Below are 121,452 nucleotides of genomic sequence, written 5' to 3' on the forward strand. Positions count from 1 at the left end.
CTCTATTCTTTTTATAAAAGGTGGGTACATATGTATGGAAATGTTTCTTCTCATGAATAATCGATATTGGAATTTCATTTCTTCTTCAAATAATTCCAACCTATTTGAAACATAAAGAAAGCGTATTTTTCTACAGGGCACACCACGTAACATAATAAAATGATATTATTGCTTCTATGGAGAGCGATAATACAGTCTAATCGTGAAACGTTTTTAGCTCATTGCGATAAATACTACTAATTTTGGGGAGGGGATAAGATAACACGGAAACGTCACGGACAAGCACTAACACCCCGAAAGCAATTCGAACAAAACTAGAGGGAAATGACGTTGATCACCTCAAATTGCTTCCGTACGAAAATCGCCAGAAAATATGTGATAAAGAGTGAGCTAGAAACAAAGACGTTTCTGTGTACGTGAAATTTCAGATTCAGATCAGTATCCTGATTGAAGTTTTCCGTTTTATGGAATTTCCGAAGACTATGTCTCTCCGAAGAAATATCGCTTAAGAAATGTTACGAAGTTCTGAATTCGTGTCTTACTTGCGTTCATTACTTCAGAGATGCACTTGTCAGTGGACAGAGGCACTATGGTACATGAGTTCTACCAGGGGGAAAATGTTCTGATCACGGGTGGAACTGACTTCGTGGACAAAGTTCTGGTGCAGAAATTGCCCCGGTCATGCCCACATCTCAGCAGCATCTATCTGCTTGTCCGAAGAAAGAAAGGCAAAGACGTGGGAGTCAGGATGCAGGAAATTTTTGATTAGGAACGAATTGTTCAACGCTTTTAGTACCAACAAAAACACAAGTTGCTTCAGAAAGACTGGCGCCAATTCACAGGTGTGTTCTGTGCATAGAAGCAAGTTAATTTGCCTTCATTAAACGATTTGCTTCGTAACACTTTGGAGTTTTTGAGCGCGTTTGGTTGCTCTCAGCTCCAATGTCATGCATTTTCTCTTTCGATTTAATTACTAAGCTTTTATCCAGCAAGTCTCGCCTGTCTTAATTTTTGCAATTGTATGTGTAGCCATTGCGCGTGGAACTGCAACATATCAAAATATACGTCGGTATGTTTTCGCATATTTCCTTGGATGGCCACTTTGCACGTGAACACGCGTTGTTGCATCGACCGTCTCGTACGTGGCATTTTTTCCGGAAAAAAAGCGAGAGAAGGAATAACACACAAGTTATGTGCAGTGGCGGCAGTGACGTTGAACTTGAGTTCCGCTACTCGATATGATGGTGATGCTTAAGCTCGCTTCGTTGAACTGTTATGCAATTTGTTGGACGCTCAGATTAAACCTACACCTGACTATAAATCCCTTAAATCTAATCGCTTCCAAAAACACTTTGCACTTCTTTGTAAACGAGAAAAGCATCTCAGAATTATTGCAGCTGTTCAAAAAGTTGAAAGAAGAACAGCCTGACTTCAGAGAGAAAGTCCTTACTGTGGAAGGCGACTGCTCAAAGCCGGGTCTGGGTTTGAGTCCTGCCGACAGAGAGAGCATTGTGGAGCATGTGCACATTGTGTTCCGCATGGCAGCCACTGTTCGATTCGACGAGAAGCTGCAAATCGCCACAGCAATCAACGTGGTTGGCACTCGAGAGGTTCTACTGTTATGTCAAGACTGTTCGAACATCAAGGTCAGTGCAATAAGTTTTCTTTACCTAAATCACTACATCTGTCTGTCTTCGAGATTGTCTGTAAAAAGCGTTATTAGGCTTCTCTAAATGTGCATAGCAATTGTACTCGGTACCGTTTTTGATCTTCACGTTTGAATAAGTCTTAGAAAGTCTTATACAGCAGAAAAATTACTTTAGAAATATGGGGAAGGAAGAAGTGTTAAAGACGCACCTGGAAACATAAGCTACCGATGGTAAAGTGCAGAACAAATTATGCAACGAAACCTCATATATTTTTGTGAGAATATGTTGTTTCGGGATGGCTCTGTGAAGATTATTTGAAACAAATTTTCTTTCTCACATGAATTGCATTCTTCCTGTAGGTGGTGGTTCATGTATCAACCGCGTTCAGTCACTGCCAACGCACATCCATCGACAAGGAGTTCTACGACCCGCCTATCACTGGCGAGAAGATTGTTCAGTTAATCGAAATCCTCGACGACAATACTTTGACCACCATTACTCCCAAGTGAGTAAGGTGACGAGTCGTTTCTGTCCTGACTTTAGAATTTTCTCTATAAGAATTTCAAATAGGTAAATAGTGATGTGAGGCAAGTTTGTTGCAGTGGTGAAATGAACTTACTTTAATATATTTCATTTAAATTCAATTCTTTTTATTAGAGTGCTGCATCAACAGCCAGACGACCAATTACAGATACAGCACAAAGATAAGAAAGTAAATACAATAATCATATATTAATAATGATTCAATTCATTTATTTGTCTTCCAACAGCAAGGAGTCAATAACAGGCAAACACTGATAATACATACAATTATAATGAAAAATATTACACAAACAGATTAACTAAACTTATACATGTAAAGTATTAAATATAACAGTCAAGTACAGGCAAGCCCAAAATAGAATCAATATTATACACAAAGAAAAATATATGAAGAAATATACATAAAAGCAAATAATCCACCTAAGGAACACTAATATAAATGTAAAACGTTAAAGAAATTAAAAAAAACAGATAACTAAGCTAGATCATCTATCAAGACAACCTATCTAGATCATTTCCCTTATCGAGAACTTGCCCTCATGGGAGACAATGTTAATGATAAATACGCCCAAAGACTTACATATATCATTTGAAGCGATAACGCACCTGGCTAAAAAACTATGTCTTAGCGCACTCCTCACAACAAAAGTAGAAAATTCTCTTATTTGCCTCGTCGGCACACGTAAACAACAGCGTCCATAATGGAATTGCAATTTATTTTGCCCTTAAAGAAATTAACAAGAAATGACGCATCGAGATATCGTCGTCTAGAATAAAGTGTACTAAAATTTAAAGAAGATAAAATTAATTCGTATTTGCGTGGGAAATTATACTGAAGAAATCGGTAATTGCACAAACTGGCAAATTTTCTTTGAATATTTCATAATTTATGAGAATCTGTTAGTGTAAGATTATTCCATGCGATCGAGGCATACTCAAGCTTTGACCTAATTAAAGCATTATATAAAACAACAAGGCTGTCTAAAGAGGAAAAATTATAAGTAATAAAACGAATAAGCCCTATCGCCCTTAGTAACTGAGAATGAACACAATTTACATGACAGTTGAAATATAGTTTATTATCTAACAAAACACCAAGATCATTTATATAATTAGTACGCATTATTAAAAAGTCACTAACAATATCATTAAAATAGATACTGTTGGTTTTACTTGTGATGGATATAGTTTTGTTTTTCTCTATGTTAATTTGCATATTGTTATCATCACAACACTGATGTACGAATTCAGGATCTCCTTAAAGAGATTTGCATTTTCCCACAGATTTAATATAACGATATAATTTCAAGTCATCAGCAAATAAGAGAAATTTAGAATAATTAATTTTGTCAAAGGCTCTCCTAAAATAAGAACAAAGGCAGATCTAGATGATAAATAAATTTGGAACCACTTGACATAAGGAGAAGATAGTCCAAAATTATTAAGCTTTTTCAAAAGAATAGAATGCGGGACTGAATTAAAGGCCTGCCTAAGATCAAAGTACACATAGTCGCTCTGTCCCTGTGAACGAGCAGACAGCTGAGCTGAACATCATTAAGGTAGGTAACTAAATTAGTTACCGTAGGTTTTTTTAACGAAAACCATGCTGACCGAGGTGTAATTTGAATTTCAAATAAAATGAAATATGATCGTGAACAATACTTTAAAAAATTTTGGAAAAATTATTTAAAATCGAAATAGGCCTGTAGTTAGAAACTATGGCGCTGTTGCCTTTCTTAAAAATAGGCACTACAGCCGCTTGCTTCCATGATAAAGGAAAATTCCCACTAAGTAAACTAAGGTTAAATATGTGGCGTAAGAGAGGAGTTAATATCTCAGAATAACCTTATATAGTGAAAGTCGGGATTTCATCGGGTCCGACGCATTTCGACGAACGGAGACGACTAATTGCCCGCGTAACATCATCATCAGCAGGGTTACGTGGAATATCCAAAATATCAGAATATGAAAAGTCAGAACCTGTCGTAAGAGCAATTAAAAACAGAACGAACGCTATCTGCAAGGTCTCTGAGATAGACTGCTGTTCCGTGACAAATCTCTCTCTAGCTTTAATTTGTGTAATCAACTGATCTTTCTTTTTGAATTTGAAAATATATTTCCAATATTACTTTGGTTGTGTTCTCAAATTATCTTCAATTGCATTTAACCAAACCAATCTATCTGATATAATAGTAATTTTAACAAGTTTACGATAATATTAAAAACGCTATAATGATTATCAACTTAGACTTTTAGATTTCTTAGTAACGCATTTTTCTTTCTAATGTAATAGACAAGAGTTTTGGAAAAACAAAAGATAGGTATAAATTTTGTGTTTTACAAAGGGAATACCTAGGTTGATAACCTTCGACATAGTAACCGTGAGATTATTAGCAGCAGCATCAACAGTTTTCATTAAGAACGCAAGACCATTCCGAGTTTTCTAAGGTATGGTAAAGTAATAAATAGTCTCCTTTACAGTAATTGTGTCGAGGTATAATCGGAGTATATTGACAGTCAAGAATTAGTTTAACATTAAGGAAAAAGGCGAATGATAGTGGTCATGAGGGATCAGCGAGTGAGTAGAAAGAGAAACGCTGAGATCACTGATGTTTGTAAAGACAAGGTCGAGCAGAGCATTTTTAGGAACGCAGTTGTTGTGCTGATTTAGGCAAATAAAGCACGAGGTGGCGTAAAGAGAATTTCCTTCAATTTTATTACAGTAGTAAGAATTAGAATAAGGGATGCCGTTTAGGCAATCTTAAATGGGGACATTAAAATCTCCTAACATGACCACCCGATAGAGTTGCGACTTTAGATTTACTTTTAAAGAGTGTAGATAATTTTCAATTACATTTGTATCACAATCCGGAGCGAAGTAATGATTCCCGATAAGAAGACCATGGTTGTCTCTAACAGGAATTTCAACACACACACACTCTTCCATCGTTTCCAGATCATACCTTCGTTTAACGCCACGGAAAGACTTTGAGACTGCAGTCAGCACTCCGCCTCCCCGTTTTCTTTATCGGAGCTTAAGTAATCTCTATCGACACGAAACACGAAATATGATTCAGGAAAATATTATAACTTAATATAGAGTCATTAAGTGAGGTTTCCGTAATGCAGTAAATTCCTAGCAAACAGACAGGTTAATAATTAAAACAAAGCAATAGAACAATATTATTTATAGATGAAACAATGCCATCTACATTAGGATATGCTTAAGAGGAAGCGCATGGTTATTAAAGATGTAAAAATCATTGCACGGAATATTCGCATCTGATGCGCATCAAGCAGATGGACAACCTTTGCATGCTGGGCCAACAGTAAAATATCTAAAATTACCAAATGGGACACGTACACCAACAGTCTCGATTAAGGAGGGACAAAATTTATATCCGCCATATACGTTAATAAGAAACAGGGCGTCTAGGTGACTCCTCCTAGTGCCAAGAGTGTGAAAATGTAGGTGTTCTAAGGCATTGGCTTAATGATAATAGGAATGAGGAACAAGAACGATTGAAACACAAGAATAAGAACTTGCTCTGTATGCGTTCAAGCTTACAAGTGTCAGCAGAAGTTAAAGAATTCCATGCAACTGATTCATATTCAAGCTTAGATCTTATTAGGCTAAAATATAACATATAAAGACTGTCCGAGGTTGAAAAAAAAACGTTATGGCACGAATAAGACCCAATAACTTCAAAACTTGAGAAGATACAAAGTTAACATGGTGGTGAAAATGCAGTTTAGAATCAAGGATGATTCCCAAAACTTTAATAGTAACCGTACGATTAATGCGGGATCCAGAAAGCTGGTACTCAAAACAAAACGTGTTGGTGTTCCTAGTAAATGAAATAACATTAGTTTTACTAACATTACGCTTCCTGTGGTTGGATGCGCACCAGCCACATAAGGAGTCAATATCCTTTTGAGGTAAAGAACAATCGTGAGGAGACTTTAAGAGCCCGAAATTTTTTTATGTAATCCTTAAAAAGCAGGTAATTCGAAAATTTAATAACATTACACAAATCATTAATGAACACATTGAACATATCCGTATCCTCATTAATACCATACTTTATTGAGTTCGTCTTACGCGGATTGATGGCATGCGTAGCTTTAGAGGTACGTATCCACCGCGGTGCTCGAAGGTCTGCTGTACTTACACGATTGAGGACACGGAACATAATATTAACGTAGTCTGATAACGGAGATTGTTCAGTGTGTCCACAAAGTCCCTTTGGGGATTTGAAAAATTGAGGCGCGCAAACAAATTGAGCGAGCTACATGCGGTTTGGGGCAGATTACAGTGAAACTTTGGAAGTTTTTTACTGACCCCAGTAGAACTTCCAGATGATATTCGAGCTCTTGCCATATTCTGTGGAACATGTCCGCTGGAATAGCCGAGATCGCATTCTTGATAACGGTCTTCAGGTCATCAAGTCCGTTAACTGGTGTTCGGAACACATTGCTCTTGACATAATCCCACAGGAACTAATCCAGTGGTGTTAAGTCTGGTGAACGTGGACGCCAAGGCATTGGACCGCCTCTGCCGATCCATCTTCCTGGAAATGTCCTGTCTAGGTACGCGCGTACCTACAGACCCCAATGAGGTGGAACACCAACTTGTTTCAGAATGATATGTGGTTGTAAGTGCTCAATTTGCGGTACTGCGTACAGTTCCAGCATGTCCAGGAAGGTGTTCATGTTGATCGTCTGCTCTTGAAAAAAGAAGGGTCCAATAACCTGGTCATACATTACACCACACCACACGTTCTTTTTCGGACTATCGCGTATGTGCTCCCTAACAAAATGTGGATTTTCAATGCCCTATATGCGAACATTATGCCTGTGAACTTTAGTCGAGACAAGAAATGTTGCCTCGTCTGTGAACATGATTTTTTTCAAGAAGTCCACATCAAGGTCAATGCGGTCGAGCATTTCTTCTGCGAAGTGTTGACGTGCTATGCCATCACCAGGTTTCAACTATTGCACTAACTGAACCTTGTATGCATATAACCTCAACCTCTTATGTAGCACTTTGTGTACCGTTGAACGTGGGAGTAACAATTCACGCTAAGCGCGCCGTGTGGATCTTGTACGGCTTCGTACAAACGAATCACGGATTCTTTCCACACATTTATCGCTTACACCCGGTCTGCCACTTCTCTTGCGATCATGGAGGCTAACAGTTTCTAGGAAACGTCGTTGCCAGTTTCTTATTGCAGTTTCACTCTGAGGTTGCTCATTGAACTGTGTGCGGTAATTTCGTTGAGTCTGGGTGACTGATGTTGTCTCAAAAAGCCATATCACACAACGCGAGCTTTCCTGCACAATCGCCATTTCATAAACAACTGGCTGAGAATCATAAAGATTGCCGCTTATACCATCTGTTGGCGGAAAAAAAGACTTCCAGAGTTTCGCTGTAATCTGCCGCAAACCGCATGTGGCTAGCTAAATTTGTTTGGGCGCCACAATTTTTCAAAACCCCGAAGGGACTTTGTGGACACACTGTATATGAGGATAGGAGACGGGTGCTTCGCGTAGCATGACGCTTTTGTTATTAACAGTGTTGAATCTTCAGAGGTCACTATTGCAATATCAATTAATGAATCTAGATCAGTGTTCGGCAAACTACGGCCCGCCGCCTCTTTTTGTACGGCTCGCGAGCTAAGAACGGATTTTACAATCTAAATTCTTTGAAATTTCAAACTGCTTTGTGCATTTCCCATGCTGTCAAAAATTAAAAGAAATGAAATCTCCATTCCCGCACAAATGTGCAGCGGATATATTTTTTGAACTCAAACTACAGTTCCAGCAGCGTTTTTCGTATCTGATGCAAGTGAAGAAGACATTTCCATATTTCAAAATCCATTTGACTGTACAATTGAGAAGCTTCCACTTAACCTTCAATTGGAAGTGATTACTCTGCAGTGTGATCATATGTTAAAAAGCAAATTTCAAGAGAAAAATCTAATAGAATTCTGTAAATTTCTTCCAAGCGATGAATACGGTCAATTAAGATCATATGCTCGGGGAATTTTATCTGTATTTGGCAGCACCTACCTGTGTGAAAAGACATTTAAAAAGATGAAATATGTAAAATCTCAATACAGGTCACCATTTACAGTCAATTTTGATGATAGGGAGTATTGAATTTAAACCTCAGTTTGGTGAAATGTTATCTCATAACAGGCAATTCCATTCTTCTCATTAGTAGAGCTGTATTTCAAACAATCGATGTCTACTTAACATTATTACGTTACATTTTGTTCAATAAATTTGTTAAAACTTGTTTTTTCTTGTTACATAAGTAGGCTTACCTATTCAAATATCCTCGAGTTTGCCTCTTGGCCCGCAGAGCCTAAAATATCTACTATTTGGTCCTTTAGAAAAATGTTTGCCGACCCCTGATCGAGATCGTGATACAAAGAATGTTGATAGTGAACGCTGGTGAGTGTTTCTGCTGCTGTGAAACATAGAATACAGAGTGTCTCAAAAGTATGTGTACACACAAGTTTAATAATATTTCGTATTATAACGCATATACATCTTATTAGGACATTCTGTATATTGGCCTTCCGGATTATGTCAACTGGAAGGATGTGAAAGTAGTTTCTCCGGATGGCGGCAATAAGCAGTAAAAGTATCAAAGCACTAGGATGAAATAAAAGGCGTCGCTCTCGCCAGAGGTCCTAATACTTTGGTATGCACTTGGAGGGTAAGGGGGACTTTTATAAAATACATTTGTTCCGTGTACACTCTCATATCAACTTACAGTTTGTTGTCTTTCATGCTGTGAATTTCAGGTGAAAGGAAATACAGCATCCCGCCACTGGAGCCACTTAAAATAAAACAAATAAAGATTGCCGATCGAAATTTGGATGCCTCAGTACGGGATGCATCTATGTTTGGGGCAAGAAATACAAGTCTGACAAGCATAAGGTGACGTGCGATTTGTATAGGTATTCTCCGCATGGCCAGCAAGCCAACTGTTAGTGGTTTTATTTGGCGTTCTTTACCTTTTATCGAGCGAAAGGCACAGAATGGGACCTGAGAAGTGACGCCGTGTAGATGCGAAGGTAAATACCAACGATTCGAAAAAAATACTGTCTCCATCTTCAAGGCTGAAGGTGGAGGCAGAATGTTTTTCCGAAACGATTAAATCTACCTACGAGTCTACATGACGTCACAACCAATAAGAATCGTCATACTTACCGCTTGTGATAAATCCAAATCTGTCGCAACATATGATCCTTTCATAACTATCTGACGAGTCGGTTGGCTAGCCCCCATTGATTTCGCCCCCTGGGAACAATACAATCACCAGGGTGAACGAAGGAACAAAGCAATCCGACGAGCTTCCTCTCTAAAAATGTTAATGAATCCCCCCCAGATTTCGCAGCAGTGGGACACTTTTTCCTAGTCCTTTTCTCACTTCGTTTTCCACTACCCGGACTTGCCGCCGACTAAATACCAGTTGCTGTCTATATCTGTCGCGTCAGCCGAGGTCGTGTTGCAATCTGTCTGTGGTCAGAGTAACTAAAACTTTCTGCCATAACTTTACTCCAGAACAGACGAAAGGTTTCCGATAAACTTTGTAATGAAGCTCTGGTCATCAAAGGCTGGTCCAAATTCGTACCACAAAACGTCCTATAACAGATGATACAGACGTTATGGATTCTCAAATTCATGACATGGGAGGACGATGCTCAGCCACGACGCTGTTACCCATGCTCATTTAAAGTATACGTGCTACCATCTATAGATAGTCACATGAACTATTTGATATTAGTGTTTATGACATGCTCGTACTGGCATTTGATCACACTCACTCCACGGTGCAGCGTAGCCTTTGAAAAGTCTATTTTATACTCGCCCTTCAAAGAATAGCCCACGTTCTTTATGAGACGGAAAGGTTCATCATCGCGTTCATAAAAACCCTCCTTCTGACTCTGCCCTGAGCTAGCAGTACTCTCCATATTTATCTCCCTATAATCCATCTAACGTTAACTTCCCACTTACGCTTAGGTCTTCCCAGCGGTCACTTCCCAACCAATACCTTCTAAAACCCTCTCCCCTTACCCATGCATGCCGCATGTCCTGCCCAATTCATCCTTCTCCATTCTTTCACCGTAACACTATCAGGTGAGGAGTGCAGGCCGTGAAGCTCATCGTTATGCACTTTTCTACGTGATCAGTCTGCCTCCATTTTGGGTCCAAATATCTTTCTCAACACTCTGTTCTCAAACACTCTCAATCTACGAGGCTGGTCTACAAAGTAAGTTTCCCTGGGACCGTTTACAGAAACAAAACACAATTTCATGGAAATATTTATTGCAACAGATACAGAAAGTGTCCAGCTATTTTTTAACATATTCGCCACCGGAATTGAGACATTTGTCATACCGTGAAACCAACTTTTGAATACCTGTGTCGTACAAGTCTGCCGCCTGGGATTGGAACCACTGTGTGACAACCATCTCCGCCTCTCTGTCATTCTCAAAATGCTGACGCTGACCGGACAGGAATTTCTTGAGGTGTAGGAAAAGATGGAAATCACTGGGAGCGAGGTCCGGGCTGTAGGGTGGATGATTAAACACCTCCCAGCTGAACTCCTGCAGGAGACTTGCTGTCCGTCGAGCCGTGTGCGGCCTAGCGTTATCACTGACCGCACTTCACAGTCGGCGGGAGTTGGAATAAGAACCTCCATCTTCAACAGCTGCAACGATGCTACTGTGAGAACGCGGGATGTGCCGTTAGTGCATGCGCCATGCTACGTCATTGCTCTATCACGTACGCACAGTCGCTTCGCGCAATATAAGGTTTTCTAGCTGTGGGACGAGTGGGAAACTTACTTTTGGGACGCGCCTCGTATGTTCCTCTCTCAAAGTGAGAGATCAGATTTCACAACAATACAACACAACTGTCAAATTTCCACTTTTGTGTTATTTGACATTTTTCATTTTCATGTAAGACGGGAGTACAAATTATTTCTTACTGAATGATATCATGCCTTTTCTGAAATTAATATGCTTTTAATTTGGTCATGAATATTTTTCTGACTTTTGAGTGTCGTCTCCAAGTACTTAAATTTTGTCACACTTTCGAACAATTCATTATTAATCCTCACACTCTGGTTCTGTCCCGAATTCTGATACCGAAATATAATCGTATACTTGTCATTTCAGTCTCGCGCCGTAGCCGTGCTGTCTGAGGCATCATGCTTCGGACCGGCGATACGGAATGCGCGCTGGTTCGAGTCTCGGGAAAAGAAATTTCTCATGAGATTTTCGATTTGTGTATGGGACCGGTGCCAACCCAGTATCGTGAGGAAATTGGGGAGCTACAATGAGTAGCGTAATCCGGTCATGAAAAGTAGCAATGGCGGGGGGTTCGTAGTGCTCACCACACGTTACCCTGTATCTGGTTGGATGATCGTTCACCTCTGATTAGGCGTGTGAACGTGAGGCCAGCAGTCATGCTAGTCGGCTTTGGCCCTCTGGAGATGTTACGCCACGGATTTAATTTAAAATTTTACTTGTCATTTCTGAATTTATTTCTAGACCAATATTCCTACTAGACTTTAGGGATGTTTCATTGTTTGCTTTTATAGTATTTATATCATCGCTCAGTAAATTAACATCATCAGCATAAACTAAACGCAATTCCAAACAGCCCTGATTTTCTAGGACTTTACTGATAACAAATTCTAGGGTAAAATTTAAAAGCAGTGACGAAAGAGCATCTCCCTATTTCAAGTCATTCTGAACAGGAAATTCATTGGACAATTTTTTACCTACACGAATTTTGCTGTATGTTTCACGTAAACACAATTAGCCAAAATGGGTTTTTAGGTACACTGAATTCAACAGAAATGTTGTAACGAGCTTCTCTTTTAACTGAGTCATAGACTTATTTGAAGTCTATAAAGAGATTTAAAACTTTTCAACTTCTTAAAAGAGTCTCCACTGCGATAAGGCTAGGTTCTGGTAATAATGGCTTAACCGTATGTGTATCTATGTGCGTCATAATGTGAACTACGTAAACCAGTGGTCCCAACGCGGTGCCCGCGGGCGCCATGGCGCCCGCCAAGGCTTCTTTTGGGTGCCCGCTTTATTAAGGAAAGAGATTATACTGAATAATGAAGGCCGTTCAACCATGAAAATTATAAAATCAAAGCACAGATCTCGACTCCCAAATTTGAAATCTTGCCGATGAAATGCAGCGCCAAACATCACAATAACTTCCCACTTGAGTAAAAATAATTGTACTTTTAAAAGTACGTATTTTTGATTGCGTGGTTTTCTGTATCATTAAACTTCGTGTTGTTTTGTGTATTATTTGGTGTCCATATCTTATTTGTCCAGAGAAAAGAGAATTTGGCTTTGTTAATTGGTTGGTGTCCGCCACGATCTCATAAACTCTCAAATGTGCCCGTAGGTACAAAAAGGTTGGGGACCACTGACGTAAACATTTAACACCTGGTAAAAGAAATTTTTCCAACTACTCAAAAAATGTGGGAATCTGAGAGCTCATAACCCTTCTTTTATCTGATAATATTAACTCAAGTTTGAAAATATTTCTTAATTTAATTTATGCCTTTGTATAAATTTCTAATATTTTTGTTTCTCTAATTCGTTTCAAGTTCATTAAGTTTGTCTTTCAGGTATTCCCATTTCTTCTCCCTAAATGTTCTACTTGTTTCAAGCCTTAAATTTTGCAGATTAGCTCCACTGATTTCGCATGATTTTGCAATAATTGTAATTTAGCCTGCTTCAGTTTGTCTATTAGTTTTGAACAATACTAATCAAACCTTGGTTTGCTATGTTTTAGTTTATAATATCCTAGATTTTCCTTTTCTAAGGTCTTGATATTGCCCCTAATAATCTCTCACGCGCCCTTATTATCCAAACTGTCATCTGAGTTCTCTATACCAGCAAACCTATTGCAGACTTCTATCTGGTACTTTCCCTTAACTTCTACATCACTGTGTTTCTTCACATCAAATCCTTAAAAATCAATATTTGCCTTGTTTGTTTCCTTACTGCAAGTCATTTGCCACTGTCAGGTAATGGTCGGTGTCTCAGTCAGCTCCTAGTAAGTATGTGACACCAAATGCACTGGAGTATATTCTTTTGTCAATTAAAACACGATCTATATGATTGTGTGTAACACCATCACGAGAAGTCCAAGTAAGTTTATAAATATCACGGTGAGGGAATATTGTGCTTTGGACAGTTAGATTTTTTAAGTTGCAAAATTTACTACTCTGATCACATTATCATTGTAAACATCATGTACCTTTCCTTACGAATAATCGGTTTAGATTTGTTCTTCCACCCAAACTTTGCATTCAAGGTTCCGAGCAAAATTTTCGTATGATATCTAGGGAACAAGTCAAATACATCTTCTATTTCTTCTTAAAAGTCATTCATTGTCTCATCGTATTTATCCTCAGTTGGGGCCTGCTTATTCAGCATAAACATATCGCACTAATGACTTTTTAGAATTACATACGACATCCTGAACAACTCCTAATCCTTAAAGTACTGAAATAATTCTATTATGCACGGAGAATCCTGTTCCTAAATGGTGATTAATGTTCCCTTTTCCATAGACAAATTTATAATTTCTTGCTGTTTGATATCCCTCCTCTTCCCACCTAAATCCTTTTACTCGTACTAAATCTATCTTGTACTTCTCAAACTCACTTGCTGCTGGCTCGATTGAACATCATCTGTAGAGACTCCTAATATTCCACGTGCCAAATCGCATGTCTTTTTTACTTAGATCGTGCCAAAGAATCAGTTCAGGTCCGGTAGCTTTTAGACGTTTCGTAACAAAATAAGTTTTTTAAGGTGAGGGGTTGTTAGCCCTACACCAAACATCCAAACTTTATTATCACCCATTGTCGGTTGTCCGAGACTGTATATTCAACACATTTGCAGCTGTCATCCATATATGAACGCCTTCTCCTCCGTGCGCAATCTGAGGACGGGCTATACTATGATGACAAGGGACACACCTAACAAAAAATGGCATCCGATCAGGAGGCCTATTCTGTTGAAGGAAGTGAATTGTTTAATTCTCTAAAATTAATTACTGCACTTGCATCGATGAACGTGTATAAGCTCATAAATGTACCACTTCTACAAATTAAGACGATATATTTTTTTTAATATTTATTTCTTTCTTATTATAAGTTATATATTGGAGAAGACAATGTGTGGAGCAAAGAAAACCTTTGGAACTTTGTTGTATTCCAAGGAGAACAACTTTTCGATCTTAAGCTGCCTGTCTCCTGGGTTGTAACGCCGTGTAGTCTCGTAGAAGTTTACGAGTGCGTCAGGGGTCCTTGTTGCTTCCACATCACACTGAAGATGGAGGTAGCAAGGACCTCGGAAACGTTGGTAAACTACTACGAGACTACACGGCGCTACAACCCAGGAGACAGCCATCTTCGGACTCACCGCCGTTAATATCTCAAATCCCACCCTTAAACCTTTTCGGTGGAATTTGGAATTAGCAGAATGTCTACTTGAAACCAATTAGCAGGAATGCTAATTAATAATTCATTACTTATGTACTGCATTGTGTTGAGATTAAACCCTCTTGTTGTCCGGGCATAACTACATTGTATTTAAATACGAGGGAAAAATATGAGCAGATTCAGTTCTATTCAAGATCCACAGTAATTGTTATTTTGTTTTCCCTCTGTCCACAGTTTTGATTTCAACAAGAAAGAAATCGTTATCGGAGCCCAAGTGCCAAATTTAACTTGGGTTGGCAGGTATAATGTGAGTGGTAAGCTGCTGTCACTCCCGATAAGCGGCGAGGGGCCTATGAAGATTTCTTTTTGTAAGTGGTCATTCCGTAACGTAGACAAGGCAAACATAAGTATATTTATCATTATTATTATTCCATTTATTTATCACTTTATAGGGTATTTGTTTCTATGTACCCGAGACAAAGTTGCCCTAATGTACATAGTACAGCAGCTATTTCCGAAATACATTTTTTTTAATATGTGTTACATGAATTATGGGGTCCGTAGTGGCCGCGCGGTCTGAGGCGTAGGCCTTATGCCGCTTGGTCGCTGGGACCGTGGGTTCGAATCCCACTCAAGCCATGGATGTTTGTCCGCGTTTTTCTAATGTGCTGTCCTATGTAGAGTTAGAGACCTTGCGACAGGACGATCCATCGTCGAAGGAGTCCTACCGAATGTCTATAGATGAAGTCAACGAAAAGTTGGGACCCGCAGTGCTCAGGCACTTGAAGAACGGGTCGTTCACACCATCCCCCTGTACATGAATTATACAGTTTTATCGTGAGAGATAACTACATGTTTTACGACAGCGTATTTCGAATGGCGTATAAAGATACTAAAATGGTAGTTTTCTGAAGTTCCCCAATGTCGTGGTCGCCCGGGATGTTGGCCAAATATTTTCTGAGTGACTTGGAGACAGTTCTAGTTGCTCCTATAATTATTGGGATTACTTTTGCTTTCAATTTCCACATTCGCTGTATTTCAATGAGAAGGTCCTTGTATTTAAAGATCTTCTCCGCTTCCTTCTTAATCACATTCCTGTCAGTTGGTATTGCTATATCAATTAAGAGACGAGTCCCATTTTTGTTTAGGATTATAATATCTGGTTATCCTGACTTGTCTCAACTGCCTTTGGGATTTGTTCATACCAATGCTTCTTTTCTAGCTTTACGCCAGCTTTCCTGCATATTTTAAAATGCAGCTAAGTACGATCACGATCATGTCGTTGTATACATTGCTCTTTTGCCAGTACTTGGCATCCAGACACAATGCGATCTGTCGTTTCTTCAATTTGCTGACAAAATCTGCATTTGTTGTCTGTGTCTGTTTTTAATATTTTGGTTGCATAATTTATTATTACCATCATCGTCGTCGTCATCGTTCATAAGAGAGATGTAACAGGATACGAGGTCTGACAAAAAGTGTGACTCAGTCAGAAGCGCAAAGTAATTAATTAATTCGTCTATTTCAAGTTATGTTTGCACAGTTTTTGTCACAAAACAAAGATAAGTCCCCAATTAACGTGCACATACAAATTATTCTTAACTGTTCGGATAGTTATAGCATATTTAAGAACGTTGTCTTTCAGCCACACGCCGTTTCTTCGTTGAAATCTTCACATAGGTTTCATGCTTCACAAAGACTAGGTGTAAGAAAAGAAAGGGTATAGTCCGATGACTTGGCTGTCATGCTATTAGGTCTCATATGCGTGTCTCCTATGAAAAGAGCATTAAAATGCTGACGACTGGTGCAGAGAAAATGTGTAAAGCATGTTTAGCAGGATTTGTACAGAAACGAATACCGATCACACATCTGCTGGGTTCATCTCAGTTTCGGAAATATCTGAAGTCGCGTAGGACAAAATTATTTAGGCTAGGTACGGTAGATACACTCGCACTGGTATTTCTCATATTTTTAAGACGAATGCCAAGCACTAAACGGTACGATTAAACGTGAGCGAAAAACAACCGGTAGAATGTTCCAGAGAAACAAATTAGCCAAAATTATCAAAGCTAGCCAACACAGTTTTGATTCTGAACTTTCACATTCATTACTTTTGTATTTTGTTTCTTGGTCCAACTGGAAAATAGTTAGTCAAGTCAATTTTTCATTTTGTTCTCGAGGTCCGATTGGAGTAAAGGATCTGCAGATATAGAAAAGTAACTGCAAATTCACTTATTTATCAGTCGTGTAAACTGGTCCTTCAACTTAGGGGTTGGGAAGGGGTTGACAACTTGTCGTTTTAAACCAAGTTACGAAATCCCCCAGATGGCGCCGGACATGGATAATTTTCGACAAGGTGATTTCAGTAGGTTAAATATGTAGCACGCACAGGAAAGGTCAGAAGTGCAAAATGTTGGTTATAAAGCTTGAGGAGAAGAGTCAACTAGTGAGACCTTGACGTGGATGGAAAGATAGTATTAACAAAGATCTTAAAGTGGTGGCATTCATGTTGTTACAAGGACCGGTGATGTATTTCTGTGGACACGGTAATATACATTCGGTTTCCACTTAGGCAAGACACTTATTCACAAGCGAACTGAGTGTTGGCACCTCAATGTCTTTATACCTATTATTTAGAAGTAATGTTTAAATTTATAAGAACATTTTTTCTCATTAACTAGACGTAATGAAACACTCAGCCAAAAATACTTACTTCAACCATAAATCAAACTGGTTTTGTTCGAATTAATGCTTTCAGAACCATGTAGTAGATTTATCATACATGCATCAGTTCATCAGTGCAGCCACCTATTGCATAAGAACTTCAATTCGGTTGTCAGAACTCGTACATAATAAACAAGTTTGAAACAAAAGAATTTTAAAAATATTTGTACCTCAGAGATAAAAGTTAAGGAAGGTTTTCTTTCTCACTTAGAATTATTGTCAGTTTGTTATGGCATAACGGCGTAAACATAGTCTTTAACAAACGCCGATATCAGAAGAAAATCCTGGTTGCAAAATCTCATGGATACCCGAATGAATTTTAGAGATATTTGGTTACGATCCTTAGAAGTAAACATAAAAATCCAGGATAAAATTCAATGGAGTGAATTTATCCTTCATTCATTCTTTCATTCATTCATTTATTTCCACTCGAAGGACTGGATCATTGGCCCATTCCAGGACAGTTGCTCAAGGCAACTTGTCCTATTAGTCTTGAAGTGCATTTTGAGTAGTGATTAAAACGCCCACTGCCTCAGCACAATTTCTGCTCAATCCTGATTTGTCTGCGAGGGCCATCTAGTAGAGAATCTATGACATGGGACCGACGACTGTACTTCCCCTAAGAAGAAAGTTGTGCTACGGGTTCTTATCACCCGTAAAAACTCGGGAACCTTGGGTCCGGTGGCTTACACATTAACCACTAGTCCACCGAGGGCGACAGAATTCATTTTTAAAAACAAATTCTTTATGATGAGCAAAATATTTGATACGTGTTTAAGAAAATCTTATGTCACTGAGATAACATCGCAGTTGCCTTCATTTTCTTCCAGATGATTGCGATATGAAGTATACGACCAGTTACAATTTAACTAAGATCGGTAAAGAAGATGTGTACCTAGTGCTCAAGGACTTCAAGTTGTTGATGGCACCTCAGGGTTTAAAAATTCAACTAGATAACTTATTCAACGAAAACAAGATACTAGGTGAGTGAGGAAATTTTGCAGTTCTATATGTGAGCTGAGAATTTTTGTAGTTGTAAACAAAATAAAAGATTAACTCTAATGTAATTTCGAAAAAAGTAATGTTAATTGAGCTAAAAATTGTGTAGTTGGAACAAAGATCTATGGCAGCTGGAAACTTGTGGAGTTTCAAACCTATTTAAAGGTGAGCCGAGTATTTGTAAAATTCTTAACAAACTACTAAACGAGTTGAGTACTTACGCAGAGCAAAACAAATTGCCACGTAGTTTTGGAACCTTACCAATCCCAGACGAAATACTGCGTGAGCTGAAGACTTGTGCAATTTAGTTACATACTGTTTGAGCTGAGAAATGCACTTCTAAGAAACTGCTGGTAGATTTGAAAAATTCTGTAGTTCCAAACAAATTATTACATGAGTTGAGAAGTTGTGTAAAATCCTCAGAGACTAATGGTATGTCTCCCTCTTTCAGGGGATAACACGAACAAATTCATTAACGAAAACTGGAAGCTCGTCCTGACTGAAACTGGGCCGCTCATTTATGACGCCTTAGGCAAAATACTACACGCGATTTTTTCGGAAGCCGCCAAGAAGGTGCCATACAAGGATATGTTCGATGAAACTGAATAAATATCTTAAATTTTGTTAAATAAATAAATACGGTGAATGGTCGATGGACAATAACAAGACAACTAGATATTCCATCTGCTATTATCATCTCTTTCTCTGCTCCTTTCACTAATATGGTAATCCGGAATCTTCGGAATGGATGTAAGTTTTGAGATTGTGAATAAATAATTGCACGCTGTGTTTTCCAATTACTTGAATTCAACCCATTACAAGGTGTTCAATATCAATAGACCAAAGAAGCCGAAAATCAAGTATCCCAGCAAGATTCTAAATTATGATCTTAGACAGCACGCCTTAATATTTCACTGTCTCAGTTCACTTTGCAATATTAACAAAATCATTTACTCTTTAAAATGTTGTTAAATATGTACAAAGTAATAATTCTTATTTTATATTGATGTGACATTTACTTGTTTTCTCGCCCTAATGGGCAATTATGAAATGAAGGTGCTTAAACACAGAGAACACTTGCCTTTGCTAATAAGTTTATAGACAACTGTTGTGCTTGGAATTTATAATTCTCTGACTCTTTCTAGTGAAACCCCATTCCCCATACAATTTGCACAAAAAGCATGCTATTCAACAGTATATACATACATATCCACACACATAAGAATTACCATTACTTAGCATGATGTTAAACACAGATATACTGTTGTGTGTGAATAATTTCAGTAGCAGTTACCATTTGTGCTTGGTGGTGAGTCATGTAGTTCTGGTCAGGAGCTGGGATGTGACAGTTGTGTTTCATTCCAACAATAATATACTGTAGACTGGCAAGTGATAAAAAAGTTTCAAATTCTCTCGTACTTTTAAATACTCTATTTCTAGATTCAAAATGGGACACAAACGGAAAATATCAAATACTTAATTTTTGTAATTAATAGCTCATTTGAAAGTGGAAAACGTTTTACACTTGCAGTGAAATAAATTACTTGGTTCTGCTTCACAATGACATATCTTTAATTACATGACCAACAACTTGTGATGACTTGGCAGACACAATTTCTGAAAAACAAATTGTAATTTCTTATGGATTTATTACAGGACACTGCTCCCTTTGATGAAATTCTATCAGAATTAATCTATTTATCTTAATAAATATTCTATAAAAAACTGCTTGTTAAAGTTGCATACTTGGTTTGCGTGTAAACACAATAGTGCAACTGAGTAGAATTCTGGTAAACAACAAAAACTATCACACCTTACCAGGTTGATTCTTGCTCTTTGCCCACCACTCAGAGTGACACCCCTCTCCCCCACAATGGTCATGTCACCATGGGGCAACAGCAGGAAGTCTCGTTCAAGAGCACAGGCCCTCACCACTTGTTTGTACCGGTTCCTATCCATGAGCTGCCCAAACAGGATGTTCTGCCGCACAGAGGCTGTGAACATCCATGGTTCTTGCGACGCATATGATACTGATTCTCCCAGTAATATGGAACCGCTTATGAGAACAGTTCTTTCAGAATGGCATGGACCAGTGATGTCTGCAACAGCAGTAATATTTAAACAACACATGTACAGTATGGTGCATTTTGGTGTATCTCAATGACTCCCCAATGAACTACAATTTAAAGATTAATATTTTATTGGCACAATTTCACAAGCAATGTACGAAGTTTACTCTACAACACAAGACAAATATTGAAGTAATAAAATCTGATAGTAACATCAAAATATCTCTCTTTATTTTCCGAATAACGTGTCATGGAGAAGAGGAAGGAGACGCAATAATGATACATTGAGTTCGATGCAGTTGTTGGTTGATGTGTGTGTGTGCAATCCCCTGAAAGCGACCCTGAAGTCCCCTGAGCTAGCTGAGCAAACTGAGAAAAAGTTGACGGCTAAAGCATATAAAGGTTAAACTTCTCCACAAACTGTAGAATTGCTTCATAAATTACTTACTGTTGAATTAAACCACACAAAACCAAAAACACTGTTCTTACAAGACAAAGATGAATAAATATAATAGCTATTGTATGTGAGAGGTATAGGTTATCTGCAACTGGTCGAAGTCTGTTGTCCATATAATAATAAAATTAATAAAATAAATTAATGATATTCCAAGGAAACTCCAGTGTCATGAATGTGACAGACCTTCCCTGATCCTACAGGTCCAATGACAGCCACCAGTCCTCCAGGTCTTACTTCCAGACTCACATCAGTAAGCGTGTTCTCAGGCAAGTCCTCAGTCCACCTGGTCATCACATTAGTAACCTTGAGACCATTCTTGTCTGGAGTGTCACCACTATCTGTATTGTTTTCTTCTGCATATACGCTAAATTCCAGAGCACCAGTCTTTGCCATCTCCATTTTGCATTCATTTCCAAGAGGTCTGCTTTTGTCACAGATTAAGTCTGTGGTCTTCATATCATTTGCAACGCACCTAGTTTCAGTAGTCACTTCACCATAAAGAAAGAATCTCTGTGGCAATAAAATAACTTTGTTGAAATTAAAATACACATTCTTATCCATCTAATATTACATAATAATTTTAATAAAAAAACAAAAGAGTTATTTATGTTTACCTTGAAGGCAATTTTATTTACTTGTTAAAACTTTAACTCTTCTTAACATTCATTTTAATATGAATGAAACTATGAAAGTTAAGCTAATCCTGTGAAGAAGTTTCAGCCTGAGCATATGCATTACCACTTTGCTATAATGACACAGATCTCAATAAGATTGAAACATTTTCAAACGATTCATCAATCTCATTTTGCTGTACCTGCTGATGATAATGATTTTGTGGTATGATCATCCATTTCATCATTATACCTTGCTCCTGGTGCAATACAACCTCTGGAATTTAAAAAGTTGTCTGTTAAGGGAAATAAGCTTAGAACAAAACAACAAAGCATGAAAATAAAAATATTGTACCAATTCTATAAATTAAAACTAACATTTTTGTCAATGTACAACATAAAAACTATTAGTTATTTACTTCACAGAATTATGGATTTTAATTTTTACGTATATATCAAGGAGAACAAACCTGAATTCTCTTAACAGAGACATGTGCTATTGATCGAGGAAACTGACCAGTCAATGCCTTGTTTATGATATTCATAAATCCGGTTATCACAAACTTATGGGAAAAAGAAACAAAACAAATTATAAATACATTTGGTGTGACTAATTTAAACAAACAAATTATAAATAAAACTGTAGAGTTTGTTAGTACGGGATGTCATATGTAACACTCTAGAGTTGTCAGTTAAAAGAGAAGCTCTTTACAATATTTTGCTCGAATTTGGTTTACCTAAGAAGCAAGTCAGACTAATTAAAACGTGTTTAAGTGAAACCTTTAGCAAAATTCATGTGGTAACATTTGCAAATTACATTTCCTATTCAGAATGGCCTGAAATAGGTAGATGTTCTATCACCACTGCTTTTCAATTTTTCCATAGAATATGCCAACAGGAAAGTTCAAGAAAATCTGGGCAGTTTGGAACTGAATGGGACACATCAGCTGTTGGTCTATGCTGATAATATTAATCTTTTGAGTGACAATACAAATGCTATAAAAGTGAACACATAAACACTCTTAAGGGCCAGTAGGGATGTTGGTCTAGAAATAAATGCAGAAAAGACAGAGTACACGATCAAGTCTTATCATCAGCATTCAGAAGTAAACCAAACTATAAGGACAGCTAATGAGTCGGTAAAAATGTGACAAATTCAAGTAATTTGGGATGACAGTAACAAGTCAGAATGACATTCAAGAGCAGATTAAATTCAGGGAATCCTTGCTATCATTCAGTCCAAAATCTTTTATCCTCCTGTCTAATATAAAAAAATGTAATTTTGCTGCTTGTGCTTATGGGTGCAAATCTTGGTCTCTCACCTTGAAAGGGGAACATAGACTGAGGGTCTTTGACAACAGTGTTGAGGAGGATAGTTAGACCTGGAAGGGTGGAAGATGAATCATGGAGAAATTTGCATAATGATGAGCTGTGCTCCTCACCTGATATTTTTAGGGATTAAATCCAGGATGAGGTGGGTGGGATATGCGGCATGCATGGGGGAGGAGAGGAGTGTTCATAAGGTATTGGTTGGGAGGCCTGAAGGGTGGAGACTGCTGAGAAGACCTAGGTGTAGGTGGGAGGACAATGTTAAGATTATCTAAAAATTAAAAAAAAACTATATATTTTGTCAATATATATATCTAATGAAAGACTCAACCTTATCTTGATGGTTATGAAAATATAATTCATGTAGTTCAAAGACAATTTATGAGATGGCCGCACAAAACTGGAGCTGTATGAATCCAACACACATTAGAATCTGCAGCAGTAAATGGTAGCAGTGTAACTTCCATAATGTTGATGGACTAAACAGACATCTTCATAGAGGCTTGGGTCATGTTATTAAAGGGGACCATACATGTACTTATACACAATAATTTGTAGTTTCATGATTAGAATTTCCTACAAAATACACACCTTGTAATGGAATAACAAGCACAATGGTTGCAACTCCAATAACTGCAGCAAAGCCAATTTCACACCACATCAGATATGATATAACAAGTGTCTGTAATGGACCAAACCAGACGTACACAAAGAAATTGACACTATGGTCAAACCGGTTCACATCGTTGGACATAAGATTTACTGCTTGGCCTATAGTTGTTTCCCTCAGAGCTGTCTTAGTCAAACTCAATGCCTAAAATAGAGTTCAGAATTACAAAAGAGTTCAAAATGTACAAGACATGAATTTGAAAGTGCAATGTCAGAAATCCCAAACAACTGGCATAAAGAGTACAGAATTTTGAATCACCTCATAAAAGCTGTTTTTCTTAATGTCAACTATCCTGCAATTGCTCAGGCTATAACTAAGGTAACTTGATCCTAATATTTTGTAAACCCTTTGATAGCAATGGAAGATAAGTTTTCCTACATTTTAAAAATCTGCAGGCTAAATAAACAATTAAAGCAGGTTCCTTCAAAACTTCAAGTTTTAGTAATCCAGTGTCTGAAAACATACACTCAAAAGATTTTTGAAGCCTTAATAAATGTTACTTTTCAACAAACAAAGAAGTTAACAGACATTAATACTGATAAATTTAAAGTTCCTAGCTACACTGGTTATCAGCCAATACATTGGAAATATTTTGGACAGCCACCATAGTGTTCTTTCTTTTATAAAATAAGTGATTTAATAATAATTTCAACTTTATAAAAAATCCTGCATTGTACAAAACCTTACAGACCATCCTACACTGAGTGGTACTAGCAGTCTGCTTTCATAAAGTGATCTTATAACACAATACTAAAGCAGACAGACAATCTTGCTTCAGATTTGTTGCGCTGGTATGTGTGAAGAGGACTATTTCTGATGAAGCAACATTCTGCTGGTCAAGGATGTAAATATGCATGACTCCTAAACTGGGGTTCAGATTCATCCAGTTGACTACATAAAACATGAAGGAGATTATCCTAAGATGAATAAATTCAGTGCACTCTAAACACTCAGAAAAAAATAAATTATATTTGGACATGCTAGCTAATTATATTCTTCCATTCCTTGAGGTATCTGTCATCATCGTTCAGCAATACAGAACAACGCCCACTTACCACTAATATTGTGCAGCAATCACCGAATACCCAATTATGATAAATAACTGGTGGAGCAGAGAGATTGCTTTCAGCTTCATGATTCACCCAGTTGTATTTCCTTGGGGTTACATAAAGAACGAAATGCACTCCTCAAAACTTTTGTATATGCGTGGCAGTTAATATGATATTGTTATATCAGGTAGTATAATTTGTTCTTGGTTGCTAGTTGCAGCACATGAATATTAAGTCATGTAATGAACACTCTTGCCCAATTCTTTAACTCGGACTTTCACCGATGTTATCCCCTTTCGATAATTAAGTTGTTTTTCAAGAAAACGGTGACACTGTGACATTTTGACACTGGCACCCCACAAATGTACTATTCCAAAATAATTAATATGCATCAGCCAAAGTCTGGGAGTGAGGCAAGTGCCAGAGGACACATTCATAAAAACTTTAAAACATTCTAGAACTTTCTTATCAATACAGAGTACGGAGTACACATATTGTACCCGGGCTACGCCCTTGCTGGCCAATATATATAGCAGCAAGACCATTACAAAACGTGTTTTTGATCTGTAACAAGTTTAGTCTTGACGACGGTACTTCGTTCTGTCAGAGTCGGCCACTGCTAAAGCCTTAAGAAGCAACCTGTTGTACTTACTACTATTTATTAGTAATAAAGCCTTTGTATAAGTCTATTCTCAGCAGCTATTACTCCATTCAGCGACCGATAACCAATCACCAAATCCGATCGACCAACTTATCGAAACCACAGAGTACTTTGCATGGTTTTCCCATATCTGGTACACAACAAACCTGATATCACTACAAAAGTTACAAAGAAGAATATCAGCTGCTACAGCTAAGTTACCTAAGATATGTTCGTGTACACATGGCAACAGTTCAATTACAGGTTGGATGTATGCTAATATTAAAAAAAATATTCAAAAAAGTTTAATCTTATCATATTCAGAAAGCATTTAAATCTAAATATAGTCACTATTTTATAGAACTCCTGTACACTACCTAGAGATAATAGTAGTTGGTATGGATGCTGTTGCATTAGCATTATAATGCACATATAATCTGGGCCCTGATGAAATGCTACATGTTTATTTTCTATTATTCTACTTAAAATACTGGATAATATAGCGGTGTATGATTTTAGGTTTTCACAGCGGTGAGTATGAAGATTTCTGTTTTCTGGGTTGTTGCGCTGTGTAGTCTGGTGGATGTTTACCAACGTTTCAGAGGTCATACTGACTCAGCAGGGCGATGAATATGCCAATTGCCAACCAACCTAAATGCTAACTAAGGCCGGATTCCTGCGCAAGCGCAAGACATCGTCCCTTGCTAGGTACCGCCATTCCTTGGTACGAAACCCAAGGGTGGAAATGGCTTACGCAAATGGGGATCTTGTCGCGGCGGGAGCCTAGACTGTTCACATTAGGGACTGTTGCTGCTGATGGGATGTTATCCCGTCAGGCAACTTGCCTGGAGAAATCTTGTTGGTTGGTTCCCTGGGGTTTCAACCCAGAGGGGTGGGGTCACTTCGGCTGAAGGCCTCTGGTTCTTGGGGGCGAAAACTTCAGCTGAGAGCCACCGTGATTTGGGTAGTTGGCCGTGCCCCTCTAGAATTATACCTTGGCATTTGACTTACAACTGAGGAAAAGCACGGAAGAGTACAACAACTATAATGATGAACTACATCATCTGATCCTTCCTCATCCGACTGCCCAGATCAATGCTGTTTCCTCGTACAGCACATTCATTGGGTCAAAAGAACGCTGAGTCCTGGTGTCAACCTTGACGCCAGGCATACTTTGTCGGCGCACGTCAACTAGGTGGGAAAGTAGACGGCGTGACGTTTGTGTGTGCTAGGCCCGCTCCTTTATAGGAGAAGTAGCCTGTCCATCAGGAACGGTGTGCTGTGCTATATACAACTCATCAAGTTCCATGACGTATTAGGCATGAACGATCTGGAGGTCAGCTGACAGCAGCCACGTCAGGAAGGTGCAAGAGTTGCAAACCAAGTGTCTTCGCATTGCTACTAACGCACTTTGGTACGTTAGTAACAGGCAAATACACGAACATTTGGGAATACCGTTTATAGCCGACCAAATCAGAGCACTGACTGGGAGATTTGAAACAAGACTTGCTGGTGTGGGGGAACCCGTTATTCCTTCAAATCGGGAGGCACTTGTGCAGAACGAGGGCTGACAGAGGTCACCCAAGAGCAACCGAGGAGGACTGATGTTCAGCATGACAGCCGGAGCTGTCCTTGAAAAGACGGCCAAGTCGGCACAATGAGAGGTCTCTCCACTCGGCTACCCTGACTGAGGTTTAACGTGCTTCTCTTCTGTTGCAAGGCGATTGCCAGGGTATAATTTAATAGGGGCAAGGCCCGCCACCCCCGGTCACAGAGGCCTTCAGCTGAAGTGATTCCCCCAAACCGCAGAGGCCTTCAAGCGAAACGGCCCCTCTATCTCTGGGTTCAAACCCCAGAGAACCATCCACATTCTTTGGACAAGTGGCCTGACGGGATAACCTCCTATCAGCAGCAACAGACACTAGTTTGAATGGTCGAGGCACCCGCCACGACGGAACCCCGTTAGCGTAAGCAAATTCCCTGTTTACCATATCCAGGAATGCGTTTCGTACGCAGAAATGGTGTTATCTGGCAAGGGACGATGTATTGCGCTTGCGCAGGACTCCGCCCTTAGTTAGGTTTTTAGTTGGTTGCTTGGCGAAGATGGAGCATTAGATTACATTAGAAATAAATGAGGTGATTGAGTAGTTAGCGGGTGGAAAATGTGACCGAGTTTGTAGCTGCAGTGAGTGGTACATGTGTGCAGAGGTGGCTGTGCAGTCGTCCCACAGACCTACCTCCATGTCTAAGTCACCCAGAGGGGAGAAGTGCGCCAGGTTTACTGACACTACTGGCGCAAACCTGGAAGCCCACCCCGCAGCACCGATTCAGTCAAGTGGGACGCTGAAACCCATAACCAAGGACACCGGCTTCCAGCTTGGACCCGACTAATCAGCAGAAGTGAAAGAAAAACACACAAATGTAACACATGCGTAAATTTACATACAGACATACACTACTCAATTATTTTTAAGTATTTACATAAATTATATTATGCGTAATGTAATAGAGCAACCGTTCTTCTCCCGCGTCTAGGGTATGTAACGATGCTTTAGCACCTCGGACCAGGTGCCATACTTGTCGTCGTTCTTCTGCGGGTCGGTGGTTTTGTAGCTGGATGTTATCTGGTGGTGCCTCAGGTAATGGGAGAATCTCAGGGTTTATTGGTTCAGTCAGTAAGGTGGGACTCGTCTCATGGAAAGTGTCCACGGCCTGGATCAACTACAGTCGATGGTCCACCGTACAGTGATTTAAAAGAAGTTGTCACTTTTTTACGTCCTTTCAGTATGAATTTAGATAAATTCTAATCTGATGTGCCAAAATGAGCTGCTCGTAAACACAAGCTGCTTCGACGCACTAAAAGAAGGTCAGGAATCCGAATGAATCCACAGCTTGCAGATTCTTGAACGTAGATGCATTCACGATTGTAATTCTTTTCTGATTTCACTACAAAGTTACAAATTCAACCAAGGAATAAATAACAGATGTGTAGGATTTAAGGTTTTCACGTCGGTGAGTCTAAAGACAGCAAACTTCAGGTCAGGTCAGGTGTTTAATCCAAGAAAGGGCCTCTTTCCCACGCAGCAGAGTGAAGCGTTCAACACGGGGGCAACATACGAGGCGCGTCCCAAAAGTAAGTTTCCCACTCGTCCCACAGCTAGCAAACCTTATATTAAGCGAAGCGACTGTGCGTACGTGATAGAGCAATGACGTAGCATGGCGCATGCACTAACGGCACTTCCCGCGTTCTCACAGTAGCATCGTTGCAGCTGTTGAAGATGGAGGTTCTTATTCCAGCTCCCGCCGACTGTGAAGTGCGGTCAGTGATAACGCTAGGCCGCACACGGCTCGACGGACAGCAAGTCTCCAGCAGGAGTTCAGCTGGGAGGTGTTTAATCATTCACCCTACAGCCCGGACCTCGCTCCCAGTGATTTCCATCTTTTCCTACACCTCAAGAAATTCCTGTCCGGTCAGCGTCAGCGTTTTGAGAATGACAGAGAGGCGGAGATGGTTGTCACACAGTGGTTCCAATCCCAGGCGGCAGACTTGTACGACACAGGTATTCAAAAGTTGGTCCCACGGTATGACAAATGTCTCAATTCCGGTGGCGAATATGTTGAAAAATAGCTGGACATTTGCTGTATCTGTTGCAATAAATATTTCCATGAAATTGTGTTTTGTTTCTGTAAACGGCCCCAGGGAAACTTACTTTAAGGACGAGCCTCGTACCTTTGAAACAAAGCAATTGTCTCAAATCAATAAATCCAAAGCAGTTAAAACAAGGTAATTTAAAAGTACAATGGGAAGTCCGTTTGTAGCGCACGCACTAAAAAAGGTCCCAATCGCTCTAGCTTTTTCTGTTGAGACCATGCCTCTGGATTTTTACTTAGCCGAAGACAGTGGCCGCTCCGACACTGTTGGCTTCGGTTCGAATCCTACTGGAGACATGATTGAATCGCAACGGAATAAAACGATCGATCGGAGATATTCTCCACGGATATCCAAGGCTCAGAGAGACTTATAACGCCTAAAACAAGCGCACACTAACAGAAGAATAGGTTAGGTGAAGGAAACTCGATTTCTAGTGATTCTGGCACGAAGCGGCCACGGAAATAATGACGAAGGTTGCAAGAAGGAAAGCCACAGTCATGACGTATGATCTCATTAACTGGTTTTCAAAACTCTTTTCTACTAACACTGTTATAAGAATGATAAACAAGTAGAAGGAGAAGGAAGATTCTCGCTTCTCACAGATCATCCCTAACAAAAGTGCGGGGCTTCTACAGGGACTAAAGACAGCTGCAACATATTCATATCTTCTTTGCCTCTGTCTGCATGGTTAACGTAAACCCTGAAAATGGAGGAGAATTTTACTTCGAAACATTGACTTACAATGTTAGTAGATGGTTTGAAATCTACCTCCGTTAAAGTCTGGAATGTTGTGTGTATGTATCATCGTTTAATAAACATCACGAAATATAATATTGTTTAATAAAAAGAAGGCGCAGTGAAACAGTTATAGTAAACAACTTGAAATAAGACGACTCCTGTGAAAGTAATCCTGGAAATGTCTGAGAATTCGTAGTTTCAGAATTAGTTCTAAATCTGAAAAACTCAATTGACATACTTAGTCTAGCTGAAACGTTACTACACCAAATCGCTTATTTCAGAATAAGAAACTATGGTGTACAATTATCGTTAGTCAGAATTAGAATTTATCAATAAGGAGAGACCATAACCCTCTTTCATCGATATGCGTTCTCGTGCACGTGCTGCTTCGTCCGTGTATTTATTCTATTATCTGCGATGTTTTACCCCTTCATTCCACCCACAGCCGACCTGCGAAATACTATGGCGGCATCGTTCATCCATGTATTTGCTTACCATTAACGTATTAAAGTCTTTAAGGAAGCTGCAGTGTGGCGATAGATTACTCCAGTAAACTGTCACACATAATAGAACCTGTATGATTTGAGGTTTTCACTGTGGTCAATATGAAGATTTCTGTCTTCTGGGCTGTTGCGCCGCGTAGTATGGTAGATGTATACCAACGTTACAGAGGTCATACTGTCTCTGTCAAGAAGGCGATTCGCCCTGATGATGAAGGCATCAAGGACCTCTGAAACTTCGTTAAAATTCTATCAGACTACACGTCGCAACAACTCAGAAGACAGCCATCTTCAGACTTTCCGCCGTGAAGACCTCAAGTCCTTTAAATTCTAAGACTGCCTTATCTTAAGACATCCGGACTGCATAATTATTGCTAACTGAACTAATTCACAGATTTTATGAGGTATGTAAGAAAGAAAAAAAGATAATTTAATCAGTTGGTAATTAAATATAAGTCTGAGATCTTCTTTGAACACCCTTCACGATTTCGTATATTCAAACATCGTTGGCACAACTGATTTCGTTGGGTATCAGTTCACGTGTAGGTTTCCAACAACAGGCTAAAGAAGATACTATAGTGACTGAAACGAAGTCAAATTCAGGGCACTTATTGTTGCAACTAACAAATGTAAGTCGAGAGCTCCTGAAATCGTACACGTAAAGTATCACAATCTCTAGATAACGAAGTCAATGGAAACGGAAATTACTAAGAAATTTCGAAAAAAAGAAACCGGGTTACAGCAAAAATGAGGACACTACTGAAAAGTAAATTGAAGCATTTAATTGAGAAGGAGACAGCAGTGATAGAGCCGGTTATACAGAAGTACGCCCGCGTATATTTTGAAGAGGGACACCGTGAGTTTGATAGCACTAAAGTGGTAACTCATACCATAGATACAGGAAATGCAGAGCCGATAGGGAAACCTCCATACAGGGTAGCGTACGTTTTAAGAGATGTCATGAAAGAACAAATACAAGATTTGTTGAAAAAAGGCATTATTCGTGAAGGTGATAGTCCGTGGTCAAGAACCGCCATATTTGTCCGAAAAAGGAGTATGGATGGCACACGGAAATGGAGAATGCGTAATAGATTTTAGGGGCTTAAATGCACTACGTTTCAGGCATATCCATTGCCGCATGTAGAAGACACTGTGGCGTCTTTGGATGGAAGCCGTTATTTCACGTTGCTGGATTGTTTCAGTGGATTTTTGCAAGTGGAGATAGCGGAGAAAGACCAAAAAAGACTGCATTTGCGTAAGCTTTGGGCATTACGAATATAATCGGTTATATTTTGTGTTATGCAAATCACCTCCGACATTTCAGTCTCTGATTTATAAAGTATTGGGAGATTTAGTAGGCACGGAGGTCTATTGTTGCATAGATGACTTGATAATTTTCAGTTCTACTCCTGAAAAGCATACGAAAATGCTAGAACGTGTGTTAGAGAGGCTGGAGAGAGCTAATCTAAAGCTACAGCCAAATCAATGTTTTATAGCACAGCCACAAGTCGAATATTTGGGTTAAATTGTAAGTAGAGAGGGAATAAAAGCCAACTCAGTTCCAAAAACGGTATGTGAAGTTAGATCTTTTCTTGGATTGACAGGATTTTATCATCAAATTATACCAAATTATGCAGAACGAGCAAAACCATTAACCCAACTGATTAGAAAGAATGAAAATTTTGTCTGGACCCAAGATCAACAAGATGCTTTTTAGCATTTAAAAATGGCGTTAACAACAACCCCAATTTTGGCATACCCTGAATTTTCGCAGACATTCTATGTTACAACCAGTAGTGGTAGCATGTGTACTGTCTCGGTATCAAGAGGGCGAAGAAAGACCCATAGCCTGTGCTTCTAGACAATTAAACAAACACGAAGAGAGATATAGTTCTAGTGAATTGGAACTCTTAGCTCTAGTATGGGCCACAGAGCCCTTGTGAAGCTATTTCAACGGTCGTCAGTTCGTAGCCCGAATTGACCATCGAGCCATGTGTCGCATGTTGACTCGCCTTTTTGATTTGAAAGACGAAGTAAAGTGTCTCCTCTCAAAATTGAAACCCGGTTTGGTTACTTATTTTGAAGGTGAAGGCTGTTTTTGTCAATTAGCTTATTTGGCAGATATTTTCAACAAATTTAATGACCTCAATTTTCAGCTCCAAGGCTTTGACAAGAATATTTTTAAAGCGCGTGAGAAGGTGAAAGGATTTCATAAGAAGATTCTGTTTTGTATTAATTGTGTTAATAATGGGAATGTTGTAGTTTTCCCAACAAAATGAAGTTAGCGTTATTGATCGCGTTTTCGAAATAATCAAATTCGACTTGGAAAATCTCAGGATACAATTTTTGAAATACTTCCAGAAATTGAGAGAGAAGACAATATCGAAGATTGTTTACACCACTGCAATCAATTCCTCTGATCTTCCCTTAAAATTAAAAGAAAGCCTGCTGGAAATGTCCGTTGTTGGTTCACTGAAAATAAAATTCGAAAATATATCAGTCTGGGACTTTTGACTTGCTGCCCACAAAGAGTTCAAGGAGCTTAGTGACGCTGCCATTCCCATCAACGTATTTGTGTGAGCAAAGCTTTCCCGCACTGACGTCAATCAAAACGAAACGCAGGAACCGCTTGAACCCAGAACCATCTCTGATCTTCACTTTCTCGAATATTCGTCCCCTAATTGAGGTGCTGGTGTGCCAGAAACAAGTTCAATCATCTCATTAATAGGCCTGAACCACATTAATTAATAATTGTTAAAATATTTAAACATATAATTTTGCTTTGCTAAAATACCTCTGTTCCTTTATTAATTTCTATATGATAGGTAATAACATATTTTACAGATTCTCCTATTTCTTATTTCAAACTTATTATTAATGCATTTTTGTATGTAATTTATTTAATTTATTTTAAATGTAGATTATATACTATGTATAACTTGAATCATACACCAACAACTTTGGGGGTACAAAGTTGAAGAGAAATTATAACTGGGGGTATGCGAACAAAGGTTGAATACCACTGCTCTAGAGAATAAGGACAGGGCTAGCGAGGTCACATTTTCAGTACACGACCATTTAGAACATCAAATGAAAGGACTTAGAGATGCGTATGAGATCGCTCAGAAAAAGTCCATGCAATCCCATGCAAAAAAACAACAAAATTTATGACCAAAAGGCCAAAATCAGAGTTTTCGAGGAAGGCAATCTGGTTTACCTATTTTCGCCCGCTAGAAAACAAGGTGTCTCCTAGAAGTTCACAAAACGTTGGTTACCAGCCCATGAAGTTATTGGAAAAATATCTGATCTCACTTACAAGGTCAGGAGCCCTGAAGGAAGAGAATTTTTTGTAAATGTAAACAGAATGAAGTTGTGTAGCAACTCTAAAGTTTGGAATCCAAAACTGGCAATAACATCACAAATAGCACAGCAACAAATCACACCTCCACGCCCCATCGGCACCGGAGTAAGGTGGAGACCAATAGCCATAGATCCCATAGATCTTATTTGTCCACAGCCTCCACCACAGCAGAACCCTCGCCCTGAGGACGTTACCCCGCGCAGCGACAATACACCGTTGTCAGTTGGAGAGGACGTAGCAGGCGATCCGAGCTGGACCCCACCAAGAAGCAGACAAGCCGCTCGACCGACAGGGCCGCCGATGCTAACAAGGCAGCGTGCCCGAGAGCTGGAGCAGTGACTTCAGCATGAAGTAATCAGGGAAGAAGACGAAGGAGAATTGACAATAAATGCACCTGGAGACGCTAATTTATCGGAGAATAATCCTCCCACCAATTCGCGACCAACCCCTAACGTTCAACCTCCCCGCGTAGTTCCACGTCTCTTAAAAGTGATCAAAAATAATTTGTGTGTTCTTTCACTTTAGCCACACGAAAGATGTCTTTACTTAATACAAGTCTGGGGAAAGCGAGTGTAATTAAAGGATTGCAGAGAGACGCATGACTGAAGTAATGGCAAAAGCTGTACACAAACGCATCTTTCGTCTTGGGATCTCGAGAAGTTCTCACGCGCTCCACTTTTTTTGACTCAGTGAACCTCCTGAGTCCGACGAGAAACGAGCACCTTCTTGACCTTCTTGCTGGCTATAATAAATTATACTCCTCTTGTGCATGATTTATTTTTGGTGTTGTATCCACAAGTAAATATACTACACATATTCCCATAGGTACCAATACATTGCATGAATGCAGAAAGAGATAGAATATATATATATATATATTTTTTATATCTTAATTGCGTCATGTTTGTGTTTTATTGATACAATATTTTTATTTTCCGTCTATACACAAACTTAAAATAATGTTGTTTAAAATTACTTAAAATTATAACATTCTCAGTAGATACTGCATCTTGTTACATTTTTTGTATTCGACGACATGTTTCAATGTGTATTACATCATCAGGTCTGTCAATTTTAATATATTTTAAAAACTGTTGCACATTTTGCGTTGCGTTTATTGATTATTTTAATTGGTTTAATTTTAAGTTTTTTCTCATCGACCCAACCCCCTGAACAACTTTCACTCAATATATATAGCCACACGCGACACACACATCTCAGTTGCAGTTTACCGTCTCTTAACATCGGACACACAACACATCAATTACAACCCGGTATGTTTTACTACCTTTTACTACATTTTATTATGATTCATTTACATTTTATTACGATATATTACGTATTAACTCTTAAATTATTATATTTCCTATGTCAATATCCAAAATCACGACTTGAAAATTAATTTTACAGATATAAAACATCCAAGTACAACATCCAAATCAAAAAGAAGAGACAAAACTTAAAATTAAACCAATTAAAATAATCAATAAACGCAACGCAAAATGTACAACAGTTTTTAAAATATATTAAAATTGATAGACCTGATGATGATGATGTAATACACATTGAAACATGTCGTCGAATACAAAAAATGTAACAAGATGCAGTATCTACTGAGAATGTTATAATTTTAAGTAATTTTAAACAACATTATTTTAAGTTTGTGTATAGACGGAAAATAAAAATATTGTAAGAATATATTATGTAAGACTTGAGGTTCTCACAGCGGTGAGTATGAAGATATCCGTCTTCTGGGTTGTTGCGCTGTGTAGTCTGGTCGATGTTAACCAACGTTTCAGAGGTCATACTGCCTCCGTTATCAGGGCGATGAAGCAGTATGACCTCTGAAACGTTGGTTAACATCGACCAGACTACACAGCGCAACAACCCAGAAGACGGATATCTTCACAGATGTAAAATTTTACTGTGAGATAATTGTGACTCAGGGATAGTGGAACAGTAAGACCAATGCTTAAACTTTGTCACTTGAACTCCACCGATTCTTTATTAAATCAGCTGCCTTTTCGGCAATCATGTAGACAGGGGTAGTCAAGTGACCAGACGGAATTAGTGGAATGATGGAAGCATCCACAACACGGAGATTATTAATACCTCGCACTTTTAAATGTGTATCCACAACAGCATCTTGGTCAGAATCATTGCCCATTTTACAGGTTCCGCATAGGTGGTAGAAGGTAAAAGTCGTGTAGCGAATTGAACAATTCCAGTATTTATCGGAAGCGAATTCATACTCCTCGCACGGTGGAAGAGGAACTGGGTAGAGTTCTGCGGCGTACTTCTGAAAGGCTGAGGTGTTAACCAGTTGAAGCGAACTATGGATTCCACTTATAATAATATCCGCATCATATGGATCAGTCAGATAGTTGTGGTACAGCAGCGGCTTGTCCGTAGGGTCAGCACTTCTGAGAGCAACACGACCCCGACTTCTTGGGTGCATGATCATGGGAAATATCATGAAAGAATCCTTATGAGCTAACGGCTCGTAGGCAGCATATATGTCAGAATTGCCACCCCAGGCATCCCAAACAGGTTTCAGTGACGGAAGAGTGCTGGACGCAAAGAGTATTTCTATATCTGGAACACCGTCGGTGCTGTTACTGCTACTAGTATTTAGTTCCTGAAAAACAAGTGCTTCGGTGCCACCTGCTACAGCAAAGGGCCCGGTGCGACTTAGTAAGTACTCTGCAGCGTTAAACAAATTTTCAAGAACGTTGTCAAAACGAATACCAATCGACGAGTTTACAGTGAAATAAAGGGTTCCAAAACTGATATGATCCTGCAGGTTGAAACCCACTTTTGCATCCTGTAATACATTGATTCCCAAGCTCTGGAGCTCTTCGCGGGGCCCAATTCCTGATAACATTAACAGCTGAGGAGAGTTTATGGCACCCGCAGAAAGAATCACTTCCTTTCTAGCAAAAGCTTTTAGTGTAAGGCCATTGAACAATTTATACTGTACGCCGGAAGCTGTGCGACTATTTGAGTCAATAAGGATTTTGGTAACGAGGCTTTTCTTCAGGACGTGCAAGTTTGGCCTCGTCCTCGCAAACTTTAAAAACGCACGATTCCCACTGAATCTCAACCCATCCTTCATGGTGCACTGGTGAAATGAATATCCTATTTGATTTCCTGCATTATAGTCAGTTTTATTGAATCCTAGTTCTTTGGCGGCCTCGGTAAAGCTCCTCGCAGCCTCGGTGCGATATGGAGGGTAAGTAATGGCCAGCTGTCCAGACGCGTTATGGTATACCGTGTCTTCAGCCAAACGCGGAATAAGCATGCCCTCAAACCGGAGGAAATACGGTAAGACATCGTCGTATCCCCAGCCTTCACATCCTTCCTCCTCCCAGCCGTCATAATCCTTGCGATTGCCTCTCGTGCTCACCATGTAATTGAGAACACTGCTGCCACCTAAGACTTTGCCACGTGGCCACTTGCACTGGCCGCCAACCAGGCCGAGGCAGGCTGTTGATGACGGCTCTGTCTCATAACCCCAGTTTATCGACGTCAACTGTGAGAATGCTGCAAACAGAGGAATGTCCTGCAGAACGTTCTCTTCTCCGCCAGCTTCGATCAGTAACACTGACCACTCGGAAACCTCCGACAGCCGTGAAGCCAGCAAGGATCCAGCCGCACCGCCGCCCACAATGACGAAGTCGTATTCGACAAACTGAGCCGCGCATCCGCTCAGGATGAACGCAATCAGCATAAACACATACGCAGACTTCCTCGGCCAAAGGGAAATCTGAAAATACTGTCAAACATTTTTATTGCTTAACAAATATGCACATATTGCATGCCTTCCAATGCCTGGGAAGATGTTCATATCCACATTTCACATAGAGAGCTAAGTGCATCAGTCGGAGAAGTTAACTGAAACAGTGTTTTGCTTCAACGTCTGTCAATGAAATTTTAATGAAGTTCTCATCCTGTCGTATCTCCGTCCGCATTAATCCCTAAAAAACTATACTTTGGTGTCGAAAATTATTTGAATAATGTAAAATAGCATCATGGCGGCTGCTTTAGAAAAAAATTGTAACAATCCTTCACACGCCAGGACAGACCTATTACACGGTAGATCGGCAAATCAGAAGGTAACACACCACCGAAAACAATCGGCATATATAAGATCCAGATCACAGCAGGAGAACAATAAGAATGCAGTGTTTGCGTCTCAATCAGTGATATAAGGATACTCAATGCTAGGGTTCTGACCAGCCCCTCAACTGCAGCAACACAGTGAATAAGGCTACATGAAATTGTGTCTTTTGCTTCTTCTGCTTCTCCGGCCTGTTCTGTCTTCAACCAACCATCCAACCAACCTAAAAGCTAACTCAGGTCGGAGTCCTGCGCAAGCGCAAGACATCGTCCCTTCCTAGTAACATCATTCCTGCGTACGAAATGAATTGCTGGAAATGGTAAACAGAGCCTTAACATGGACACGGGAATTTTACTAAAGCTAACGGGGTTCTGTCGTGACGGGAGCCTCGACAGTTCAAACTAGGTTCTGTCGCTGCTGATGGGAGGGATGGACTGACCACTCGTTGCGCCAAATTGGCAGTATTTTGAGGACTGCTTCGGCTGGCCTGCTGACCATCAGTCCACCTCTGTTGCCCTTGGGTGACCTCTGAGAGCCCTTATTCGGCACGAGTGCCTCCCGAGTTGCCGGACTAAGGGGTTCTCCACACCAGTTAACCTAGAGTCAAATCTCTCAGTCAGTGCTCTGATGTGGTCGGCAAAGAGCGGGGTCCCCAAATCATCGTGGATTTGCCCGTTACTTACGTACCAAGGCAAGATAGTAGCAATGCGAAAACACTTGGATTGCAACACTTGCAGCTTCCTGACGTGGCTGCTGGCTCTGTCTCCAAAACTATTCTGAAGTCATATATATACAGGCAACTGGTATCACTCAGCGTAGGTACTAACGGTTTATCGCGTGGCTTCTCAACCAATAAAGATAACGTAACATTTACTGCCATGTCTCGAGCAGGATTCGAAAGTGAAAGACAAGTTTTCCTTAGCGAAGTAAAGATTATTCTGAAATTCGATATAACGGAGAAGCCTGAACAGAATTACAATGCAGATGGAAAATCATGCAGCTTATGTCTAAATAAAGAGCCCAAGCTACTACGACAAAATGGAGCCGAAACAGTGGACACTGTGGCCCGATCCACGAGCACACGGTAGTTTCATGTGGAAATGAAATGTTGACTCCATGTGCCTTGATACGTTGCTTTTACAAGTGTTTTGGTTCACCATTTTAATAGAACTACGCAGGTAATACACCCGAAAGTATACTTTTCAGACAACAATTCTCTTCTGTCGCACGTAATAAGCGACAAGTCATAATATTCTTTTAACGTAAGTAATTGAGTCCTACAGTAGATCCATACACCGAGTTTATTTGAAAGTTTTTAATATGATGAAAATTATAGAAGCCTGGCATGGCCATATTCCCTTCAAGAACAATGTCATGTTTTATAATTTTATAGCCCACAAAATTACCTCACTAGGTAATTTTCTCAACAGCATTCCGAGATCTCTTCGTGTACCACACAATCAAAAGTACTGTGACGTACATACGCCCTTTATTTGTCAACTCTGTGTAACCGCTCATCTGGAATTAGTTTGGTTTTATTAATCGATTCTGTGTGTTTCCAGTATGTCAAAACATTTCTTTAAGATTTTAGCACCACTTGCCGAGAACAATTATGGACTTCAGCCCTAAGAGCTAGAAGTCGTGTTTATACCATCTGGGCAGAAAGGAATGTTTGGGGATCTGGTTAATATCCGATCTCGACTCTGCCTACGACAGACAGAGAAGTGTTGTGCGGTCCGTGAGAGGTCTCTCTCTGTCATGATAGCGGGGGGGGGGGGGGGGGGGGGTGTGCTTTTCACCAAGCCCGGGACCCTGGCGCCGAGGAGAATTAGGTAGGGACAGTCTTGTTTTAACTCGCGATAGCGAAGGTGATAGAGACACATAGGAAGCTGTAAATTGTATACTAATAAATAATATTGACTTCAAACTTCAATCTGAATTATTATTGGCTGGTGTGATCAGGCCGTTAACACGACCTGAGTTAAGAGCTACCTACCGACTGGCTAGGCCCTAAAAATCCTACATCCTGAGATATCCACATAGCCCTCGGGAGGAGAAGCAGTCAAACACCAACCCTGATACGGCAGCTGTCACGAGGCCACGAGCAGTGGACCTTTTACACCTGGGTTATGCTACGCTTACACGGCGGGGGTTTACACAATACCGTTAGGAGTTATGGTCAGGTACATGCTTGTAAACGGTTTGGAGGGCAGGTATTTTCCTTAGTCTAAAGTCTAAGAAAATAAAAGGTTGGGAGCTACATGAGGTCAGCTGTCGACATGTAAACCATACAGCGATTGAACCCGTGACCATACTAAACTCTGAATAGTGGTGCTCCACGAAGATCAACACAGCTGAACTTTTATTCACTCTAGCGAGAGCAGAAATGGAGGACGCAAGGAGAAAGAAGTAGATGAGGACTGCCAAAGTGTGGAGTGTTCTTGAAAAATCATACAGGTTCAAGGGTTTAAAAAATAAAGTGCATCAGGGAATGGCAGCCAGGTTTCAAACGACAGTAAATGAGGTACAAAGGAAACTGTACAACCTCCGGTAAGTGTGACAAATTCCTGCGGAAGCCAATATTCATGTACTTTCACTTTTATTAATGTAATAATGGAATGTGCAGTGTAATCATGGAGTTTGCATGCGTTGCTGTAGGTGTCAGTACACCAGGGAGTTGCGTAAAGTACGGACCAGAAAGTCGGGTTAAGGTACCGTAGACACATTCAGATCGCAATGGCCGTACATCGAAAATATGAAATTTCTTGAGGGAAATATGTTAATATTTCTTCTATCTGTTGACGACATTCTAAGTAAATTTCGTAACTGGATGAAATCTTCCACCCACAACTCCCTGACAAGGCAGGGCTTTACCCAAATTGTTCTCTGTCTTCTCCTCTTCAAGAGAATTAAAATTACCGCAGCTGCCGCAACACGTTGTTGTTCATCTGCCATTCCGAACACACTGACCTATGGCGGCTCCAGTTCATTGTCAATTCCATGTAGAGTTCTGTTATGTCTCATTATAGCCACTCTCACTGCCTCATTGTGTAAACGGTACTGAGAGAAGCGCGACATGTAGAGATATGTTTCGCTCTGTTGGAAGAACCTCTCAGGCCGACAGTAGTAACATTCACTCAACGTCTAAACACCCTCCGATACCTCTCTCCATATACCTGACTTAAGACCGACTGCCGCTCTGAACTCTCGCCATATAAACGTAGCATTATGTTACGTTTATACGGCGAGAGATGAATGCGAATGATTTCTTTACAAAAAATTTCCGGCACACCTGAAACCTTCAGGCGACACACAGGTTGCGGAACGCTGGTCTAGACCTAACTACCAGTTTTATGCTGAAAGGAGAAAACAAGGCTGAAGTGTTTTGGTAACTTAAATTATCACAAACGAAACTAAATTACATTCCCAAATCAGATACATTATTTGAAAGGCATGCATTCAGATAGGCCAGTAACTAAAAAAATTGTTCTTATTTCAGATGCTAGTTTCAGAAATTAAAGTGAGAACACTGCTGGAACTTGGAAAAACTAACCTTTGATGAGATGTGGAAGAGCATCCTTGGCGCTCTTCAGTGCGCAAATATTGAATTCGCGGTCCTTAATGGAGGATTTATTTATGTAGTTAGCTGAAATGAACCAATACTATCTGTACTGTCATAAGATATATGGAGTGAATTCATCAAGCCAAAACAAAGAAAAACAAAATAACATTAAAATTGAAACCGTGCAGGATTTAGAAAGTTGTTGATGATAGATCTCCAAATTGGTAACTAATTACATATTACAAGTCTAGACACTGCCTTGTATAGAGAAAGTGCCCTCAAGGGAGCAAATGTTTTTGTTAAAATATGTTATATACAGTAACGAAATGCACAGCTGAAGCTGGAGGTAAAATGTCTACGATATTCCGTATGTGCTCACAAATAGAAACAGCGTCCATCCATAAGGATATGACTAGAAATAAAACATCGATATGTCGTCATTGACAGAAATAAGTCATTTTAATATTAAAAAATTCAAAGTCGAATCATGGATACGTAAAATATCAAACTGTGAGAGAAACGATAAATACACAAATGTGCAAACATTCGTTATTTGCTTTTTAATTAATCAGAGTGGATTAATGTATACATACAAATAGCTTCAATGCCTCATGAACCATCGCTGTCAAACTGAAGGTAAATCAAGACATCGCACGGCCACCAAGTTACTATTTTACTTTCTACGTAACAGTTACCGTAAAAGTATATTTTAATAGGTCCTAACGATGGCGTGTTATTCTAGAGATTACTAAATACTTGGGCTTTGTCCATCGTTTACTTACCTACACCACTAGGTCAGTGTCCAGTACCGAGGCTTCTGTTTCTAACGGACGCAACTGAGCAAGACCCCGTTCCTTTTCACCTGTGGACGGAAATAGATCCAGTTTCCGACACGTTGTGCTCCGTTGAATACCAGATAATAGACAAAGTCCAGGAATTTAGAAATCTCGAGTTACCGTAAAAGTTTATTTTTTATGAAGACCTATTAATTCGTTCTTTTATGATCATGGGGCTGGTATCGGTAATACCTGACAATTTAATGCGTCCGCCGTTTGGCCATTAACGAAACTAACAGCGAAATATAAGATTAGGCCATCTTAAAACCAGTTCAGGACATAAAAGGAGAACGAGAGTAAGGTAGTATCACAAGCTTCCGTTTTTCCTGAAGAAAGGAACGGAAGCTAAAACCCTTTGCAAAGTGATAAAATTTTGTTCTTAAAGAAAACCCTTTAATAATTGAGTGCCATGACTTTCATAACGATTCATGATGTTGATTAGAGTAGCGTGAACAGTATAGCTCTCTGTTCGGGATGTGCATTGTTGTTATTTTCTTTATCCTATCGTATTTAATCGCAGAAGTTTGAAACAAATTCAGAAAATATTAAGGTAAAGTAATCCATTAGTAACTAGTACCTAAATCTTACTTTCTTAAGTAATACCTAACTTAATCCCATCACAATAGATGCTTCGTGCCATCTACGTTTGAAGCAGAATCGTTAAATAACCCATGGACGAACAAAGAATTCATTGCTGTTTGCGTAAAATTTCTAAATATTTTGAGAGAATTTGGTAGTCCTCGCTCAACTGTCAAGATGGTGGATTATTTTCCCGAAGCTATATGAGTTCAGAATTATTGCGGTTTTCGTAGAGGAGTAAATGTGAATGACTTACGTAATTGTAGAGCCGTGGCGCTATGAAGTACTAGAAGCAAGATGGGAATATTCAATGCAACCGAATCCCACGTACCACTGATCTGCTATAAGTAAGTTGAGAACGGCCCCGTACGTCTTTAAATACAGAACGTGGAGTCACCTTCATCATCCGGTTTAGCCAAAACGCCACGCCATCTAGGCAGGCACGAAAATTATAAGTTGTCTCATCGCGTAGTCAGAGTAGCCATGAAAAGCAGTAATTAAATTTATATTTTTATATATTATAATCTTTGTTGTACGTGTTCATATTTATGTAAAGTCGTTGGTTCGTGAATTAGATGGTAAATTAGAGACTGAATTTAGAGAAATAGGTTATGAGAATGTGGACTGAGCGGAGTTAGGATATCAAGCATTTACGTGCTCTTATTAGCAGTGTGATTGACCTAGAATTTATGGCAAGATGAGGGATTTTTGGCGTCTTAAAAACTCAGATCAGTGGAGTTATGTTCTTATACTCTAAACGGGAGAACCGGGATAACTCAGTCAGTATAGTGACTAGCTACGGACTGGACGACTGTGATTCGATCCCCGACTGGGGCAGAGGATTTCTCCTTAAGCCTCTGCGTCCAGACCGGCCCTGGGGGTAAAGCCGGCCGGGGCGTGATGCTGACCACTCACCCCAATTTAGTGCCGAGGTGAAGAAAGAAAGGAGCTATACCTCCACTCACCCCAAACGCCTACATGGCGTGTAGTGAAACATACTTTACTTTACTTTTACTCTAAACGGAAAGATTATGAGCCGAATGGCAACAAACATTATACGGGGTTTGATATGAATCTTTCACGGTGTTTGGAGAACCATCTTCTTCCTCGTCCTCATGGACGAGGACGAAGATGGTTCTAGAAACGTTGGTGTTTTCTCCATTCAAACACCTGACACGGCAGGTAGCCCGAAAAGAATTACGAGTTCTGCCACAAGAAAACAAAGGAGACTGTGCCTGTAACTCTTTTTATTTAACAAATTCAGAAAATCAACCAAGATCGCCTTCAAAATAGTTCCCTTCTAAGTTCACACACTGCTGCATACGATGCTGCCAACGTTCAAAGCAATTCCGCAGGTCATTTTCTGTAAGGCTGTTGAGGATCTCCGCTATTTTTGTTTTCACATCTTTTAGCGATAAAAAATGGGTTCCTTTGAGCACCGACTACTAACTCTTTACAGATTTTATCGTTATTCGCAATCTTAAAAACCTGTTTCTTTGTTGTTGACAGTAGACGGGGCTAGAGATGTAACGAACTTCAATATTAAACTCGAAAAGGCGACATAAGAAAATACGTGCACGTATTCCTATACATGCATCAGACGGACCACTGATTCGAAGACGTAACTATTTAGACAGAATAAAGAAGACTGAATAATACCAACTTACAACTGTTTAAAAAATACAAACAGCCAAGCCGGTGAAGGGAAACTGCACCATAAATAATTTATGTTGTTGTCCGTGTTAGGTACGCCGTATATCCACTTCTATAAAGCTCTCAGTTGATGATTAATGTGGACTCATAATTTTTGCCACCTAATAGTTCCTGGAGTGATTGTTGTAACATGGATATTTTTGTCCGGTGCGTTCCTGTCTAGTCTTGTTTGATTTCACAAATTGAATTATATTACTGTATTTTGTGAGAGTCGAGTTCCATCGAAAATCCCACCGTAAAGATCGTCTTGGAACAAAATAAGAAGCGAAAATCACAAGAACAGATCCAGCTGAAACACAACTACCAGTCACATAGATTTATGTAACATTACAACATAGGGAGCCTAGTCGATGCATACGGACAGATAGACTATAACGAAACTAATAGGTTGTAATGAAACTTGTACCGGTCCAAATTATATCTTCTGTTGAGATAATTTAATCACAATATTTAATTTCTTATTATTTTATTAATCTGAAATTTTTTGAAGTTCATTTCCAAAAGTTTAACTTTTTGTAACTTCTATATGTCGAAAGTTAGTTTGGGCTTTATGGTTCATAGTCACTCAGCAGATGAATGTTACTGGACCATACACATTAAGGAGTGTGAGGGAGAAACTTTGGAAGAGCCAATTAGACGCAAGAGCTGTATGAAAATGAATACGTCACTGGGTTTAAATATTTCGAACCTGGGACATGACGCTTATAGCAGCGAGTAAATTTGGTATTCCACAACAAACTTTCAACACAGTCGCACGCAAGTCTACTACAATTCCAAAATTTAACTGAAATCATCTTCTTGCAGCTAGAGCCAAGTAATATCTCTATCATTCTCAAGAAAATAATTAGTGTTACTTAATCATCAATAGCGGCAGCCTCTAGTTGTCTGCAGTTACATGCCGTAAACACCGCGCAGAGAGTCGAGAGTCGAGTGTCTACTGATGAGCCAAGATACTGTCACTGAACGGCAATAAACGTTTGTTACGAACTGACCTAAAAAAATTTGTTAACACACATCGTATATATAATATGGTTTGTTTTCATGGAAAATGCTCACCGCGAATCAGACCATCGACTAAATACGAGATGACATTGGGGAGATTTTGTTCCATTCTTCTTCTGTGATAAGAATAATTACATATATAAGTATATTACGTGTTATAAATCAATTGATTGTAGATCCCTATGTACCTACACGGAAAGGTATGGTTGTTGGTCAAAATGTAACCCAAAATAAATTGTTCAAATACACTAGTAGGGTGTAGTTCACATTTGATGTATAACGATGCTACAGCACCCGAAGATTGCAGTTCATGAGCTCCCTTCCCTGTTTAATTGCTCTCGACCTGTCACACTACACTTCCTCAGTTTGTGTAGATTTTCACGTTTCGTGGTTATGGTCTTGACTGCAGGTTAGAGAATTCCTTTCCGTGGATTTTCCTACTAATTATTATCTAGAAAAAATATTTCATGTTGATACCCTACATTGCTGCTGGAGCGCCACTGATTGAAAGAGCAGAGAAACTTCACCAATTCCTAAGCACCGAGGCGCATACAATCATGCAGATAAAGTTCATAATATTTGAGCAATGAGATGTCTGAAGTCCTTGTTCATGGAACAACAGATAAAAACGACAGTGAATGTCAAATGCAAGGAACGCACACGGCAAAGAAGACAAATACATCAAAACCACGCAGAACATCGCTGTTGACAATTGCTGACTGATTCTAGCAACGTTTGAGCAAATATTGTAGTCGGGCAACTTCATAACAGAACATTTTATTTGCCCATTTTTAAAGGCTACTGATGATGCTGTGTTACAATCGAGATTGATGAATTCTTAGATTTTTCAAGAAGAAACAGTGCATTTAGGAAACCGGAACTCCTTCTGTCCTCAGGTTAAAAAGTGGGAGAATGACACCTACACATTTGGTAGATGGAAATCAGCTCCTTTGTCGAACCCAACTGACTACTTGCCCTTTTCCCACCTTTGTAACCTAAACAGCTTCCGAAACAGAGTGTTTTTTTAGGAAAAGGAGACAGTGCACAAAGTCCTAGAATTTAGTAATCCCGACAAAATACTCCCATATTCGTGGACTAAATATTATCAAAGCCTCACGCGCAATAAAACTGGCTGAGCCTTCAATCGACATTTGTTAACATTTGACGAAAACTTCCTCAAAAAACACAGAAATAGATTTCATATCTAAATGTGTTGATACAGTTCCTTGTGAAATTATGAAGAGAAGTTCCAAGATTCCAAGACATTTAACAACTCCACTAAATATACGGTGGTCCTTCAGTGTAGTTTAAGCGGAAACAGAAGTACAATGAAGGTAAGGAGTCAGATGAAATACGACGAGAGTAGACTTATGACTGTTGTATAAAAAGTATACAGCTGTAAATAGTGAAAGGTGTTTGTCCTGCTGAAGAAACCAATCTACAAAAGAAAATTAAGTAAATGCTCTCTGAAGAATGTACAATCTGATTGCACCCTAAGATTAAAATTGAGGCTGTGGTAACTACTCGAATGTTTAAATGTCGTTTACGTACTCTCTTACGAAACCCTCGTACCTAAGCTGTCATTTTATTTGCGTACTTCTCATATTGATTTTCAGAAAATTTATTTTTTGATGTCGAAAATTCATAACATTACAATTTCGAGTTTGTGACACCCAAAATCTTAACTGTTTCTGAACACTTTCATAATGAGAGGTTCCCTTTGTGTTTTTCTTTGTCTTGATGTTTTAGACTTAGATCGTTCCTTTGTACAACGATGCGCACTAGAAATGAAAAACCATACTTCCGTTCTTCGTCTTCGAACTCCAGAAAAGTTCCTTAATTTCTACAACAAATTTATTGCATTCAGTTCTCTAAATGAACGTCTGAGCTTAACATATTTACTAAGTCGACGAACGTCACAGAAGTAAGAATAATTAACACTGCCACGCTAGAATTTAGTTTCTGCAAACAAATTCAAGGCACTCAACTTCATTAAATTTATTTCTGAACCCACAGTTACCGTTAGTTTCGAATAATGAAGGGCGTATTGCATGTTTAACTTCTTGACAAACGACGCACTGGGACAAATGAACTCTTTAAGATATTTTTGTCTCTTTTGTTAAGGTTACCAGGCAATTTCTTATGCAGATTTGGAGGGCGCATCACCAGTCACGAAACTGACATGCCTGAAAGCTTCATTCCTTGTTCATCTAGGACACATCAGTCTTCTCGCGAAATCATCAGTAACCTTCTGCGGCACACAGTGAACATACAGACGGTTATGTAACGGTCTTCCTTCTCCTTTTTGGGAACATTATTAGTTCTAAAACCGCTGCCTTGCAGTATTTATAAGATGCCCATCTATAAAAGGTTTCATTATCCTGGCCATTATGTGATATCATGTAAGTGCTTTCAGGTGTCCACCCGAATCTACTTCAGTAAGTTCAAAGACGATTTATGCAGCGAAATTTGATACTCTGTCGCTTTATCAATTTATAAACGCCTATTAAGTTCACTTTGTCATCCATCAACATACAACATAATACATGCAACAAACCGAGAGCTTTTCTAACTATTTTCATTAAATTTGGTATGAATACTGTGGCATTGGAAGCTTTTTTACGTTTCTATAATAAATTATACCAACGTGACAGGCACTCAGACTTGTGCGGTGGAGAGTAATCTTCAGCGATGACGTTATTATTATCCTTGATGATGTGACAAGGTCTCTGACATTTTTAAGAATGTTACGCCATGAGGGTGTTCTAAACTCTTCAACGAGCTCATTATTGCTTTTGGGTATTGATTGGCGATTCCTTTCTTAAATTATGACACACATTACGTTGTCGTAAAACGGTGGGCGATACGCTACATGGGTTCATCCTTAACCCCCAAAAAAATCCTACCCGAATTACATCTTGCTGGAACCCAGACTCCCGCCATATTCCCACCCAATACGCTGTCTTCTGTAACACAGGCATCAGAACCCACAACTCGTTATAAAGACCAATTTGCGGTAAGTGCAGTTAAGGGAAAAAATATCGTTTATTCTGAAAAATAAGAGAACATATAATATAGTCTCTTCGCAAAATTAAGAGTAATTGAATGTTATTTAAGGTGTTAGGGGAATTTCGTATAGTACCGGACACCTAATGAATTTTAAAAAATCTTATTAATTTTCAGAAATTTGAACTTTTTTCTTCCTGAAACATGTAATGTGATTTAAAACAATTTGTCAAAAAAGTAAAGAAAAATGTGGTAAAAAATTGTTTACATTTTGAACATTACAAAAATTAGTGTCTAGTATCAGACACTTCTTTACTTAAAATGTTTTTCTTAGTTTTGACAGAAACTTTCAGTTTTTATGAATCTAAATGTCTTTTGCAGGAATCACATTTGTAATATGTCATATTTACTTCAGTATCGGCTCCGTTTTCATACGTCCAACCACGACAAGAATGACATTGTATCCAGTCCTAGTCAAACATTTCTGAACTGATAATGACCTCTGTTGTAAGGCTTTTTATTTGGCTGACTAGTTCTTCTTCCAAATCATCAGTGAAATTTCTCCAGAACCAACCAATCACGTGTGTCATTTTCACCATTATGGGGACTGAAAAAGTGTCTGCTGCTTCCCTTACCGATATCTCCTTATTCCTAACCTTATTTATAACAATTTTCATTTGATATTCTGTCCATTGTTCCCCTTTCCTTTTTTGCATTGGTTTCGCTCTTGTTCATTCTAATAGCAAATTCCAATTTAAATCCCTGAAAAAAAATAAAGAACACCAAAACCTGTTATCTATCCAATAGTAAAGATAACAGTGTTATACAATCATCAGTGTTGAAAAACAGAAGCAAACAAAATTGTATTTCTTCTGAAATAATATTTTCGAGAATTGTACTTTGTCCGGTACTACCAGAAACCACACTGTCCGATATTAGACGACTGACATGTAAAGAGAAAATGGCTGCTCTATACTCAGTGCATACTACTGGAACAAAATCATTCTACACATACAGTATGTAGTTGATAAAACGAAATTAAAATAAATTGAGTAATTATTTCACTTACCAGCATTAGTTGATACAGCCTTCCAAAGATAAACAATGTAGCTCAAAATTTGTACAAATTGAAAGATTCACTCAACGGATTTACTTAAACTAAGGGCTGTCGTCTGTGACGAACAGAGGCAAGACTCCGATATTTGACATATGTCACTAACTATCGACGTTTCGGTAAAGTAAGTACTGTCCGATAATGGACCCTGTCCGGTACTATACGACCTTACCCTACATACAAATGCCAGTTATGCTATAAGCATTAAATGTTATCGAAGTCCAACAGGATTCCAAGTTCTCACAGCCACGATTTTTAAGATGGCTGTCTTCTGGGTTTGTTGCGCCGTGTAGCTTGTTAGAAGTTTATCGACTTTTCAAAGGTATTTGCTGACTCAACCATTATTGCCCTGATAATAGAGGCAGCTAGCGCCAGTACAACGTCAACAAACCTTAACCAGATACGGCGTAGAAGCCCAGAAGATAGGCATCATCAATCATAATTAAATTGCAAAAAGAATATCACGTCAAGCATTACAGACATGTGCCTACATCATTTCTTTTATGTCTGAGTGAAACAAACTGCCTTATGTAACAGAACTGCATTCCTGGAGATATTTTTATGATCTTGAAAAAAATGCCTGGAACTTGGGTGGTTCTACGTTTCTTTAGGAAAACAACCATTACCTAAGAGGTGTCAATCCGAAAGTACGAAAACACCTTGTCCTTGGAGAGTAATATTTTATTTTTATGATTTGAGGTTTTCACAGGCGTGAAATGAAGATTTCTGACTTCTGGGTTGTTGAGCAGTGTAGTACCTTACTTAGATGCAGTCTTTTGACAGGTTACAATTTACTTTGATTTCCCGATAAAACTCGTTAAACCTACTTTTGTACGTCACCTTTACGTTCTTAGACAATATAATATTATGTAAATTTGTAACCCAACATTAAAATGCATTTTAAGTGATTTCGAGTCTTGCGCAGATGATCATACCATAAAAATAAAACCACTTCTGTGACACAGGAACTCTTCACAGAGTTGCATCAAACTTATGGAAAAGAATGAATGAAGGGATCTCTGAATGTGGAGGACATTTCCGACATTTAATATAACACTGTCTTTTTTGTTTTCTAACTTCATCCTAATTTATATTGTTACAAAATAAACATGTGTCGAAGATGCGTTGCGTTACTTTTCAATCATCTGTTTTTTAGGACATAATATTATCATTTCGCTCCATATCTTAGTATGTAACTTTCTGCTTAGGCATGATCTTTTGTATAGATTTTATGTACGTGCAATATTTATCTTCATATCAAATAGTACATACCTATCTCCAGAGGGTCTTCACTTGTCTTTCAATTGACCATTAGCTAAATGGCATGAATGTTTCATGCAGCTAACGTGTTGTTTTGAATTGCTCAGAGCAGTAATGGGGCAAAAGATGTTGCTTTGTGTTTTCAAGATTTGATGTCATACAATATTCGAGGACCCAATAATAACAGCCGCTAGTGTCGATTTTACATTGTTGTAGAACACTAAAGAGTGTGAGATTTGTGATCAAATGGTATAACGCACATACCAGGCTTTGTGAAAATACGTCAGTCTGTTAAAAATTTGAAAGAGAAAGGCGGACAAAGGCACACAAGGCTTGATGGTTTCGTACACCCACATCTCCTGCTTTAAAAAGATGACAATGCTAAACACGTGCATGCATGTTTCACTACGAAACTAAATAGCACTGGACGGATATAACACAGAATATTTTAGAACACTCGAGAGATCTTAAAAGACAGAGAATTTCATGACTGGCAGGATACTTTGAGCCATTAGTGCCAGGACCTAGGCTTATCGAAGTGGTGACGGCATTTAATAAGTTGAAAAGTGTTAAATCCCGGTGCACTGATCAGATTCCGATCAAGTAGATCAAAGAATGAGGTGAATTGTTGCATTCCAAGATACAGACTTATCTGCTCTATACGGTGTAAGGAGGAAATGCCTCAGCATCGGAAGGCCTCAATTATTGTACCAAATTATAAGCTTGATAACATCGTATATGGACCCTCTTGCCACATATCGACCCTTCACACATGAAATTGTGTATGACCACATTTATTTTTTGACACTGTTAGTTCTTATTATTAATAGATACTTGTAATTTTCAATCATATTGTAAGATTTAGTAAACTACAGGTGTTACAGGTCCGACTGTGGAGATATTGAACTATAAATACGATAAGAAGATTACTATACAAAAATCCGATTATACTAATACCCCACGCTCTATAGTTAAGTGTCGCCGTATGATAAACCCCCGCAGTTCTTGATGTGTCTGTTTGCCCCCTCCGGCACTACGATAACACACGACGCACTTTCAATTCCCTTTATAAACTCCTGTCTGTAAGGAAAACGCGGACTACACCGGAATTCACCACCGAACTTTACGTTCTACTCTGCATCACGCCTAACACAGTTTTGCATCATACTTTTCTGACTCGAGTTACTGTAAAGTGGTGTAACTTTAATTTAATATATATCTATATTAGGCCTGTTGCTTGACAGGGATGATACCTAAAGGGCTGATGATTTTTAATCAATCCAAACGGCTGATAGCCCCAGAAGATTTTGTTTATGAGCGTGTACTTATACTGCCTTGTTTGTTTCTCTATTCGCCAACATCAGATAAATTTGAATACATGTTAAATTGAAGTATCAAAATAATGTGATAAGTATCGGACTGTATTTCTTTGTTGTGTGCTTTTAAATGAGTAACCCATCTCCATGGAGATGATAGTGGCTCACGTGGTAAGAAACTCTCCTCATTTTATACACAGCAAATTTGAATTTGGTGCATTAGCATAAACCAGCTGTTGGATTAATTGTATGTCAGATTGATGCAGTCCACATCACTACAGCAGAACCTCGCCGTTCGTGGGGTTTACGTTATAGAAAACCTCAGCGGACGGTAAAACTGCAATGAGCAAAGTCAAGACCTTTTGAAAAAATGCTGTTAGGAGTATCAAAGACGATCGAAAACGGTACTTGATATGTATTTAACAATTTATAATAATGAAAACTTTGGGCCGGCCGCAGTAGCCATGCGGTCTGAGGAATGGACCTCGTGCGCCTGGCCACTGGGACCGTAGGTTCGAGTCCCACTCAAGGCTTGGATGTTTGTCCGCGTCTTTCTGTGTTTGTATAGGTAGAGGCCTTGCGTCGGGCTGACCACTCATCCAAGGAGTCCTACCATTGTCCAAATAGATCAACTGAATAAAATAAAAACATTGACACCTACGGTAAAAGTGGATAAAAGATAAAGGATTGTAGTCGAATTACATGAAAATCAAGGCGGAGGAGGTGGAATAGGAGACAGAAGACTTTATGAATAACAAGGTATTCTTCTGTCGCTTTGCCATCTTCTGCATGTCGTTATATATCTTCTTGTATGGTGTCAGGACAGACTCTATCACGCGTTTAAATTTCGGACCTTTTTAAAAGCAGTTGGTGTTCGTTAAGACCTAATCCGCCTGCGCATTAGCGACAGCGAAAGAGCGAGGGAACTACACAGCGACGTACACTTAATACAAAGCAATTTTTTTGTGATTATGCAAACCTCTAACATGGCGTTTGTTCTGTGGGCTACTTTAACCGGACAAATTTTTGTGACTTGGTCTCACGCAACATTGCCCGTCATCCTATTTACTTCAAATTTTAGTTCCTTGGTAAGTAGGAACATAGAGTGTATTCTGTTGTCCTTTCAGACATCTTGTCTTGACTAATTGCTCTGCGTCAGCGTTGGACCTCTTAGATATGACTAGAACGTTCTTAATGATTAAAACAAATAATGAATTCGAGTTTTTGCTGGTCAAAATTATTACCGGGCCTAGCATGAAGATTATTATTATATTATTATTATTGAGTGTTGTGTCTTACGACAGGTCCATTGCTCTGCCCAAAAAGAGCTCTCCAGTTATCCCTATTCTCGGCTTCTCGCTTTAATTCCTGGAGCGTCATCTTCTTACCTTGTTTAAGATCGTCGGTTAGCTGTATCAATCTTCTTCCTAGTCCTCTCTTTCCTTCAACCTGGCCTTCGGTGATATCACTCAGTAATCCATTCCTTCTAATAAGATGTCCCAGCCAGTTAGCTTTCCTTCGTGTAATCGCCTGAAGAATGTTTCTTTGATCATTGACTCTCCTCAATACTTCTTCGTTGGTCACTCGATCCGTCCACCTGATCTTCTCTATTCTTCTCCAACACCACATTTCAAAACTCTCCAGGTATTTCTGTTCCTTCTTCCTGAGTGTCCAAGTCTCTGCTCCATACAGCGCGACACTCCATGCGTAACAATGGGTCCTAACGATGGCGTGTTATTCTAGAGATTACTAAATACTTGGGCTTTTTCCATCGTCTACTTACTTACACCACTAGGCCAGTGACCAGTGACCGAGGTTATCTGTTTGTAACGGACGCAACTGAGCAGGACCCCGTTCCTTTTCACCTGTGGACGGAAATAGATCCAGTTTCCGAAACGTTGTGCTCCGTTGAATACCAGATAATAGACAAAGTCCAGGAATTTAGTAATCTCGAGTTACCGTAAAAGTTTAATTTTTATGAAGACCTATTAATTCGTTCTTTTATAATCATGGCGCTGGTATCGGTAATACCTCACAATTTTATGGGTCCGCCGTTTGGCCATTAACGACAGTAACAGCGAAGTATAAGGTTCGGCCATCTTATAACCAGATCAGGACAAGAAAGGAGAATACACACAACGAGAGTAAGTTGGTATCACAAGCTTCCGTTTTACCTTAAGAGAGGAACGGAAGCTAAAACGCTATGTGAAGTGATAAAATTTTGTTCTTAAAAAAACTCTTTAATTTTTGGGTGCCATGACTTTCATAACGATTCATGGTGTTGATTAGAGTAGCGTGGACAATCTAGCCTTTTGCTTGTGATGTACATTGTTGTTATGTTCTGTTTCCTGTCGTATTTAATCGCAGCAATTTGAAAAAAATTCAGAAAATATTAAGGTAAAGTAGGCCATTATTATCTTCTACTGAAATCTTACTTTCTTAATTAATACCTGACTTAATCCCATCACAATAGATGCTTCGTGTCATCTATGTTTGAAACAGAATCGTTAAATAACCCAAGGACGAACAAAGAAATCATTGCTGTTTGCGTAAAATTTCTAAATATTTTGTGAGAACTGTCAAGATGGAGGATTATTTGCCCGAAGCTATATGAATTCAGAATCTTTGTTTTTTTTCGTAGAGGACTGAATGTGAATGACTTACGTAATTGGAGAGCCGTTTCGCTAGGAAGTACTAGAAGCAAGATGGGCGTATTCAATGCTACCGAACGCACGTACCACTGACCTGCTATAAGTAAGTTGAGAACGGCCCCGTACGTCTTTAAAAACAGAACGTGGAGTCACTTTCATCATCCAGTTTCGTCAAAACGCCACGCCATCTTGGCAGGCACGAAAATTATAAGTACTCACATCGCGCAGTCAGAGTGGCCATGAAAAGCCGTAATTAAATTTATAGTTTACGACGGACGCTCTGTGCACCAAGGAAGTAAAAGCAAGGATAGCCATGGCCAAGGCAGCTTTCGTCAAGAAGAGGATACTTCTCACTAGCAAGTTGGGCTTGGAGATGAAGAAGAAACTAGTGAAGTGTTACGTATGGATTGTCGCGCTGTATGGAGCAGAGACTTGGACACTCAGGAAGAAGGAACAGAAATACCTGGAGAGTTTCGAAATGTGGTGTTGGAGAAGAATAGAGAAGATCAGGTGGACGGATCGAGTGACCAACGAAGAAGTATTGAGGAGAGTCAACGAGCAAAGAAGCATTCTGCAGGCGATTACACGAAGGAAAGCTAACTGGCTGGGACATATTATGAGAAGGAATGGATTAATGAGTGATATCATCGAAGGCCAGGTTGAAGGAAAGAGAGGACTAGGAAGAAGATTGATACAGCTAACTGACGACCTTAAACAAGGAAAGAAGATGACGTTCCAGGAATTAAAGCGAGAAGCCGAGAATAGGGACAACTGGAGAGCTCTTTTTGGGCAGAGCAATGGACCTGTCGTAAGACAGAACACTTAATAATAATAATAATAATATATCATAATTTTTGTTTTACGTGTTCATATTTATGTAAAGTCGTAGGTTCGTGAATTAGATGGTAAATTAGAGATTGAATTTAGAGAAATAGGTTATGAGAATGTGGAATGAGCGGAGTTAGGATATGAAGCATTTACGTGCTCTTATTAGCAGTGTGATGGACCTAGAATTTATGGCAAGATGAGGGACTTTTGGCGTCTTAAAAACTCAGATCAGTGGAGTTATGTTCTTATACTCTAAACGGGAGAGCCGGGATAGCTCAGTCAGTATAGTGACTAGCTACAGGCTGGACCACCCAGAATTCGATCCCCGACTGGGGCAGAGGATTTTTCCTCTAGCCTCTGCGTCCAGACCGGCTCTGGGGCCCACCCAGCCTCCTCTATAATGGTTACCGTGGGGTCCTTTCCCGGGGGTAAAGCCGGCCGGGGCGTAATGCTGACCACTCACCCCCCCCTCTAGTGCCGAGGTCAAGAAAGGGAGGAGCTATACCACCTCTCACCCCAAGCGCCTACATAGCGCATAGCGGGACAATACTTAACTTTTACTCTAAACGGGAAGATTATGAGCCGAATGGCAACAAACATTATACGGGGTTTGATATGAATCTTTCACGGTGTTTGGAGAACCATCTTCTTCCTCGTCCTCATGGACGAGGACGAAGATGGTTATAGAAACGTTAGTGTTTTTTCTATTCAACCACCTGACACGGCAGGTAGCCCGAGAAGAATATACGAGTTCTGCCACAAAAAAACAAACGAGACTGCGCCTGTAACTCTTTTTATTTAACAAATTCAGAAAATCAACTACAATCGCCTTCAAAATAGTTTCCTTCTAAGTTCACACACTGCTGCATACGATGCTGCCAACGTTCAAAGCAATTCCGCAGGTCATTTTCTGTAATATCCCCACAAATACTTTACAAGACGTCATATATAATATACTAAACAAACAAAAGATCAATATACAAATAATAAATGAAATTAAAATAGTAACGAACATAATTATTAATCAAAATTATTTTCAATTCAATATTCAGCATTGGCAACAAAATACAGGACTACCCATGGGTGCTCCCACTTCAAGTATATTATCAGATATATTCCTTCAATATTTAGAACACAACAACATAGTAAACACATCAAACAAAAACCACATACAATATTATAGCAGATACGTGGATATATTAATAATTTACAATAGAAGAAAAACAAATATCCAACTAGTCCTTTATGAATTCAATAACATAAATCAAAACATCCAATTTACAATAGAACTTGAACAAAATAATACACTAAACTATTTAGATTTAACTATGATAAGAAAAACTAAAAACTTTGAATTGAAAATTTACAGAAAACCCACTACCACGAGTACCATAATTCATACCTCATCTTGCCACCCTATTGAACAAAAAGAATGACCATCAATTATTTAATGAACTGGAAAAACCTATACCCAATATCCACAACAAACAAACAAATGGAATTAAATATAATACAACAAATCCTCAAAGAAAATGGGTATAACAACAACAACTTTCTAAATAAAAAAACAACGAAACTTAACGACAATAATAAAAATAAAAATGAAGATACACAAAAAGATGGGCTACTTTTACATATATAGGAAAAGAAACTAAATTCATAACAAAACTATTCAAAGAAAGCAAATTAAAAATATCTTTCAAAACAAATAACACAATAAAAAACTTCCTTAAACAAAAACCACCAATAGACATAAATAACAAATACAATTTACCAGGAATATACAGACTAAAATGTAAAGAATGCCCATTAACTTATATTGGTTAAACTGGACGTACATTCACAAATAGGTATAAAGAACACATTGCGGCAATAAAACATAATAAAGATAATTCAGCATATGCCAAACACATTCTAAACACTGGACAAGCATATAGCACGATAACAGACACAATGGACATCTTATAAATAGTACACAATAAGAAACACAGAGACACAATTGAAAAATTACATATACAACAAGCATTCAAACAAAATACTTGCTTGAATGACAATAATATTTATCTTAATAACCCTATCTTTAATTCCCTTCAAATACTTAACTCCACCTCCAACAACCTCCTTTCACTTACCCTCCCTACAAAACAACCACAATCCACAATGAACACAGTTCAGTTCAAACACGGCAATACTTCCAGACAGATGTAACTCCTCCACAACTTTCATTTCTGGTATGTTTCAAAATTATATTTCATTATCTCAATATATTATTTTATTTTCTATTTTATTAATATTCATTTAGTCTTTATATTACTTACATTACAGGCTGATACAAAAACAACAAAAAAACGTTCACCCACACTAAAGTCATATTGAGCATGATGTATAGGCCGTTCGGTGGGACAAGAGCTATGGCCTTGAGATGTGCAGTGTATTTGCAGCTCGAACAGTGGGTGGGGTGAAGCCGGAGCTCAGTTACAAGCCAGACGCGACCGAGTTCACTTCGTGTGGTAAATTCCATTTCAAAAACATTGAACCATTTATAATTAGGCCTGTCATATTCATCGCTGTTGGTTTTACTCAGCACGAACAGAATGCAAAGCGTGGACAGAGGTGTAAAGAAAGCCAAAGTAGAGAAATGGTGATAAGTGTTTACAGTTTTATGAAGAAAGAAGCTGACAGCGGCAATGTGATTAACGTTAATCAAATACCAAATCGTGTTCCTGAAGCTACTGGTGTGTCTATAAGTACTCTGAAACGCATTCTAAAAGAGTAAGAACATAATAAACGAGTGGGAAAAGAATTCGGCACACCTCACAAGAAACGACCAAGAAGGAAAATTGAAACTGATGTAGATGATTTTGACAATTGTGTAATTCAAAGAACGATAAACGAATTTCACACTACACAAGGCGAGCGTCCTACTTTAAAATCATTGTTATTAAGAAAAAGATTAACTTCAGTGGCGGGAAGTGGGCTCTTTGGAAAATAATTAGAGATTTAGGCTTCAGGTGGAGGAAATCCGAAAGTAATAGAAAAGTTCTCATCGAAAAGGATGATATTCGTACAGCAAACCTGTCTTATTTGAGAAATATAAGTCGTTACAGAAATGAGACGACAGTGATACCAACAGTTGTAGCAGTAGTGAGGAAGAGGAGAGGGAGGAAGAAGTTGCAGAAGAAGATGATGGGGAATTAAGTGGAATTGAAGCTTTGTAAAATGTGCATCAGCCTGCACTGATGTTTTTGTGTTTAGTAGTACAGAGAAATCTGTTCCCTTCCGTGCCCTACTCCCGCTAGCAGACAGCGTCAGTACCCTCCCTTCACAGCTCATGTCTGAGCGAACGACTAATACATATACAGAACAACATCGAATATATTATTAAAGTGGAATAAAATCTGGAAAAGAACATCGTTTGATATCTGATAAACATCTGATAAAAATGTACGCTAAAAAAACATATGGAAATTGTATTTAAGATATTGTATTTAAGTTATTATTGATTTGAATCTTTATATAATTATATACACCTGAAGATAGTTCTTTTAGGAACTGAAACATGTCGAGAAAAATGGTCTACTGTAAATCGAATATTTCGATAAAGAACATTTAATATTTTAAATTTTAATTAATGTAATATTTTAATATTTAATAAGTATTTATTGTGATTAGACGGACAAGATTTAAACAATATATATTTATTATATCACAATATAACTCAACTTTACCATCTCAAGGAACTTGATGTTAACACGTTGTTCACTTTTGCATTTTCCGGCCGATGGTAAAAACACGACTGTACAAAAACACTCGTCCACTGCTACTGAGTGAAGCAAACAAGTTGAAACTTGCGTCACTGGTAGAGGACAGATCAAGGTCAAATATGGTCTGCTTATGTCGCCCTCACCATAATTGTTTGCCTACTTAGAGCATCAGTCTCGTTATTTTTGTTGCAGATATCGTAATATGTTTTACGGGCTTAGCTGTTGACAGTGTGATTTCTTACAGAACGTTGAGAATCATTTATAGCAGCGTTTATCAACCTATGGTGCGCGTACTACTGACGATAAGGGAGCCAGTATTGAGTAGTCAGCGAACTAAGTAAGATAATAAAAATATAATATTATAATAAACAAGATTTCCCTTAACGCATTTTGTTAGTGGTATATCCAATATGTTAAATTAGAATTAGTGGTACGCCAGCGAATATCGGAGTGAATCCCTGATTTAAAGAATTTTCAGTTTCATATGCAGGTACATAATTCAAGTAAGTATTCTCCAGTGACTGCATAGCCGGTGCAATCTTTAGTTGTTTCTTATCGTAGATAAATGTAGAATAGCAAAGTGACTGTATCAGATATATAGATTGTGAACATTGGACAAATATACTGGTCTGTTAGGAGTCAGTGTGGTACAATAAAACTTCTTCTTACAACCACTACACATATTCGTTTTCAAGTTTTATGTTTTACATACACTTGTAATATGACTTGTTCAAGGTGTGGAATAAATACTTAGGTTGGTTAAACACACTATATATTATAAAGCTTTATTATGAATAATTTATCAGTGTGGACACAAATTACTCGGGCAGAAATTATGTCAGAAACAACCATGTCCTTTATAATACACCGACTGCCAAATCATGTCCCTTCTGAATATTCAGTGATTTGTTGACTTTGAAAACTGATCTCACATAACCCCACTATAATGTAACTCTTGCTCGATGCTAGGATGGCCTGTACTTCGCAGAACATACACTGGAGGGACAAAGTTAGTGCCAAGATGACTTTTCCGAGACGAAACTCTATGTTAAAGGCGAGATATGAGCTCTCTTTGTGTTTCGCAAGCTGAAGTATAACAATAATGGCTGTGCAGTGAGTTTCATTCTAATTCGTTGAATATTATTCGTTGGTGAAAGTCGTAAAAATATCCTGTGCTGAGATACAATAATTCTGGTGATATTTAGTTGTCGGAAATTTGCGACCTGAAGCCAAAGTGTTTCGTTTAACACTTGCTCTTTGCATGTTAATTATGAACAAGCAATTGTTTACTTTTTATGTAGAGATCTAACACGTGTTTCCCGAAGATACGTAATCTGTTTTGTAATACGAGTTGAATTCTTCGTGTTGCATGCATTATTTGTATTTCGTCATTCAATTTTATGCTTTGTTACTTCGGCGCGTGACGCTGAGCACTCACCTCCACCTAGTGCCGAGGTTAAGCATGAGTAGGAGCTATACCCTCCCAAGCGCCAGCATGGCATATAGTCGGACAGCTCTATCTACTTTTACAGTATTACTTCTGTTTTAACCAAACTTGGGCCTCTTAATTCTGTCTTCAATATAGCTTTGTGGGGTGCCGAATGAAGCCCTGTGGTAAAGATGTTTTGCATATACAGGCTGTCCGATTTCATTCAGCACGGAATGCCAGTTAACGTTGAAGAAATTGGTCATGTTATCCCTTTAAGCTGATAGATACATTAACGTATGCGTTTTGAGGTTTATACGGCAATGAAGTTGTCGGTTTGTAACGCTCTGCGGACTTGTGGAAGACGGAGAAAGTATGTATCTCCGAAACTTTGGTATCTGCCTACAAGTCCACACGGCTTTACAACCGAGAAGACCAACGTCGACGGATACATAATCTGTGTGCGCTCTTCTGAGGTCAAGTTTGTAACTGCAGAGATTCTGAGGATCTTGCCTATTACTTAATTTGAATTGAATAAGTTCCGAAGTTTAACATTGTATTTGAGATTCATGTTGTGCACGTAGTATCAAAGGTAATGTGTGACTCTACGCAACAAGAGGTTCAACAATTTTATGATATGAACAGTACTGGCCAAAATGTTTCGGACATAGACGGTCCCCTGTTTTTTAACTTGGTGCATAATCGACAAAATTACGTTGGAGAATGTGTTATAAAACGATGAAATGCGTTTAAAATATGAACAAAACTTCGTTCCGTACAATCTTAAATCATATTTCAATATCTTAGTTTTGTTGACGTATATTACATATGCAGTTGGTGAACATCTTTGTTCTGTGGCAGTTTTTCCCATTTAAGTATTTGGAATATGACCGTGATGGAATTGAAATTGTAGTTGTGTCTGGTAGGTTTTAAGTGGACATAACGATCAAGCATATCTTGGCAGATTATTCTCCTTATTTTGAAGCGATGAGTTACTCAAAAAGAAATGTGTGCGCAGTAAAACTGCTGTCACCGCAGACGAGGCACAATCGACTTTATCCACAAGTGTAATATTGCAGCTTTTGTAGCAAGCTAAGAATCAGAAGATGAATCAATGAGACCGACACATGTCATCCCGTAGTGTCAAATGAAACGAGTATATGAACTTGTAAATCGTACAATTTCTTGAGTGGACAAGAATGTATAATAATGGAGCGTATTTCAGAACTTATAAGAATCGTTTTGTATACTTTATGAACGTCTATTGGTTAGAACAAAACTATTATAAAACATTCTCGTTGAACTCATTATTTGTTTTAGAAAACGCTATTAGGAAGAACCAAGAAAGCAAGTACGGATCTCATAGATGGCTGCCTTCTGGGTTGTTGTGCCGTGTAGTCTGGTAGAAGTTTACCGACGTTTCAGAGGTCCAACCCAGAAGACGGCCGTTTTCGGACTCACCGCCGTGAAAACCTCAAGGACATACGCTTCTCTGTCTTCGTCTTTGCATGTGATGCTTATTTATAGGTGGACAAACGAAACAAACACAATTTCTGTTAAATACAAAGAAGCAAGATTTCCATTAGAAGTAAACGTCGAGACAACACACATGCATATCTATGTCTCGGACTCTCAAGTGGTATCTCACTTTTACTCTCGTCACTCTGAAATCTTTTATGTATTTCTCATTTTTCCTCATTCGTGGTGTATGTCCCATATTCCTTTTTTATTTAATTTTCGTAATAATATTTGCTGGCGAGTTTAAATTGTGAAAGTCTCCATTATTTGTTCCATAAAAACCTTAACAACAAATTTTCTCATGTTCGTTATATTAGAACATTTGAAGTGTTATTCGGTATTCCACAAGGATCTGTGTTAGGGTCATTGTTATTTAATGTTTTTATAATGATTTTTGTAATGATTTTTTATTTATATACAGGATGTGTGCCTGCTCTATTTTCAAAAATAAGAAAAAATGTTCCTACGAACATAGGGTCACAAATGTTTCATTTTCGAAATAATAACAAAAAATAAGTTTCAATATATGCCTTTATTGCCAAGTATAAGGGCTGGAACGTTTCTTTATAAGAGATGCTCAAAGTTGTTCCCCCATTCTCCACACATGCACGAGCACGAGACTGGCGGATTCGTTCGTACACGCCAGGGTTTCCTCGAACCATGTGGCATGCATTCTGCACACGTTCCCATAGGTCGTCTTCATTGTTTATAGGTGTTGCATGAACGACGGACTTCAAGTGACTCCACATATAAAAGTCCAATGGAGTCAGATCTGGTCACCTCGGTGGCCATGCTATGGGCTACCGCGTCAAATCCGTCGCTGAAGTTACTTCTCACTGAGATGATCTCTGACGCTATGGGAGAAGTGTGCTGGGGATCTGTCGTGCATAAACCACATTTGTTTCCTTTTATTCAGTGATAGATCTTCAAGGAGACGTGGCAAGTGTCTTCTTAAGAATCGCCGATATGAAGGTTCTCTTAGACGTGATGGAAGCATGTGTGGACCAATAAGCATGTCGCCAACAATTCCTGCGCAAACGTTTACTGAAAATCTTTGCTGGAAGCTGGATTCACTTTGATATAACATCAGTTCATTGAATCTTATTTTTGGCTATTATTTAGAAAAAGAAACATTTGCGACCACATGTTCAATGGAACACTTTTTCTTATTTTTGATCCTTGAACACGCACACGAAGTTTGTAAAAATACTTTTGACTCATCCTCTATATTTATTTGATTCTATCTTTTCCATATATTTGAAGTCTTAAATTCATAAAAGTTTTATTGCCATTTAATAGGATTTGCCTCTCTGATTACAAGACATAAACAACTGTTTAATTCCATCTGAGCTAATTTCTGTACCAACCTCTTTATTTGTGTGCAATAATGATTTGAAACTTTATTTATAAGTTTAAGGAGTAGTAATCGAAGCAGGCGATAATATAATATTTGCCTGTGTCGCATTCTGAAGCTTTCTGCTGACACGTTGAATATTTTTTGCTGTCTGGTTTTTAAGCGACGATGATCAGATGATCTTGAGAGATGCTTTGAAAATAATTATTAATTAACCAATTGTTATTACTAGATTTAAAACACCTCACAGTGGAAGCATCGACGTAGGCTTGTTCCCATCCACCTTTACTTTTATCGAGGTTTTTATTATTAGCTTCCTAAAAAGAGAAAATTGAACGTTCCAAGGCTTTGCTACTAACTCTTTACAGATTTTATCATCATTCGAAATCTTAAAAACCTGTTTCTTTGTTGTTGTCAGTAGACGGGCTAGAGATGTAACGAACTTCAATATTAAACTCGAAATGGCGACATAACAAAATACGTGCACGTAGGCCTAAACATGCATCAGATTGACCACTGATTCGAAGACGTAACTATTTAGATAGAATAAAGAAGACTGAATAATAACAACTTACAACTGTTTAAAAAAATACAAACAGCCAAGCCGGGGAAGGGATACTGCGCCATAAATCATTTATGTTATTGTCCGTGTTAGGTACGCCGTATTTCCACTTCTATAAAGCTCTCAGTTGATGATTAATGTGGATTCATAATTTTTGCCACCTAATAGTTCCTGGAGTGATTGTTTTGATATGGATATTTTTGTTCTGTGCGTTCCTGCCTAGTTTTGTTTGATTTCTCAAATTGAATTATATTACTGTATTTTGTAAGAGTGGAGTTCCATCGAAAATTCTGCCGTAAAGAACGTCTTGGCCCAGAATAAGAAGCGAAAATAAAAAAAAAACAGATCCAGCTGAAACACAATTGCCAGTCACACAGATTTATGTAACATTACAACATAGGGAGCCTAGTCGATACATACGGACAGATAGACTATAACGAAGCTAATAGGTTGTTATGCAACTTATACCGGACCAAATTACATCTTCTGCTGATGTAATTTAATCATACCATTTAATTTCTTATTATTTTATTAAATCTGAAATTCTTTTAAGTTCCTTTACAAAATTTTAACTTTTTGTAACTTCTATATGTCGAAAGTCAGTTTGGGCTTTATGGTTCATTGTCACTCAGCAGATGAATGTTACTGGACCATACACATTAAGGAGTGTGAGGGAGAAACTTTGGAAGAGCCAATTAGACGCAAGAGCTGTATGAAAATGAATACGTCACTGGGTTTGAATATTTCGAACCAGGGACATGACGCTTATAGCAGCGAGACAATTTGGTATTCTACAACAAACTTTGAACATAGTCGCACGCAAGTCTACTATAGTTCCAGAATTTAACTGAAATCATCTTCTTGCGGCTAGAGCCAAGTAATATCTCTATCATTCTCAAGAAAATAATTAGTGTTACTTATTCAGCAATAGCGGCAGCCTCTAGTTGTCTGAAGTTGCATGCCGTAAACACCGCGCAGAGTGTCGAGTGTCTACTGAGGAGCCAAGCTCCTATCACTGAGCGGCAATAAACTTTTGTTACGATCTGACCTAAAGAAACTTGTTAACACACATCGTATATATAATATGGTTTGTTTTCATGGAAAATGCTCACCGCGAATCAGACCATCGACTAAATACGAGATAACATTGGGGGGATTTTGTTCCATTCTTCTACTGCGATAAGAATAATTACATATATAAGTATATTACGTGTTATAAATCAATTGATTGTAGATCCCTATGTACCTACACGGAAAGGTATGATTGTTGGTCAAAATCTAACCCAAAATAAATTGTTCAAATACACTAGTAGGGTATAGTTCACATTTTATGTTTAACAATGCTACAACACCCAAAGATTGCAGTTCATGAGCTCCCTTCCCTGTTTAATTGCTCTCGACCTGTGACACTACACTTCCTCAGTTTGTGTAGATTTTCACGTTTCGTGGTTATGGTCTTGACTGCAGGTTAGAGAATTTCTTTCCTTGGATTTTCCTACTAATTATTATCTAGAAAAAATATTTCATGTTATACCCTACATTACTGCTGGAGCGCCACTGCTTGAAAGAGCAGAAAAACTTCACCAATTCCTAAGCACCGAGGCGCATACAATCATGCAGCTAAAGTTCATAATATTTGAGCAATGTGATGTCTGAAGTCCTTGTTCATGGAAGACCAGATAAAAACGACGTTCCAGACACATACGTAAGTACAGTGAGTGTCAAATGCCAGGTACGCACACGGCAAAGAAGACAAATACATCAAAACCACGCAGAACATCGCTGCTGAAAATTGCTGGCGCCTTGGGCTACGGCCCTAATCGCGCATCCCCGAGATAGATACTACAGACGAGTACCGCTAATACAACGTTGTTTCAAACCGAGTAGGGAAGAATCACTGCACCACACTCCTTTAGTTCATTACAGTACTCCGTGCTTCTCTTCACTGTATCTCTTCTTTGCCTTGCCATCATAGCAAGTTACCTAAATAGTACTCAATCTTTGCTGTGCTTGCCAGCACCCCGTACCGATTAGTCACTTGCACTGGTTCTAGCAACGTTTGAGCAAATATTGTAGGCGGGCAACTTCAATACAGAACATTTTATTTGCGCATTTTTAAAGGGTAATGATGGTGTGTTACAATCGGAGTTGCTAAATTCTTGGAATTTTCTAGAAGAAACAGTGCATTTATTAAGCTAGAACTCCTTCCGTCCTCAGGTTATAAAGTGGGGAAAAAGACACCTACTCATTTGGTAGATGGAAATCAGCTCCTTTGTCGGACCCAACTGAGTACTTGCCCTTCTACCACCTTAGTAACCTGAACATGGAAGCAAATCCAGGTTCCGAAACAGAGTGTTTTTTAAAAAAACGCAGACAGTGAACAAAGTCCTAGAATTTAGTAATCCCGGCTAAATACGCCCATATTCGTGGACCAAATATTATCAAGGCCTCACGCGCAATAAAACTGGCTGAGCCCTCAATCGACATTTGGTAACATTTGACGAAAGCTTTCTTAAAAATCACAGAAATACATTTCGTATGAAAATGTGTTGATACAGTTCCTTGTGAAACGATGAAGAGAAGTTCCAAGGTGCCAAGACATTTAACAACTCCACTAATTATCCGGTGGACCTTCAGTGTAATATATACGGAAACAGAAGTACAAAGGAAGGTAAGGCGTTACATGAAATACGACGAGATTAGACTTAGAGTGTTGTATAAAAAGTATACAGCTGTAAATAGTGAAAGGTCTGTGTCTTGCTGGAGACACCAATGTACAAAATAAAATAAAATAAATGCTCTCTGAAGAATGTGCAATCTGATTGCACCCTAAGATCAAAATTGAGGCTGTGGTAACTACCCGATTGTTTAAATGTCTTTTACGTACTCTCTTACGAAACTCTTGTACCAAATCTATCATTTTATTTGCGTACTTCTCATATTGATTTTCAGAAACTTTAATTTTTTGATGTCGAAAACGCATAACATTACAATTTTGTTTTTGTGACATCCAAAATCTTAACTTTGTATGAAGACTTTCATAAATGAGACGATGCCTTTGAGTTTTTTTGTCTTGAGGTTTCAGACTTAGATCGCTCGTGTGTACAACGATACGCACTAGAAGTCAAAAATCATACTTCCGTTCATCGTCTTCGAACTCCAGAAATTTATTGCATTCACTTCTCTAATAATAATAATAATAATAATATATTTGTTTTAGACTATATACAGAGATCTGTGGCCGCCTAACACCAGGTTTTCACGGCCACAGTCCTTACAAGCACTATTAGCACTACTGCTTACTACAACTATTCACTAATGCTACTCTACATGACTATTCCTTAATCCCTAATACTATTTACATAACTCTTCCGTATTGTTCTCGTGCCTTCTACCCCAGTGGCAGTTCTAAATTCCTAATTTTGACCTGTCTTTTACATCTTACTTTGTACAGAAATTTCCCTACATCCCTGACCTCCGTGTCATTCGTGGTGTTTAAAATTTTCTTGAAGGCCAACTCTTCGCCAACGCTGAACCACTTGTTCCTCAGGAGCTGTTCCCTCCACCTCCCGGTTTCCGTACACTTTAATAGTATGTGAATCTCGCTTACATTAGCTACGGAGGCGAGCGGACGTGTTTCTACAGCTCAAGGAACAATGGGTGTCACCTTAGAAAGTTACAGGGCCAGAGTTGGCGCTTTTGCAGCCAGGAAAGCGAGGATTCACGCAGAAGGGAGCTGGAAAGTTGAGTTGGCAGGGCAACAGACGTGGTTCCTGGGTCTGGTAGTAGCGACTCTTCTGGTGATTGGAGGAGTGGAACTAAACCCGGGGCCGCCAACCGAACAGGACAAGATCGACCAGATCTTATCCCATGTTAAAAGCCAAGCTAGGGAGACGAAAGCTATCAAGGAGCTTTTGGAGAAGCACAACCAGGAAATAGGTGACTTGAGGAATGGGACGAAGGACTTAGGACCGAAATTGGAGACGCTAAGCGCGTCAATAAATGAAGTGATCAGGGATTAACTAACTAACTAACTAACTAACTAGATGGCTTACCGAACCCGAAGGTTCATCACCGAATTAACCAAAGCCCTCCACCGGACCCTGTCCTGGGCCAACAAAATCCAGTTTCCTTCAACTCCTATCTCGGATAGATCCCGCCTGAGATTATCCTCCCATCTACGTCTAGGTCTCCCCAGCGGTCTCTTCCCTTCAGGTTTCCCAACCAGTACCCGGTGCACACCTCTTGTCCCATCCATGCGCGCTACATGTCCCGCCCATCTCACTCTTCTCGACTTAATCACCCTCACAATACTGGGGGAGCAGTACAGATTTTTAAGCTCGTCATTGTGCAGTTTTCTCCACGCCCCATCGTCTTCCCTCTTAGGCCCAAATATCCTCCTCAACACCCGATTCTCAAACACCTGCAATCTGTGTTCCTCCCTCTGAGTGAGAGACCATGTTTCGCACCCATACAAAACAACAGGCAAGATTATTGTTTTGTATACTTTAATTTTCAGGTTCTTAGAAATCAGACGGGAAGACAAAATATTTTGGACTGAGAAGTAGCAAGCATTTCCGGAATTTAGTCTCCTCCTAACTTCCTCACAAGTATCATTTTGATTTGTTATTGTTGTTCCCAAATATTTGAACTTTGTAACCCTTTCAAAGGATTTATTAGCTACCCTAAGATAATTTTGCCCGCCTGTCTTCTGATGACGAGATACTAACATGTACTTAGTTTTTTCTGAATTTACTTCCAGCCCCACTTGTCTACCAGCCTCTAGTAAAACTTCTGCGTTCCTCTTTATTGTATTTATATCGTCCCCCAATAAATTAACATCATCAGCATATGCCAATAGCTGATGTGTCCCGTTCAATTGCAAACCCTCCTGCCTACCTTGGACCTTCCTGATGGCGTACTCTAGCGCAAAGTTAAAGAGCAAGGGAGACAAAGCATCTCCTTGTTTTAGACCGTTCTTGATGAGGAATGTCTCAGATACATATTTACCTACTCGAATTTTGCTGCAGGTTTCATTTAAGCACATTTTTATTAGACCCACTAGCTTCTTTGGTATACCAAATTCAATAAGAATATTATATAGCACTTCTCTCTTCACAGAGTCATAGGCTTTTTTGAAATCTATAAATAACTGATGTACAGTCCCACCGAACTCCCATTTTTTCTCTAGTATCTGACGAATGCAAAAGATCTGATCAATCGTTGATCTGTTTCGTCTGAACCCACACTGATGATCCCCAATAGTTTCATTCGCATATGGGGTTAATCTTGCCAAAAGAATGTTGGATAGAATTTTGTATGAGGTTGATAGCAGCGATATTCCTCGGTAATTACCACACTCAGTCTTGTCCCCCTTCTTATAAATAGGAATAATTATGGATTCCTTCCATTGATGTGGCATCTCTTCCTTATCCCAAATTAACTGAATAAGCTTATGGATCCTCATATGCAACCCTTTGCCACCTGCTTTAATTAATTCGGCCGGAATCTGATCAATTCCTGGAGATTTATAACTTTTCAACTTCCCAATGGCTAGTTCCACTTCATCTAAGCTAGGTTCTGGCACCAACAGTTCAGCTGTATGCATTTTAATCTGTCTAATATCACCAGTATTATGAACATTTAAGAGCTCGCTAAAGAAATTTTTCCACCTATTCACAATTTTTATTGGATCTGCAAGCAAATTGCCACTATCATCCTTTACCAAATTAGTCTGGGGTTGATATCCTTTCTTAAAGTTATTAATGCCTCTGTACAGGTCTCTGATGTTTTTTTCCTTATTATTTGTCTCAAGTTCAGCAATTTTGCCCTTCAGGTATTCCCTTTTCTTAGTCCTAAAGGTTCTACTAGCCTCACGTCTCACGTTACATAGATTATCCGCATTTGTTTTGTTTGGGTTCTGCAACCATTGAAATTTTGTTTGCTTCCTTCGATCTATTAATTTTGAACATTCTTCATCAAACCACGGTTTATTTTGCTTTCTCCTGTAGTATCCTAGTTTCTCTTTTGCTGAAATTTTGATGCAGTTTCTGACATTTTCCCACTCCCTGTTGATGTCCACACTTTCATTATCCTCATTTGTCTCTAAAATTTGAAACCTATTCGAAATTTCAACTTGATATTGTTCCTTTGCCTCTCCCTCACTTAATTTTTTCAAATCAAATCTTTCTGTGTCAAAATTTTGTTTAGTTCGTCTACTTACTGAAAGCCGCTCCCTCACTTTTGCTACCACCAGATAATGATCAGTGTCGCAATCTGCTCCTCTGAATGATCTCACATCAATTACATTTGTCTGCCTTCTCTTATCTACTAAAACATGATCTATTTGATTGTGTGTTCTGCCATCTGGGGAAGTCCAAGTGTATTTATGAACATCACGGTGTGGAAATTTTGTACTTTTTACAATTAAATCTTTTGACGTAGCGAAGGTCACTGCTCTGACGCCATTATCATTACTAAGTGCATGGAGACTCTCGCTGCCTATTGTGGGTTTGAAGACATCCTCCCTCCCAATTTTTGCATTGAAATCTCCTAGCAGAATTTTCATGTGATACTTGCCAAATGTATCAAATACTGATTCCAATTCTTCATAAAAGCTATCCTTGATATCATCGCTTTTGTCTTCAGTTGGGGCATGAACATTAAGGACAATGATGTCGCACCAACGTCCTTCCAAAATTACGTAAGACAACCTGTCACTAACAAATTCTACTCTCTTAACTGCTGCCCTAATTCTGCTATGAACAAAAAAACCCGTCCCTAGCTGATGATTGTCATTCCCCTTTCCATAGAAAAATGTAAAATTGTCCACTGGGATCGTGCCCTCCCCCTCCCATCGCACTTCCTGCACTGCCACTAAGTCTAACTTATAATTCCCTAATTCCCTACACACTGATTTCAGTGCCCCAGCCCTATAGAGGCTCCTAATGTTCCAGGTACCAAATCTCATGTCCTTAGTGATCAGGGATTACAAGAAGATAACCCGGGTAGTGAAAGAGTGGGAGGAACGGCAGCAGAGGATGGACGATAAAACTAGGCAGCTGGAAGAAGGGAATCGGAAGAACAATATTCTTATATTCGGGCTGGTGGAGAAAAGAGAGGAGGGCTACTTCGACACGCTGGATACGGTATGCAAGTTCCTCAAGGAAACGATGAAACTAGAGATCCCGAGAGGGAACATCGATTACGTAGGCCGGTTGGGTCGAAGCAGAGGTGAGCGCCCGATATTGGCGAAATTTACCACGTTCGCTTCTAAGCTAGAGGTACTCCGGAACACTAAGCACCTGAGTGGCTCCACATTAAGTGTAGACGAGGATTTTGCTCCAGAAATAAGAAAGTGTAGGAGGGAGCTGATTCCCTATTTACGAGATGCTAAGAGGAGAGGGCACAGAGCTTTTTTGAAGAAGGATAAACTGGTGGTGGACGGGCGGGCCTACGCCCTGGAATACCTTTCAAGGAACATGCAATTGGAAACGTGGGACAGCGGGGTGGACACCCCTGCGGTCAGAAGGTCGGCTAGCGCCGAGGGAAGGACTCCTCGGAAAACGGGTAGCAGTGGGTCGGATGCCAATACCCTGCAAAGGAGCACCGTTACACGGGAAAAACCGACCGAAACTATGCACGCTGGGTTGGGCTGCAGGGTGAGGACGGACACCGCGTCGCAAGTTATAAAGTTAACGCCGCAGGGAGGTGCAGCCTCTGCGAGGCGGGCGAGGCCAGCTGACCGCGCGGAGGACAACGGCTTGACAACGGAACCACGGAGTGAGAGGGTCTGTAGGCAATACAACCTGAGGAGCTGGCTCACGAAGCCGAGTGACGTGTCCGGCAGGGAGGGAGGAGGAGGAGGTGGAGGAGCGAGGGTCAGAAGTGGCTCAACATAGGCCCGCGTTAGTGTGGCAGGTTTGCTAAGGGTAGGATTCTGGAATGTGGAGGGGCTTAAGTGTAAAATGGGTACAAAGGATTTCTTAGATTTTCTGAGTGGCCATGATATTGTGGGGATTGCGGAGAGCTGGGCGGGAAGCGAGGTTTTTGAAATTAAAGGGTTTGTCAGCTTTTGGAAAGAAAGAAGAAGAATCGCAAGATTCGGTAGGAATCCGGGGGGACTAGTAATCTATACAAGGGAGGGAATGAGCAGAAAGGTGATTGAGATAAGTACGGGCATGAAGGAGGTAATATGGGTAGGAGTGAGAGGGCACAATGGCGTGCGGGTCCAGATATGTATGGGCTTTGTGTATAATGCGCCCCAAAGCTCAAGGTGGTTTAATCCCAATTTTACAACCGAGTTGGAGGAGGACTTGAAGATGTTGAGGGACCGGTTCGTGGAGACGGAATTTTTAATAGTGGGGGACATGAACAGTTGGGTGGGGACAAAGCAGATAAACCTGCCACACACATGGGGCTGCTTTAATGAGGTGGACAAGGGCTATGAAGATCTGTTTTGCGGTAGATCGAGTAAAGACCGAATGTGTAATGAGGAAGGAAGAAAGCTCGTCGATTTCTGTGAAAGGAACCTTCTAGAAATGCTGAATGGAAAATACGGCGAGGACACGGAGGGGGAGTTTACTTATGTCAGCCAGCTGGGGAAGAGTGTCATAGACTATGCTCAGTTGTCGGAGGGGTTGGTGGGGGAAGTGGTGGATTTCAGAGTAGGGACGGAAATTCTTAGCATTCACTTCTCTAAATGAACGTCTCATTTTAACATCTTTACTAAGCCGACGAACGTCACAGAAGTAAGAATAATTTACACCGCCACGCCAGAATTTAGTTCCTGTAAACAGATTCAAGGCACTCAACTTCATTAAATTTATTTCTGAACTCACAGTTACCGTTAGTTTTGAATAATCAAGGGCGTATTGCATGTTTAACTTCTTGACAAACGACGCAGTGGGACAAGTGACTGTTTCAGACATTATTGTCTCTTTTGTTAAGCTACCAGGCAATTTCTTATGCAGATTTGGAGGGCGCATCACCAGTCACGAAACTGACATGCCTGAAGGCTTCATGCCGTGTTCATCTAGGACTCATCAGTCTGCTCGCGAAATCATCAGTAACCTTCTGCGGCACACAGTGAACAGACAGAGGCTTATGTAACAGTCTGCCTTCTCCTTTTTTGGAACATTATTAGTTCTAAAACCGCTGCCATGCAGTATTTAAAAGATGCCCATCTATAAAAGGTTTCATTATCCTGGCCATTATGTGATATCATGTAAGTGCTTTCAGGTGTCCACCCGAATCTACTGCAGTAATTTTAAAGACGATTTATGCAGCGAAATTTGTTACTTTGTCTCTTTATCAATTTATAAACGCCTATTAAGTTCACTTTGTCATCCATCAATGTTCATACATGCAATAAACCGAGAACTTCTCTTAATATTTTCACTAAATTTGGCTTGATTATTGTGGCATTGGAATTGTTCTTACGTTTCTATAACAAATTATATCAATGTGACAGGCACTCAGACTTGTGCGGTGGAGAGTAATCTTCAGCGATGACGTCATTCTACATGATAATCCTTGATGACGTGACAAGGTCTCTGAGATTTTTAAGAATGTTACGCCATGGAGGGTGTTCTAAACTCTTCATCGAGCTCATTATTGCATTTGGGCATTGATTGGCGATTCCTTTCTTAAATTATGACACACATTACATTGTCGTAAAACGGTGGGCGTTAAGCTACATGGGTTCAACCTTAACCCCCAAAAAAATCCTACCCGAATTTCATCTTGCTGGAACCCAGGCTCCCGCCATATCCCCACCCAATACGCTGTCCTCTGTAATAGGGGCAGCCGAACTCACAACTCGTTATAAAGACCAATTTGCGGTAAGTGCTGTTAAGGGAAAAATATCGCTTATTCTTAAAATTATAAGAATATATAATGTATTCTCTTTTCAAAATTAAGAGTAGGGGCAAATAACTTTTATCTGCCTCCAGAACGGATCTGTAGCCCATCCATAATCCTATCGATTGAGATGTGATTCTGAACACTCAAAGTTTGTCTGTGGCCTTTAGCCGGCCGGTGTTACTATACTGCTGTACCGAATGAATATCAGCTTGAAGAGATTTAAAATGTTATGCCTCGATATACTTTTAAATAATCAGCAAGCAATAGAAATTTGAAATAATTAGTTCTAGCTTGAAGGTAGTTAATACTGGTCTAATCTAGATACGTCCCAAGATACAGGACTATGATAAGACATGAACATGTAAAAGAGATAATACAGTTACCTAGAATAAGAAGGAAGGAGGATATAATATAATTCTTAAGTAGCTATGAAACCATTTAATTTAACGTGAATAAAATCCAAAATTATTAGGCGTATCTAGTAGAAGAGTATGGTAAACTTATCAAAGCCTCAGCTAAGTTGAAATATCATGTCCCTGTGAACAAGATGGAATAACACCATTATTTGATTAAATAAGTTACCGTATATTTCAGTTGAACAAAGTAATGTTGAACTAATTCTTCTAAGATTTCAAACCGTATAAGGTGGCTTAATGAAGGAACCACCAACATTTCGAGAACCATCTTAGTTCTCGTCCAAAGGGCAGTGTAGTTTAAGTAATTGTGTCTTGCGTGTAACTTGGATTTAAAGTGGAAGAAATTTTTAACATTAATAATATTTTAAACATTTGTGAAACTTTATTTGAAATGGAAATAGATCTGTAATTAAAAACAAATGCGCTGTTGTCTTTCTCAGAAGTACGCAAAATAACCGATTGCTGGGACAACGAAGAAGCGCTTTCAGTTAATAAATCAAGTATGAATATATGGTAACATATTTCTTGATCAGAAATGTTCCGGTAGATCTGATTCTATTAATGAGTTCATGGATAGATGTTGTGTTTGGAACTGTGACGCCGGGAAATTTACGATAACATGTTCTCCAACACTTAACAACACTACCACATTACATATATAGGCCATACAGTTAACATAATTTTAAAGAGTACATAGGACCTTACACATACATACGCACTCATGCACACAGTGACAGCTACTTTAAGTTATATGAGACACAGCTGCACTCTTGTGAGAATTATTTTAGTAGGAGTTGCAGTTAGCTCTTGGCGATGAGTCGTTGAGCTCTTCCAGTAGTCGGAAAACGACACTTGCGTTCCGGTGTATCATTAAACGCTCTGTATGTAAAATATCTGGTAACCAAGTGAGGAAAAATATAGACATTTTGGGCTCAAGAGACGAAATGGCTGCATTAGCAACTTACGGCACAGTAGCAGTGAGACTGCAACTGCTGCTTGAAGGAAAGTGAATGGTTGGTTTCTATAGCTGTGATACTGGATACTGGGAACGACCCGTTCTTCAAGTGCCTGAACACTGCGGGTCCGAACTTTTCGTTGGATTAATCTATAGACATTCGGTAGGACTCTTTGGACGAGGAATCGGCCAGTCGCAATGTCTCTACCTGTACACAGGACAACACAACACAGAAAAACGCGGACAAACATCCATGGGTTGAGTGGGATTCGAACCCACCGTCACAGTGACCAATCGACACAAGGCCAGCTCCTCAGACCGCGCGGCCACTGTGAACCAGGTTTTTATTGCACGATTGGTAAATGGAGATCGCATATTTGTTTATATTACAAGCCAGTTAATTATGATCTATTGCACATATTACTGTTGTTGATTCTATTCGTTTCAAAAAAGCTTTTGTTATTGTGTTACACAATTTCGTTATTTATGAAATTTACAGCACTTGAAACATCATATGAATACCGAATTTCTGTCAATCACGCAACAACGTAATGTGTAATTACAGCTCTGGCACTTTTCAAGGCTCACACATTGAATTCTGGGTCCTTCACGGAACATTTCTCAACGTATTTAGCTGAAACCAATAAGAGAAATATTTCAAGTAATAAAGTGATTGAGGAGTTTTGTTTGCATCTATTTCTTGCTGAAATTCAGAAGATGATAGTTCCTGAGCTAGTCAAGAAATTCTCCGCCTCTTATGAAACACCTAGGTTATTTTACATTTCTCCTAAGAGCTAACAATATCTAGAATATACGATGAGCCAAATTAGTCCAATTCATTATTTACTTTAGGATATATTTTAAGATTATCGTTACATTAACGAAAGTCTTCAAAGAGTTTAATCACGCGGTTCTGCCAATGACTGAACCAGTTTCGTGAATCTAAATGATATTTGGTGATTTTTCATGTCATTACGGCTTTGAGTAAGAATATTCTTCGACATTTCATTTATTCCGTTCTTGAGAAAATGTACACATATCATGGAAACAAATTTCGTTTCAAAAATATTTCCATTTAGAATCACTGGGTTAGTAACATTCTTAGATCGTCTAGTATTCCTGAAAAGAGCTTTTTCAGAAACTGAATCCTCGGGATGAAAGCATGAGCAGTTTTAATCAGTCCCTTCCGCTAAAAACAGAAAAAGAGAAGGGAATCACCGAACACACCCTAGTCAGTCAACCAAAGTCGCTCAAGGCAAATGTTCAGTGACTTCGAATATTTTCTTGTGCAGTACCGCACACCATTGCACGCTCTTTCTTGAAAACGTAAGTCCCGTCGCACGTTCGGTCGGCCAACCGCGACGTCACTTCGATAAACTGGCTGGCTGTGTACCACGCCACCCGTGAACGATGATTGAAAGACGGGAGACGTTTAGGACGCCACATTCTCATCTTGAACATTCCCGGGTGACCTGGAACGGCGTCGGAAGGCTCTTCAAGTGCTCGTAGTTCGGGCCGTGTTCTCATATCGAGGCCGAACAATGCGTGAATTGATCGGTCTCTAAGGCAATGTCCTGCGTGAGCGATAAGAAGCGAGCAGTGCGAGCTGCATAAGCAGCATGGGGTATCATATGCAATAAGGGAATCGCTCGTTGTGTCCTAGGTGAGAGAAACACACGGCCTTCCTGCGCATGCCTCTTCCCCGTACTGCACAGTCAGAGCTTATCTGCGCATGCGCCTTACTGGCCAGCGCAGCGACCTGCGCGAAAATATCAAAATATTTTATCTCGGAATCCGGCCGCTTTACTCTCTTGACTGATTCGCTGTAACCTAGGACAGCGCCATACAAACAGCCAGTTTGATATTTCCGCTTCACCCACGCAAATCGCACCGCTCGCATTTAATCGCTCACGTAGGACACCGGGTAAGTACTCTGCTACCCTTGACTGAGCTTTTCCCGTGCTATTCCTCAGTTTGTGAGGCAAATACGAGAGTAGATATAATAGAGAATCCCAGTCATTAAGGCCGTCAGACAAAATGATTCTCCTGAAGTTCTAAAAGCCATAACCGAAATCAATCTCCACGCTTGTGGGTTAAACTCAGAGAAATCAATCAAGCAAGGTTCTTTTCGCGAAGAACCAATCGTCTGGTCGGATCATCCTCCCACCAGTAACAACAGCCAATAGTCTCATTACTCCACGGCCATCCGCCATGATAACAGTCCCGTTTGCGTAAGGATATTAGAGGTTGCATGTCTTAAGGCTCATAAAAAATGAGTGGTATATTACAAGGAGACTTTGCTGAACGTAATTGGTTTGCCTTTGTTCCCACTGACGCCAGTCGCAAGTCAGGGCTTCCCCTCGGGCGAATAACGCCAAGATTCTATACCCTTTAACGCGTTCTTAATTTTGCGAAATTCGCGTAATGCCCGCACCACCGAAAATCACTAGGACAGCTGTTAATTAGCCATAAATCCAACAATAATAATCATATTGTACCATTGTCAGAAACTTTCCCTCGGTGGACTAGTGGTTAGTGCTCGCCATTGGACCCAAGGTTCTCGGATTCAATCCTGGTAAGGGGCGATAGATTTTTAAGGGCGATAAATATCCGTAGCACAACTTCCTTCACGTGTCGTAGATTACGGCATGTAAAGAACCTTACGAGCATGATTACGTAAGCAAAATTCAGAGGCCATTTCTCATCTAAGTCTCCTGATTTACTGCTGGAAGGCTCTGGCAGTCAAAATCAGGATTGAGTAGAAATTGTGTAGAGGCTTGTCACTCACTACTCATAAATGCACACATCAATGACTAGGGAATCTCCGAATAGGAGGCGGCGAAAACCCACAACTGGGTTGTAGAGCCGAGAAAGAACAATAACCATTGCCATAATCCTTTGTGACGTAGGCAATATTTGTTCGAATGTGGAAACTCATATAAAATATAGGTCTTCACACCAGGTCTGTTTACTGTACAAACAAATAAACAAACAAATAAAAATAAATATTATTCCATGTTATATAATTCAGACCAATAGTTTGGAATTTCAATTCAATTCAAATATTTAAATGTTTGACAATAACAAGAATCCAATAAGAGGCAAACACTGGTAATACGTACAATAATAATGACGTAATAATATATTACACAAACAGGTTAACTTAACATATACAAGTACAGTATTAAATATAATAGCCAAATACGAGGTGCGATCGGAAAGTTTCTAGACTGTGTCAATAGAGAGCGAACCGGATGTAGTACGAGCTTCTGCCGCTAGGGGCTGCGATCTACATTCATAGTGAATCAGTGTGCCAGCCGGCACCATCGAATTAGCATTTGTTTCTTAGTTACGGGCGTTTTGGTAGTGCATTACACCGACCCTCCTGCGATTTCGGAATGGCGGATTTTCATGAACAAAGAGTGTGCATCAAATTTTGCCAAAGACTCGCCAAAACGGCTACGGAAACCTATGAAATGCTAAAGCAAGCATTTGGGGAGTCCGCAATGGGTCGTGCACAAACGTTTGTGTGGCATACACGTTTTAAAAATGGCCGAACCTCTGTCGATGATGACGAGCGTTCTGGACGACCATCTTCGAGCACAACGCCCGAAAATGTTACGAAGATTCGGCAGGCCATTCACGAAGATCGACGTCGTACCATCAACGACTTGTGCGACATTGTTGGGATAGGCTATGGGACCTGTCAGCTGATTCTAAAGGAAGAACTCCACATGCGACGCATCGCAGCCAAGTTTGTGCCAAGGCTCCTGTCTGAGGACCAGAAGCAGAATCGACTTCTTGTTTGTCAGGAGCTCAAAGATCTTGCAAGAACCGACCCCAACTTCCTTTCTAAGGTTATCACGGGTGATGAAAGCTGGGTTTACGGGTAAGATCCGGAAACGAAGCAGCAATCTTCACAATGGAAGACCCCATCGTCACCACGACCGAAGAAGGCAAGACAGGTCAAGAGCAATTTGAAGTCAATGCTGATCTGTTTTTTCGACCAGGAGGGGATCATCCATAGGGCGTTTCTTCCTGCAGGTCAGACGGTCAATGCTGAATTTTATTGTGGGGTCCTGAGGCGGTTACGTGAAGATGTGAGACGGAAGCGGCCGGCAAAGTGGCGCAACCACAACTGGCTGCGGCATCATGACAACGCGCCAGCGCACACCGCCCTCAAGGTTCGGCAGTTTTTGGCCTCAAACACCATGGCCGTCATCCCACACCCTCCTTATTCGCTGGATTTAGCTCCGTGTGACTTCTTCCTCTTCCCAAAGATGAAAATTCAGCTAAAGGGAAGGAGATTTGAGACGATAGAAGATATTCAGGCAGAATCGCAGATGGTGCTTGACAGGCTGACAAAGAAAGATTTCCAGGGATGCTTCCAGGCTTGGCAGCGGCGCTGGGATCGTTGTGTTCACTCCCAGGGGAACTACTTCGAGGGTGATGGATGAATTTAATACCTGAGATAAGTGTACGGGTTTTTATAGGCGCAGTCTTGAAACTTTCCGATCGCATCGTACAGGCAAACTCAAAATAAAAACAAAATTATATACAAAGAAAATAAACGAAGAAATATAAATAAAACCAAACAATCCACGTAGGGAACACTAATATAAATGTAAAACGTTAAGGAAATTAAAAAAAAACAGAAAACCAAGCTAGATCATCTATCAAGACAACATATCTAGAGCATTTCCCTTATTGAGAACGTGCCCTCAAGGGAAACAATGTTTATGCTAAATACGTCCAAAGATTTACATACTTCATTTGCAGCGATGACGCACCTGGCTGAAGGACTATGTCTTGGGGTACTGATCACACTAAAAGTAGAAAATTCTCTTATTTGCCTCGCCGGCACACGTAAACCAAAGTGTCCGTAATGGAATGGAATTTATTTTGCTCCTAAAGACATTAACAAGAAATAACGCATCGAGATATCGCCATCTAGAATAGAGTGTTCTTAGATTTCAAGAAGATAATATCAATTCATTTTTGCGTGTTATTTTTAACTGAAAAATCGGTAATTGCACAAACTGGCAAATTTTCTTTGTATATTTTATAATTTATGAGAATCTGTCTGTATAAGATTATTCCATACGACCGAGACAGCTAGCTTTGACCTAATTAAAGCATTATATAAAACAACAAGTTTGTCTAGAGAGGAAAAAGCATAAGTAATAATACGAATAAGCCCTAAGGTCCTTAGTAACTGAGAATGAACACAATTTACATGACAGTTCAAATATAGTTTATTGTCTAACAAAACACCAAGATAATTTACACAATTAGTACGCAAGATTAAAAAGTCACTAACAATGTTATTAAAATGGATTCTGTTGGTTTTACGAGTGAACGATAGAGTTTTGGTTTTCTCTATGATACGTTCCATCTTGTTATCATCACACCACTGATGTACGAAATCAATATCTCCAGGAAGAGATTCGCAGTCATTCACAGATTTAATATTACGATATAGTTTCAAGTCATCAGCAAATAAGAGAAATTTAGAATAATTAATTTTGTCCCAAAGGTCGTTAATAAAAATATTAATTAAGGGAGGTCCCAAGGTAGAGCCTAGTGGAACTCAGACAACACCAAGTAAAAGGAAAAAGACTCTCCTAAAATAAGAACAAAGGCAGATCTGGATGATAAATAAATTTGGAACCACTTGACATAAGGATAAGATAGTCCAAAATTATTAAGCTTTTTCAAAAAAATAGAATGCGGGACTGAATCAGAGGCCTGCCTAAGACCAAAATACACAGCGTCGATCTGTCCCTATGAACAAACAGACAGCTGAATATCATTTTGGTAGGTACCTGAATTAGTTACCGTAGATTTTGATTTAAAAAACCCATGCTGACCGAGGTGTAATTTGAATTTCAAATAAAAGGAAAGGTGATCATGAAGAGTACCTTCAAAAAATTTGGAGAAGTCATTTAAGATCGAAATAGGCCTGTAGTTAGAAATTAAGGCGCTGTTGCATTTCTTAAAAATCGGTACAACAGCCGCTTGCTCCCATAACAAAGGAAAATTCCGACCGAGTAATCTAAGGTTGAAAATATGACATAAAAGAGGGGTTAATATCTCAGTGCAATCTCTTATAATGAAAGTCGGGATTTCATCGGGTCCGACGAATTTCGTCGAACGGAGACGATTAATTGCCCGCGTAACATCATCATCAGCAGGGTTACGTGGAATATCCAAAATATTAGAATATGAAAAGTCAGAACTAGTCGTAAGAGTAGTTAAAAACAGAACGAAAGCGGTCTGCAAAGGTCTCTGCGATAGACTGCTGTTCCGTGACAAATCTCTCTCTAGCTTTAATTTGTGTAATAGTCTGATCTTTCTTTTTAAATTTGAAAATATATTTCCAATAGTGCTTTGGTTGTGTTCTCAAATTATCTTCAATTGCTAATCTATCTGATATAATAGTAATTTTAACAAGTTTACGATAATATTAAAAACGCTATAATGATAATCAACTTAGACGTTTAGATTTCTTAGTAACGCATTTTTCTTTCTAATGTAATAGACAAGAGTTTTGGAAAAACAAAAGTTAGGTATAAATTTTGTGTTTTACAAAGGGAATACCTAGGTTGATAACCTTCGACACAGTTGGCGTGAGATTATTAACCGCAGCATCAACAGTTTTCATTAAGAACGCAAGACAATTCCGAGTTTTCTAAGGTATGGTAAAGTAATAAATAGTCTCCTTTACCGTAATTGTGTCGAGGTGTAATCGAAGTATATTGACAGTCAAGAATTAATTTAATAATAAAGAAAAAGGCGGATGATAGAGGTCAGGATGGATCAGAGTGTGAGTAGAAAGAGAAACGCTGAGATCATTGATGTTTGTAAAGACAAGGTCGAGCAGAGCATTTTTAGGAACGCAGTTGTGCTGATTTAGGCAAATAAAGTACGAGGTTTTCGTAAAGAGAATTTCCTTTAATTTTATTACAGTAGTAAGAATTAGAATAAGGGATGCCGTTTAGGTAATCTTAATTGGGGACATTAAAATCTCCTAACATGACCACCCGATAGAGTTGCGACTTTAGATTTACTTTTAAAGAGTTTAGATAATTTTCAATTATTTTTATATCACAATCCGGAGCAAAGTAATGATTCCCGATAAGAAGACTATTTTTGTCTCTAACAGGAATTTCAACACACACACACTCTTCAATCGTTTCCAGATCATACTTTCGTTTAACGCCACGGAAAGATTTTGAAACTGCAGCCAGCACTCCGCCTCCCCGTTTTTTTTTAATCGGAGCTTAAGTAATCTCTATCGGCACGAAACACGAAATACGATTCAGGAAAATATTATAATTTAATATAGAGTCATTAAGTCAAGTTTCCGTAACACAGTAAATTCCGGACATGCTAGCGAAAACATTGTCAATGAATTGACTGCATTTGGTTCTTAGACCCCTGACATTTTGATAAAATATATCAAAATAACAGTTGTCAAAAACCATAATCAGTGGGAATCTGAGCCGCCTCAAGGCACAGGATCCGCACTGGCCGTAGGAAGAGCATCCGACTCTGTTGACCTGACAGGCGTGCTCGAGAAGTAAACCTGCTCAGGAGTGAGTCTGCCGTAAAACGGAGCAATATTATAATGCCTAAGTAAGACGCTGCGTGACTTATCTTTTTTTACAACTCAAACTATAGAGACATTTAGAACACTGTTGATCGCTTCCAGTATGGTTCAGTGTCAAACAAACTAGTCGTGCTCTTAAATACCTCACCATGTCTTATAGAAGTGGAAGGTCTCCTCTGCTTAAATGTCGCAATGAATAAATTTTATGTTACAGGAACACAGATGAATGAATTATGAACGAAAACTGGAGGCAGGTTTACAAGTCAATATCTCAATATCTGAGGCTTTCGCCCAGGTCAATTTCGGTTCTTGTTCCGTTCGACATCATATGTCTGGAGACTATACTTTGAAGGAACACGCCTCTCGTGGCAAAGTTACGAACCCTGTGACAGCCAAGCACGTGAGATTACTTTCAGGTAGATCCCTTACACTGATAGAGATGAATTCCTATAATTTTATCGACTGATGTTCTGTAGTAAACTAAGTATTACTGAAATAAAAATGTCTATAAAAATCACCTCAAAATAATTAAATTTTTCTTCTGTTGCCTTCTTGACAATGTGTATTCATTTTCTACCATTTTATTGCATGAAATCAAACTTAGTTCTAAGAAGGATGGTTGATTTCAACAAAACTTTATTAAATGTTTGTCACGTAGTTACGAATTTCAATAAATGATTCTGCTATTATTGGCGGATAAAACCAGCCAAAAAAACACTCGTACTTAGAACTTGTGTTACTTTAGAGGCAAGCACAAATTTCAAATTAATAATTGTGGAGCATAGTGAGTTATTGTTCATTGCCAAGTAATTCTCAGACACAGTATCAGATAATTGCACTTCTGCCACGTTTGTTATTCGTGAAGTAACTTACGAATAAAAATACTCATGTTTTTAATCAATGTTCTTACCAAACTCTTTACACTTTTTGGGGTCACTTTCTGCACAAATTTATTCACAGTGTTTTACAAGCGTTTATTTTGTTACCAAATTACATATTTCGACTGTATATGGTCAGTACGTTAATGAGTACTACGTTAGTCATTGCACCTGCTCCATGCACGAAAGTGTTTCTTTCATTTCAGTGTTTTTGACCAAGGTAAAAATTATGTTCGATTAAATAATGGCAAAATATTGAGTTAAAATCTTTAATTTAAGAAAGTGGTGTTACGGAGTAGTCATGATCTTATTTATGTAGCGATTATTATACCTAAAAAAAAAGGATGTGACAACAGTGCCATCAGCGGACATCGACTCAGATCATAATATGTTAGTTGCAAACGTCAGCACCAGAATGAAAAAAATCAGGAGTAGGGGGGTGAGGAAGATGAGATGGGACCTGGAGAACCTGAAGAGCGCGCGAGACGAAGTAAGAGCAGAATTGGAAGGAAAATTAAGTGAAAGTGAAGGCGAAAGCGTTGAAGAGGAATGGACAAATATCAAGAAGTAACTAACAGTGGCATTAGAAGAAAAGGTTGGTAGGATGAAGAGGATACCAAGGAAGGCATGGATTACACAGGCTATGCTCGATAAGATGGATGAGAGGAGGAGATGGAAGAATATCAACAGTGAAGAGGGAAGACAGAAATATCGAAGACTGAACAACGAACTGAGAAGAGAAACAGACAAGGCGAGAGAAGATTACATCAACGAAGTATGTGATGAGATAATGACACTCCAGAGAATTGGAAGATACGATTTGATGTATGCAAAGGCGAAAGAACTAGGATGGAAAGAGAACAAAGGAATTCGAACACAGGAAATAGAAGACCCATCAGGAAAGATAGCCAGTGACCAGAATGAAGTTAAAGCTGTGTGGGAAAATTATATTGAAGAGCTCTATGACAAGGCCAATCGACTGGATGAGAAGGAGATGGAATTGGAGCCAGAAGAAGAAGTAGAGGAGGTCGACAAAAGTCCAGAGATATTGAGCAGCGAGGTAGAGAGGGCCATAAAGGATATGAGAAAAAAAAAGCTATGGGATATGATGAAATCCCATCGGACTTATTGAAAGAACTTGGAGAGAAAGGAGTGAAGGTTCTTACTAGACTCGCTAACAAGATATACACCTCCGGTGAGAGGCCCAAGGACTTTCCGGAAGTGACAATGGTTCCATTACAGAAGAAAAAGAATTCCAATAAGTGCGGCGATTACAGAACCATCAGTCTAATCTCACATGCGGCGAAGATAATGACGAGAATACTGACTAAAAGACTAGAAAAGAAGACAGAGGAAGTGATGAGAGACGACCAATTTGGATTCAGGAGAGGAAGAGGAACCAGAGATGCCATCGGAAATATGAGAATAATTTCAGAGAGAGTTCTCGATGTCAAGGAAGAAGTATGTGACTGCTTCATCGACGGGAAGAAGGCTTTAGATCGAGTAAAATGGAAGAAATGAATGAGGATCCTACAGAGAATTGGAATTGATTGGAGAGATAGAAGACTAATCAAAAACCTGTACATGCAGCAAAAAGTCAAAGTGAGACTGGACTCAGGAGACACCAACAGCGTTGAGATAGGTAGAGGTGTAAGACAGGGATGCTGCTTATCACCAATTCTTTTTAACCTGTACGGGGAATGGCTTGCCAAGGAAGCTCTGGAGGGAACAGGAGACTTCAAAATTGGAGGAAGAGTGATAAAGACTGTAAAGTATGCAGACGACTTAGTAGTATTGGCGAAGGAAGAGGAGGAATTACAGAACATGATGGACAAGTTAGTGGAAACAGGTAGAGAGTATGGAATGGAAATCAACATTGAAAAATCAAAGGTAATGAGGATAGCACCGAGAGCAGAACCATTGAACGTTGTAATTGGAAACCAACAGATGGAGAATGTGGAGCATTTCAAGTACTTGGGAAGCATAGTCACGACGGACGCCCTATGCACCAAGGAAGTAAAAGCAAGGATAGCCATGGCCAAGGCAGCTTTCGTCAAGAGGATACTTCTCACTAGCAAGTTGGGCTTTTATATGAAGAAGAAACTAGTGAAGTGTTACGTATGGAGTGTCGCGCTGTATGGAGCAGAGACTTGGACACTCAGGAAGAAGGAACAGAAATACCTGGAGAGTTTTGAAATGTGGTGTTGGAGAAGAATAGAGAAGATCAGGTGGACGGATCGAGTGACCAACGAAGAAGTATTGAGGAGAGTCAACGAGCAAAGAAGCATTCTGTAGGCGATTACACGAAGGAAAGCTAACTGGCTGGGACATATTATGAGAAGGAATGGATTACTGAGTGATATCATCGAAGGCCAGGTTGAAGGAAAGAGAGGACTAGGAAGAAGATTGATACAGCTAACCGACGACCTTAAACAAGGAAAGAAGATGACGTTCCAGGAATTAAAACGAGAAGCTGAGAATAGGGACAACTGGAGAGCTCTTTTTGGGCAGAGCAATGGACCTGTCGTAAGACAGAACACTTAATAATAATTATTATACCTGTAAACACAACATTCCTTGTGCACTTGTGAAATGTTACATTGTGAGGTACGTAGTACAAACCCTGGCGAGTATTTCTAATCCTTTGCAGTCCCTTTTAAATACCACTACGGATCTCTGCTGGTCTATTTAAATACCACTAAGCTGTATCAATTTAACTACTATTATGAACTGGTTTGATTTTATTTTATAACTTGCATAAAACGGAAGAATTTCATTGAGAAACCTCAAGGGAATTAAAATGGACCTTTGACGAGTAAGTATGATTGTAGAAACTGGATTAACATGTCTCAAAATATGGCCCAGTTTTGTGAAATTTTCAATATAATGATGAATTTTCGGGGATCATGAAACCAATCCAGACCCTCTATGTGATGCATACCTCAGTTCCATCCCATAATATCTGCCTCTATACTTGGTATGTACCAGGTATGTGGATGAGATTTCAACTGATGATGGAGGCAGCAAGGGCCTCTGAAACGTCCGTAAACTTCTTCAAGATTACACGGCGAAACAATCCAGAAGACATTCATCTTCAGACTCATTGTCATGAAAATGTCAAATCCTATGATGGGATTTCAGTTTCTCATGGGAACAACGACGAAGATGGATGTGCTCTAGGTTGTTGCGTTGTGTGGTCTCACAGACTGCCGTACTGATGGAAGCAATAAGCACCTCTGAAATGTCAGTTAATATCTACCAGATTATATGGTGCAACATACCAGAAAACAACCATCTTAATGTACATGGGATTTAGATAACCTCTATCTGCAGGGTAGGACACCATTCAAATGGCTGTCTTCAATGAAGGGATAAGAAACGAAAAGTAGTTTTAAGTCTGCTTGTGTTTCAGGCGTTCCTAAGCAGTATCAGACATCTGGACAAGACGTTCACTTACAATTTTCTGCACCACTGGCTGGGAACAGGGCTGCTTACGTCATCATGTAAAACACCTAATTTCTGTAATAGCAATCAGTTCCATTGAACAGCAATATTCCAGACTGCGATTAAGAAGGCAGTTATCACTGTGGGAAAACAATTAATTCTGAAACAAATTAATCCACCTTTATTCAGTGAACATTAGAAAATAAGAAGCATAAAATTCAATCTGAATTATATGTAATGTAGGGATTATGCTTCACAATAAGGACCAAAATTAATTTGTTCTTGTTAGACGACTGTCCTGATGGAGAAAGCTGCACCTATGAAACAGTCAGATTCTTCTGGATTATACGGCGCACCATCCCAGAAGACGGCCATCATGCTTGCTACTGTTAAGCCTTGTATCGACTGCGCGCGGCTGCCTCGCGAGGCAATGTTCGTTGCTTTGCCTCGCAAAGTCGATACCATGTTGCCACGTGTGGCAGAACCGAACAATGCCGCGCTCGAACTTGGCTCGCGTCGAGCCAAATCTGAGCGGTTCTTTGTCCCGCGGCAAAGGGATTTCACGGTGTTGTATTCATGGTGATCTTGCGAGAACTGACGAACAGCGTCGATCGTAGCCGAACACGGCTGCCGCGCTCGATGCTGGTAACCACGAGCACAATGAGCGAATGAACGAGTTTGCCGCGCACGAACAGGTGCGCGAGGCAGCCGCGCGCAGTCGATACAAGGCTTTAGAACCTAAAATCAAACCCAATTTTTCTCTGTGGGTTTCTGATACCAAGTCTCTCTAAAAACACATGTCCATGATATCATTAAATAATCAGATCGGTTCTTTAATTTCTAAAACCAGGTCAGAAATGGCACACCAACAGGAAGATAATCACGCCGACTTTCCACTTCAAGATCTTGGACAGGATTCTGCAGAAGGAAGTCAGATCTCAGTACTTCGACGTGTATCCTTACATCACCCTCTGTGCTCTGGACATTATCTGTGGTGAGTTGCGTGCAGAAGCTATAATTTATGAAAGTCGACTGCATAGATTTAAGTAAATTATATTTTCCAACTTCTCAAACACTATAAAAATCTCTTATTTATAAAACAGAAAATTATATCAACATTTATAACAGAACAGGTTATTACAGATATCTTCTTTCAATTCAGGCTAGCAAGTTTGTGTTTCATGGTTTTCCTCAGTCATTTCGCTGAATGCTAAGACCATACCTTAAAATAAGGCACAAAGATCCTTTAGAATAAATATGTATTAATCACTAAATAATCATTAAAATGTCCATAACTTTGTTAAACAGTTATGAATGTTACACAAGTAATGCACATTTCATTAGTTTAAACATGTTTTTCAAGTTGAGAAATATAATACTTCAGTCAGCATTCACTGCAGACTATCAGTACATAATTTCATGTGAGTCAGTCAGTTGTTTTCAGAGGTGAAAGACGCAAACATATAATACGTTCTCTCCGATATGCACTAATTTCCTTCATAGTATACTTTCACTTTTACGTCAACATTTAAATCTTTACTTTTGCTTTAACGTTTTGAAGGCGGTGGGAAAAGACACGAAAATGAACCCTTACCTTTCCTGTACTCCCGCACGGTCCTACTTTATGCTTCTGAAGGACTGAGTGGTTGAACTACAGAAAGTGTGACTATGTTGCAGAAACTACAATGGGGATCCCAGTTTATGCACAAGAAGACTTAGAGTCGCCTTACATCTCTGCAGTATACGAGTGAGTGGGCATTATCATCATCATCATCCAGACTGTATGTGGTAAAAACGGAGAGCAATTTTTCAGGTTCCTATGGCAATGAGTATGAAAAAGGCTGTCTTATGGGTTAAAGGCAGGAGGAAGCTGTGAAATTTCAGTCAGTTTCTAACAGATTACATGGTATAACATTCCAGTGGCAATTTCTACAGTAATATTACAAGCTGTGTCTGCTGATACGACCTTAGCACTCATAACATTCGAAAATACAAATGTGGTAAAGCTTAATACAGTGCCCAAATGAAATCTAAAATCTAACAAATTCAACTAACTCCATTGTCCGTCTTGAGAAGCTAATCAAGAAATTCCCCTGCCTTTTACAGAACCAAAATATCCATAACCTTGTTTTACAGTAACCCATCACTGTTCGCTAATTATGAGCCAGGTGAATCCAGTCCACACACTCACGACCTTATTTAATTAAGATCCATTCTAATATCATTATTAATCTTTAATGAGACCTTCCAAATAGTATCTTGCCTTCAACATTTGCAACCAAAATTTTGTATTTGTTTCTTTACATCTATCCCATGCATGCTACATGCTCCAACCATCTCATTTTCCTTGATGTCATCATTCTAATAATATTTGGTTATGAGTACAAATCATGAGGCTCCCCATTATTCAATTTTGACTTCTATCTTGTCACTTCATCCCTTTTGTATCCAAGTATTTTCCTTAGCACCCTCATCACAAATACCCTCAATCTCTTCATAAGAGACTACTAACATATATAATTTTCTTCCCAGTAGGACAAAAGCCTTATATATAACCTCTTAGATGTTATAATACTGTAAAATAAATACCCTTACGATCCATGGACTGTATGGACTTAAAAACATATATTAACATTTTGGAGGAACATACTGCCCCCATCTTCTATCCTGAACATGAAGGTAGTATATTTTTTCAAAAATTTGTATCTACCCTCAAGTCCACATGGCGTTACAACTCACTGACATTGACATTGTCACTGCCATGAGAACATCAAATTTTATCCAATTCACATGTTGCAGTTTGAGTGAGGTGACAATATTCCAGATGATACGCCATTGGCTTCACCCAGATTTTCTATTCAGACTGAGTTCTGGACCTTGGTGTAAAGTAATCTCCAATCACAATTCTGCTGACATAAGCCAAAGCCGTGATGTAAGAAATATTTTACATGAGAAAGTATAGCATCACTGGTTTGCTTTTGGTATCTACTGGCTTCCTGAACTGATTCATCTAATTTATATTTCTTTCAATTTAATCAAATCTGAATCTGGATGATGTTTAGGTTATGTTTAAACTTTAGAAAATTAAATTATATTTTTTCCCCATGAAAGGAGGAATGTAATTTATGAGTGCAATGCTGTCTCACCATTATGAAATTCATTGCCGCATTCATCTATTTTTGTTCAATTTTGGTATCAAGTGATAAATTTAAATTTATTATACGTCATTCAGAATGATCTCACTGCCTGAGATTTGTCAGAGATCACTGCAGAGCAAACTTAAGGTCATAATTGAAAATATGTTCATACTTCCATAACCATCATATCTCAGTTTTATGTGCTGGGCTTTTGCAGGTGATCAAGGAAAAGAAGTCTCTTTATGGAACTAAGAATGAGGAAATAGGTAGGTTACAGTGGAGTGGTATTTTTCAAACTGCGACACACATTGCCACCATACATGAAACTCGGACCCCGAAAGATGGTCACTGTGATAACACGCCTGACTTAGAAGATGACTGTCTTCTGAGGTGTTGCACCATGTAGTCTGGTAGAAATTGACCGATGTTTCAAAAGTACTTACTGCCTCCATGCTCAAGGCGATGCCAATTTCTCCCAGACTGCATGGTCTAACACTCCAGAAAAAGTGATAGTGGAACCACGGTTCCGGAGAATTTGACGTAAATACGTCTATACGGAAAGGAAGTTTATATATTGGCTTTATTGTAAATATTTCTTTTATACATTCTTGAGATAAGTTTGATTAAGACATTCCTTATTTAACCTGAATTAGTTACGCTTAATATTGGTCTGTGATAGCTGAAATATGTTATAAAATTTGTAAACATTAGAGTATCAACATTTCGTGCAAACACCATATCTATACAAGATTTTGATCTAGTAGTACTACATTGAGGATTTGACATCAACATTAAGCCAAACGTTTCCTCCATAAATGCGACAAAGCTTTGATTTTCCTCCTTCTTTAAATCAATGTTAAAATCTCCTGTCAATATTATCGGCATTGTATTAGGACCTTCTGTGGCCATAATTGAAAACATTTTTGTATAATTTCTCAAATGACTCAAAATAAATCTCTTATAATCATCAATAAGTGTATGGTTACAAATATATAGGGTTACAATTAAAATCTTTTCACCATTGACCATACACTCTGCCGCACAAATATCTCCTCTCTTTTCAGCTGCAGCTATTCTGTAATCTGCTCCATCTTCTTTAGGTAGCTTCATCAACAGATATGGGATAGCCATGGTAGTTGCTCCATGTTTCTCGTACATAGCCACTCCGCCTGCTCTTTGTTCCTCACGCATAATTTGCGTGATGCATTTATAACCTTCCAAATATACAGTTTCGTTGTTGTGCATCCACGTTTCGGTTAGCGCCAGGATATCGGTATCAGTTATCACTGTATCCGTTGCTATGTCTTGCACATGATTTTTTAAACTCTGTACGTTTAGAGTAGTCATTTTTAGATCACGAATACCAGCAATCCTTATGAATGCTCTCACCGAAGCAGTGAACGTGGGCAATATATGTGTTTCTAACCGCCTCAGCTCAGTGCGTACGTCCTCTACCTTTGGGTTGTTTGTTCCCTTGGCATGATAAAACACGAAGTCGTTGTTTCTGCTTGTGATGTACAAACAGTCCAACGATGTAACGCGAGACAGGGCAACGTACACAACTGATGATCTAGACTCTTGTTGTAGTTGAATACAATTTGTTGAAACGTACCACCCTGCGACTTATGAACCGTTAGAGCTCTAGCTTCAATTAACGGGAATTGTAATCTTTTACATTTAAGTTGCCCGTTTTTAAATGTGATAGTGCCACTTCGTCCACTTCAGCCTCAGTAGTTCTTTGTACAGATGACAATTCTTTCATAGGCTCTTTTACATCTGCACCGTGTTTTAAGCGATGCAGCACATTTAGCAATCTGGGGCAGCGAATTTCATTTGCGCTCATTGTTAAAAACATGGTAGGTTTTCCCAATTGCCTTATCATGGCAAATACTTCTCGCTTCCTCTGAGCCCAGTAGTGTACAGAATTAGGTATGGACTTTAGAAACGACAGGTTTTTTTCTACGCATGTTTCTAAAAATTCCTTATCTTCAATCATCTTTCTTGTAATGCTATCTGATTCTCCTATACATTTGAACGTGTTGTGCAAGCCTTCGCTAACTCGCAACCGCATTATTTTCATTGCCATGTATAATATGTGTTGAGGTGTTACACCTCTTCTGTCGCTAATGGGAATTTCGCTGGTTGCCATCATGAGTGGTGTTACCTTGTGATGTTCTTTAAATTGCCTCGATCTTCCTAAATAGATGCCTGAAAATGACAACTCTTCCGCGTGTTCATCGTATATGATGGATAAGGGTGTCTTATTTTGTGCAGGAGCAATTTCCAAGTATTTATCCTCATTCCACTAGAGAGTTTGCTGTTGAGCTAGCAGCAATTCTACATCACTTGACAATTCTTTGTCTTCTATCCATTTATTTTATTCTTCAGTGGTTTCTTGTTTTTGGAAAAATGCATCGTTAATTGTAATCTTGTAATGTTTGTATAATGGAGTATTAATCAAATAAGTAAGCCAACGTTTTATTGTATCTTTCTTCACAGTTCCTTCCAGATACGTAGATTTGTGAATCAAGTTTCTCTTTATATGGACGTTGAAACTGTAATCATCGTCCAATTCTCTAGGTAGTAGCGTTACCATATTATTAACATCTACTGGAACATTGATTATTTGTCCCGTATCTCAAATGCACCCAATTGATGTCTTAACCTCCTAATTTGCATAAATGGAAGTCTAGGAGATATTCATCTTTCGCTTATGCAATATAGAGGAGGCAAATCAGTGGGGTATGGTGGATACACAATCCATTACTCCTAGACAATATAGGTATTTGTTGTTTATTTAAAGACAGCCAACATGTTGTGCATACCTTAAATTGGGATACATTTTCATTTACAAACTCCGTACCCAATAAATATAAATGGCTATCAGTAACTTGTTTCAAATCTTTTTCAAACCATAACCGATCACATACATTGCAAGCGTATCCAAATCTATTTTCATTAACATGCTTATGAAAATATTCTGCTGCATTGTCACACCTTGGTTGCGCGATTCTTGTAGGAACGCTTGTACTTGCTAATGACGTGGAAGCATTAACTTGCACTAATGGCTTCTTGCGATTTCTATATTTCTTTATACGTTCAGCATTAGTTTTTGGTATTTCTTTTGAAACCTTAGGTTCATTATTTGATAATAATTGCTTCTTGCGATTTCTATATTCCCTTACACGTTCAGCATTAGTTTTTGGTATTTCTTTTGGAACCTTAGGTTCATTAGTTGATAATAATTGCTTCTTGCGATTTTTGTATTCTCATTTTCGTTCAGCATTAGTATTTGGTATTTTTTCGGGAACTCTAGGTTCATTATCTAATACTTATAATTTTTACGTTTTCTCTGCTCTCTCTTGTATTCTGCGTTATGGAGTCTTTTAGCTTCAATGTCATCCTTCTTGTACATAGTATGACGCAACAAACTAAGGCAATAACAGATTACTTAATAACTCTTATATAAGATAAGTACCTGTGAAATTGTAAAACGTTTTAACTAGCACAAAATTATCTACTCCACGACGCACTTCTTGTACAAGCGAATCACAGCTCAGCTCTTTCCGCAATAACGAAAGTAGTGTAATACAATGTGAAGTAACGTTTCCTAGGTAACAATAACGTTGAGTAAACAGCTGAAGTTTCGTAGGTAGCAATAAACATGAAGTTTCCTAGGTAACCATTCTTGTTTATTTGTTGATAAACAGATGATGCTTCCTAGGTAACTATCTTACACTTTTTCGTTCCCCTTTTTCGTTACACTTTTTCGCTACACTTTTTGCCGAATGACACTGACCCTAAATTATAGACGTATTTACGTCAAAAGGTCACCTTCTTACTAGTCACTGTGAGAACCTGAGATCTCTCTTCTGATATATTGAGGACAAATTTTGGTTCCTTCCTTTCCTCAGACCTTACATGATTTTTATCAGCCCCTTCAGATGAATAACTGCCTTCCATCTCCCCTGTACTAAAGGACAGATGGCGGAGCTGAAACTTTAGGTTTAACAGCTGCTCCAATGTAATAAAATACATATATAAATAGATAAAATACTCACTTATCCAGTATGAAACGTCTTTGATGATGCATCCTGATTTTCATGAAAGAAACCGTAGAAAATTAAAGCTGTCCTAGCACATACCATGGGTGTGCTCAGGGTGTGAGGGGGTACAGCGCCTACTCATTCTTCACCTCAGCACGAAATAAGGGTGAGGTGACTCGTGTCATGGCCCCCAGATGTACTTTGCCTCTGGCGAAAGATCCGCAGTACACGCAGGTTTTCTGCTCTACATGCCTTCACTTGAGGTTTCATGGCTGAAATTTTGTACAAATTTCTCATCTCACATGTATGCTACATGCCCAAAATCTTATATTTCTTGGTTGAATCAGTCTACTATTATCTGGATAGAAGCAAATATTATGAAACTCCTCTCTGTGTAATGTTCTTAAGCATCTGTTACTTCCTTTCTGCTGTCAAAATAACTTTCTCAGTATAAAGTTCTCGGATATACTCAACTTATGTTCCTTCCTTTAGGTCAGAGACCAAGTTTCACACCCACAAATAACTTCATGGAGCAGCGTCCTTCCTGAGAATCTTACTGCACACTCAACTACCTAAGAAATTCCCCACCCTTTTATTATTTTATTTAGTGTTCTGTCTGACGACAGGTCCATATGAACAGGATCCTTCCATCCTTTTCTCGGACTGGGACCTGTTCATATACGTTCTTGGCAGATGATCCAGAAGTGGTTTGCCATTGCCTTCTTCTGTGTGTGAATGGAGTAATTGTTGGGATGCCACGAAGAAACCGGGGAAGCCCCCGGAGGAAAACTCCTTTATGAAAACAAAATGTTCACAAGATCCAACCTCTGGTCCCTGTCCTGGGGTAGATGAATCCAATCTACACCCTCCAACCCTATATCCATAAGATCCATTTTAACATTATTCTTCTATGTATGCCTACAGTCCGCAGACCAGGAGAAAATCCCTGCTAGGTATTCGATATACGCGCATGCGCAAGATTTCGTGGTGAGTGACGACCCATCCTACAAGCATTCGTTCCACAACCACTGAACCAACAACAGACGACAGGCATTCGTGTGTTCTAATGGGTACAGCTTTAAGATTACCTCACAGCGGCACAGTGATTTAATCTAGAATATTTTTGCAACACCCGCAGAACACATTGGAGGTGCGCTCACTACACGCTAATCTCAACTGCTTGATGTTTTCAGTCTGTGTGTAGTAGCCTTAAACTGTGACGTATCACACTTCCCAACAATAGCAGCCCTCTAGTCCAGCTGATAAGTAACATTCCCCCCGCACCGACCAGAAACGACTTTCCCTTGTAGGGATTTTCTCGTCATCTTCTGAGTGGTTTGTTCCCATTAGGCTTTACAGCCAAAATCGGCAATAGTCCAAAGTCCTATGTAACATGTAACATTAAGCATTTTTGAAGGACAAAGATGATGATTCAATGATGTAACACTCACTTGTCATAATCTAACCAAGTCATGATGACTTTGGAATTATGTTATCATGAGAAATGAGAAAAAATTATGACAGTTGCACTTCACTCTACACACTGATAACACTGTCTGATATGTACTAGTCAGTAGCAACACACAATAGATCACGGTATGTACAAATTCAAACATCTACATTACAGACGCAATGTACTGTGTTACATCTCTATATTGTAGTCTAAATAAAAGTAAGTGGTGCCACACATAATTTTTTCGTTAGTAATAAATTTGAACTACTTTTAATATTTACATAAAAATCAATATGAAGGATATGGTCAGGTATGTTACCTCATAGACTTCTATCTAATTCTAAAGCACCAAACAGAACACGTGAAAAATGTGTGTACAAGTAGCCCTCAATTTGCGCCGATTCAGAATAACGCCGATTTTGTAACCAGCAAGTCAAAAAGTGAAAAAAATTACTATTATTAATAACGTTTTACAATGTTTCTCGTACTGATTCTTATACTAAATCGTAATTCTTACATCGCCGATTCTGAATAAAAAATATAAATACAATCATCTCTGCAATTTCGTTTCTGTCGTTAACGCGAATTTGCTCCAAAGAGATCGATGAATCGGTAAAAGCTGTTTGTAAAATGCAAACTTTTGCATATGCGAGTTTGGTCTTATGCATTTTCATTCCTGGCGCTTTGAACTTTCAATTAACCTCTGCGAAGGTACCGGGGTTATTTTTACTACGCGATTTTCTATAGGTCGGCGTCTTACATGAATGCAACTATCGCTTAACAGCAGAGATGACTGTACACATCAGTCACATGAAAGAATCCCAGTCAATCGCGGGGACCAACGAATTGCCGATTGTAAGTGAATAAAATATATTTTTTTTAAATTCCCTTGATTTTATTTACGTTATTTCAGAGCTTCAAATGCAATGCCATTATATTACTCATCAATGTTTGGGTTCCAGGAACGCATGTCATTGACTTCCCAATAATTTACATTATAAAGAGTTTCAATTTACGCCGGTTCCTCCAGGAACGCATCCCAGGCATAAATCAGGGCTTCCTGTACTGAAATTAGTTGTCTGCAATGTAATTATGAAACTCTGAAGATTGATTTTCAAAATGTACGAATACTAGCGTTTAGAAAGTGTCACAATGACTAATACGAAAAATAATAATGAAATGCTCTTGTGGAATTATATTCAATTCTATCTATTCCGAAACTAACTGAATAATAACTTTAACTATGAAACTGATTGTTTGTAAAAATATATTTGTATATTTAAATTCATAAACACGGCAACGACTTAAATCTCTGAATCTCTTTGCTAAATCACTAATTTTTAACGGTTGTGTGTAAAGCTCCCATCACAATAGTGACCACAAAATGACGCACACTCCTGTTTATGCTGTGCTAGAATTCAATATCTGTTGTGCCAGTATCTAGTAAAAACTGAAGATGTGCAAAAGTAGTGAAAATGCATATTTAATATTTATGAAATTGAAAGCAGAGACATATCTTGAGACTCAATGTCAAAGATGAAATTTAGAACCTTGCCTTCTAACACATGCATTTTATAACTTATAAATAAAAATGCTCACATATTTTGCATAAACATAAATCTCTAGGTTATATAACTTTTATTTTATGACTTTCAATGGCACCTGTAAATAATTTAACCCTTTGCGTTCCGATGTCGGAATGAGACCGCCATGCATTTTACGCAATTTTAGGCGACCTGTAGCCAAACTTGTACTAGCAAACTGTGTCAGGATGTCATTGAAGCCTTATTCTTTCCACTAGTTCCATCGTAGTTGTACCCTGTAATAGTGAAAGGAGGCAGGAGATAAAAGTCGTCTTATTCTGACAAGTGTACAAAGAAGCCAGGATTCCACACCAAGTGGTTTGCCATACATCATATAGTGAAGAAATACCATCGGGTGAGTAGATGTCATATTTACTTAGAATAGAAGTATTTTATATCTGATAAAGTTATAAAAGAAATATTCAATTTTCCTAGTAGGAAATCATATTTTTTTAATTATTTTTGATGCATAAAGCAATCCACCACTGACATACGCATATTCATTCTTCTTATCAAGCATTATTTATGTGTAGTGACTTCATTGTTTACACTTCGCATTCTATTTCAATTTCCTGTGCTCAGCTCTGAGAATATGAAATCCAGCACTTATACGAGGGTGAGTCAAATGAAAACCTGTATTCTTTTAAATTTAATTTATTGAATGAAAGTGACACACAACTATATGATTTTGACGTGAAAACGCTTTTAAAATCGATGCCGGGTGTGGGGAGGCAATCGCGCCCAAATGAGCTACAGTTTCTGTCGAAGTAATTTCAAACTTCAATACCTCGGCTACAAATACACATAGCGCCGCCATCTTAGTCTCGTTTTAAAGAGGAAGGATGAAAGTTTGTGCCAATACCGCTCCGACATTAGTGGCGGCCGGACGTCGCGAACTGCGCACGCGCAAAGTGAACTTACGATTTTCGACATTCCGGATTCGACACTCATCCTGGCCTCCAAGTGTGTATCTCAAAAACTCAAAATGATACGACGCTGTGAATTTGAAAAAGTTTGAAAATTTCCCGATTTTCTTAAATTGTCGCGATATATGAGGGCAAAGTACAACCAGAATTACAAAAATCGGGCACGAATGCGTAGAGCACAAAATTCCAAAGAGAATGACACCGAAAACGCCGGGCCCAGACCCAAAACCAACGCGCAGTACTGCCGCGAATATAGGCAACGTAAGCGCGCTCTGACAACTCAGGCGGCATCTGACGAGCCTGGGTCAAGTATGGATGTGGATTTCGTTGCTGATGAGATGGAGAGTGCAATGGAGGTCGACCCAGACCCATCGGACCCACTTGGCATACCCAATATGGCGACGGGGGCCCAAAATTGGACTTGTACCGGGGCCGACAACTACTTTAAAAAACAAAACTTTTGTTTAATTTCAATATACTATACGAAGTGCGATCGGAAAGTTTCAAGATTGCGCGTATAAAAACCCGTACACTTATCTCAGGTATTAAATTCATCCATCACCCTCGACGTAGTTCCCCTGGGAGTGAACACAACGATCCCAGCGCCGCTGCCAAGCCTGGAAGCATCCCTGGAAATCTTTCTTTGTCAGCCTGTCAAGCACCATCTGCGATTCTGCCTGAATCTCTTCTATCGTCCAAAATCTCCTTCCCTTTAGCTGAATTTTCATCTTTGGGAAGAGGAAGAAGTCACACGGAGCTTAGAAAGGAAGTTGGGGTCGGTTCTTGCAAGATCTTTGAGCTCCTGACAAACGAGAAGTCGATTCTGCTTCTGGTCCTCAGACAGGAGCCTTGGCACAATCTTGGCTGCGACGCGTCGCATATGGAGTTCTTCCTTTAGAATCAGCTGACAGGTCCCATAGTCTATCCCAACAATGTCGCACAAGTCGTTGATGGTACGACGTCGATCTTCGTGAATAGCCTGCTGAATCTTCGTAACATTTTCGGGCGTTGTGCTCGAAGATCGTCGTCCAGAACGCTCGTCATCATCGACAGAGTTTCGGCCTTTTTTAAAACGTGAATGCCACACAAAAGTTTGTGCACGACCCATTGCGGACTCCCCAAATGCTTGCTTTAGCATTTCATAGGTTTCCGTAGCCGTTTTGGAGAGTCTTTGGCAAAATTTGATTTATTCATGAAAATCCGCCATTCCGAAATCGCAGGCGGGTCGGTGTAATGCACTACCAAAACGCCCGTAACTAAGAAACAAATGCTAATTCGATGATGCCGGCTGGCACACTGATTCACTATGAATGTAGGCCGCACCCCCTAGCGGCAGAAGCTCGCACTACATCCGGTTCGCCCTCTATTGACACAGTCTTGAAACTTTCCGATCGCACCTCGTACACGATTGACGTTTTCACGAAAATAACTGAGACAGTGTCCGACACTGCCTATCAATTTTTTTTCTACATAGTCTCCATTTCGTTCAATACAGGCCCTCCAGCATTTACGAAGTGTATGGATTCCTCTAGAAAAAAATTCTTGTGGTTGTCTGCGGAACCACTCATGCACCGCCTGCTGTACCTCTTCATCATAACGGAACTTCTTTCCTCCTATCGCCTCTTTGAGTGGCCCAAACATGTGATAATCACTTGGGGCTAGGTCTGGTGAGTATGGCGGATGTCGAAATGCAGGTCTTGGATTTTTGCAACTGTTGCACGGGCAGTATGGGGCCGAGCATTGTCATGTTGTAAAAGGACACCTCTAGTCAAAAGTCCACGTCGCTTTGATCTGACTGCAGGTCGAAGATGATTCTTTAAGAGATCTGGATATGAGGCACTGGTGATAGTGTTCCCCCGAGGCGTGTAGTGCTCCAAGAGTACGCCTCGTTCGTCCCAAAAGAGAGTCAGCATATTCTTATCTGCAGACGGCTGCGTCCGGAACTTCTTGGGTTTTGGTGATGAGGAATGAGGCCATTCCTTGCTCGTTCTCTTTGTTTTCGGTTGGTGGTAGTGCACCCAAGTTTCATCGCTAGTAACGATTCTCGAAATGAAGCCACCATCTTCTGCTTCAAGGCGCCGCAGAAGTTCTTCACAGGCGTCAACACGTCGTTGGTTCAATTCTGGAGTCAGCTGCCGTGACACCCATCTTGCAGACACTTTGTGAAACTGGAGCATATCATGAATGACATGGTGTGCCGATCCGTGACTCATGTTAAGAATTTCGGCTATTTCATCCACCGACACTCGGTGATTCTCCATCACTAGGGCTTCAACTGATGTAATAGACTCAGGGGTCACAACTCTGTGCGCCTGACCAGGGCGAGGAGCGTCTGCCACAGACGTCACACCATTTCTGAATTTCCTACTCCACTCGTATACTTGCTGCTGTGACAAGCATGCATCACCATACTGAACCTACACCTTCACTGATCAAAAAACGAATTACAGAACGTTGTTCTTCTTTCGTGCATATAACTAGTGGAGCAGCCATCTTCAAACTGGCACTGTGATGGCGTTATATTTGTCTTCATTATACTGCCACCTATAGGATACGCTTTATGGCATTGGTAATATGTCTGCCAACTTATAGGACAATGGCGCGATATTTCGAATTTTTATCTCAGTTTTACGGTTTTCATTTGACTCACCCTCGTACATCTTATATTTGCATGCTATAAGAGATGTTTAGACGTCGGTAAAGTCATATCTACCGACTTTGACATGCTTTATTCTCTACCGAACAACAAGCAGAAAGGCACCACATATTACACATCTCACTGGCGACAGTGGTACAGTCCGTGAAAAATATTTCACACGGTCAGTATTCAAACAAAAGGAACTGTGATACTCTCAGAACATATTTTCACCATATTTAGCAAAGTTCTTCCATTTTATGCAAGTTATAGAAAAGATCAAACTAGTTCATAATAGTTGCTGAACTTATACAGCTCAGTGGTGATTTAGTGTAATTAATTCCAACTCATTAAAGCATAAAACTACGTAGATTCTACACAAAAAGATGAGTTCCTTTTATCTACTTTTTGTTGTGAATTTCATACATGTATGTCATCTGTTTCCAGGAACCCACTTTTACAATGGAGACCTTCAGCCTGCTACTTTGTGGAGTAATTCTATTATTAAGTGCCTTGTTTCTACATTCAAGAAACACTAAGCGAGCTCAGTTCATCAGAATGATAGATCAGATACCTGGGCCTCGTGCATACCCCATCATTGGTTCATTATTGCCGTTCATCTTCACGAAACGAAGCGGTGAGAAATGAAATATATGTATCTGCTTGCACAAAAGCAGAATTGTGACAATGAAGTGTGTCTATTACGGCGTGTTACTGAAGTTGGTCTATAAACAAATAGATATGAACCCTATGTAATTAAATTTTCACCCTAGTGTATTTAAGTAATTTTACTGGAAAGCTGCTTTATATACCTGTCAATAATACCTCATACATATGCTATATGTTATAAAAGTCATATATTATGGTATTTCATTACGTTAATAATATGATGCCATAAGAATCAACCTTGTGTTTCTGTTCATCACATCACTACACTGTGTCAAAAATGCAGCACAAAGTATTACTAAAGTTTTAGCAGAAACTCTTGAATCATTTTTCAAGGTTGATCCCGACCAATGAGCAGTGGAAACCTGAAGTGTCTGTTTTATGTTTCTGTTGTCTCAAGATATGTTTGAAGTGGGACAGAAGATCATCTACAAGCACAGTCCAATATTTCGCATCTGGATTGGTCGTTTGGCTGATATCAATCTCACACGCCCTGAGCACGTAGAAGTGAGTCAGTTTTATTTACAAGTGTTAGTCATCAATTAACATAAGCACCTGAACTACAGAATGTCAGGATGTCATTGAAGGCATGTAAAAGCTCTTTGAAATGAGCAAGCAGCAATGCGCACATAACTTAACATTCCAAAGCAATTTATATTTTCTGTATGCCAAAAATAATTTCTGTACCAATGTAGTATCCGAATTTAAGAGAACACAGAATTTCACCATGAAATATCCTACCTTTTTTCAAATAAAATTCAGCATCAATTTTTTACCACCTGGATGACCTGCTACTCCTATTACCATTCAAACCTATCAATTAAATCTGTAATCCTTTATTAAAATTACCACTGTCTGCCAACACAGGTTTGAACTCTGATATTACAGTACAGTGTGTTAATACGCAGGTGGTTTTGTCAAGCAGCAAACATCTGGACAAGGCCATTATGTACACGTTCCTTCACAGATGGCTTGGTACTGGACTTCTCACTGCTACAGGTACGTGGCACAAGTTCCCATATTTAGACACTATCACACGTAGATAAGCACACACTACTAGATGTAAGAAATGTGTTTATTCCATATTTCATTCTGACTGCTTCAGCCCTTGTCACATGGTAACAGGGGATTTAAATGCCAACAAAAACAAGGTTGCCAACCAACTACTACATGGTTAAATTCTTTGCAGTATGCTAGTGCAACACACAGCCAGCTACATTATGCATAGCATATGCCCCCATATACCTTCATGCTGTAGCTCTTAACTAAGCACAGGTAACTAAAATTTGTAACATGCATAGTGCAAGAGTTTAGATACACCTTTGACATGAAAGGGAAATATCTTGCAGTGTTCCACATTTGGAAACTTGTTTTGTATCTCATTTAAGACAATATGCCTCCATTTTCAATCATCTAAAATTTACAGAGATAATCTTCTGCCACTTTTGCATAACATCAATAACTAATTACCATTACAGTGGCCCAGAGACAATCGCGAGTATTTGATACACAGAGCGGAGTTTATGATGTGCGTTGAAATGTTCTTCTATGTTAGTACCACATTCCTCTTAAATTTGTTACCCATTCAAAATAAGAATACAGATAAGTATTCTTTATATATATATATATATATATATATATATATATATATATTTATATTCCTGACTCAAAATCTGTATATTAATATTTAGCATGGTGAATTTGATGATGTGATGGAATTATTGTCATTTTAATATTTGGTTAGAATAAGTATGAACTCTTGAGATAACATTACCTCTAACACTTCTTATCTAGGTCAGAAATGGCACTCCCACAGGAAGATGATCACGCCGACTTTCCACTTCAAGATCTTGGACAGCTTCGTGGAGGTGTTCTCGGAGAAGAGCGAGATTCTAGTCAGCAAACTGCAGAAGGAAGTCGGATCTCAGGGCTTCGACGTATATCCCTACATCACTAAGTGCGCACTGGACATCATTTGTGGCAAGTGACTGAATGCCAACTTACCAATTTTTAATAAATTGCAAATTTTTGTAAACTCAAACACATCAAATAGTAGTAAATCAGAACTCCTAAGACAAAATAATGAAATAAGTAACTGTTATATGCTTCATGAGTCAAATCGTTTTCATCAGACTGAAGACTGCAGCAGAGTGGTTAACACCCATATGCCATATTTGGGAGTTACCAGCGGTTGGCTATCCAAAGGTGCTTTGCAGTTTTTCTAAGTCTCTTCTGGTAAATACCAAGATAATATTTACAATTAGGCCACAACCACTTCCGTACACATCTTTGTCACATCATAATCCACTGATCACTGTGTCATCAAACACTATAATATGAGGTACTTATGGCATTGTTTTAGAAACCACGAATAAATAAATTAAAAGTTATCAGCAGAAGCTATTTTTTTAAAATCAATCTATATCATTCAAGTGATTGCTCTATCGTTAAATGAATCACATGCCAGAGATTTGTGTTCCTCATTCCTTATCCATGTTACATGTCTGGTACATTCACTCTAACTGCCAACAATCACAAGAATACAGAATAAAACTGTCTTATAACTACAAACTGAATAGGCAGAATCATTATTTGTTGCATTTTAATCATGAATACATATGCTAAAATTTTAATTGAGTTCATTATATCTTTAATTACTCTTCTGTTCTGATACTATTACAAAGTTAAATATTTTCTTCACATACCGACATACTTCACAGTACCCCATTCTGAATTGAACCAGCTGTAACCTAACATGCCGATAGATCTATGGAGGAGCACAGTGTTTTGATGGGAAGCGTGTTGTGCTATGTGTTCCAGAGACTGCGATGGGGACCCCAATATTTGCACAGGATGATGGGAACTCAGAGTATGTGAAGGCAGTTTACGAGTGAGTTTTGGCCTTCAACATTCTCAGAATTTTGCAGAGAACTTGATTTTTGACAAGGTTTTTCTTAAGATTAATTGTAATTAAATAATTACATTGAAGATTTCATTTTCAATATAAACTGTTTGTTTTATGTGTTATTCATATGTACGATCTAAAGCTTTCATAGTGACTGAGAATAATGCATTCTTCTTGGGCTACCAGCCATGTGAGGTGGTTGAAAGGCGTAAAGGTGTACAGGCACTTGAAGAACAGGTCGTTCCCAGTGTCCCAGTTTAAAATAGCTTTCTTATGCAGTGTGTATTATACAGTTCTTTTAATTTTGCAACATTTTGGCAAGAATTACCTGTAACACTTTCCAGTAAGTTCAACCAATGCCAGGTGAAAAAATTTGTTGACACTTAGCAGTACACCAAGTCACATCCCTTCATAAATGTGGGTTCAGTGAATGTTAGTTTCTTCAGGTCATAATATGATGTGTTTCAGCATGAGTGAAATTGTAGTAGAGCGAATATTACATCCATGGCTGCATCCCGAATTCATTTTTAAGCTGTCTGCATCAGGCAGGCGCCATGATGTATGTCTAAAAGTGCTGCATGGATTCACTAAGAAGGTACGCTCCAGACAGAATTATTTTTATCTATGTCAGTAACTTCCTGTTTATCGTTTACCAAAATATGTCTAAAACTTAACTCCTGGAAACCTTTTATTGTCTAACAACACTACGTATATAATGGATGATACAACTGTGTTCAGTTGACCGAATTAAGAACAGGGATTGGATTTCTGAGTGGATACTTGCAAATGGCAAAACCAGAGACTGATGCCTTTTTAGTTACGCCAGCTACAAGGAAGAAACACTTAAACATGAACAATTATTATTATTATTATTTATTATTGACTGCAAATGGGTTTTTACTCGGTGGCAGTGACCTACAATAAGACACAAAACAATAAGACAGAACAGAACAATGAGACACAACAAAACAATGAGACAACAAAACAATAAGACACACAAAACATAAGACACAACAAAAACAAAAAGACACAACATAACAATGAGACACAACAAAACAATGAGACAAAAAACAATAAGACACAGGAAATATAAGACACAACAAAAACAATGAGACACAACAAAACAATGAGATAACAAAACAATGAGACACAAAAAACATAAGACACAACAGAAACAATGAGACACAACAGAACAATGAGACACAACAAAACAATGAGACAACAAAACAATAAGACACAGAAAATATAAGACACAACAAAAACAATAAGACACAACAGAACAATGAGATACATCAACACAATGAGACAGAACAAAACAATAAAAAAACATAAGACACAACAAAAACACTAAGACAACAAAACAACACATCCCACTCAAAATAAAACAACTCTTAAGATTACAGAACCATCTAACCTAAAGTACTCAACTTAAAAATTAATACCAACTAGACATAAGACAAGAACAGTAATGAATTACATACGTCATGAACTAATGCACTCACACAACAAAACAATGAGACACAACAATACAACATACCACACTCAAAATAAAACAACTGACACACAATACAAAAACACACATCCACTAATTAATCACAATACTTAGAGTAGAATATAAAGTCCGCCCTCAGTACATGAAAAGTTTATCCCAAACAACTACAGCCCTTCATCACTTGGAGACTAAGACACTTCACTTCCCTTATCACCATCTAATCCCCACTTAATAACCCCTAGCTTGTAATTACTTTCCTGACCCTCTTTCTAAAGGTGAATAAATAATGATTTGAATGAAAATCTTCTTGGATATTATCCATCGTCTAACGTAAAACGACGTTTCGGAGATGGGGCTCTATCTCCGTCTTCAGGTTCCTACTCAGTTGGGCCCACTAGATAGAGCTATTCCCTATTTCCGGACAAAGTAAAAAGTGAAAGATCGAAATATAATAACACCACCACACCATCCATCCATGGGACGTAAGAAACAGAAATAGTAGAAAAAAATTAGTTAAAAACGAAAAAGCCAAATAAAACAAAGACTCACAAAATGTGGAAATAAATACATATGACCATTAATTTGAAACTCGATGCACAACTTGGACTTCTTCAGAGATAACCGGAATCCAAATACGAGATAAATCCAAAGTAGGTTGGCTGATAGGATTGGCAAGTGTGCCGCCTCCTTGTATTTTATGTAGACGGTATTAGGTTCTGTTAGTAACATCCTGGCTCCATCCCAACAGATATGATGATCTTCATACGCATGTTGGGCCAATCTAGATTTCTCCAGCAGACCCTGTCTGAAGTTATATTTATGTTCCTTTATGCGTACCTCCAGATTTCTGCTAGTTTCGCCAATATACCATCTACCGCACTCACAAGGGATCCCGTACACACACTGCCTAGTCTGCCTCTCGACTGTTTTGGGTCTCATGGACATCAATAAACCACGGAGAGTGTGGCCGGTTTTAAAAATCGTCCTGAAATTATGACGGTTCCCAATTCTTCTAAATTCCTTTTGAAACACTTTTGACATCTGGGATAACTGCCGTACCCAGAGATGTTCTGTCAGGAGAAGGCCGGATGTTTTTGGACGTAAATACGTCTATATTTTCGGGTCAGTGTCATTCGGCAAAAAGTGAAACGAAAAAGTGTAAGTTCATTGTTATGTTACCTAGGAAACTCAAACTTCATTGTTACGTTACCTGGGAAACGAAAAAGTGTAACTTCATTGTTATGTTATCTTGGAAACGTCATCTGTTATCAACAAATAAACAACAATGGTTACCTACATAGTTACCTTACATTACATTACCTTACCTTACATTACATTACCTTACCTTACATTACATTACCTTACCTTATATTACTTATATTACCTTACCTTATATTACATTACCTTACCTTACCTTACATTACCTTACTTTACTTTACCTTACATTACATTACATTACCTTACCTTACATTACATTATATTACCTTAACTTACCCCACCTTACCTTACATTACATTACCTTACCTTACATTACATTACCTTAACTTACCTTACCTTACCTTACCTTACCTCACCTTGCCTTACAATACCTTACCTTACCTTACATTACATTACCTTACCTTACATTATATTACCTTACCTTACATTACATTACTTTACTTTACCTTACATTACATTACCTTACCTTACATTACATTACATTACATTACATTTCCTTACCTTACCTTACCTTACCTTACATTACATTACATTACCTTAACTTACCTTACCTTACTTTACCCCACCTTAACTTTCATTACCTTACATTACCCTACCTTACATTACCTTACATTACATTCATCTACCACAGACCCATCTGAAGCCTTACTAATTCAAGTTAAATAAGCAATGTCTTAATCAAACTTCACTCAATTGTAAAGCAGGTATGACGTATTTACGTCAAATTCTCCGGAACCGTGGTTCCACTGACAACTTTCTCTTCAGACTTAATAATAGATTCAATTAACTGGCGAGGATACCCATTCAGAGACAAATCCTGTTTGATGATCTTAATTTCTCTATGAAAATCGTTCTTCTTTTGACGTGATCTTAGCTCTATTAACCAGACTGTGAACCACTCCCCTTTTTACGTGGAGTGGGTGATTAGATTTGAAATTTAAATAACGACCAGTATGTGTGGGTTTCATATAAACATCCGTAAGTAAACTAGAACCCTTCTTCATAACAAAAACATCCAGGAACGGAAGAGTACCATTGTTTTCCATCTCCATGGTATTTATTCCCACATTTTGTGAGTCTTTGTTTTATTTGGCTTTTTCGTATTTAACTAATTTGTTTCTACTATTTCTGTTTTTTAAGTCCCACGGGTGGATGTTGTGGTGGTGTTATTGTTTTCCGGCCTTTCACTTTTTACTTTGTCCGGAGATAGGGAATAGCTCTATCTAGTGCGCCCAACTGAGTAGGAACCTGAAGACGGAGATAGAGCCCCATCTACGAAACGTCGTTTTACGTTTTATATTTTATTGACTAGATGATGGATAATATCCAAGAAGATTTTTTTTCAAATGACTCATCATCATCGTCGTCAAGAACTTTTAGATTTGACAATTAAATAATGAGTAATACTGAGAGTATTATTCGCCATTGACATTCACAAAACGTGCTGGCAAGGACAGCCAGTGGTCTTAAGGTTAGCCAATAAAATCTCTTCCTCAAGCTTTCAGTTGGGGCTGACAGTCCCTTGCAACATTGAATTTTTGGGTTCCATGAGAAGCTGGAAATTTGAGTAACAAAGTGGAATCTTAGGCTCTGAAGAGTTCCCTACTCCATGCAGTTAGTTAGTTCAGCAACTTGCTATATATATTTTTGGAAGCCTTTCCATACACAAACAAATCACATTCATTACTAAATAGCAAATGCACCTAAGAATAAACATAACACACATTCTCAAACATGCTAACTAAACTTTACCATGTAAATGTATACTGTTCTTTGCAGGTGATTGGAGAACGTAAAGTCCAAATGCTGATCAACAGAGAGAACTCTGATCAATTTTCAGGAAGCAATGATGAAGCCATGGGTGGGTAATGTTATTAAATCTAATTCCACCGAGTTGTGTCCTTGAGAAACCGAGTCACACAGCTGGTCAGGAAATTCCCTTTTACGGACCTAAAAGTCTCATTACCATTTTTATAACAGCCCACCATTGTATCATATCCTCAGCCAGTCCAATCTTATCTATGTTTTCACATTGTATTTATTTAACATCCCCTTTAATATATCCCAATTTGTGCACTGATCTTCCAAGCAGTCTCTTATCTTCAGACTTCACGATTAATATTTTGTCCACAACTTTTAAACAAAGGTAGATGAACAATCAAACGCAATATCTCCCAAATACAAAGTAGGATAGCTGACCACTTGAGCTAGGTTTGGTGAAAATTAAGAGAAGAGAATCGGCCACAATTTCTGGTTCTTCTGACGAGACAATGACAGGATACCATCCAAGTACAAAGTAGAAACACTGACAGTGTTTGTATAAATTGTTGATATATACAAATCGAGTTTTTAAATCTCTATTATCTTAAAAGACAGGCCATTAGACTAAATAACACTAATATTGTGACCAATACAGAAGCTTAAAAATGTGAAAAAAATTTAATTATTTAATGGCTAACATTCCTGCTTCAGGATTCAAGTGTTTGCAATTTTCTCAGTTCCTCCAAACACCTTCTGAGCAGGCCACAGTCACTTCCTTCCTTATGTGCCTTCCAGATGAATATAATAAATCATATTCCCATTCAATGCTATATAATTTACACAGATGATAAAGTATAATTAAATAAGTAGGATTTGAGGTTTTCACGGCAGTCAGTCTGGGTTGTAGCACTGTGTAGTCTAGCAGACGTTTATCAATGTTTCAGAGTTCCTCGCTGCCTCCATCATTGCTCATCGCCCTGATGATGGAGGCAACAAAGACCACTGAAACGTTTATACAAGTCTATCAGACTACATGGCGGCACTACAATCCAGAAGACAGCCATCTTTATAATGAAACCAAACGAAACACAGTGTAATTGATATCATATTTAAATCACCCCAATGATATGATGTAATAATACAATAAGCTGCTGCGTTTTCCTGAAATACAATGGAGCTGGCTGAACTGCAATAAAGTGAAGGGAAAATGGGTTAGATTTTTATTGTGCCAGTTTGGTGGAGACCTGAGCCCTCAGCCCTTAATAACAGGAAAACATGTTCCAATTTTCTAGGCAAGAAGAGGAGGAAAGCGTTCCTGGATCTTCTGCTGGAGGTGTCACTCGATGGCGTCAAGTTGACAGATGAAGAGTTAAGAGAGGAAGTGGACACATTCATGTTTGAGGTTTCTGTTACTTGATGGTTGAGTCTAATGAAATAGCAAATATACTGAATTTAATGTTTCCAGAATGACAAGGCCAATTTAAAACTCAGTTCGCATTCCCAAAAGGATGATCACAGGGGTCTCTTATCAAGAAACCATAAATAAACTGAAAGATATAAGTCAGTGTTGTTCTTCTGGATTATGACACTGTACACGCTCATAGGCTGACACCACAATGATATTAACCCAGAAGACCACACAGTGTTCGAATACGGAACAGGATCGACACCCTCACCATTATGAGAAACCCAAATCTTATAAAGAGAAAATATAATTATAAAGAAAATGACCATCAGCTGTTTTTCGTTTCTGCACTAGATTACGAATTGCGTCTGCTCTTACAGATTTTTAAAATATCCTCATCAGTAACGTGGTCCGTGTGTTTCTCCACAGGGCCATGATACGACAAGTGCTGGGATTTGCTGGGCAGTTTACTTGCTGGGACTCCACCCTGATGTGCAGGTAAGCCTGTCATTAATAGCACAAACTGAACAAAGATTTTATATCACAAACGTTATCATACAGAATTCTTTCAGGAGAAGGCGTACCAGGAGCAGGAGAGCATATTCCAAGGATCTGACCGCTCTCCAACGATGAAGGACCTCAACGAGATGAAATACCTTGAAAGGGTCATCAAGGAGTCCCTGAGATTGTATCCCAGTGTTCCAGTAGTTAGCAGACGTCTTAATGAAGATATCGAAATAGGTACAGTCTCTTTTTGCTTATCTGAAAGTTAGGGATATACCATTTGTTTACATAATTTTTTTTTCGTATCCAGTACACTCCATTCAGCATGGTGTGCATTGGTGATTAGCTGGATTCCCGACCCATTAGTACATGAGTTCGACCGGGACCGCGACATTTAACGCTCCTGCTGTGACCCCCTTTTTGCGAAATGATGATGAAAGTGGAGTAATTGTTGTGATGCCACGGAGAAACCTGGGAAACCCCGGAGGAAAACTCCGTGATGCCTGGAACACGGCCTTGCCCAAGTTGTAAATCTGAGAACCGCCGGGAATCGAACCCGGGACCTTAGTATTACAAGCCCAGCGTTCTAACCGCTAGACCACCGTGGCGGTTGTTTACATAATGAATAAGTACCTAATTACAATAACACTACCAGCTAATAACTGGCTAAGAAACTAAATAAAGAAACAGAAATCTATTGAACTAGTGAGGAGTACTATGTATTTCTATCAATACCATACTCCAAACATAAATAAAAGTAAACCAATTTATATTGAAATCAAGCATTCAACATAATTTTCCAGGTGATTACACCATCCCAGCAGGTTGTATGTTGACCATTCAAATTTACAACCTGCATCGGAACCCCGATCAGTTCCCCGACCCAGAGAAGTTCGACCCGGACAACTTTCTGCCGGAGAGGGCAGCAAAAAGACACCCTTACGCCTACACCCCCTTCAGTGCCGGTCCCAGAAACTGCATAGGGCAGAAGTTCGCCCTGCTGGAGGAGAAAACGGTGCTGTCCTACATCCTCCGTCACTACGAACTGCGTTCCCTTGACAAGAGAGAGAATATCACATTAATATCAGAGCTAATTCTCAGACCACAAGGTGGAATCCGTCTCATCATCACACCTAGAAATGCAGGAAGCAGTAAGATGTAAAAAATAGGAAGGTAGTGTTTCCTTCATGACCTGAAAACAGCAGAAAGGAAGAGCGGATGAAGAAATTGATGTGAACCTAACCTAACCTAACCTAACCTAACCTTATATTAAAAAAATAAAAAACACTCCTACATAATGCATTCCTGAAATCATAAAAGACTTGAAAAGTGAAACAAATGGACAAAAAATATATAAATATGAGTAGTCTGATTAGCTGCTTTATTACAACACTGGTGCTGAACAAACTTTGGTATGAAGGTATGCCACCAGAGGTCACCCACGCTTCATACCGTTTAACTCCCTTTTCTTTGGGAGATATCAGGAGCCTTAAACCAGTCAAAATTTGGTTTTAATATTTATGATGAATTTTAAAAACATGTACGGTAATTCTTTTTAGTTTGTTTTGAGTAAACTCTGCTTACTGTGTAAACCGTATCCCATTCACGCTTCACATAAATTCACTGGCATAATGTGACAGAAATATGAAATATACACATCGGTATCTTTGATTTTCCTGTAGGTAACTTACAACATAGAACAGCTGACTGAAGCATTACACTCATGTAATTAATGCATTTTTCTTTAAGATGCTGTTTTAAGAATTAAAATGCTGTTTCATGCACATCTTTTTTATGAAACATAAACTAGCCCATGACCCTTAATTTCTCCTCCCAAATCCAGACTTCATCATCATTATCCCACATTTCAGACAATAATATATAAATTCAGTATTTCATAGACCATTGTCAATTTAGGAGGCCGGAACATGAAGAGATGATTTTAACACTTCTCATAAAAATCAACCTTCAGAAATACGCTGCTACTTCCAAAATCTAGCAAATGGCAGCAGTACTTGTAAAATACAACATCAGCGCAATCTAGCGCTTATATTGAGAACTTGATCAATAACGTATGATATAAAAGCTCATAGTAATAAAAAAACCGTAACGTGTTGCATGCACAGCCAACCAGTTTGTGGGCTGTACGAGAAGAAGTCATTAATTTATTTACAATGTTCATAAGAATTCCAAATTCTATGTCGTATTTAGTGTAAAGCATAACAAACACGTTCCGCAACATACAGTCATATATCTACATTACGTTCCAAAAATATGTATAAATATTATAAGATCTATTTTAATACTATCCTTTCATCTATGCCTGGATTTCCAAGCGGTTTCTTGCCTTCTGTATCTCAAGCTGAATTTCTTACAAATTTCTTATATCTTCCATCCCAAGCACACGCTGCATACCTCTTTCTCTGAGAGCAGAGTCCTTCTTGATAGACTGGCATGTCTTCAGCTACGCAAGACTTCATATCATTTGTGAAGCTCTACTCAAGAGCGAGCCACTTTTTAACAATAGTTTATAAATGCTAGCCTGTTATTGCAAGGAACTGTCAGACCTAACTAAAAGTTTAAGGAAACACTGTATTGGCTAACCTTAAGACCACCGGCTGTCCTTGCCATAACGTTTTGTGAATGTCAACGTAAAATAATACTTTTTGTAGAACTCGTTATTTAATTATACGTGTTTCCTAGCCGCTGCATCGAGACCGGCTCTGGAGCCCACCCAGCCTCCTATCCAGTGGGTACTGGGGTCCTTTTCTGGGGGTTAAGCTCGGCTGGGACGTGATGCTGACCATTCACCACGACCTAGTGCCAAGGTCAGGAATGAGAAGGAACTATACCTCTCCCCCCGCAAGCTACTACATGGCGTATAGTAGGACAGCTTTCCTTTTACTTCTTTTTAATAAGAAACAAAAAGCATTTAAGCATACGAATACGCCCTTAATGAATTCGTCTTAAGGCTACCAGCCATGACAGGTGTTTGAAAGGCTAAAACACCTTTTCGCCTTTCAAAAACCTAACATGGCTGGTAGCCCAAAAAAATTTCACTGTACTTCGTCACTGTGAAAGCTTTAGATCGTACATATGAATAACACATAAAACAAACAGTTTATATTGAAAATGAAATCTTCAAAATATTTATTTGATTACAATTAATCTTAAGAAAAATCTTGTCAAGAAACAAGTTTTCTGCAAAATTCTGAGAATTCTGAAGGTCAAACTTAACCTAGTTATCGATACCCGTATATTGTATTAACAGAAGACACGGACGGTGGCCATTTTGAATATTTTCAAGGGGCATTCTGTATTTGTTCCTCGGTTTGATTCATCCGCCTTTCAGTTGATTCTAAAGAGCAGCGAGCACCTGGACAAAGGGCGCTTCTACAGGTTTCTGCATCAGTGGCTTGGAACAGGCCTGCTCACTTCCACAGGCGCGAATTCTTGTCACCTCTGTTTACACAAATACATGAGAGATAGCAAATCAGTTGACAAACAACTTCAGTGTTTTTTAAACACACAGCTTTATCAATGCGTTCACGTAATGTAAACACAATACTACGTGTTTCACAACTTTGAAACAGATTTATCTAACATCAGTTTTAATATTATCGTTCTATCTACATTTATGCATCCCAAGAAACTTCAGTGTTTGAATTCCTCAGCCAAACAAAACTTATAGTTCCAGCATTTGATCACTGTGACGGCGATAATTGAACAGCGTCATTTATAAAGCTAATCCCCGGAACTAGACAACGTGAGTAAATAGGACGCACATTTATTGCGATTCCTTGTTTCCTTGACGACACTTAAATTACGAAAATTACAAAGCGTCAAATTATCGAATGGCATATGGTTCATGGATGACAAACCGCTTGGATCGTCGTATAATTTAACACACTATTTGCTGAATTAGCCTGAAAGAACTGAGGAGAACCACAACATGCTTCAGTCGTATAGTGGTAGCCAACCCGAGATTTGAACCCACTCCCTCCAGAATCCACAAATCTTAAACGTGAGCAGGAAAGCAATAACATAATTATATGAAAAATGTCAATACATTAAACTTCAGAGCTGTTAATAATTAGTGAAAGGATGGTTGTTAGAAATATAAATTTATAATTGCAAATTTTAAGCCGATTTAAAGTAAGTCTGTATTTATCACGCATAATACATTTCAAAAGTCCTCGCTGGTTCTCGACAAATGAACTACGTATAAATCTGGTACGGCATTGTTTAACGCGGTTCATAATTTTTATACCTTCTCATCCATCTCAGCACATAACTCTGACTGATAAACAAAATTTTGATATTTTAATGATTATATTTTGATATTTTAATGTCTATATATATATATATATATATATATATATATATATGTTTGTGTGTGTGTGTGTATGTGTTTGAGAAACAAGATACTAACAATGCAAGTGGCTAAAATTAGTTTCCACTGACAGTCTCGATCCACAGAAACTGTCCAGGTCTCATACTTCGCATAAAATTTCGCAACGAGCTGTTTTTTCGATATGCAGTTGTTGGCCACCCGCCCAACCACACGTTTTGAGGACCACCCCTTATCAAATGCCCGCGGCTGTTTATTCGATATATTTGTTGGCACATTTAAGGAATCTAAAATTACTGGGATATATTTTAAGACATTAAAAGTGATCAAATACAAAATCGTACAGAAACAACCACATTCATGTGCACCACCACTTAAAATGTGCCCTGAATTCTGCACCACTCTATATGTTTTGAAACTCCCTGTAGCATGTGATTTACAGGTGCTCAGAGAGCGCAAGTCTCAACTTGAGAACACGTCCATCAGATCCCCAACCACGTCTCCTGACGAGGACGCTTTTGTTGGTGAGTGTGGGTCAACTACACTGGACAGGATCCACTGTCGGGGTTCGTTGTGACAGAGACGAAACTTTGGCTTCTATTACCACAGGTTCAGTTGCCAATTCAAAACCTAGCGGTAACTCTACGTGCCATCTGCTCAAACATTTTGAAGTCAGAGTGTATTTGTAAATTTGATATGATTCTCATAATGATAGGAAACAGCGATTATTTCATTAAAAAGTGTTAACCAACTGACCCTTGTCAAGCTAAGCAGTATTTGACGTTCTGACGACGCCCTAAGTCGCAAGGCCGTGAAGTATTTTGGCTGCATGCCCGTGTTTCGGAAAAACACTATCTCCGTCATCAAACTTCAACTGGCTATGCCTGCAACCCACAAGGTCGTCGTTCATGAAACGAGACTTTTTTCATGTTTCAAGGCAACAGAAAGAGGGAAGTGTTACCGTATCTTCTGCTGGAGGCGTCACTCGACGGCGTCAAGCTGACGGACGAAGAAGAGAGGAAGTGGACACATTCATGTTTGAGGTGCGTCAACTAGCGCTCTGCGACGTCACAATATCTCCATCCACAACAATGATCCTTCATTTCAGAGAGAGCAGCCGAATTTCGGAAAATAAGTCTACAAATCTGTACTGAATTTGTACAATATGATGTTTTCTGGGTTGTTTCGGAGGTCCTTGCTGCCGCCATCATCAGGGCTTGACTCATCGCCCTGATGATGGAGGCAGCAAGGACCTCTAAGACGTCGGTAAACTTATACCAGGCTACGCGGCGCTACAACCCAGAAGACAGACACTTTGTTAACGATGTCTATGGAGCGAACTAAAAGCAAGACGAGAAATTTTCTGAAATGTCGGTTTCCAGGGCAACGGTCGGTCAGAAAATCAGGAATGTTGCGAATTAGCCATCACGTGACAGTTTAACACTTCAGTGTCATAGTCAGCTGCTGTTACAACCTTAGGCTCACATTGAATTACGTTCATTCTAGTCGCATTGAGGTCTTCTTTTGTCTTCGTGTCTCTCCCATGTCCATAGTGAAACACACTCGGTTAGTTAGTTGGTTATTTAGCTCGTTAGCTGAGGCTACAAATACAATAACGAATCTTCGGGCTCCATAAAAGACGGAGAATTTCTTGGCTAGCCGAACGGAATACAGTGGATTCCGGTTAACTGGGACACATCGGGACCAAAACACTTCGGCCTAATTAAGCGGCTGCCCCGATTAACCGATAGCCCAATCTACCGGAATCCGCTGCATCAGGTACTCAAGAACGCCGCTGTTCCACGGAGTTTCTGATGCGATAAATTTGATAAGATAACACTGACACTTGTTCCCCAGGACCACAACACGAGTAGCGCTGGGGTGTGCTGGGCTGTGTTCCTACTGGGGTTGCATCCAGACATACAGGCAACTACCTACCTGATTAGATTGGCAAGCGCTTATGCAACAGTGTTCGTGCTCCTGTGTAATTTAATTTCATACTGTGCCCACAGGACAGGGCGTACCGCGAACAAGGCAGCATCTTCGAAGGGTGTGACCGCCCTGCCACGATGAAGTACCTTGAAAGGGTCATCAAGGATTCCCTAAGATTGTACCCCAGTGTTCCCATCGTGGCACGATAACTCAACAAAGACGTAAAGATAGGTAATCTAATAGGAAGAACGTAATTTGAACTATACATTACAGTAACATTACTAGAGTACTCTGAGATTCAGAAGACGTTCTTCACGCCGAATAACGTACGTCGTTGTTGCACTAATGCGATTTGAAATAACATGCTCCTTAGATCATTCTTCCACTGTGATACAGGTAACTTGCACAACGTTTTCTAAGGATGCATTACACCTATCTGGGTCAAACAGAGTCCTTGAAATGCCAACAGTTCGAGCGTCTAGTTAAATAAATTCACAGTCTTTTATTAAATCCATCCATATCCTGAGCCAGATCAATCCAAACCTTCCTACCCATTTACCCCAAGATCCATTTTAATATTATCCTTCCACCTACACTTAGGTCTTCCGAGTGGTTTCTTCCCTTCACGCTTATCGAACCAAAATTTTACACACATTTCTTATATCCTACATGCACGCTACATGCCCCGCCCATCTCGTCCTTAATTTGATTATCCTGATAATAAGTGTCGAACAGTACAAATTATGGAGCTCAACGTGGAATTTTCTCCACCCTCATGACACTTCCCCCCCAACCAGTTTTCCCCAACACGCCGTCTGCGTACCATCTTCCCACACACGACAGGCAGACTTTTACACGTAAAAAACAGGTAAAAATTATAGTACTGTGAGTATATTTAAATCTTTGCATTATGGATAGCAGACCGGAAGTCTCAAATACTCAGTGATATATCCATAAAATATCTGAATATTTTAAAACAGAAGTTGACCAAGAAATGTGGTTGAAATATGAGACGGAATTTTAAAACTATGGCGTCATAATTCAGGGTCAGCTGAAGAGTCAAAGTATGTGCATTATCATCCGAATAGTTTAACGGTTGGCGAAGTAATTAACACATGCTCACGTGATCAGCGAAGACAGAGATAACTCTTTGCCAGCGAGTTCAAAATGTTGCGTAATATTGTCTCGGCGATAACACTGCAATTCATTATACAGAGTGTACCATTTAAAACGAAACCCAACAACCGCTTATTACAGTACAAAAATAATATCAGAAGCACGTCCAACCTATTACCCCCCCCCCCCCCCCCCCGTGACACGGGTGAAGGTTAACTTTGTTGCTAGGTCGCTGCTCATGCCAGTTGTGAACGTGTTGTATTCGCGAACATCACTTCGCATCGAAATCGTTTGCTGCTGATCATGAAGCATTTAGCGAACGCGTATCCTGACAAGGAAGTACCGAATTGGACGACGACTGACAACAAAGTTCCGGGAAACCGAAAGTGGTGTTCGCGGCAGCTAGCACGTCCGGCATCGGACAACGCTGACGCTGACAGATGATACGCTCTGCTACGTTTAAGGAAGACTAGGAAACTACTCGTTCGCACTGTTATGCTGATGTCGCCTTTGGTTATGACAATGCTGTACTTTCGGCTGCATGTTAAATTAAACATTCTTTACGTAATGGATTTGCCTGCCCCGTGACAGGCTCAATATGCAGACTACCGCACTGTTCGTTAAATCACTGCGCCGTAGAAAAACTTGTTCATCTTCAAGGTTGTAAAATCAACCACTTCACCTCTGAAACTCCTCCCCCCTCCGCCAACCAGCTAGTCTTCGTGGTCACGTGACGAGTTATAAATTACGTACACGCAGGAAAATTATTTGGAACCCAAATAATACATGCACGGTCATACTAAGTGTGTAATTAGCGTGTTTCGCCATTCTCACGGTCTTTTATACAAACATTGAGCTTGACTGTTCACACTGACAACACTGCGTCTTTATTTTGCAGTCGAGTATAAATTTCCGGCTGAATGCTCTGTTATTCTGCATATGTACAGCATCCATCGAAATTCCGATCAGTTCCCCAACCCGAGAATTTCGACCCGGACAACTTTCTGCCGGAGAGGGCAGCAAAAAGACACCCCTACGCCTACATTCCCTTCAGTGCCGGTCCCAGGAACTCCATAGAACAGAAGTTCGCCCTGCTGGAGGAGAAGACGGTGCTGTCCTACATCCTCCGTCACTACGAACTGCGTTCCCTTGACAAGAGAGAAGACATGGCTCTCTTAAAGCGAGCTTGTGCTGAGACCAGAGAAAGGATTGAGGCTTGTCATCACTGCCAGGTCGAGCAATGACACGTGACGGTTGCCAGATAACCGTTTTCGTCATACCGTGTCTTCTGTAATCGTACAATTAAAATTATATCACAAATAAAGAATCTGAACGGGAAAAAAATATGAGTTTAAAGACAAGGTAATAATGTAAAATATCGACGACAATGCCGATGAATTAGTAAATATATAAATTAAGGAAAACCTGAATGTTGCAGTTTGTTTTGAGATCGGACAATAATGAGAACTTTAGACGGAGACCTACGTGAGTGTTTTATGTTATAGTGACAGGGATTCCCCTGTCCGGGAATCCGTCACTCACCAACAGAGGTAAATTTTGGCGAATTCTTCACAACTGAAACGCCATTCATGCGATTCCTCACTTGTTATCCTCATTTCTTCCCCCTTCTTTCCCCTGCGACTAAACATTTCTGGGAATTTAACACTTCTACTTCTGATTCAAAACTTCAGTTTCGCCCTTTTATCAATGCGTCATTTCCATGTACTAATCATCATCAACAATTCCTAAAGGCCAGGCCTTGTCGCTGCAGCCACATTCTTGGTCGTCCCCTCGGTTTTTTCCTTAACACCTTACCTTCAAAAATGTTTTGGAGGCAGGTGTCGTATCTCAATATGTGCCCAAGGAGCTTCGTTCTTCTCTTTCCTATGGCCTTCAGTAATTTCCTTTTCTCCTTTATTTCTTTTAATATTTGGTCATTACTCATCTTTTCGGCCCAACTTGTTCTTGTTAGCCTTCTCCGAACCACATTTCTGCGGCCTCAAGTCTTGTTTTTTCTTGTTGTCCTAGTCAAGTTCTCACATCCATACGTCAGCACACTCCAAGCGAAGGTTTTAACAGATTTCTTTCTAGTCCCTATACTGATGTGTCTAAGTAATTATAGGTTCCTGTTATTTTGAAACACTTGCTTTGACCTCGGTAAGGCATTTGTTTTCGGTGCCAATCACACTCCCCAGATAGCAGAATTCCTTGGCTTTTTCTAACCTTGTTCTATTTATTCTTATATTTGCCTTCATTCCATCTTTCTGTTTGTCTACTACCATGATTTTTGTCTTCTTTGTGTTTACTTTTAGCTTCAACTTCTCTAAGGTTTTGTTAAATATTCAAAGTATCAAGTTCATATCGTGAGCCGGGATAGCTCAGTCAGTATAGTTACTAACTACAGGCTGGACAACCGGTGTTCGATCCCCGAAGGGGGCAGAGGCTCCTGTCCAATGGGTACCGGGATACTTTCCCGGGGGTGAAACGCGGCCGGGGCGTGATGCTGACATTCACCTCCCCCCAGGCGCCTACATGGCATAAAGTGGGACAGCTTTACTGTTGCAACGTATAAACTGAACCTAAAGAGCTAAACTATACTAATGAGAAAGTTACGTAAGATGTTTTCACTCTTTCACAGCGCATGTTACAAAATCCTCTCGGGCGATCAGCCGTGTCACTATTGAGCTAACAACCAACGTTTCGGAGATTAACCCAGTCACCGTCATGAAGGTAACAGGATTTTATAAAATGAGGAAGCTATACACCATTTTCTGGTTAACGAAAATCAGGCACTATACTTACCAACACGGAACACACACGCGCGACAACATGGCGTACGTTTCCGTTCTGACTAAGGAAACGTCCCTCAAAAATATTTTTAAAATATTCAAAGAATCGAAAAACGATTTCAGAATTGACACTCATCAAACTAATGGACGTTAAGTGTTGCGTTATAATTTATTTGGTTGAAAGAAGGGCACGTTTTATCAATTGTTTTCAGGAAGTAAATTAGCAAACAAATAAAAAATAAAGTATCATAAATGGCAAACCT

At 39.2% G+C, this 121,452-nt stretch overlaps 4 protein-coding genes, 1 long non-coding RNA gene and 2 pseudogenes across 12 annotated transcripts; 4 read left to right on the forward strand and 3 right to left on the reverse strand.

The window, feature by feature from the left end:
• The first annotated feature begins 589 nt into the window (after positions 1-589).
• LOC147874219 (fatty acyl-CoA reductase 1 pseudogene) lies at positions 590-2,158 on the forward strand (annotated as a pseudogene). The gene is made up of 3 exons (XR_015534418.1): positions 590-678; positions 1,298-1,646; positions 2,009-2,158. The product of XR_015534418.1 is annotated as a fatty acyl-CoA reductase 1 pseudogene (transcript).
• A 17,275-nt stretch (positions 2,159-19,433) lies between these two features.
• Positions 19,434-23,950, reverse strand: LOC147874220 (uncharacterized). Of its 2 annotated transcripts, XM_087346480.1 has the most exons (5): positions 23,472-23,950; positions 22,022-22,114; positions 21,755-21,828; positions 21,124-21,450; positions 19,434-20,513 (listed from the first exon to the last, which is right to left on the reverse strand). In XM_087346480.1, exons 3-5 carry the CDS (start codon positions 21,797-21,799, stop codon positions 20,472-20,474), a joined length of 414 nt encoding a protein of 137 aa, XP_087202606.1. In that variant the 5' UTR covers positions 21,800-21,828; positions 22,022-22,114; positions 23,472-23,950; the 3' UTR covers positions 19,434-20,471. The 2 variants fall into 2 exon arrangements, with proteins under 2 accessions (XP_087202606.1, XP_087202605.1); XM_087346479.1 differs by having other exon boundaries at positions 21,124-21,828.
• Positions 23,951-34,251: 10,301 nt separating this feature from the next.
• On the reverse strand, positions 34,252-54,809 carry LOC110840489 (glucose dehydrogenase [FAD, quinone]). 4 transcript variants are annotated; one of them, XM_087346460.1, is made up of 3 exons: positions 54,663-54,809; positions 41,164-41,256; positions 34,252-37,265 (listed from the first exon to the last, which is right to left on the reverse strand). In XM_087346460.1, the coding sequence occupies exons 2-3, from the start codon at positions 41,185-41,187 to the stop codon at positions 35,463-35,465; spliced, it is 1,827 nt and encodes a 608-aa protein (XP_087202586.1). In that variant the 5' UTR covers positions 41,188-41,256; positions 54,663-54,809; the 3' UTR covers positions 34,252-35,462. The 4 variants fall into 4 exon arrangements, 3 of the variants coding, with proteins under 3 accessions (XP_087202586.1, XP_087202587.1, XP_087202585.1); XM_087346461.1 differs by lacking the exon at positions 54,663-54,809 and adding an exon at positions 42,844-42,936 and having other exon boundaries at positions 34,252-37,256; XM_087346459.1 differs by lacking the exon at positions 54,663-54,809 and adding an exon at positions 42,844-42,935.
• Positions 54,810-57,865: 3,056 nt separating this feature from the next.
• On the forward strand, positions 57,866-91,381 carry LOC110837215 (cytochrome P450 4C1-like). Of its 2 annotated transcripts, none has more exons than XM_087346481.1 (4): positions 57,866-59,578; positions 83,163-83,364; positions 88,121-88,264; positions 88,948-91,381. In XM_087346481.1, the coding sequence occupies exons 2-4, from the start codon at positions 83,175-83,177 to the stop codon at positions 89,019-89,021; spliced, it is 408 nt and encodes a 135-aa protein (XP_087202607.1). In that variant the 5' UTR covers positions 57,866-59,578; positions 83,163-83,174; the 3' UTR covers positions 89,022-91,381. The 2 variants fall into 2 exon arrangements, with proteins under 2 accessions (XP_087202607.1, XP_087202608.1); XM_087346482.1 differs by lacking the exon at positions 57,866-59,578 and adding an exon at positions 76,905-77,260.
• LOC110837217 (uncharacterized) lies at positions 90,970-94,721 on the reverse strand. Its single transcript, XR_015534524.1, has 2 exons — positions 94,469-94,721; positions 90,970-93,838 (listed from the first exon to the last, which is right to left on the reverse strand). It is a non-coding gene; the product is annotated as an uncharacterized LOC110837217 (long non-coding RNA).
• A 1,244-nt stretch (positions 94,722-95,965) lies between these two features.
• Positions 95,966-112,785, forward strand: LOC110837214 (cytochrome P450 4C1). 2 transcript variants are annotated; one of them, XM_022079100.2, is made up of 13 exons: positions 95,966-96,049; positions 97,708-97,844; positions 101,498-101,687; positions 102,117-102,223; positions 102,625-102,715; positions 103,511-103,696; positions 104,537-104,606; positions 105,090-105,216; positions 109,111-109,192; positions 110,385-110,494; positions 110,927-110,995; positions 111,070-111,238; positions 111,805-112,785. In XM_022079100.2, exons 3-13 carry the CDS (start codon positions 101,513-101,515, stop codon positions 112,161-112,163), a joined length of 1,545 nt encoding a protein of 514 aa, XP_021934792.1. In that variant the 5' UTR covers positions 95,966-96,049; positions 97,708-97,844; positions 101,498-101,512; the 3' UTR covers positions 112,164-112,785. The 2 variants fall into 2 exon arrangements, with proteins under 2 accessions (XP_021934792.1, XP_021934793.1); XM_022079101.2 differs by having other exon boundaries at positions 96,038-96,125.
• A 2,946-nt stretch (positions 112,786-115,731) lies between these two features.
• LOC110837212 (cytochrome P450 4C1-like) lies at positions 115,732-119,830 on the forward strand (annotated as a pseudogene).
• Positions 119,831-121,452: the final 1,622 nt, after the last annotated feature.

Source organism: Zootermopsis nevadensis, unplaced genomic scaffold (genome assembly GCF_977971745.1).
Source record: "Zootermopsis nevadensis isolate Lab colony 2312 unplaced genomic scaffold, Znev_1.0 Znev_ptg000010l, whole genome shotgun sequence".
NCBI lineage: Eukaryota > Metazoa > Arthropoda > Insecta > Blattodea > Termopsidae > Zootermopsis > Zootermopsis nevadensis.

Excerpts from the sequence above, each read along its gene's own strand:
- LOC147874220 (XM_087346479.1), bottom strand. The coding sequence starts at position 21,501 with ATGGATAAGAATGTGTATTTTAATTTCAACAAAGTTATTTTATTGCCA. Across the intron at positions 20,514-21,123 it reads GACCTGTAGGATCAGGGAAG|ACATCACTGGTCCATGCCAT; the intron begins GTCTGTCACATT and ends CTGCTGTTGCAG.
- LOC110840489 (XM_087346460.1), bottom strand. The coding sequence starts at position 41,187 with ATGCTCTTCCACATCTCATCAAAG. Across the intron at positions 37,266-41,163 it reads TCTTCCACATCTCATCAAAG|TATTTTCAGATTTCCCTTTG; the intron begins GTTAGTTTTTCC and ends AATGTTTGACAG.
- LOC110837215 (XM_087346481.1), top strand. The coding sequence starts at position 83,175 with ATGAATTATGAACGAAAACTGGAGGCAGGTTTACAAGTCAATATCTCA. Across the intron at positions 83,365-88,120 it reads GCACGTGAGATTACTTTCAG|GTCAGAAATGGCACACCAAC; the intron begins GTAGATCCCTTA and ends TTCTAAAACCAG. Across the intron at positions 88,265-88,947 it reads TGCTCTGGACATTATCTGTG|AAACTACAATGGGGATCCCA; the intron begins GTGAGTTGCGTG and ends ACTATGTTGCAG.
- LOC110837214 (XM_022079100.2), top strand. The coding sequence starts at position 101,513 with ATGGAGACCTTCAGCCTGCTACTTTGTGGAGTAATTCTATTATTAAGT. Across the intron at positions 109,193-110,384 it reads AAGCAATGATGAAGCCATGG|GCAAGAAGAGGAGGAAAGCG; the intron begins GTGGGTAATGTT and ends CCAATTTTCTAG. Across the intron at positions 110,996-111,069 it reads GACTCCACCCTGATGTGCAG|GAGAAGGCGTACCAGGAGCA; the intron begins GTAAGCCTGTCA and ends GAATTCTTTCAG.